The 144,179-nt window shown below is 45.2% G+C and overlaps 1 protein-coding gene across 4 annotated transcripts; it reads left to right on the top strand.

Moving 5' to 3' along the window:
• Positions 1 to 45,760: 45,760 nt before the first annotated feature.
• Positions 45,761 to 143,838, top strand: WSCD1 (WSC domain containing 1). 4 transcript variants are annotated; one of them, XM_048518755.1, is made up of 10 exons: positions 45,761 to 45,986; positions 87,881 to 88,042; positions 96,437 to 97,113; positions 102,071 to 102,185; positions 103,405 to 103,589; positions 109,377 to 109,498; positions 121,062 to 121,239; positions 133,485 to 133,649; positions 140,852 to 141,052; positions 142,848 to 143,838. In XM_048518755.1, the coding sequence occupies exons 3-10, from the start codon at positions 96,687 to 96,689 to the stop codon at positions 143,198 to 143,200; spliced, it is 1,746 nt and encodes a 581-aa protein (XP_048374712.1). In that variant the 5' UTR covers positions 45,761 to 45,986; positions 87,881 to 88,042; positions 96,437 to 96,686; the 3' UTR covers positions 143,201 to 143,838. The 4 variants fall into 4 exon arrangements, with proteins under 4 accessions (XP_048374712.1, XP_048374711.1, XP_048374709.1 ...); XM_048518752.1 differs by lacking the exon at positions 45,761 to 45,986 and adding an exon at positions 73,777 to 73,956; XM_048518754.1 differs by lacking the exon at positions 87,881 to 88,042.
• The last annotated feature ends 341 nt before the right edge of the window (positions 143,839 to 144,179 follow it).

The raw sequence follows: 144,179 nt of genomic DNA, 5'->3' as shown, positions 1-144,179 counted from the left end.
AGGTTCTGTGATCTCTTTTTAAGCTTATTGGGCGAGCTAATTGCTACTCTTCTGTGCTACTAAAAGACAAATGTACCTATTCATTCCCTGCTGGCACGCACCCAAAAAAAGTTACAAAAGGCCCCTCAGTAGCTCAAAGATAACTTTGCCCAGTTCTCTTTTCACAATAGAGAGAATATATAATCTACATCAAACACTTTTCTCTGCTACAGTGTTTTCAAAGCTAAAAATAAAGACTCTCCAGATGGCTTGGTTACCGTACACTAATTAGATGAATGGAAGACAGTCAGATGTACATCAGCCCCCTTCAGTCTCCTTTTTCTGTCCACACCTGTGGAATAATACAAAAGTCTGGAACCGGCAACCCCCCACCCCACCCCACCCCACCCCACCTTGTTTATGGTTATTGTCCACATATTTTCCCATGCAAACTGGACAGTTTGACCCAAATGGCATTCCACCTCCCTCCTGGTAAGAAGGATAAACATGTAGAAGGTATAAAATTAATTTTGGATTGGCCTGTGCAGTTAGGGTTGCTAGCTCTTGCATAAGGCATTCCTCCAGATTGGGGACATTGCCTGGTGAGGGACCTTAGCAGGGATGCAATGTCTTAAGAGTCCATCATCCTAAACTTCCATTTTCTCCAGAGGATCTGATATCTGTAGGAAATAGATCAGTTGCAATTCTGAAAGCACTTCAGACCCCCAAGTGTTAACCCCACATACAGTCCTGATAGCAGATTTGAGTGGTACTACTCAAAGTAGACAAGTGTCCATCTGTGGATAACTGACATATACAGCAAACTCCCACCTTCAGGAAGAAGAAATACTCCACACAGCAGATTCTTTCAAAAGAAGGCTTTTACCATAAAGTTGCTATATATACAAGACACTATATACAGAGTTTTCAAAACAGTCCAACAAAGTGCTCCGCCAGGCACTTGTTTCCCAAAGGAACAAAAGTACAGTACAGGGCTATTGCTTATATACATGGTTCCACCAATCATTGTAAAGGTCACTTGCAACTGGTTTGAACCAGTCTGCCTGCTGTTCTCCAGCTGTCAGATCATTCCTTTCCTTGTTGGCTCATGCCTCTGCTGGATAAGATATGATCATCATGATCTAACTGTCATGACAAGTCCCTCTTCAAGGTATTTTCCTGACTTGAAATTGGTGGCCCTGGCATCCCACTCACTGCCAGAGTCCTGTCTGAACTTCCTTACTTGACGGCTGTACAGCTCTATGGGTATGTATTAGCTTTTGCCTGTTGCCTACTAACATTGTCTGACTAAGACCAGATTCCTGTTGGGAGGCTGCCAGCTCCATGGAGTTTTCTTGCATTCCAACTGATCTCCAGACTACAGAGATTGCTCCTCTACAGGAAATGGTAGCTTCAGAGGGCATTCTGTGGAAACACAACTTTGCTGAGCACCCTCCCCCAAATCTTCAGGAATTTCCCAAGTTTGATTTGGCAACCATGTGGAGACAAAGGGAACTTTGGCTCTCAAAAGCTTACATCCTGACAATCAGATGATCTGGTCCTGTTTTGGTCTGATCTTGTCATGTAAATGAAAGGTGCTGGTTGATACTGTATTCACTCCAAAGCAATTGCGGTTGGGGATGAGGACCCATGGGCAAGACCAAAAAGCTGCCACCCAAAAGGGGGTAAGCCAAATAATTTGATATTGAGAACCAGGACAGTCACCCCCCCCCCCATGCAACTGATTTGGGATGCACTCCAGGGGGTTCAGGAGGCAGAATTCCTCAAAGGGACATAGGAGAGCCTCATGGATGGACTGCTGTGGTTTGGGGGCCCTGATCTATGTTTCTAAAGCTCTGTGAAAACAGGTGCTTTTGGTCTGCCATGACTCCAAGACTGCTGGGCATTTCGGATTTGTCAAGACTTTACATTTCACCCACAGACAGTTTTGGTATAAAACTCTGTGTGGAAGAATGGGGAGACCTACATGAGGGGTGCCGTATGCATGCTACGTCCAAACAGGCCCCAGGGGAAAAACCAGGGACTTTTAAAATTCTTAGAGACTCCTCAGAAACCCTGGTTGGTGATTGCCATGGATTCCATAACCAGCCTGTCCCCCAGCCAAGGGAAAACTGTAGTCTGGGGTGGGTGGGTGGATACCTTTTCAAAACAGACCTAAGTTATGCCTTCCAAGCAACTCCGCACAGTGCAAAAGTTGTTGTGAGTCTTATTCATAGGTTATATTCAATTCCAAGCAAAATAATTTCTGACAAAGGGGCCCAATTCATGTCCAAGTTTTGGTGATGCTTTTTGAAACTGGTGGGTGTTGAGCAAGAATTAAGCTCCTTCTACCATCCCCAGAGAGATGGCCAGTAAAAGAGGATAAGAACATAAGAACATAAGAACATAAGAACATAAGATGAACCAGGTGTTGGAACAGTACCTGAGGTGCTATCAAGTACCATCAAGATATCTGGACTAACCTTCTGCCATTTGCAGAATATGCCTACAATAAAGGCTGTACATCAGAGTACTATGGTCAGGAGGAGAAACTGTTACCATTGCTTGAAGGAGCAGGCGGGGGCGGGGGGGGGGCAGCTGAGAGACTTGGAATACTGGCTGGGAAACATTCAGAAGTCCTGACCCTGTATCTACAATGCCCCAATTAGGGTCAAAAAGACTTATAAGTCCCAAGTCAACAAGAAACACAAGGATGTCTGCTTTGAGGTGGGGAACTTGGTTCACATTTCTGCTAAGAACCTGCATTGTGCACAGCCCAGTTGCAAACTGGACCACCATTATTTAGGGCCCTTTAAGGTGGTGTGTGTTATAAGTGCAGTGACTGTGGAGATTCCCTAAAACGTACAGAACTGCACACCCTGCGTTTCATTCCAGCCTCCTGAAAAAGGCATGTTCAGCTGACCTGCGGCACCCATGAGTGGAGGTTCCTTCCCCCCTTCTTATTGATCAACAGGAGCACCATGAAGTTACCAGCATCCTGGATTCTCGAGTGCACCATGGTCGCTTGCAGTATCTAGTTGCCTGGAAGCATTTCCCTGAGGGGCAGAATGAATGGGTTAGTGCCTCAGATGTTCAGACCCCTTATTTGGTGCATGAATTTCACTGCAAATATCCTCAGCACACTGTGAGCCCTGAGAGTGACCTCAAGGGGGGGGGGTGCAGAATGCCATGATCTGGCCCTGTTCCAGCCCAATCCTGTCATGTTTCCCCACAGGGATGTGGGATCCTCTGTCTGCGACAGTTAACTCTTGCCTGCTTTTTTTTACTTTTAGTAAAAATTAATGAACTAATCGGCTTGTTAGCCAGCTGCTGACTGCATTGGGAAGAATGGCATTTTTTGCTTCCCATGAAGGGGTGCTGCTCCCCCTCGGGAACTGGCGCTTAAGGATGGTGTCAATCAACGTGGAAGGGGGGGATGGAGTGAAGGTAAAATGGAAGCTGTTTCGGCACCTAATTCTTAGTTCTGTCAATGGAAGTCTAAATGCTTAATCCTGGTGCTGTTTTCCATAAAGGAAATTGTTTGCATGCAAAGTCTCATTGTTGACCAGTCCAGGGGCACAACAAAATCTTGTTGATCTCTAAGGTGTTGCCAGACTTGACTCTAGCTGTTCTACTGCAGATCAACATTTCTTCCCTCTGAAACTATCCTCCAGAGTCCAGGAAGAAGGCTCTTGCTCTCTAGGACCACACTGCCTGACGTCTGAGTTCTCATCATGAATCCACAACATCCATCTGGCCATGTGAATGCAGGGAAAATCATAACGTGTAGGTAGACCAAGGAGTGGCTTGCTTTAGAACACCCAGTGAACTTGGGGTTTGAACCCTAGTGTTTGCAGACCTCATCCAGAATCTTAACCACAGCATCCCAACACACCAAACAATGCCTGCTATGAGATTAAATCCAGAAACAGGAGTTTTAATCTTTGGGACTATGCTGATTCCTCTGCTCCTGCTGCTTGCAGTTAAGTCAGCCTAAATTCTCTTTAATGAGGGTCAAGTCTAAAGAGAAGGCTGGCTGGAAAGCAGAAAATCTATTGTGAAACACAAATGTCTTTAATGATTAGGACATGTGGCTGCAAAGAGTCAAAGAAACAAAGGCCGTTTCCGCACGGGCGGAATATGGCAGCCTGGGGACGGCAAAAACGCCGTCCCCAGGCCGCCATTTGCACAGGGGGCACAGCTGGGAAGCGCACTTTTCTGAAAACTCCGGTTGGAAGCCGCTGCCGTGCGAACGGCAGTGGCTTCCCGGCGCTTTTCCCCCCATACTCCCTGCCTTCACTCACCTTCTCTCCAACCCTCCGGCACGTCGCCGGGGCCTGGGGACACGCCCCCCTGCTCTGCGACATGGAAGCAGGCGCGCAGGGCAGGGGAGGCATGTCCCCAGGCCCCGGCGATGCGCTGGAGGGCCGGAGAGCAGGTGAGTCGACCGGGCAACAGCGCCCAGTGGCACCGTCTTCCCGGTTCTTTCTGGGACCGTCCATGCGGTCGTCGGGTCGGCATCAGAAACGTTGACCCAAGCCCTTCCGCCTCCGTGCGGAAAGGGCCTACGAGAGCCATGGAAAAGGGAAGGGTGACCTGCAGGGCATTCAATTAATTAAGCTGGTAAGTTAAGAGGAAGCTGCAGCTTCTGCAAATGGCTGACAGATGGGACTACAGTCAGCAGAGTCAGGAAAGGAGAGACCAGGCTGGGAACGGGCGGAGAAGGAGGAGTGGATGTCTGAGATCGGGTGACAGCCAGCCCCAACTGGGAGGGGGAGAGAACAGTGCGCGGAATGTCCCGTAAGCTGGCTCCACCCCCCTCCCAGGGTAGGCGCGAGAGCGCATCAGCCAGTTTATTGGTTTTTCCGGGGAAAAAATGGACTGTAAAAGAGAAACGAGAAAAGAAATCGGCCCAACGAAGTTGCTTCGCGGACATCTTGAGGGGGGTGGAGAGGGCGGCCAAGTTCTTGTGATCTGACCAAACTTGAAAGGGGTGTTTAGCCCCCTCCAGCCAGTGGCGCCAAGTGGAGAGCGCTACTTTGATGGCCGCAGTCTCTTTATCTCCCACAGTCCAGTTGAGTTCAGCACCGGAGAATTTCTTTGATAAATAAGCACACGGAACCAGCCTATCGTCTGTATTTTTCTGCAACAGGGCTGCCTGCCGCTTTGGTCCCGAAAGCATCCAATGCGTGAACTACAAACGGGAGATCTGGGGTCAGGGCGCTTTAGGATAGGTTCGGCGGTAAAAGCAGATCTTCTTAAGAGCTGAAAGGTTGTCTGACATTCTTCAGACCAGGAAAGGGGGGCCCCGGGCTTGGCTTGACAGTGGATCTTTACCCTTAGTGCGTGAAGAGGTCTGTGAGAGGGAGAGTCAGTTCAGCGACCAGTATAAAGTCACGATAGAAGCGCGCAAAACCTGGTGAAAAGATTGGAGTTCTTTTCGGTTGGTAATGGCCATTGGAGGACCTCGCGATCAACTTTAGCATGATCCATTTCTAGGTCCTTCGGCGCAGATTCAGTAACCCAAATAGTCAATGGAGGTTTGGTGGAAACACCCCTTGGAACGTTCGGCAAAGAGGGAGTTGTTGAGCAAGGGGTTTCTAATGATTTCCCGAACCAATGCTTCCTCTATGTTTTTCCATGGTTTAGAATAAATTAAAACGCCATCTAAGTACACCACTAACCCCTTGTACAATAAATCATGTGGAGAACTTCTGCTGATAAGGGCCATAAAAGCTCCGGGGGCCCCACTTAACCCGAATGGTATTATTAAGTATTCAAACTGTCCAAACTTGGTGTTAAATGCAGTCAAGTGTTCATAGCCTTCAGCAATTCTGACTTCTGTAGTAAGTTTCTCTCAAGTCCAACTTTAGTAAAGATGCGTCCCTTGCCCAATCGCGCCTAAAAAAGGTCCTTCCTGATCAAAGGCAAAGGGTATTTATTGGACAGGGAGACTGCATTGAGACCTCGGTAATCTGTGCAGAGTCAAGAAAAGACCCATCTTTCTTTTTTACAAACAATACAGGAGCAGCATGTGTGTGTTTGGTAGTCACCGTGATGAACCCGCTGAAATGGCCTTGGTCTAAGAAGGCACGGGTTCCTTCTCCTCATTGGGACTCATAATGTAGATTCTACCTAGCAGTTGTTCTGGCTGTACTTTACGATTCTTTGCAGCCAGTGTCTCTATGGGGTGGCAACCGATCGCATTCTTGCTTCTGAAATAATACTCTGGCTAGATCTTGGTAATGCCGGTGGGATGCCCCGGTAGAATCGGGAGCAATCGCTGATGAAGCCATAGGGTGTGTGTGTCAGGAGAAGTCAGGAGTTTTCCCCCCAATTCATGTATGTGTTCCCGCTTGAGGGAGGGTCAGTGAATCTCCCAAGATCCTTTCTTTCCAAAGGAATTTTGGTTCATGTAACAACAACCATGGCATGCCCAGAACTATGGAGTGTTTGGCCACCGGTTTTCAGAATAAAACTAATTTTCTCCCAATGGTCGTAGCGCAGAAATGAGGAGAACCGGTTCGCGTTTTGAACTGGGCCGGTCCTTCAGCTCCCTTTAGAGGACTGCCGTCCATTTGGGTGAAGGGTACATGGAAGCTTAGCCAGGGGGATTTGAAGTCTAGGACCCTAGCTCCTCCGCCTACCTGGGGCCGCGATTAAACAATGGGAGCAGCCAGAATCCACAAGGGCTGAGGCTATAATCAATGCGAGTATGCTTTTAAGGGGTTGGCCAGAAACGGCTTGGATTGTAATGGGGAAGCTGCGCTTCAATTCCACCGCGTGCCTTGAGTCGAACTCCATGTCCATTGGGAGGGCTGAAGAAAGGCAAACTGCTTGCGTCCCCCTCCTCCGGGTCGCCTTCGATGACTGCTTTAAGATGAGCCCGTTGGGGGCGGTCCAGATTTGCGCTGCGGTTTGGCAGATGGGGTGTGCGCTGGCTGGCCGGAGTGGATTGGCTTCTGTTTTTTCGGGCAGTTGGCGGCTAGGTGACCGGGACCCCGCGCAGTAAAGACACAATAATCCAGCGTACGGCGACGGCGCTTCGGAGGTGGTCTCGGTAGGGGAAGCTGGAGGCTTGGCTTGAGTGGACGCAGTGGCCGGTTTCGGCGCATAGGCGACCTCGACACGGTGAAAGCGTACTCCAAGTTTGAGACGTTTCACTTTGGGATCCCAAATGTAATCCAATCAGCAATAGTGCGGGGGGACCCGAATTAAAACACTGTTTCACGCGATGGCTTGCTTTATCCAGCAGCATCTGAGAAGTATTCCCGTGATTTCATGCGCTCAGGCCACTCTGGAGGGAGTCGAGCAGCCGCTTTATCGAATTCACGGGTCAAATTCTGGGGTCACAAACGCAGCCGTTGCCTTTGCTGGATAGTTTTGATGCAGTGCGGATAGCTTCATTTTCCGCGACCTGGATCTTGGAAGCGCAGCCCTCAAGGAAAACTGGAGGAATCTCACGAGGCACCCGCGTATGCGAGAATCTTCATCTCTTGGCGGAGTCTGGCTAAAAGAGTCACAAACCAGTCGGGCTGTGCTGCCCATCCAGGACTGAATGCTCGATGTCCCGTGATATTTCAAGGGCTCAGACCCGGTATAAATCATCATAGTCCTCCATGTGGGCATCGAAGTTGCAAGATGAAGTAGGAAGTTTGGAGAGCTGATCCCATCCGAAAGCGTGGGCAGGTATTGGAGGTCTGTAGTAACCCCTTTCCACGGCCCTTAGGCTCCCGCAGGGGCGGCGGTTCGCAGCAGGTTGAGCGGGCTGAGGCAGCGGTTAGCGCAGGGTTAGGGGCTGGAATCGGTGGAGGTATCAGGCGCCCGGTGCCGCGCTGGTGTTCCTCGTGTGGGAGCCGGTTCATGGAAGGTGGCTGGACCCATAGCAGCGTAGCCCCTCGGGCTGCGTCTGTACTCCGTGACAGCGTAAACTCCAACTTAGGTTGCCCTGGTCTGCTGCTTCCTCAGTTCCCTCTCCAAGGCAGCCAGCTCTCTCTCCTTAGCGAAGCCGCAATGCATCCTGAATTAGCATGCAAAGCTGCTTTCTCTCGTTCCAGAATTTAGCCAGTTCAGTCTCCGGGTTGAAATAGCTGCAGTATGTTCACTTTGGAGTCGCGCAAGGCCTGAACACTCTCACGTTGACGCTGTAAGTCCAGTTTGGAGTGTTCCAGGACTTTATCATGGACCTGATAGATTCTCGGGCAAGATATTGTCGTTTGAGCGCATCACTTGGCACGGGTCCAAATTCGAGTTGGACTTCTGCGCTGCTGCCTCGGTCTCTGCAGGTTCTTTCACGCTCTTGCTGCAAGTGATGTTCTCGTTCCTCTTCCCATAGCTGGCGTTCACGGGCCCGTAGCTTCTTGGGCATCTCGCAGTCGGCCCACTTCCTCATCCCAGCTCTCTTTTCGATGGGAGAGGTGAACAGATCCGGCTGGGAGGGGCGAGGCTTTCTCCGTGACTCCTCGAAATTGTCAGGACGCGAGGCACTTCGCTGCCCACCGGTGGCCTCCACGGGGCATCTCTTTAGGTGCAGCCGCTTTCGAGTCCGGGGATCAGGGGGGTCCGATCCGTAGGCGATGCACGGATACCCCTCCCAATCCCTGGTACTTTATAGTCCCAGTGTCACCCGAGTGGTTCTTTGGGACGGGCCCCAGTGCTGTGCCACGGTGGGATCTTTGGGAGCATCACCAAAATCACGGTGAAGTCCAGGAATCGTTCGATGGACTCCCTGGGTTGCCGCCATGAAGGGTGGTCAAGGCCCGTCTCTTCCTGCGTGACAGGTTGCATCTGAGGTTTGTAATCCACACGAAAACGGGTAGAGATCCGATCTGGCTGGTGGCGCTCGGGACATCCATAGACAGCGCCCCAAACGACTCATGTAAATCCCTCATGTAGTGCGCTCTTCACGTCCCTGCGTTCCAACAGGAGTAAAGGAAGACTTCGTGCTGATCACGAGGGCGGGAAAGAGTCACCTTCCAGCGAGACCCGCTTCTCCCCGCTGGCTCCTCCAGATCCAGAAGGGAAAGGTCGGAGCCCTCTTTGGGGGCTACCGCACCTTCCCCAGAAACATCCAACCTCTCCATGCCGAGGCACCAGAGGTCCACTGCACTAGGAATGTAGATGAATTAAGTTTCCTGCCACAATGTAAGGAATTCCATAGAAGCAGAAATAAAAGGCTCTTTGGCGTAAAAGACCGTTTATTCAGACATCTTAGAAAGCTCAAGTACACGCAGTGGCAGGAATGAGATCTCCCGCCAGAAACACAGGTTATAACTCCGTCCATCCCATCCCCCCTCCCGGATTCTCATGGGAACGGAGGTCTCATCTCCCTCGCAGAGATAAGGTCTCCGCCGGAGAAGCTGGCCCATCGCCCGGGCTGTGGAATGTACTCAAGGCCAGGCGACTGCCCTTCTCATCAACACCATTGAATCCTTTACACTCTCATTAGTTTAAGCGGAGTTGGTAGAGGGGGGAAATGAAATAAGAAAACTCAAAAGGTTTAAAAGCAGCCTACTGACAAGCCTGGCTTGGGAGCTGGTGGGCTGCTGAGGCTCAGAATGGAGCTGAAGGGTGTGTTTTATGGATGAAACCTCCTTCATGCAAGATGTGACTCTTGTGATGGGGGGCCTACAGGACAGAACTACAATGTCCTCTCTTTCCATCTGAGGACAGGACAAAGGGCTCTCGCTCAGAAGTCCAAGAAGAGGAGATCATGCAGCTAGTCATAAGAATATAAGAACAAGCCTGATGGATCAGACCAGAGTCCATCTAGTCCAGCACTCTGCTACTCACAGTGGCCCACCAGGTGCCTTTGGGAGCTCACGTGCAGGATGTGAAAGCAATGGCCTTCTGCTGCTGCTGCTCCTGAGCACCTGGTCTGCTAAGGCATTTGCAATCTCAGATCAAGGAGGATCAAGATTGGTAGCCATAGATTGACTTCTCCTCCCTAAATCTGTCCAAGCCCCTTTTAAAGCTATCCAGGTGAGTGGCCATCACCACCTCCTGTGGCAGCATATTCCAAACACCAATCACACATTGCGTGAAGAAATGTTTCCTTTTATTAGTCTTAATTCTCCCCCCCCCCCCCCAGCATTTTCAATTATGTTCCCTGGTTCTAGTATTGTGAGAAAGAGAGAAAAATGTCTCTCTCAACATTTTCTAACCCATGCATAATTTTATAGACTTCAATCATATCCCCCCTCAGACGTCTCCTCTCCAAACTAAAGAGTCCCAAATGCTGCAGCCTCTCCTCATAAGGAAGGTGCTCTAATCCTTCAATCATCCTCGTTGCCCTTCTCTGCACTTTTTCTATCTCTTCAATATCCTTTTTGAGATGTATGTGACTCAGAACTGAACATTAGATACCTCCAAGTGCTTGGTCGCACCACTGCTTTTATATAAAGAGGGCATGACAATCTTTTGCAGTTTTATTATCAATTCCCTTTCCTAATGATCCCAGCATAGAGAGTTTGCCTTTTTTCACAGCTGCCAAGCATTGAGGTTGACATTCCCATGGAACTATCAACTAAGATGCCCCAAATCCTTTCCTGGTCTGTGACTGATAGCACTGACCCTGTAGAGTATATATGTGAAGTTTGGATTTTTTTGCCCCTATGTGCATCACTTTTACATCTTGCTACATTGAACTGCATTTGCTATTTCTTGCAGCCCACTCACCTAATTTATAAAGGTCCGCTTTGGAGCTCTTTTTGCAATCTTGAGTGGTGGTTCTCATCACCTCTACATAATTTGAGTATCATCCTGGCAAACTTGGCCATGCACGCTTTATCCACCCGTACTTCCAGATCACATTTATGAATAGGATTCAAAGGAGCGCACTGGTCCCAAAACAGGATCCTTGGGGGACACCACTCCCTACATCTCTCCATTGTGAGAACTTCCCGTGTTACACCTCCACCTTTTTGCTTCCTGTTTCTCAACCAGTTTTTTTTATCCATAGGAGGAATCTCTCCTCTCTTATTCCTCTTGATTGCTGACTTTTCTCAGTCAGTCTCTGGTGAGGAACTTTGTCAAAGTCTTTTAAAATCCAAGTGAAGACGGCAATGTCCACTGGTTCCCCCTTATCTACATGCCTGTTTACACCCCTCAAAGAACTCCAGTAAGTTTGTAAGACAGGACGGTTGCCTCTGCACAAAAGCCATGCTTTGACTCTTCCTCAAGCATGAGTCTTGCTTTTTTTCTACATAGTTTAATAATTTTATCTTTTAATGATAGATTCTACTAATTTACCAGGAACAGATGTCAAACCCCTGACTGGCCTGTAATTTCCTGGAGTCCCCCCTTAGACTCCTTTTCTTAAAGTGATTGAAGTGCGACATTGGCCATCTCTCCAGTCTTCAGGGATGGAGGCCGGTTTCAGGGATAAGTTGCATATTAAGAGTGAGAAGTTCAGCAATTTCATGCCAGAGCTTTTTTTAAGAATTCTTGGGTGAGGAAATGCAATCTGGGCCAGGGGATTTGGTGACAGTGATATTTTAGTTTATCAATGGCTGCCCAGAACTTCTTCCTTGTCTACTGCACTATCTGACGCCTTTAGTTCCTGCAAAGAAATTTTCCCAGACCTCCTCTTTGGGTGAAGAACAGATACAAAGAATTCGATTCAGCTTCTGCTGCAATCTCCCTGTCATCTCTTGCTTAGCACACCTTTTGTTCCCTTTGTCATCCTAAGCGGGCCTCACTGCTTCCCAAGCTGGCTTCCTATGATTTTGATGTGCACTTGAAGAACTGCTTGTTGCTGGTCTTGATGTTGCGCACTTGCCATCGTTCCTCTCATAACCGTTTTTTGCCTCTCGCTTACAGCTACACTTGCCTCTCTTTTGCCACCATTTGTGTTCCCCTATGGGTATTCTTCATCAGTCAAGTTGGACCTTTCCATATTTTCTAAAAGCACATCTTTTTTTTACCCTCGTAATAATTTCCTCAACCTCCCTTTGTTAACCATGGTGAGCTTTCTTTTTGGAGTGGAGTGCTGCCTTTCCACAACTTGCGGAACACATTCCAGCTGAGCTTTTATTACTGTGTTTTAAATAACCTCCAAGCATCTTGGACAGCTTTGACTTCCTTTCTTGATTTTCGCTTTTAGCTTCTCACTGCCACACTTCATCCCCCTCATCTTTGATAGAATTTCTCCTTCTGAAGGCAAATGTGGTACATTTAAAGTAGTTGTCACTTGTTCGCATGCAGAGATACTGAATCTGACAGCATTGTGGTAGTTGTTCCCTATCAGCTCAACAACACTGACTTCTTGCACCAGGTCCTGAGTCCCACATAGAATTAGATCTAGGAACACCTCTCCCCTGGTTGGTTCCACAACCATCTGCTCTAAGCTGCAGTCATTTAGCATATCCAGGAATGCTCTCTCCTTACTATGACCTGAACATGCATTGTTCCCAGCTCTTTGTAATGGAATAGTTAAAATCACCCATTACTTCACTCTTTATGCAGTGTAAGTTTTGCTTTTGTTGGCCTCTCTAATTTCTTTTTCCATCTCAGAATCCTCCTGAGCACTTTGGTCAGGGGGACGATAATATATTCCTAATATTAAACTATTATTCACCCCTGGTATTGATATCCATTAGGCGAAGTAGCTTCTGTAGGGGAATCAGCTCCCCTTGCATTGCTTATTTTATCTGACACTATGCTCTCTTTGATGTAGAGGGCCACCCCACCCCCAATACGCCCTGTCCTATCCTTCCTGTAGATCCTGTAACCTGGGATAACAGCATCCCACTGGTTCTCCTCATTCCACCATGTCTCTGTGATGCCCACTATATCAATGTCCTCCTTCAAAACTCTGTACTCCAGCTCCCTCATTTTAGGTTGAAGGCTTCTACTATTAGCATAGAGACACCTGTATACCCTGTCTCTGTCCCTAACCTGGGATTTATGTGCTTTGACCTCTAGCCTTTTGTAGACAGTATGTCAGGATGCCTATGGGGTGCTGGGGCTGCTAGCAGCTTTGGGCTTGGGGGAAGGGATTTTAGGAAAATATTATGTAGTGTGTTTCTGCTCATTTTCACCAGCAGGTGTTGGCCAAGGCTGACTCTAAGGCTGTTTCTGCACAGCCAAGGGAGAGAGCCAGCATCAGCATTAATCATGCCGATGCAGGCTCTGGGGCCATTCACACATGGGATGCGCAGCTGTTGGAGCAAGCTCCGCACAGCTGCGTATTCCCCTCCCTGGCCCCAAATGCCTCCTTACCTTCTGCTGGCAACCGTGTCACTCTGAGGAGGGAAGGGAACACACCCCCATGGCCACAGTGACGGCTGAAGCACAGGAGACCAGGGGTGTGTCCCCTTCCCTCCTCAGAGCGACGCGGCTGCCAGCAGAAGAAGGTAAGGAGGCGTTGGGGGTGGGGAGGGGAGGGGAGGGGAGAACACCAGCTTCCACCCGCTGCCGTTCGCATGGCAGTGGATGGAAGCCAGCGTTTGCAGGAAAACTCGCTCCCCAAGCGAGTTTTGACTACACCGTTTGGACGGGCACAGAGTGCTGCTGCATCGATTTGGCAGCGGCGCCTGTGCGAAGGGTCCCCATCAACATGGTGTTTTACTGGGCTGAAGCCATTGCTTTCAGCCTGTGCAGAAACCGCTCAACAAACTTTTGTCTTTATCTCGCTGTCTGCATATTTCTGCTTTGGCTCACATGGGGGGGTACACCCTCACTGATATCCATCTATCCATCTATCCATCTATCCATCTATCCATCTATCCATCTATCCATCTATCCATCTATCCATCTATCCATCTATCCATCTATCCATCCATCCCTCCATCCATCCATCTATCATCCATCTATCATCCATCTACCATCCATCTATTTATTGGATTTTATAAACCGCCTTATCCCCGAAGGGCTCTAGGCGGTTTTATTACTGATGGTTTGTGCGGGGAAAAGTCAGTTCTGGCTTTTCCACGCTGTTCTCAAGATGCTGAATAAACTTCTGTCCTTTACAAGGTGTTGTTTCCATCATTGAGGATCTGACACACGATCACTTATCACATTGGTATGTTCCTTGCTAGTATGTGGTTGATTTAGAAAAACTTCCCTCTCTGTCTGCATCCCCATAGATACTGTATTCCGAACCGAAGTCACCTCAGCTCCTGTCAGCTTTCCCCCAGGGATCATTTTAAAAGCTGTTCTGCCACCTTTTTAAATGTTGAGCACCAACAGCCTGGTTCCTCTTTGGTTAAGGTGAAGCCTGTCCCTTTTGTACAGGCCTGCTTTGTCCCAAAAGGTTCCCCAGTTCCTGACAACTCTGAAACCCTCTGCTTTACACCACTTTCTCATCCACGCATTGAGACTTTGCATCTTCGCTTGCCTAGTTCGCCGTTCAAATGGAACAGGTAGCATTTCTGAGAATGCCACCTTGGAGGTCCTGGACTTCAACCTGTTACCTAGCAACCTAGGTTGCTAAAGCAACAGATCCATGCTGTGCTTCCTGTTCAAATCCCTCCCTTCAAAGCTCTGTCCCCAAATCTTTAGGAATCTCCCAAGCTGGAATCAGCAAGCCTCATGGAAACACTAATGATAAACCCCCTGCTGACTTTCTGATTCTGTGAAAAGGCCCAATGAATTGGATTTGGGACTTAATGTTTTGAATGTTGTTCCTGGGTGAGACCTTTATTTATTTATTTTTTTGTTTGTTTGTTTGTTTGTTTAAATTTATAAGCCGCCCAATCCCCCAAGGGCTCTTTCTCTCAGAGGGCGTTGCAGTCACCACTGGGAACAGAGAAGCCAGTGGGAACCCGCCTCTTCCCAACGATACTTTGTTGTCCTGTGCTGGTCAGAGATTTGCTTACCTGCTTTAATGCAAAACAGGAAACAGGAAACAGAAAGAGGCAGAGAAGAAGAACAAAATGGAGACCAGTGAGTTACTATCATTAGGGTGTTCAATGTTGAATTTGATCAATGCATCACAACTTGCAGATATGCCCAAATATAGCACAATAACAATTAAAAAACTACAATGCAATCCTCTGTAGAGTTCCTCCAGCTTAAATTTTGATGGGCTCAAACTGGAGGACTACATAAGACTGCATAAGATCACACTATTAGAAACATAATGTTTTCTGTTTTTATACAATATTGTTTAGAAATACCAATTATTTTTACATCCCTCCCTTCTAATTATAGACAATAACACTTCACACTGGGTTGTCAAACAGTTTCTGCTTTTCCAATTAGACTGGGATGTTGTTGTGACCTTGAAAGCCATTTATGCTGTCTCAAGAATCATTCTTTGGTTTCCCCACTTCCATGTTTTCATGAAGAATGAGTGAAATTAAGTTAGAAGTTTTCTTTTTTAAAAAAACTCCACAAAGATAGTTAAAGTGAAAGGTACACACATTCTTCTCTCTCAGTGTCACATATGAAGAATATATGGTTGCCTGCCTCCAGTAGTTGTCTTGGAAAGACAGCTGATCTCCAGACAAAGAGATCAGTTCTCATAGAGAAAATGGCCACTTTAGAGGGTAGACATTGTGGTGGCATCCCATCCCTCCCCTGCCCAAACTCTGCCCTTCCCCAGCACTGCCCCCCAATCTCCAGGAGTTTCCCAAGCTGGGGTTGGCTGCCCTAGAATAATCCGGTAGATGAGGTGGCAGACGGCAAAGATTGTAGGAATGATGGCATTTGGTCTAAATATTTATTTGCATTAAAAATTAAAATGAAAACTTCAGAAGTAAACCCCCCTCCCATTTTCCCAAAGAATGTGAGAAACAGTTATTTCAGAGCCAAGGCACACAGATAGAGATAAAGCCACCTGGCCTCCTTCCCCCACAGGACAATGGAAACATCCCTTTTCCCATGGGACTAGAAGTGTCAGGGGTAAGCCTAGCATGTGAAGCCATAAAGAAAAGATCAAGGAAAGAAAGTCCCATTACAGCAGTGGTAACATATAGCAGACTGTTTACATATATCTTGTAGCAGTTACATTGGTATTGGTAATTTAGTTTATATACTGCCCTCCCCCAAAAGGCTCAGGGTGGTGTACAATGATATGATACAACATCAATAAACATTACAGCAGCAATAATCATAATATCAAGCAGCAACAACAATAAACAATATTTCAAATATCAAAACATCAATAATCATGATATAATCAACATAATCACATAAGAAAAGGGGGTGCAACAGTCAATATTAATAATAATAGAACTACCACTACTGTTGCACTCTGGCTATAACTAATATTTCAAATACGTATATTTATGAGTTTATATACATGAGTATATAGATCATGGCATGATGGGAAATGTCAGCTCAGATTGAGAGAAAAGTACCCATATGAAGCCAGTATAATTATGTCTACAACGTGTGAGGCTGATGAGGCCATCGAAGGACGCGGATTGGGCGCAATGCGTTTTCCTCTTTGTGTTTAAAAGTGTTTAAAAGAATTTGGACTTCTGTCTGTGCACAATTTTGGACTTATCATTGAATACATACAGACTTCATCTTAATACGTTGAATTGATGGGAGAGTATGAACTCAACACAATTACCTGAATTAATACGGATGACCCTGAATTTATTTGTTATAATTGTTAAAAATAAGTTGAACTTACCGGTTGGATGTAGTCGACAAGAAATGATTGTATTTACAACCAATGAAATATATAAAAAATATGAACAATGATATAAACTCATGTATATAAACTCATAAATATACGTATTTGAAATATTAGTTATAGCCAGAGTGCAACAGTAGTGGTAGTTCGATTATTATTAATAATCAACATAATAACATTTCATAACAGCAATATAATAACATCATAACATAACAGCACAATAACAGCATAGTGTTACCGCTGCTGCTTGGGTGACATTAAGTGATTTTGAATTAGGTAAAATGAAGTGAGGCGCAGGAAGCCGGGTGGTTCTTCAAAGTTAAAAGTGCATTTTGTCGGAAGCGGTGGTGACTAGGGCTGGCGGCTCCGCCCCTCCCTAACGGCAAATCAGGCCGAGATCAGTTTTCAGGTTCGGAGGGGGTCGGAATGCCGAGGAGCCGTGAGCCTGCCCCCTCCTCACTAAATGCAATCCGAAGTTGGTCCTTCCCCCGAGCCAGCGGCTTCTCCGAGCCAGCCTGGGGAAAATAAAATTTAACTCCTTCTGGCCCAGCTCCGCCTCCTGGCAAGCTTGGGACGAGCGGAGCTTCCTGGGCGCAGCTTGGGACGAAAGCAGCTTCCAAGTAAAAAAACAAAAACAAAACCCTACTCCGCCGCAAGCGTAGCTCCCCCACCCCACTCCCCGCAAGTCCTACAAGCACCCACCCCCCACCCAGCCTCATTTCCCACTCCAACCCGCGCTAAACCCCAAGCATTCCCCGAATCCCCATGCGCCGCCTCTGGCAAGTGGCGGGGGGACGAGTGGGGGTTCAAACCACCAAAATAAAAAACTCACAGAACTCCCTACAAAGCCTCTTAATTCAAAGAGACCCCACTTACCTATTGCGGTTACTGGGCTTTTCTCTACTTAGGACAGTAAGCCCCGCGCTACTTTGAGGAGAGTAGCGCGGGGTTCGTTCTTCCTCCCCGACGGCAGGGGCGTGCCACAGCGCGAGTCACCTGCCGCTGCCGCTGGGCCTTTCCCCACTTACCGTAAGCCCCGCGCTACTTGAGGAGAGTAGCGCGGGGTTCCTCCTCCCTCCCCACGGCAGGGGCGGCCACAGCGCAGCCGCCCTGCCGCTACCGCTGGGCCTTTCCCCACTTACCGTAAGCCCCGCGTTACTTGAGGAGAGTAGCGCGGGGTTCCTCCTCCCTCCCCACGGCAGGGGCGGCCACAGCGCAGCCGCCCCGCCGCTGCTGCTGGGCCTTTTCCCACTTACCGTAAGCCCCGCGCTACTTGAGGAGAGTAGCGCGGGGTTCCTCCTCCATCCCCACGGCAGGGGCGGCCACAGCGCAGTCGCCCCACCGCTGCCGCTGTCGTGCCCCCTCAGCGCGCGGCATCCCAGGCGCTCTTCTGAACGGCGCCTTTTGACGACCCCGCACAGAGCGCGGGGTCGTGTGGACGCCTGGACGCGCGCCTGGGATGCAGCGCGCGGCATAGGGGGGATGGAAGGGAGTGGGGAAAAGCCCACTGTCCACAGGCTTCTCCACTCCAGTGGAAGGCAGGACAGCACAGTAAGGCTGGAAGAAAAAAGTGCTGGGGGAAAAAGAAACAAAGCAGAGAATCCACATCCCCAATGTTAGAAATGTGGCAAAACAACACTTTAACTGAAAAAAATCAACTACTTTAACTGAACAACTAACTAAAAACTTTAATAAATTTATGTGTGAATTCCACCTGCCTGGGAGTTTCTTACCACAGTGCCGCAAAAACATGGTTAAAAAGCATGGATCCTCAAGGATCCGCATGGTTTTTCTTTCTAATTTGGTCACCCAAAAATCACCACCACAACATGGCACAAGTCCTTAGACACATGTCTGAACAAAGTAGTCACACATCCCATGCTTCATGGCTCCAACAGTGCTTAAAAAAACATGGGAAAGAAAAAAGCATGGATCCTCAAGGGATCCGCATGGTTTTTTTCACTTGGTCACCCCAAAATCACCACTATCATGGCACAAGTCCTTAGACACATGCTCCGTACCAAAGCAGTCAGTTTCACATCTCTAATGCTTCATGGGGCCAGCCCAACAGTGCCCTTTGCAAAAAAAACATGATCAAAAAAAGAATGGATCCTCAATTGATCCTACTGATTTTTTTTTCTCTCTTTGGTCACCCTAAAATCAGCTTGGCCAAACATCAGCTACTACAGTAGCACAAAAAAAAATCTGTTTAAAAAGCAAGGTTCCTCAAGGATCCTTTGGCCCCCCTCAACCAAACTGCACTGAAACCTAGGGGGTATGATCGCTGAAAGTCTCCAGATGATGCCCCTGAAATTTTGGCGTCTCTAGCTTTGCAAAAAATGTATTGTCGAAGGCTTTAAAAATGTGGTTTGCATTTTTTCATCCCCCTCCTCGCCATTGGGTGATACTGGACCACTCCGTTTGTGGGTCCATAACTTGGTCCCCCCTGAACCAAACTGCACCCAAACATGGGGTGTATGGATCAGAACAGTAGCGTCTGGGAGACACCCCTGAAAGTTTCCAGACATACCTCTAAAAATGCGCCCTCTGCAGGCACCCCAGGAATTCCCCCATTGAAAAGCAAGCAATTGAAAAAATTCCCAATGCAAACCACAGAATCTTAGGCAAAAGTTCTATGCCTTTAAAGGGCGCATTTTTAAAGGTGATCAGCATTTAGGATTGTAGGGTATCTTCAGAATACTGTTCTGAATATAGACTTGGTGCTTCAGGTTAGTTTATGTTCAGGGGGGCTCATAGTTATGGACCCTCAAAGATAGCCCCTATATCTCCATTGGCTCTCATTGACAACAATGGAAATATGTGGGTTATCTTTGAGGGTCCATAAATTTGGGCCCCCCTGAACCAAACTGCACCAAACTTGGGGTGCATAATCAGAACAGTATTCTGAAGATACCCTGAAATTTTCATGCCAATATCTTCAAAAATGCGCCCCCCTGCAGGCCAAAACAGGGAAAAACATCAAAAAAATAAAAACGAACCCGAGAATCTCGGAAATTCGGGTGTATCCGAGCCTGGCAGGCTCAGATATGGGGGGATCCGACCCCATACATCCGAACTGGACCCGAATCCGAACCGGGGCCGAATTTTTTTCCCATTTACCAACCCTACAGTGGTGACAGCTCAGGCAGGAGGATCGCGCTCTCATAACCAAGCACAAGAACTTTTATACACACACATCAAATGGGGCAAAGGGGCAGGTGAAAGGGGGCAGGTGTAAGGAATTCCATAGACGCAGAAATAAAAGGCTTTGGTAGTAAAAGTCCATTTATTAAGACATCTTAGAAAGCTCAAGTACACGCAGTGGCAGGAATGACACTTCCCGCCAGAAGCACAGGTTATAATACCCAGGCACTTTATCCCCCCCTTCCTGCTTCCCATATAGAGACAGAGGCTTCATCTCAGCAAAGATAAAGTCTTAGCCCGATGCATCTATTACATAAGCCCGGGCTGCAATGGAATGCACTCAAGGTTACTTCACCATCAACACCATTGAATCCTTTACAGCAGGTAAGGGGGCAGGTCCCTTACCGAACACCAATAAAAAACGTCAATACAAAAGAAAGATACAGTTACAACTTTTGTGAATGGGATCACGAAATCTCGCTGTCAAGCGTCTTTCTGTGAGACTTTACAATGGTGCTGAAATGGAGAGCAGAGAAGGTCCATTCATAGAACTGGGTGGACCTGCTACCGCACCCAGTTATCTCTGTTATCAGACGGGCTATTTCCTTCAGTTATGACCTGAGGCTCCCACGCCTCAGTTCTGCAACAAAAGAAAGTTCAAACTGTCCAATGGTGGTCCCGACACGTTTTCCAACGGCTGGGACATCTGGGTGCTGTCATCAGATTTGATTTGCAAAACCAAAGGGGTCTTTGTCTTTGCTGAGGAGTCGGCTGGGTGTTGGACTAAGCTGAATTCCAAGGCTAACTTCCTTGTCCTTTAATATCAGCTTTTACAGGCTATTGCTTTTGCTAAAAACATAAATATCAAAAATAACATTTCTAAACTTAAACATTAGAGAAAACCTTAAGGAGTACAAGCACATATACTTATAGGCAAGAATATCCTAAATTGACAATAACAAAACCTTAAATCAACTGGAAATACCTAGCTAAAATATAAACCTGGACAATGGGCAAATAGTAAATTCAACACTAAAGGGCTTTCATTATATCCTAAAAGGGGCAAAGGCAAGAGGGAAACCATGTAAAACATTGGCATAGTCACACACACACACACACACACACACACACACACACACACACACACACACACACACACACACACACACACACGCAAACCTTATGGAGGCTTCTGAACCACACAGGTCTCTGTGTCCTGACCTGGAGCCAGTGTAGTCAGGTAACTCGACTCAGGAAAATATTTTGGCTATTTTCCTGGCGGGAGCAATAGCAGTATAACAACATAACAGATTATAACATCATAAACATAATAATATAACATCAAACAGCAAGAAATAACAATAGATATAACATCATAATTAACAACAAATAAACTCAGGTGGCAACTTTCTATTCTATAGTCAAATTACAGAATACGGTCTAGGACTAAACATCTATGTAATTCATTGGAGTGTCAGTATAGTAAACTAAAGCTAATAATTAATCTAAAGCAGCATCTCATCAATCCTATACCTAACACTACCTGCAAAACTACCGGCAGTATAATTCACTACCTAATATACTAAACACTACCTAAAACGACCTAAATACTAACATCATAAAGGAAGAAAAATTCAATACAATCAAACTAAAAATTCCATACTAACTTCCCATTATAACAACCCTAGGAACTAACTAAAGAACAATGTCTACCAAACTCTATGGACGGTCGGTTTCAGCATTTTGTCAGGAAGCCACCACTACTGTGCTTCTGCTGGGCATGCCCAGACTTGGCTGCCCAGCAGGAGTCTCCTGAGTGTTGTATGGGGACCCCTGCCACAGCCCCCCCCTCACTGTCCAGGAGCCTCTGGTGTCAAAACGGAAGAACCCCGCCTTGGCTTCCTCATTGCTAGCGGGCTGCCGACGCTGCTTGCAAACCAACATCACCACTTGGGCCTGCCCAGCCAATTTTTGTCTGAGGGTCTCAGTCGGGTGTTGCTGGGGGGGTGTCTCTGCCACGGACTCCCTACACCTGATTCGTCCAAGGATCTCAGAGGCACCTCTCAGCTCAGGAGAACAACACTGTTTACCGAACCACTGCTTGCTGAAGCGAAAGCACAAACAGACACAGAGTAAGTAACTGAGACACATGATTAACCCAGTCCAGTTGAGAAAGGTACTAGTAACAAAATATAATAAAATTCTCAAAAGTAGTGAAAAAACACACACTCCTAACCCGTCCTAGGTCATAACAATATACTAACTACCGGAGCTCTGAACTACCGGTCTGCACTGGGTGCCATCTGGCTGCAATCTTGCTGTTATGTATGGAATTTTTTTGGTTTGTCTTTTATGCTGATATATCGGAATGCATCCCAATCAACTAGGTGCAACCCCTGACACTGGTACAGGTACTGTAACAGAATCTGAAATGGCCCTTGTTTTGCATTTGGAATCTGCCATTTCTTCAGGGTTTCCCGCACCAGATGTCCTCACTGCTCTGTCTTTTTAATTCAGTCAGTTTTTTAAAGAGCTAGCTTGTTGTTTCCTTCATTCTTTCTCCCAGTTTCCAGCTATATCAAGATTAAGTCCTTTTATTCTGGGTGAGTTATGAATCCCTTTTCTTGGAGGGCTTCTTAAGCTTTTGCTTATTTGGATTACAAAATTGCAATACTAACCGACCTCTGGTCAAGTCTATTATTCCAACATGGTGAAATATATGATGAAGTTCATAAATCAGGCACATAACTCAGCTGTACTTATCTGTTTGTAAGAAGCAAATTCTCAGAAGAAGAAAGCTTCATCTGTCTATATGAATGCTAATGTCCAGAGTGTTAATTATGTTAGTTTGTTGCAACCTCACCCCCCCGCCCCCCTTGACTCAAAGAACAGGAGGCTTGTAGCACCTTAAAGACCAACACGTCATACTATCTATTCCTGTGTTAGGATTTAGCGTTAGGATTTAGGATCTCATTCCAACTGTGACTTTCTTAACAACAGGGTGGTCAGCTCTGGATTGGTACATTCTTTGAGAATTTGGAAGGGTAAACTGTGGTGGTCGGGGTTTGGGGAGAGGAGAGAGGAGAGGGGGGACCTGGTGGGTGGGGGGCAGCGGAGAGTCTGCCCTCCAGGAGAGCAGATTTCAATTGTCTGGTGATCAGATGTAATAGAAGAAAATCTCCAGGTCCCACCTGAAGGTTGGCAACCCTACTTAACCCTACTTCATCCATCTTCTGCCCATTATGTTTTTTAAGCATTGCAGCATGACTTGGTGAATGATCTCAATTTTTTTCCTGATTGATTTCTATTTTACATAAGTACTTTTCACTTTCTCCTTCCTGCATTTCATTGCCCCTCCATCCTGTGGGTTTTCCCCAGGGGAATATCTGACAGAGGGACATGGATGTCACATGACCCCCAGGTGCCACCCATTAAATCACGTGGGGCTGCAAAAATCACCCCAACACCCCTCCTGCTGAGAGGCACCCCCGGCCCCCGTGCTTCCCACTCTGCCACCCGGGACCGTCCCCTTCCTCCGCTGGGTGAAGGAACAGCCCAGCTGAGCCGGGAGTCTGCCGCAGGCCCACTGGGCACCCCTCAGCCCAACCCTGCCAGGCTGCCTGGGATTGCCACCGCCCTCCTCCACTGGGTGAAGGAGCCTGCCATGGGCACCCCTAAGCCTGGCCCCACCCCGCCAGGCTGTCTGAGACCACTGCTGCCCTCCTCCACTGGGTGAAGGAGCAGCCCGCCCAGGCTGGGTTGGGCCAGATGCACGAGCTGCCATAAGTGGGGGACAGGGGGGGCAGGGGCGCTTGAGCGGGTGTTGCCTTGGGTGCCATTTTATCTCAGTATGCCTCTAGTTTCCCCCCAAACCTTTTGTGTAAGTTGACTACACAGTAAGGATTTAAATAAAGGGGCATCCAAGGAAACAAACTGCAGTCCAAGAAAAATTGAGCTGGAATAAAGTTTTGTTGATCTTTAAAGTGCCATAAAACAGATGAATATTCTGATTGAACCTGAAGCCTTTGCTGCTCGACCACAGTCCTTTCTTTAGCATACAAAACTTCCCATATTTGACTGGCAGTGATTCTTCAGTGTCTCAGGAAGGTTGGTGGATGGAGATCCCCCCCTGGGATAACCACTGATCTCCAAGCAACAGAGATCTGTTCACCTGGAGAAAATGGCTGCTATAGACAGAGGACTGTGTGGCATCACACCCCTCTGAGGCCCTTCTCTGCCCCAGATCTTGCCTTCTCCAGATTCTACTCCGAAATCTCCAGGTATTTCCTAACCCAGTTCCTAGCTTGGGGATTTTTTAAAATCAACAGCATTTTGGATTGTTCTGCTTTATGTGCTTTTATGCTCTCACTTGCATTTACTTACTTACTTACTTAGTTACTTACTTACTTACTGCCCTATCCCCACAGGCTGCTTTTTATTGACATGTTTTATTTTCCTCATTTTACTGCTGTGGTTTGTTTTTATTTTTACTGCTGTTTACTTAATTCTGTTTTACTGTTTAAGTTGTGAACCACCTCAAGGAGATCTCAGAAAGCAGCATACAAATCTTCCAAATAACATAACTCTTTTTTGGATTGCACTTGAGAAGTCCTTTGGGTTTTGAGATAGGACAGCAATGCCCGATGGGAATGACAGTTGCCCCAGACATGAGCTCTGACATCACCATCGAATGAAGACTCCCTGAACTCCTCACCTGAATACAGGCGAAGCAGCTGACTTTGAATGCTGTTCATGTTATTTAGTGCTGATTTGAGGGTAAAGCTTGTGAATGAGGCTGGGATGTCATTCACTTGATATTTCTGTGAAAATGTGAGCAATGCTTCCTTGCCTTGGTCATCAGTCTGAGAAGAACCATCAATAGGCAGAACTTTCAAAAGTAAAGAAGGAAAGCTGGTGGTGTATGAGAATCAGGCCTGCAGTTTCAACACTGGCATCAGTAAAAAGAGCCACTTGTGTGGAGAGGTATGGTTGTGGTGGGCTTCAAAAGTCCAAATGCTTTCTCATTCTTTAAGGGGGATTGCAGGAAACTGGTCAATAGCTGTGGTCTAGCTTCCCTTGGTTTGGTTCGGAATTGGCTTATGACTGGTGACCTTTCTTAGTGAGTGGTTTAACAAGAGCCCACCCTGCTCATTCTGTTGGCACATGCATACCTCTCCCACCCAGAACTGCAGTTTGTTCTCACTGCCACTGCAGCAACATCGTTGTTTTAAGCACAGTGAAGAGCCACTTGGTATGGACCTCACTTGTTCCTCCCCCCAACTGCTGGAAAAAAGCACATCTGACTGGAAAAGGCTGAAATGGTAGATGCTGCACAGGATTCTCTTCTCAGCTCTGATGATCAGAGCCATCCCAAGCACCCTTATAACCCGCTGGAATCAGTGGCTTTAGAAGAGCATAACTCAACTGAGGACTGATCTTAAGAGACCCCTTGACATGTAGGTGCGGCTAGTATCAATCTCTGGTCTTAGAAACTGCTGCTGCAATGTGACAGAATTCTTAGAGCCTGTGTCTTAGATTCTTAGTCTTTGTAAATAGTTTAAATACTGCAACTGAGGACAAGAATCCGCAGTTCCAGCACTCTGTACCTAGGGCGACATAAATCGAGTTCTTTTTTTAAAGCTGCTTTGTTTGAGTGTGTTCAGCTTTACACCCTGTTGCTGCATATTTGTGTGCATCAATACCTGGATTTTAAAAAAATCTGTGAAATTAAATGTCTTGTTTTTAAGCCTTTTATTATGAATGCTGATGCACATAATGGTGTGCATTAATGCTCCTTTTGGAAGTTGCTGCTAAACCCTGCAACTTTCAACATCCTTTGAAAACCCACGTGTTTTATACTGAGACACTGTAATGCCTGAGTTCTTTTAAAAAATGTCCGCCCACACTAAAAGTAAAGGGTGTGTGTGCTTTGTCTTATCTTCAACAAAATGGGTAAAACATCCAACATGCCATCCTGCCCTTCCGATGGGTTAATGGCAGTCAAGATTTCTATCAATTTAAGGACAATCCTGCTTGTAATTGTCTACCTTACATTTAAAGCTTCTCATACTGATATTAACAACCAATAGTACACAATGGAAAATTATTTATTGGATCAGCAGAACACTTATCCACAAGGTGTTATGATAGTGGGAAGCAATTTTACCATCAGAATTGGATCAAATAATAGTGATCTGCCCTGCTCTAAATTCTGGAATGACAGTATTTTAAAAAGAGCCAAGCATTTCTCACACTTTCAAGTGTTCCCCCTCTTCAGTTGTCAAAATGGTGTGGGTGTGCAGTTTGAGAAGTGTGAAATATTTTAATCCTACTTCTGTGCACTAATGAATGCTGAAAGACTTTTTAAAACTCCATCTCTGTCTACTGCAGTGCACAATGTGCTGGTTTCCTTTAGCTGAAATCCAGAAAATGTTTTGCAAATACTGTTCTTTTTGTTCTTTCCCACACCTGAACCACCAAAAGTAGTAAGTGTGTTTCTTTAGTGAAATGTTTCTGATCCCTTCCCATTCCACATCAATTTGATTTTTTAAAAAATAAAGAACTACTTAGGAAAGCAAAGTCTCACTTGACATCCAGATAATAACATCCAGTTTTGTAAAAAAAAATCAACAAAAGACAAATAAACAGCTCTCCCCTCATAATATTCCCAGCCATGACGTCCCCCCTTCCAAATCAGTTTCATCAGTTCCTTTCTTGTAACTTCCTTTAGTTCTCAAATGAAATAGGCACATGGGGTAGTGTAATGTGCCCAAACATGTCCTTCTGAAAGGATATAATGACCTCCAACATTTCATAGCTGAAAATAAAGGTGCTGCTGATGTTCTTTGCTTCTCACATAAAAAATCATTGCCCCGCCTTGACATGCATTCCAGAGTGTCTGAGTGCTCACGTGCATGCTTCTCTGGCCACTGGCACTCCTCTCTAGTCTCAAAATGAAAATGGACCTTCTCCCCAAATGTTTTTCCTATTTCAAAACTTACCAAACAGAAAAACCCTTCAAAATTTGGCAATCAGATCAGCAATCAAGACCAGCAACAAACAGTTCTTCAAGTACATCAAAAGCAGGAAGCCAGCAAGGGAAGCGGAAGGCCCGTTAGATGACAAAGGAATAAAAGGAGTGCTAAAGGATGACAGGGAGATTGCAGAGAAGCTGAATGAATTCTTTGCATCTGTCTTCACCCAAGAGGAGGTGAGGAAAATTCCTGCACCTGAACCAAGCTTCTTAGGAAGTGAACCTGAGGAACTAGCAAAGATAGTGGTAGACAAGGAAGAAGTTCTGGCAGCCATTGATAAACTAAATACTACCAAATCCCCTGGCCCAGATTGCATTCACTCAAGAGTTCTTAAAGAGCTCAAGCATGAAATTGCTGATCTTCTCACTTTAATATGCAACTTATCCCTGAAATCGGCCTCCATCCCTGAAGACTGGAAGATGGCCAATGTCACACCAATCTTTAAGAAAGGGTCTAGGGGGGACCTGGGAAATTACAGGCCAGTCAGTTTGACATCTGTTCCTGGTAAATTAGTAGAATCAATCATTAAAGATAAAGTTATTAAACATGTAGAAAAGCAAGACTGCTGAGGAAGAGTCAGCATGGCTTTTGCAGAGGCAAGTCCTGCCTTACAAACTTACTGGAGTTCTTTGAGGGTGTAAACAGGCATGTGGATAAGGGGGAACCAGTGAACATTGTCTACTTGGATTTCCAAAAGACTTTTGACAAAGTTCCTCACCAGAGACTGTTGAGAAAACTCAGCAATCAAGGAATAAGAGGGGAAGTCCTCCTATGGATAAAAAACTGGTTGAGAAACAGGAAGCAAAGGGTGGGTGTAAATGGGAAGTTGTCACAATGGAGAGATGTAGGGAGTGGTGTCCCCCAAGGATCCGTTTTGGGACCAGTGCTCTTTAACCTATTCATAAATGACCCTGAAGTAGGGGTGGATAGCGTGCTGCCAAGTTTGCAGATGATACCAAATTATGTAGGGTGGTGAGAACCACGAAAGATTGCGAAGAGCTCCAAGCGGACCTTTATAAATTAGGTGAGTGGGCTAAGAAATAGCAAATGCAGTTCAATGTAGCAAGATGTAAAGTGATGCACATAGGAGCAAAAAATCCAAACTTCACATACGCGCTACAGGGGTCAGTGCTATCAGTCACAGACCAGGAAAGGGATTTAGGCGTCTTAGTTGATAGTTCCATGGGAATGTCAACTCAATGCTTGGCAGCTGTGAAAAAGGCAAACTCTATGCTGGGGATCATTAGAAAAGGAATTGATAATAAAACTGCAAAGATTGTCATGCCCTTATATAAAGCAGTGGTGTGACTGCACTTGGAGTACTGTGTTCAGTTCTGGTCACCACATCTCAAAAAGGATATTGAAGAGATAGAAAAAGTGCAGAGAAGGGCAACGAGGATGATTGAGGGATTAGAGCACCTTCCTTATGAGGAGAGGCTGCAGCATTTGGGACTCTTTAGTTTGGAGAGGAGACGTCTGAGGGGAGATATGATTGAAGTCTATAAAATTATGCATGGGGTAGAAAATGTTGACAGAGAGAAATTTTTCTCTCTTTCTCACAATACTAGAACCAGGGGGCATCCATTGAAAATGCTGGGGGGAAGAATTAGGACTAATAAAAGGAAACACTTCTTCACACAATGTGTGATTGGTGTTTGGAATATGCTGCCAGACGCTGATGCCCCCTTCTCCCCCTTCTCCCCCGCTTTTTAACAGCGGGGGCCCTGATGTTCCCCTCTTAGAGGAGTTTTAGCTTAGACGCCATCTGTTGTTTGAAATGTTATACTATAATTTGAACACTGTGTTTTAATATGCGCCAGTACTAAATGTACAGTGGTTGTTTACTTATTTGTCTGTTGTTGTTTGTCTGTTGTGAACCGCCCTGAGCCCTTCGGGGGAGGGCGGTATAGAAGTTTAATAATAAATAAATAAATAAATCTTTAATATTTGTAAAAAACTTGTTTCATAATAAACATTATCATTTTTTAAATCGCACAATGGGCTCCCCATCTTCACAGGTATCCTGCTGTCCTTCCTTGGAGAAGCTGGGATGTGTGTGGGGGGGGGGGGTTGCAGCAGTGTTTGCAGCAGGTGTCATTTTCTGTAGTCATGCCCCATCCACATTTCTTGCCCTTGGAGGATTAGGTTTGTCGAGCCCATTGTATTTTTTTCACACAACAGGCTTTATTGCTAGTGTAACATATTGTGATAGATGAATCACAGTCACAATCCAAATTAACCCCAGGGGTGTGGAACTTGGGGATAATCCAGGCACATCTGACTAGGACACAGCTCTCTCTCCCCATACTCAACCAGGGTGCTGTGTTTTGAAAAGAGGTTTGAAGACATTTGCTGGGTGACAATGGGCCAGTCATTCTTTTTCAAACTAACTAACCTCGCAGAGTTGCTGTGAGGACCAATGAGAAAGGAAGCACCGTGTGCACCGTGTTGCTGTTCTTGAGGAAGAGGGGAGGGATTCTAGAAAAATAGAAAATTAAAACAAACAATTAGATGTCAAATGGATGTGAAACCCAACCTCTTGGTGTGAACACTCTCAAGGGATTATGTAGTGAAAAGAAGAACTGAAAGAGTTGCTTTTCACATGAAAGAGAATTGATATGCTTTCAAAGGGAAAGGATATTTTTCTGCAAGTTTTGCTCCCAGACAGAAAGGGCCAAGGATTTTTAAAAGTCTTTCTGAAGCCAGATGTGAAGGGAGAAAAAATAGAAAAAAGAACCAGCCTCTGAAAGAAGGAGTTTTATATACATAAAATGAGCCTAAAAGAAGCCTTGTTTCTTTCACAGCTCTTAGTTTGGGAAGCTTCATTGAAGAGAGAGGCATTTTTGAAATGTCACGGCCAGTTACCAAGCAACGGCCCTCTTTCTCTGACGCACTGGCAACAAGTCTGTACTTTGGAATCTGGCAACGTGAATCAGGGAAGGGAAAGCTGCACAGAAAATATTTGGAGTGGCAAAGGATGGTTTCGATAAAATTCTAAAACATGAACGATCTCCACTAAAATTCTCTCCACCCCTCTTAGCAATTTGAGGCTTAGTCTCCAAATTATGTCGGTTTCCTAAGTTTTTTCTTGATTGGTGTCTTCTGTTTTGTACACTGTCTTGGCTCAACTTTTGTAGGCTAAGATGATATAGAAATATTTCAATATAGCCATATTAAAATCAAGGAATTAATTAAATAGAAACTGTTTACAGTTTTAAAGAAGTATAGAGGTGTCATGAAAGTTGGATAGAGAAGGAGTGGGGAAATAAGAGAGTGAGATATTTTGGATTAAAATAAAAAGGTGGGGGATTTTTTAAAGTGTTCTGTATGTACATTTCTGAAATCCCTGATACATAAATCATTTTGAAAATCATGCCCAGATACATATGGATATGAAAGTGAACAGGGAAAGAATTGAACTTCCAGATACCAGGGAGAAAAAAATAGTTGAGGTCCTGGGATATGCTGCCATTTTCACCGTTCAGGAATCATTAGGAAAGCACATCCAGCTCTTTGTCACAGTTCTGTAATGTGATATTACAACATTGTTCAATGTGATGTCATATTAGAGGGAATACATGGATTAAAAAAATTTTATATCTGAAGCTATCACATTAGAGACCCTTAGTGAACATCTGCACACATTTAAAAATAAAGTCCAGTTTCAAACTTTTTTTTGCCCAGTGTCTGTACTTGGCAACCACCAGAGTGGCAGTGAACAGGTGGGCACATTTTTCCCATAAATTGGGCTAAGCCCAATCCTGCACTGCAGAAGTTTGGCATGTGCCCAAAGACATTTGAAAAATTATCTAATAATTTGAGGTTCATAATCTGAATTGATTCTAAACTGGATAGCCCAGGCTAACCCCTCTCATCAGATCTCAGAAGCTAAGCAGAGTCAGACCTGGTCATTTTATTTTGTTTATTTATTTTTAAATTTATCCCTTGCCCTTCCCTAGGGGATCAGGGCAGCAACAACACTACAAACAACACAATAAAATCATAATAAACAAGTTAAAACAGTTAAACAGTTAATTACTAAAACCCAAGTTCAGATGGCTCCTTACCCATAAGCTGGGAGGGGGAGGGGGGATGAGCCAGGGGCCCATCCTGACAGGAGACTAGACTAAGAAAGCCCTCTGTTGCTATGCCTGGAAAACCTGCAGGGTACTTTCCACAACCCATCTGTGTTGACACTGTGCGTGGGGGTGGGGGTGGGGGTGGGGGGTGGAGTGCAAGTTGGTTTCAGCTGTTCAACAGAATAGAAAGTTCCTGAGTTGTCCAAGGAAGGGGACAGAATGACCCAGATTCAATTGTGGAATCAAGCAGGATTTCAGAATCACCCATTTCATCCATACCTTTGTGGAATACCATAAGGTCTTCACCTCTTTCCACAGGGAAGACAATAAAGTAGGGTTATTCATACAAACCCCCACTCGCCCCCTGCAAAGGCGACATCCTCCTGCAAACTTGCCTGCAAGCTTGTTACATGTGCATGTTTATTATTGGAAGATCTCTGTATGCTGACACCCAGAGAAATTTTCCAAACCTTGAAAAGTAAACTTCTAGAACAGGAATATCATCTCTTGTTGGGGCAAGCAAATAAATCATGCTCACCCCTCTCTGTTGGAATAATACCGGAACAGGGGCACATAGCCAAATATCTTGAATTATTAACTGAACCCCAACAGAGATGGATTATCACAAGGGCCAGATCCAATACCTTCCCATCGGCCATGACAAATGGTCGCTACTTATCCATACCACTTCAGGATCGGGTTTGTCCACACTGTAAAAATCAAGTGGAGACTCTTGCTCACATTATTCTTGACTGTCCGAGATATGTGGGCATCAGGAATTTATCTCCCAGGCTGGCCCTAGACAAATCTGAACGTGACTCTGACTGTTCTGTTGTGGAGCTTCTGTTAAACAACACAGATGTCATGCTCTTGGAAAAAGTAGCAAAATTTCTTTTACAAGTGACAGAACTTTCTAAGTAAGGTATACTGCTATATAGTCTTCCTGTCTGCGCTTTGAATGTACTCTTGATTTGTATTTCAAAAATGTCTGGCAATGCTCTAGAACTATTTTTAAATGCCAAATAAAGGTTGTTGTTGTTGTTGACTAAAAAAAAACCCATGTGATTTGAATAAGTGGATGGGAGTATCATGGGAGTCCCCCTTGCTACTGATAAAACTGAGGCTGTACTAGAGAAATGTGGGCCGCACTGGGAGAGACTGACATTTATAATAGTGAGGTTGGACAAATGCCCCATAATCCTAGGGGTGTCCTGGCTAACGAAACATGATCTGGACATCCAGTGGAGGGACAAGGGGGTCCAGTTCACGTGGGGATCATAGCGGCCTGAATGTGGAGGGCCAAGCAGCTGCTCCTCCTCCCGCCTTAACAAAAAGGAGCCCTGGTTTCATGTGGTTTACAACGGCAGCTCTGTTCTCCCACTGACTCTACTAAAGGGGGTTCTGGCCAACATTCTGCCCCCACATAATGCTAATGTTGAAGTTTTAGCCTCTGGTTTTGCACTGGGGACCCAGGAGCTGTAATTCTCTAATCCCAACTCTGAGTGGCACATCATGTTGGCCAAATGGCTGGAGCTGTTTTCATAAAGGACTCTTAAAGGACTGTAGATTTTAGATGGCTGAGCAATTATGCACTGTGATACACACTATGTGCAGTCAAACATCAGCAGTTTTGCTGTGCTGGAAACAGGTGGGATATGCCTAGCACCCCCCCCCCCCCAAAAAAAAAGCTCTTTATTTTTTCTACTGCATTTCACAACTCTGTAATTTCAATAGAACTTGGAGAATTTTGCAAACCAATTCCAAAATTGGAGCCAACACAGTCTGCTGTCGTGTTCTGCACTTTTCTGCCCTGCGTTATCATTTAACATGTGCACTGCAAAAAAATAAAAATAAACACCAGGATATGATTGTTCATAACACTGCACCAAGATTATTTGTATACAGTGATTTAGTGATGCTCACACCTACTCTGCTGTGATGGAATTCAGCTGGTTCGCACCTAATTTTTTGTTGTGTTCGGCGAACCAATTGTTAAAAGTGGCTTTCAAAGCCCCTGAGCCTTGCCACCCGGCTGCTCCAAGGCGCTAAAAGCCCCACACCCCCTTTGCCAGGGGAGGGGGAATGAGGGGGCTTTCACAGCCCTGTAGCAGGATGGGTGCAGGATGGGATGTCTTTCTCTGTCCAGTCTAGCCAGGTGCTGGCCAAGGCCGGCGTAGTGGTTTCAGTTTGTGCTAACTGTCCGCATATTTTCTCAGTGTTGTTCACATGTGTGTGTGTGTGGGGGGGGGATGTGGAAACATATTACTGTCTACTGCACGGGAAAAGCCATTCTTGGCTTTTCCAAGCTGTACTCCAGATCATGAATAAACCTCTGTTCTTTACGTGGAGTTTGTTTCAGTTTTGGGGAATCTGACACCTAGCTGCTCTGAGGCACTAAAAGCCCCGTCGCCCCTCTCACAGGGGAGGGGGAGCAAGGGGACTTTCAGAGCAAGACCCTGTTGCCCCCTCCACCCCCACAAGAATTTGGGGGGGGGCACAGCAGTGGGGGGGCAGTGGGGGGCACAGCAGGAGTGTGTGTGTGTGAACCAGTTGTTAAATTATTAGAAGCCCACCACTGCTCCTCTGCATTAGTAAAATACAGCATACAAAGAATCAGAATAGAATTACTGCTGAAGGCTTTCATGGCCAGAATCAACTGGCTGTTGTGGGTTTGATTTTCCAGGTTGTGTGGCCACAATCTGGTAGTTTTTGCTCCTAATGTTTTGCCCACATCTATGGCTGGTATCTTTAGAGGCATGTCATGTTAAGATGCATTTCTCTGTGGAAGCCACTGATGCAGCCAAAACATTAAGAACAAAAACTACCAAACTGTGGCCACACAGCCTGGAAAACCCACAACACCCAATCAGAATAGAACTGTGTAGACAGCTGCTTTATAATACTGACTGGCAACAGTGAGGAGAGTGAATGAATAACAGCAAACTAAACACTATTTGTGGGCACATCAGAATGTGTACAAATTTCAGAGAAACAAGGATGGAAGGTTCCTAATCAATCAGTCCTGCTAGGGAAACAAGACCAGATGATTTGGAACTCTAAGGGTGCATCTACACCTTATAATGTCCTCATGTTGAGGAAACGATCTAAAGACTTTGTTTCAGACAGGCAATAGGAATTTTGTGCCGCCTCGATGTATGTCTTTTTTATGAATGAACAAACCCAAATTTGGACAATATTCACATGGTCCATATGAGAAGATGAACAATGTGCTGTGTGCATCACAATTGTGATCCCTCCCACCTTCATCATGATTTGACATAAAATTCATAGCAATTGAGAAGAGCTTTTGTGACCTGCTAGATGTCGGAGCTAGCCCTGGGAGGAAGACTCAGAATTTGTCCCCCGGTAAGAGAGGGCCTGATCCAACATGCTTGCTACGCCTTAGGGGGTCTGGTCAGTATTTGAATGGGAGACCTACCAGGAAACCTTCTACAATAGGAATGATATAAATACAGTCAACAAAACTAATGATCAAAAATGAAATCCTAAGCACAGTCAGACAAATTTCCCCCTGAATGATGGCAGTCTCAGAAGGTGAATGGCAAGGGTCTTTAAGGATGTTGGTCAGTGGACCCCTCTTCTAGGCTTGCCAGGAGGTAGCTGTGAGGGAGGTCTCATCTGCCATGGTGCAAAAAAACCTTTGAACTGCAGGCTTGGAATCCTGACTTTAGAGATGGGACTTTGCTCAGGGGCACCACAGATATTCCGTATGTAGGAAGTCCCAGATTAAATCACTGACCCCTGTTAACTGGGCTGGGAAAAGAAAAGACCCTTTGTTGATCATGGTCCCCCTCAGACTATAGAAAGCCTAAAGGACTGACCTGCAGCCTAACTCCATGCCTTCTTAGGTCTGCAAAACTATCTGTCATCAGACTTGCTAATCATCTCCCAGACCCTGCTGCTACCGCAGCTTTTTGGACCTTCCTGCCATATGGCCAGAGGCAGTCAGTGCCTTTTGATCAATCACTAATGATACAGATTTCATCTGAGCAGAGAGGGCTCCATTGCCATCAAGAAACCACAGACAGAACAACATCTGGCTTGAATGAATCAGGGAACCTCAAGAAACAGAAGGACTCCAGGCTAAACATTCCCTCCCTCCAATTCACCCTTTCAGATATCCCTGACAGCTCCCCCCCCACCCCGCTGCCCTTCCCCATTTTAGCCTCAGAGCAATCCAGTGAGGTAGGCTGGGCTGAGAAACAGAAGATAATTTACTCTCATGGCTGACTGCAGATCTGCAACTAGATCACTCCAGTTCCACACTAATATTCCAAAGACTACTGAATACTTGAAGCTGCCTTATACTCAATCATACCATCAAGGACCATATTGTCTATGCAGACTGGCTGTGGCTCTCCGGGGTCTCAGGCGCAAGGCATTTCATATAACCTTATACCTGACTCTTTTAACTGGAGCTGCTGGGAATTGAACCTTGGATATCCTGCATGCTAAGCAGATGCTCTGTCACTGAGCCACAGCGCACTGAACCACTGACCCCCATAATCCTTGTAACTGCAACATACTTCCTAACAAGGCCAGATTCATAGAACTTGCCATAAAGTAGAATGCAGACTAAATACAGAAAGCATAAGGTACGCCCCCTGCAGCCTACTGATCTACCCAAAATGTGATTAGTGGGGGCCAGGGGCCCTCAGGAAGATATGGACCCCCTTTGTGCCTCACTAGCACGCTCATGTCCACGAATGTGTGCGCAGGCACATGTGGAATGGGGGGGAGGAGAAGGCAGAGTGAAAATAAAAAGTGGAACAGTGCAGATTTTCCGGAAACATCCATTCTGTTTAAAACAAAGGTCTCTTGGTTCTGGCATAGGGAGATGCTGGTTGGACTCAGCACCTTTTGGCACAATTCTGTGCAGAAAGAAAATGAATGAGCTTCCCAGAAGTGTTGTTCTTGCAACTTTTGATTGCATGTTGATGATTATATAATTTGAGAAAAGGTGAATGGAGCAGACAGACCTGCCTGGGTTCACAACACAATTTGAGTTTTTTGAAAGAGTATTTTGAAAACAGATGATTATTCCTGGGAGTTCCTAGAATTTCCATGATAGTCTGTTGGATGGCATTCTGTTGGTGGGAATAAATCTCCCCTCATCTAACTCAGCGCTCTGTGAAAATGCACTGATGGGGATCCCCCGTCCCCAAAAGAACAGCTCATTTGGCACTTCAAACTCCAAGGATACATTCAGATGATGAGAATTTTGAAAATATCTTCAGTTAACCTTCTCTAGATCTAACCTCATAAGGAAAAGATGAATTCTCCCCGTGGCAAACTGGGATATTAACACAGTCTTGCCTCCCCGTGGCCTTGACCGGTGTGGCCTAGGCTAGCCTGACATCTCAGCAGATTTCAGAAGCCCTGGTCAGCACTTGGATGGGAGGCCACCGAGGAATATCAGGATCACCACACAGAGGCAGGCAGCGGCAAAGCCCCTCTGCTCGTCTCTTGCCTTGAAACCCCACGGGGTCACCATCAGTCAGCTGTGACTTGGCAGCATTTTACACACACGCGCGCACATGCGCACGCACACACTTCTCCCAGGGTTGTTCTGTGATATGGGAAGAACAAATAGACAGCAGAAAAACAGCAGGAAGAAAGGAGCAGCCCGGCCAAGACTCAACAATTCCGCTGACAAGGACAAGGAAGACAACCTTATGATCAACAATTGTACATTAAATGAATAAATATAGTTATCCTCAAAATCACATTCATTTGAGGATAACTATATTTATTCATTTAATGTACAATTGTTGATCATAAGGTTGTCTTCCTTGTCCTTGTCAGCGGAATTGTTGAGTTCCTAATGAAGCTGCTCTTTTCTTTCCTAGTGATATTTAGAATATCTTCTGAACTACATGCTGGCGATGCAACCCGAAGCAGAGTTAGACCCTTTCAAGTTCACTGAAGTCCATGGAATTAGAATGGCACATTAGTCTAATTCCATGGAATTAGTCCATGGAATTAGAATGGCACAATTCTGCTTAGCTGGCAAGAAGAATCACTTTCTTTTTAAAAGGGGATGAGCACTATATCAGCTAATGAGAATTGCTATGTATATGAACAAAGACAGCAATCCAAAAAGGTCTACTCAGAATCCTACTCAACTCTATAGTGATTACTCACTGGCAAATGTCCTTAGGATTATACTGAAAATGTTGGGACTTTTTGGAGAACATTCAGAAAGCCCTGGCATCTTCTTGTGAGAATGTGTACCGCAAACATGCCCCTTGGAAATTTGGTTCCCCCTATGCCGTCATTTACTCCTAGTTGTTGCTCAGAAGAATCAGTCCTGGTGAATGATTTCACTCAATGTGCCAACTTGATGCCTGAGATATACCGTATATATATGGCAGCTTGGAGGGAATGAAACAAAGAAAGCAGTGGAAGCAAATATGAAAAGATATCTAACAAAGGAAAAGTCAGCTTTTTATCCAGCGACTTGAGTGGATTTGGAAGATGAATGGAGTAAAAAAAAAAGCAGCTTGGATTCTATGATTGTATCAAGAGGTTCTAAAGGGACAGCGCAAATCTAGCAGGTTCCACTTCTGATCTATAGTTTTTCTGATGTGGGCAATTATATCTTTTGTGCAATTCCATTCAGTCTGGCTTTTGACGGGGAGAACATTCTCAATAGTTGGATGTTCAAATGCTTGATCAAAAAAGTGAGGGTAGGGGTTAAGAATCCTGATGGAGATCTACTGAATGCACATTCAGATGTGCATTGAAGACAATTGACACCATCCAAATTTGCAGAAGCATCTGAAAGCTTCTTTGTTTATTACAATTTATTTAGGATATTTTAACCTGCTTTTGTCGACTCAGTTGTGGATTTAAAGCCATTTACAATTTTACCTTCCTACCTACAGACACATAACAGAAAACCAAAAATATTTAAACCCAAGTTAACAACAAATCTACTCCCCAGTAGAGTTTTCATGTGCACAGTTTTGTTGTTTTGTTTGAGTTTTCATGTGCACAGATTTGTTGGAGAGGTGGTTACAGTCTCTGTCCCTTGATGGCAACAGTTTCTTCTTGGACACATTATTTATTCCCAAAGTTCCTACAGACCGGTATCTGAGATGATGTGTGGTATCTGTTTACATTAGAAATGAAATGATTTTTTCATGCCATTCCATTCCACTGTTGATCATTCTCTTCACATTGCATTCTACAATTATTTATAGTCAACATCAGAAAATTTCAGAAGAGGAATTTTGGAACAAAGCCCTTTCACCCAGGGACCTTTCAATATGATGGTAGATCTTGATGTAGGAATCTTTCTGATATTGAATATTTGCCTCAACTTTGTTTATAACAGCACTTTGAGATCTGTGGCAGAAGATGGTGTCTCTGAGCGTGGGAGATCCTTTCAGGGGGAGATTATATTTTGCTGCCCTGCCTGCAAATGGACCCAAAGTGATTACACCTAGAACCTTCTGCGTTAAAAGCCATGGCCCATGTGAGAAGATGCCTTGGAGCAATGAGGCAGGTACTTCCCTACCTGCCTCCTGCAAAAAGGCCTCAGGTTGGGAGGGGGTTATGTTCACCCACATCCTCCTCCTCCTCCTCCTGTCAGCTGGTTTCCCCCTTGCCCTCCTCTCTTTGAGTGTCTGGTGTGGGAGTTGGAGTGGATGGTTAAAAGTAGGTTTATGGAAAAGCGAGGTTTATGGAAAATGGCAGCTTCCAGCTGCTTCCATGCGAACGGCAGTGGCTGGAAGGCACCATCCCTCCCCCTGTGCCCGGTCGACCTACCTTCTCTGTGACCGTCCGGCGCATCGCCCGGCCTGGGGACCGCGGCCCCGCCTGCCTGTGGCGGAGCAGTGGCGCGGGGCAGGCCTGGCCCCTAGCTCCTATGCGACATGCCAAACGATTGCAGAGGTAGGTCGAGCCTGACCGGGAAACGTGCTGCAGCGCTCCGTCGTCCCAGTAGTTTCCTAGGACCGTTCATGTAGACTGTCCCAGAAGGGAGGTTGAGTCAAGGTCATGTACACACCAACCCAACTCCCCACCGGGGTGGGTCAGTCTTGAAACGGCTTGACTGTCCTCCTTCCTTCTTCCTCTTTCCTCCTCATTTCTGATCCCGTGGTGAACCTATGGCACTCCAGATGTTCATGGACTACAATTCCCACATCAGCCTGCCAGAAGCTGATAAGAGATTGCAGTCCATTAACATCTGGAGTGCCATAGGTTCATCACCACTGTTCTAGTCTCTTTCTGGCACAGCTTAAATGGCTCTCTGCATCCTTTGCAAACCTAACCATTCCTTCCTGGTCCTACAAGACTAATCTGTCTTCCTCTTTAGAAGTCTTTGCTATCTGTGTAAGGATTGGTGTCTCATCACCCTCCCCACAGGGGGAGCGGGTGTTTGGAGACCTCCCTGAAGACTCTCAGCCACAATTGCCTTGTGGTGTTGCCCAATTTGTGCCAGAGACATGATACTGCCATGACTCCAGACAGATGTCACAAATATAAAGGGGAGTCTTGTACTCTCTTACAGATTTACTGCAGAATAAAACCGAAGTCCAGTTGTACTTTTAACATTAACAATATTTATTTCAGTATGAGCTTTTGTAAGCCAGCAGTCACTTTCTTACTTCCTTGGGAGCTGTGGGGCAGGAAAGTTCATATTGAAATAAGTCATCAGGCCAGATGAATTCGGGGGTGAGAGTTTGAAGTCTTTTTCCTCCTGTCTCTTTGCACCTTGTGCTTGCTAATGTTTGTATCCCACACTGCACTCTGTTTCCTTTGACATCCACGTCCATCTGAAGCTAGGATTTTGTACTGAAATGAACTGAAATCCCTCTTCTGCCTGCTTTCTTTTTCTCCCCTTTCACTTACAACACTTTATTGATTGGTACTTTTTCCTGTGTAATAGAATAGTAACATAAAGCTGCAGCTATCAGGGCAGTTGAAAGCAAAATCACTGGGGATGGACAGTGGAAGACTGTCCTGGAGGAATTTTTTTCTTTTTCTTTTCTAAAAAATGCCATCCTTGTCCACTTTCCAAAGCGCACCTCCAATGATTTGGCTGCATGACTGGTGAAAGGCAACCATGGAGATTCAGATCCAATCAGGGATGCGGTTCCTTTTGCTGGAGAAACTGTTCATGTATTGAAAAAGAGGCCAGGGTGATTTGTGAAATGGATCTCTAAGAAACGGATGCATTTTTAAATAAGGGGCCGTCTTTCAATGGTTTTTAATGCTATATCTGCACCAGTCGAGGCAGGTTTGCCTTTCAAAATTTGCACTAGCAGCACTTGAGGAAAGACCAGAAGGAACTCGCAACATCTGTTAAATGCTGTGCTGATGACCAAGGTGACTTCACGTAGGGATTAGATAAATCCACAGAGGAGGAGGGGGCAATTTTACCCACTGGGGTGGGACGTTGGGCATTATGGTGGCGTCACAGGCATTGCGGCTACGGGCATGACGGGGGCGGACATGGCGTCTGGCTGGGACTTTGGTGGGTGTCCGTGGTGCGCTAGGACTTCATTGATCTCGGGGTTGAAGTGCGTAACTTATGGCTTTCTAGTTAAAAAGTCATTTTGACAACAAGTTCTTTCCCCCCCCATGTCTCACCTCTGCAGAGTGCCGAGGACTTCCGGCTATGGCGTGAGCCTCCTCTGGCAGAAGGGACCTGGTCTAACAGTGAATATTAGCCAAGATAGTTCAATGGACCCTCCATGCTCAGAGGCAGTGCACCTTTGTTACCCAGGAGGAGGCAACAGTGGGAAAAGAGTATTGCCTTCAGTCCCGGTTTTGGGTTTCCATCTGGCTAGCATTTGAATTTGATGGATACATAAACTGAGGAGATCCTGTGTGGTATAATGAAGTGCCAAGTTAGGATCTGGAAGCCTCCAGGTTTGAATCCCAACTCTGCTATGGAAGAAGCTTGAGCCAATCATACACTTGCAGCCACACCACCCTGACAGGGTTGTGAGGGTAAACTGGAAGAGAGAAGAGAGAAGGACCATGGAAACTGCTTGGGGTCCCTGTTGACTAGGACGGTAGTGCATAAATGAAGTCAGTACAGGAATAAAGTGAGTGCAAGCAGGTTCACTTTTTGTATTAAAAAGAAGAAGAAGAGTTTAGATTTATATCCTCCCTTTCTCTCCTGCAGGAGACTCAAAGGGGCTTACAATCTCCTTGCCCTTCCCCCCTCACAACAAACCCCCTGTGAGGTAGGTGGGGCTGAGAGAGGCCTCCAGCTGTGACTGGCCAAGGTCGCTTAGCTAGTGTGTGTGTGGGAGTGTACAGGCTAATCTTGGAATTCCCCAGACCAAGCCTCCCTACAGTGCCTCAGGCAGCAGAGCTGGGAATCAAACCCGGTTCCTCCAGATTAGATACACGAGCTCTTAACCTCCTATGCCACTGCTGCTCCTTAGAAGGGGGTTAGACAAGTCCATGGAGGATAAAGCCAGTAGGAGCTGTTTGCTCTGACTGCTAGATAATGCCTTCAGGCTGAGAGACAATCTGGGTCTCAGAACAAGAAGCAGTGAAGGACTCTGACTTGGGGACTTCCTGGAGGCATCTGGCTGGCCCCTCTGGGTAACCTGATGTTGGAACGGGAAAGACCTCTCTCAGAGAAATTATGATTCACTGGATATTTGCTGTTGTTGTCCCTCCGCAGCCCAATCGCCTTGGGGTAATTAAAAGCTAAATCATAAATTAAAGTAAAGGATCTCCGAGACTGAACTCCAACCCCATTTAAGTTTTACTGTAAAATATCATCATCTTAGCAACAAGAAATTGATGTTGGCAAACTTTTAAAGTAATTTACTGATTCCTGAGCATGGGATAGCTTACATCCTGGCTCATCTCAATGTTCTCCCATCTGCCTTATTGGGAGGGAGATACCATAGCAACCCATTTCATGAGTGTGTGTATGCCCCTGTGCCATTAGAAGAAATTGAAACAGTTGGGCAAGTATTGCCCACTATATGATGTCCTGAAGTCTATCCTCCAAAACCCCCAGGAAGACTGTAGGACTGGCCCCCCTCCTTTCTTCTGGTCTGGAATCTCACACGCACAAGAGTCTGTGCAGCCTCCAGAGGTCTCAAGGTACAAGTGCTGACAGTCTGTAGAATCTCTAGTTTTATAAGCTACACTTTTATGGCATCTTTATTGTATATATAATTTTAGAATTGCTTTGTTAGCATGTCTTTGACCATAATCAATTATTCTGTTCTTCTTCTGATACTGGACTTGCTGGAGCTTTGCTATTGTGCCCAATCCCTCTAAATGCAGGGCCATATGAAGGCAAAAGAGGAGAGTCCATTTTAATCAGATCAAAGATCTTTCATTAATCCTCAAGGAACTGGAATCAAATAAAATACCATCTCATGATGAGCCATTTCCTGTGGGAAGTGCAAAACCCAGCCTAAAGGCATATATGTGGAGACCAACTTACAAGTCCAAAATCTTTGGGATCGGAGAGCCAGAATGGTGTGGTGGTAAAGAGCAGGTGGACTCTAATCTGGAGAGCCATGTTTGATTCCCCACTCCTCCACATGAGTGGTGAAGGGAGCAGCAGTGGCGTAGTGGCTAAGAGCAGGTGCACTCTGATCTGGAGGAACCGGGTTTGATTCCCAGCTCTGCCGCCTGAGCTGTGGAGGCTTATCTGGGGAATTCAGATTAGCCTGTGCACTCCCACACATGCCAGCTGGGTGACCTTGGGCTAGTCACAGCTTCTCGGAGCTCTCTCAGCCCCACTTACCTCACAGGGTGTTTGTTGTGAGGGGGGAAGGGCAAGGAGATTGTAAGCCCCTTTGAGTCTCCTATAGGAGAGAAAGGGGGTATATAAACCCAAACTCTTCTTCTTCTTATCTGGTGAACTGGATTTGTTTCCCCACTCCTACATGCCTGCTGGGTGATCTTGAGCCAGTCCCAGTTCTTCAGAACTCTCTCAGCCCCACCTACCTCACAAGGTTGTGGGGAGAAAAGAGAAGGAGTTTGTAAGCCCCTTTAAGTCTACTTACAGGACAGAAAGGCAGGGTATAAATCAAAACTATTACTACTATTCTTCTTCTTCTTCTTCTTCTTCTTCTTCTTCTTCTTCTTCTTCTTCTTCTTCTTCTTCTTCTTCTTCTTCTTCTTCTTCTTCTTCTTCTTCTTCTTCTTCTTCTTCTTCTTCTTCTTCTTCTTCTTCTTCTTCTGATCCTCTGCCAGCTCCATTCCTCCACACTGCGTATCCCTGACTTGCCTATGTGTTTTTCCTATCCCTTTTCTAATTGTCCCCTCTTCCCCCACCCTAAGTCTAAGTCCCTGAGCTGCGTGTCTTTTTACACCTGTGACTATACAGGTTCTCACCACCAGAGTCATGTATGATAGTGAGCTTTAAGTGACATGGCCTTGAATTATTGGGCCTCGCTCATCCTAATCTCATGGTCTAAGCAGGAGTGCAGAGCAGGGTAACTTCTACTCCTCTCCTGCCACTTCACCAAGCAAAGTTGGAAGCCTGCCTCCAGTCTCAGGCACCTTCTTTCCATTGGAAGGATCCTTAGAGGATGGTTGGAATCCACCCTATCATTTGGTAGGAGAAGACAGGCAGATGCGCAAGACCACTGAAGAGACTAAAACTGGTCCTGAGAAGAAAACTGAGCCTTGCCATGAGGGGAGTCAGAGCATTTAGAAGAAACCAAAGGTCCATCCAGTCCAGCAGCCCACTAGTGGTCAGCCAAAGGCATCCAGGAGAGAACTGCTTCCTTGAAGGTTGCATGAGATCATTACTCTATTTTGTGCAGTGACATCATGAAGGGGGTGGGAGGGTCTAGTTTGTGATTGGTGGTGTTACTATATGCAATCCTTATGTATGTATGTATGTATGTATGTATGTATGTATGTATGTATGTATGTATGTATGTATGTATGTATGTATGTATGTGCCATCAAGTCATAGCTGATTTATGGCGATCCTAGCAAGGGGGTTCCAAGGCAAGTAAGAGGAGGCAGAGGTGGTTTGCCATTGCTTGCCTCTGCAGAGTCTTCCTTGATTGGCCAAATACCATGTACTGACCTTGCTAGGCTTTAGGGATCTGTTGAGTTTGGGGCTATGCAATGCTGCCCTTTCTGTGCGATCCATACAGATAGTCAAAATAGAATAATGAAAGTGAAATTGGCATCATTCTTTTAAAAAATGATGACACCATAATGATATTGCTCTGATCACCTGGATTTCCAGAGCAGCTTTGTGGAACTTTATTAAATGATGCAGTGAGATTTTTTCAGCAATCACAGGTAGTGGAAGTGAAATTCCATCCTGGAATCTGTGTTGAAAGACTCCATTCAGACCTGGGCCTGTGAAGCAATGACATGTTGCCTCTGAGCTTAAGCAGACCTCCTTTCCCCAAAACTGCACAGCTATAGTGGCCCTGGGGCATAATGCCCATTGGGCAAGGTGGACAGCTGCCCAGGGGGGCATCAAAATGCAGGGTTCGTTTTGGGGTATTTTTAGTGGTTTTCCATTTGTGGCCTGCAAGGGGTGCAGTTTTTAGGCTAGCGGCACCAAAATTTCAGCGTATCATCAGGAGATTCTCCTTATGCTACCCCCCAGGTTTGGTGAGGTTTGGTTCAGGGAGTCCAAAGTTATGGACTCCCAAAGGGAGTGCCCCATCCCCCATTGTTTCCAATCGGAGCTACAGTTTTGAGGGTCCATAACTTTGGATCCCCTGAACCAAACTGCACCAAACCTGGGGGGTATCATCAGGGCAGTCTTCTGATGAAACCCTGAAAGTTTTGAGACTGTGCCTTCGGAAATGTGCCCCCCCCCCCCGCTTGCAATCCCCATTGACAGCAATGCAGAAAACTCAACGCAGAACAAAGATTCTTGAGCAAATTTCTGGGATGTTCCTGCAGTGGGTGAATTTTTGGAAGTATCAGCACCAACATTTCAGTATATCATCTGGAGACTGTCCTGATGGGACCCCCCAAGTTTGGTGCAGTTTGGTTTAGGGGGTACAAAGTTATGGACCCTCAAAAGGGTAGCCCCATCTCCTTAGCAAAGAATGGGGCACCCCGTTTGAGAGTCCATAACTTTGGATTCCTTGAACCAAACTGCACCAAACAAGAGATTTATCAGGACAGTCTCCAGATACCCACGGTGCCGATACATCCCAGAAATTTGCCCAAGAATCTTTGTTCTGCATTGAGTTTTCTGCATTGCTGTCAATGGGGGTTGCAGGCTGGGAGGGGGCACATTTCTGAAGGCACAGTCTCAAAACTTTCAGGGTCTCATCAGGAGACTGCCCTGATGATACTCCCCATGTTTGGTGCAGTTTGGTTCAGGGGGGTCAAAGTTATGGACCCTCAAAACTGTAGCCCCCATCTCCTATTAGCTCCCATTGGAAACAATGGGGGATGGGGCACCCCCTTTGGGAGTCCATAACTTTGGACTCCTTGAACCAAAGCTCACCACAAATGGGGGGTAGCATAAGGACAGTCTCCTGATGATACACTGAAATTTTGGTGCTGATATGTCTAAAAATGCACCCCCTGCAGGCACCAATGTCCTGGTGCAAAAAAAAATTTGGTCGTGGTGGAGCATCCAACTCAGGTTTTGCCCAGGGCTACAGTTTGCCTCGTTAGGTCCCTGCTATAGCCTGCTGGACGGGTAAACATATAGCATTCAGGAAGGAGGAATTTCACGGCACCACAACGTCTCTTGCAAGCGGTTCTCAGTCTTGGCAAAACGTTCCCCATTCCTAGCCAGGCTCTCACCTCAATGGCGAGGTCTGCTGTACAAAAGACTGCAGCCGCGCCCGCAACGTCGCCCGGCACTTTCTGCCTCGTGACCCCCCCCCCCCCCCCCCCCCTTGGCTGCTGGGCCGGGAGGCGGGCTGGGCGGAACGGCGGCAAACCCCCTCCCCCTCGGACTGGCCCGCCCGCTGCTTAGGACCCTGGAGAGCTCCGCGCCGACGGCTGCCAGCAGCGGGCATGTGCAGAGCGGCGCCGCCTCGGCCACTGGGCGCTACAAGCAGCGGCCGGGATTCGACCGCGCAGCAGCCGAGGAGCGGCGGCGGGGCTCCGGCAGGGCAAGGAAGGCAGGCAGGCTGCAGCTGCGCGGCTGGCCGGGGGACCTTTCTCTCGCTCGCTGGGGCCGGGGGCGGCGCTGACAGGCGGCAGGTGAGTCTTGCTTTGGCTCTCGGGGAAGGCGAAGTGGGCCAGGCGGCTCTCTCTCCCTCCCTCCCTCCCTCCGCTGCGGGCGCCCAGCGGCTTTGAACGGGGGTCTCCTTGGTTGCGACGACCGCTGAAATACGGGCACAGGGGAAAGGGGGGGGGGGTTGTCGCCAGTGTTGGGAAACTAAAGACTGAGATGCCCTTCAGGGAACAGCTTGGAGCTGCCAGATTTTAAGGAGGGGATACCTAGATTTCTGGGAGGGGGTCCTTGTTTTCAGATTGTGCTCCAAAACGGCTAGTGTGGCCTGGGCCCCCTTAGAAGCACCCTCTTCCTGACATGCACAATCATCTCCCAATAATTCATAAACAACATCTTGCTCTTGGGGGGAATCACAGTCCTTCCCAAGCCGCAGACAGCCCCAGCAAGACCCCTTTGGCATCATTTAGTATATGCCGTTCTGAGAGCCCCCAGAAGCAGTTCCCATGTGGAGCGGGGTGGGGGCGGGGCGGGGGCTTCTTTATGCCTGTAGCATCAGAACCATATTGCTTTTCAACAATGACAAGAGAGGAAGGATCTCGATTTCCAGGACTTGGCATTCAAAATACAAAACAGGTTTGCTTCCTGGGATGTGTTGCCCAGGTTGCAAGTCTGAAGATCTCCCATTTCCTCTTCCTGCTTTTTATTCTAATATAGAAGACCAAATCTCTGGACACCAGAATATATTTGCCAAGCGCACCCCCGAGCAGACTCGTGTTTCTCTGAATCCCATTCTGCTTCACTCACCAATTGGTAATTTTGTCACTGACCTACCAAAACTAATATTGAGTGCAGAAGTTATGAAGGCGAGAGTATAATTCCACACCAGTGCCTTCTACCAAGGCTCTTCTGGAAGGAAGGGATGAAAGAGAGAGAGGGAGAGAGAGTTCTAAAAGTCCTCAGTTTCTTCAACTCGGGGCACTTCTCTGTCTTTGCTTCAGCTTTTCTTCCTTCCCCAAATGAACAGCTGTGGTGGTCTTCCACTGCAGGGTTTCGGAGGATGGAGGTTCACAATTCCACTTTTCATGAAAAGCATCCAACAAAGGGAGGCTGACCTCCACCCACACATTAGCTGCTGAGGGGCAACCCTGGTTCATTCCAGCAGTCTAACCAAGGCCCTGTACAGTCACTGGGAGGAGGACTCTTCTCCCAGCTGGGGGGTGAGGGCTGTACCAGGGAGGCTGGAAGCAGCAGCAGCAGCAGCAGCAGCAGCCGTGTGCCCAGGGAGTTAGCCTGAACATGGCAGAGGCAGGTTGGCCACTTTGAGTTCTTAGTCAAACAATATGCTGTGAACCTGTTTCTTCTCTCTCAATGGAAGGCCACAGCTTCGGATGTTCACCATAACTCTTCTGCCTATGTTTATTTGACCCATTTCTTTGTCCCCTTTCTGCTGTGTCATTCAAGGTGGTTGAGAAGCTTGAATATTTGTTTATGCCATAATATTTGCAATGCAAAGGGAGAAAGGGTCAAGAAAGTAACTGCAAGATAAGCAAACTTGGGGAACAGCTCCTCCACCTTCGCAAGCAGATACCCTTGATACTTTCTGCTTCCTTCTTGCATGTCCAGATCTCTTGCTGAGTCACAACTGTTGCATCCATCTTCTTTGCTCTCTTGTTTCAACGCTGTCTCTTGTCGTCATCCCCCCACCAGGAACTCCCTGAGTCTTTTCTGCTTCTGCAGTCTGCACTCTCCAGCTTCTCTAGTCACTCCCACTGAAAGTAGTTTCCACATCATCTGCCAGATGTAGAGCCCTCTGGGGAGAGGGCTGTGTGTGTGTATATATATATATATAATTTGTGTATAAAATCTGCAACTGGAGTGTTTATGTATGTGTGTCAGTGTGTGCATAAAGCAGGGGAGAGGGTTAGGAATACTTGTTTTGAATTTTATGATAAACAAAAAGATGAAACTAGCCACCAAAAATTATAAAATACATTTAGATTTTTTTAAAAAATGGGGATGATATAGGACAAAATTAAACATTTCAAGGTTACTCTTCTCAGATAATTGTGGGTTTTTTTCCAGAGATTTAGAGTGGACATCAAACAATCAGAGTTGAGAGCGATTTTGTTTAAAATTAAAATGAGGATATGAAAAAGAACTGTAAAATGAAACAGGGAGCAGAGACAGAGAGTGCTTTGATTGTGCCTGCATGGCAGCAGGTTGGACTTGATGGCTCTTGTGGTTTCTTCTAACTCTATTTTTCTATGACAGGAGGGGTGGGGGAGGATAGAGCTTTTTCTTCCTCTCCCATAACTCAGGGATATCCATCAGTAGAAAATAAAGGACAGAAAGACACATAAAAGAAATACATAATAAACCTGTGGAATTCACAGCCACAAGATGTTCATTTTAGACCATTTTTATTGGCTTTCCCCTCTCTCATTCCAAGAAATTCAAGGTAAGGTACATAAATTTCAACTCCTCCATTTTGTCCTCATTGCAGCCCTGTGAGGCTGGTTCAACTGAGTGAGAATGATGGATCACACAGTAAGTGTCATAGCAAGTGAGAGTGTGAACTCAGCCCTCCCAGTCATATTCTAACACTTGAACAAGTACACCACATGGATGTACAATGTCACAATATGTACTAGTCCGGATGGTTTTAAAGTGGAATTAAGCAAGATCATGGAGAGTAGGCCTATCCATGGTTACTAGCCATTGGTGACTCCATGTTCACAGGTAATTGTGGGTCAACAGGGAGGGGGCAGAGTGATGCCTTCTTGCCCTGGTTTTGAGTCTCTCAGAGCAGCAGAATGACTGCTGTATGGAACAGAAGCTCTCCTAATGCTGCCGCAGCTTCTCAATGTCAGGACTGCAATTCCCAGCAACCACCAGTTCCCACCTTTTTTGCAGCAGAGCGGGAAAACAAGCCAGGGAGCCATACCAGATCGAAACTAAGTGGCGATCAAGGTTCAGGCAGAGGGAAAGAAAAGGCTGATTGGTTGTTGTCTGTTTTGAAAATAAAATAAATACTGGAACTGAGGACAAGAATCCTCAGTTCCAGCACCCTGCAGAGAGGGCCAAACAAATCAGTAAAGTTCTCTTTTAAAGCTGACTTTGTCTGAGTGGTGCACAGCCTTACATTGTGCTGGAACTGTGTCAGATTCCCACAAATTGAAACAAACTCCATGTAGAGAACAGAGGTTTATTCATGATCTGAGGGACAGTTTGGAAAAGCCAAGAATGGCTTTTCCCGTGCAGTAGACAGTAATATGTTTCCACATTCCCCCCCCCCCACAACATGTGAACAACACTGAGAAAATATGCAGACAGTGAGTTAGCACAAACTGAAACCATTGTGCCTGGCCTTGGACAGCACCTGGCCAGACCGGGCAGAGAAAGACATCCCATCCCGCATCCACTGAAGGCAAGAAGCAGCCCCAAAAGCAATCCAACTACTAGGCATCCTGACGTTCCGCTTCCCCTAGAGCCCTCCTCCCGGTTTGCTTGGAAGTTCTGAATGAGTCTTGGTGCTTTGATTTTCTCTCCGTAGACCCATTCGTTACATCCAGGTAACAACCCTTTCCAGGACACCAGATACTGCAAGCGGTTACAATAGATGCATGCATCACGAATGGCAGAGATTTAATAATGCTTTTCTCCATCAATCAGAAGAGGAGGAGGAATAGTCGATTCTAGATGCCAAACATCTGGAGACGTCGTCTTCTTCAGTAGGCTGCTATGGAAAACAGGGTGAATTTTCTGCAATTCTTTTGGTAAATTCAGTTCAGCAGTGACTGCATTGATAACACAAACAATCTTGAATGGTCCAATATATTTATTTAGTCAGTTTATGGATGTCACAAAGGCTTTTGGTGGAAAGGTAAACCATATCTCCAACCACTAAGGGGAAGTCTCGCCGATGTTTATTAGTTTGATGTTTGTAAGCATCCTGCGCCTTTCATAGTGCTTTCAATATGGGGGGCCACCCATCTGCTATCTGTTAAATTCAATCCTTGAGCTCAGGAGCAGCTGAATCCCCTTGTGGCAAGAAGGGCAAAGGTTTAGCAAACCCACCAGAGACCATTTCAAATGGTGTATTCCCCGTACTACTGTGGACAGATTTTTGTACGTGTACTCCGTGTAGGGCAGCAGATCGACCCAGTTATCCTGCTGATAGTTCACATAGCACCTGAGGTACTGCTCCAAAGTCTGATTAGATTGCTCCAATTCCCCGTCCATTTGGGGATGATACGGAGAGGATGGAGCTTGCTCCACATTCAGAAGCTTCAAAAAAGAACACCAGAATTTGGAAACGAACTGGCTTCCTCTGTCCGAAATGATCTTATCTGGGGCAGAATGTAGACAGTAAATATGCTGAATAAACATTTTGGCTAATTTCTGAGCAGTGGGAATGGGTGTGCAGGGAATAAAATGTGCCTCTTTGGAAACATCTGGGCATGTCATGGCTGAAGGACCACTATCCCAAGATTCAGTGGGCCCAGCGGATGGTGACTTTCACTGATCCCCCTTGTGGGGATCACATGGGGACTCCCCCTACTTCACCCTCAAGCTCTGCCAACTATGCTGCAGCATTGCAACCCCTGTTATACTGGAACCCTATTGGGACTTACAACAGGTATTTGAAGAAGGGGAATGTAATGCGTTGCCTACCCACCCACCCCCCATCGTGATACAGACTGTAAAATTGAACTGGTACCAAATTCCAAAATGCCCAAGGGCCACCTTTATCCAATGAGCCCTATGGAGGATGCTGCCTTATGCGACTCTTTGTAAAAAAAAAACTTGGCCCCATCAGTTGCCTGTCCATTTGATTAAAGAAAAGGGTTGCCGGAGGGATACAGTCTCTAGTCCAAGTCCCTCCACTACATTCGGGTGCATTAAACAATGAGAGCAATCCAAGTCCACTAGGGCTTGCACCATCATTCTTGTGCCTCGGGGTCCATTGGACAAAATTAACAGCAGAATAATGGGATCACTCACCAGCCCGGTGACATCCTGAGCAGTTTCTTGGGTGGCTTTTGCAAAACTTTTGTAATCCTCAGGGGAACATTTGTAATCCGGGCTCTGCGGTCAGAGCAAGACGAGCTAATCCTGTCTTTGGCTTGGCGCCTTTGGCTCCCGGTTTGGTTGGTGGTGGCTGCAGCCAAATGGCCCTCACCCCCACAGTGAAGGCACAAGCTGGGGCGACAACGACTAGTGTTTCAGCCTCAGAGATCTGTTGACAGGGTGGACCTTTATGGGTCGGTTTTTGCGCCTGCAGATCCTCCAAGATGAGCTGGGGTAGATTTAGTTGTCAGGACATTGGCTTTTTGCATCTGCACCTCGGACAGGCCAGCCAGAACAATCCACTCCATAAAGGTTTTGCTGTTATCCCACAGCAACACCCACTTCAGCAACTTGGGATGGAGGACTTGTTTGAAGGCACAGACTTTCACCGGGTCATCCCAATCTGGAATCTTGCTAGCCATGGTATGAAACGTTTCCACAAATTCCACATAGGAAGTGGCGTCTTGGCGTATTCGCATGAGTTCCTTTTTTGCCTGTTTCCCAACAAAAGGACTCTCAAAACACCATCTTAAGGCCATCATGAATTCTTGAAAGTTACGTAGTTCCACAGCCCCGCGTTGGAATAGGCCCACGTACCACACAGCAGCAACTTCATCCAGCATAGCCCCTACCTCATATACTCGCTCAGTATCATTTCGATACTGCCTATCACATTGTTGCATATGAGCACTGACCTGCACCAGGAATGCTGACAGCCATCCCTGGGCACCATCAAAACGTACATTGAGTCTCGCATGGCGCTTATATGGTGGTAGGGGTCCATATGGGTAATATTGCATCGGCAGTCCTCCTGGAGGAGCGGCCGGTCCAGGCCGTGGTGGTGCTAGAGCCGGAAGCGGGGGAACTCCTCCACCCACTGCCCCTGGGGCCAGTGCCTCTGGCTGCACTGTATGTGCAGGCTGAGCTTGCTGAACAGCTGGTTGAGTAGCTACCACTTGTTGGGTGAGCTGGGCTAGTTTTGCAGGCTGGCCTTTTTGCACTTGTTACACCGGTTGTGCGATTTGGCCAATTGGTGGCAGCTGTAGAGCCAGGGCCTGTTCAAGACAGGCATCCTCTCTGGCATCCCTGGAGTTATCCGCCACTCAACCGACAGCCAAATGCAAATTCTCTATGTCCTGTTCCATGCTTTGTATGGCACAGTGATATTCCATCCGTTTCGTGTCCCATGCCATTTCTCATGAATGGAAAAGTCTCCACATCTTAGATGCAGCAGCCCCTTCCAATGACCAGGGTCCAGTTGTCCTATTCCAGACAAGCAGAGAAGAATCCCACCCCTGGCTGCCGATGCTCCCACCAGGATCCAACCACGGCAGCTCAAATCCACTGGTGGGTCATTTATGGCATAGTGTTACTCCGCTGCCCTTCTGCAACAGAGCTGTGAGGAACACCTGTGGCTGGCTCATCCTCAGCAATCAGAGTAGAAACAGACACCCCACCTGTAGCCCCCGCATTGAGATAGGGGTCAGTTCCCAAAAGGTCTGTAAGATCCGATTGTCCTGAGCGACCTGACTGGCCCAATTTCAAAAAGTCCAAGATGGGCTCTCCCTCAATGAACTCTTTCACTGACTGCTCCATTGATGGATCAAAGGGAGAAACGTGTAGTCCTTGAAGAAATGCAACTCCAAGAGACAAAACATGTGCAACTTCAGCTACTGATGCGGGCATGAAGTTCAGCATGAAATAGGGATTCTTGGCTTAATGTCAGATCCCCACAAATTGAAACAAACTCCATGTAGAGAACAGAGGTTTATTCATGATCTGAGGGACAGTTTGGAAAAGCCAAGAATGGCTTTTCCCACACAGTAGACAGTAATGTGTTTCCACATCCCCCCCCCACATGTGAACAGCACTGAGAAAATATGCAGACAGTTAGATAGCACAAGCTGAAACCATTGTGCCTGGCCTTGGCCAGCACCTGGCCAGACCGGGCAGAGAAAGACATCCCATCCCCCACCCACTGAAGGCAAGAAGCAGCCCCAAAAGCAATCCAACTACTAGGCTAGCACCATCAAAATTTCAGGGATTTGTTGGGAGACACTCCTGATGATACCACACTGGTTTTGTGAAGTATGGACCAGGGGGTCCAAATTATGGACTCCCAAAGGGGATGCCCCATCCCCCATTGTTTCCAATGGCAGCTAATAGTAGATGGGAACTACACATTTGAGGGTCCATAACTTTGGACCCCCTGAACCAAACTTCACCAAACCTGGGTGGCATCATTAGGAGAGTCTCCTAAAAATACCCTGAAAGTTTGGTGCCACTAGCTTAACAATTGCACCCCTGACATCAGGCACCCCCCCCCCCAATTTCCCCAGATTCTCCTTTTAAATCCACCTCCTTCGGCATGGATTTAAAGGGAGAATCTGGGGTCCCCAGTTTAAACATTGAAAGTGATTCTTTTTCAGGGTGGGGGATAATCCACCACAAAACAACATCACTTTTAATGTTGTTTTAACTGGGGACCCCAGAATCTCCCTTTAAAGTGAAAAGGAGAATCTGGGCTCCCTAGTTAAACACAATTGAAAGTGATGCTGTTTGGGGGTGGATTCCAGCATCACAGCAGCAACCCATTGGGGGGCACAAAACTCAGATTTTGCACAGGCCTCCATTTTCCCTAGCTACGCCTCTGCCCCTAGTGGGAGCAGAAGGGGTTTCCAGCTGCCGGCTGGGAACCCAGCTGGTGGGGGGATGGGGGAGGGTGGGGCAAGAGAGTCAGCCATCCACGGCCTCAGAGAGCTTCTTTTATAAATACTGAGGCCAGGGGTGGGGCTTGGGGAGGTGTGGCCATGCCCCCAGGGGTGGGTGAGGGCCTGGCCCTGCCCCCTGAACCCCCCCATAAAAATCTATACCTACATCCCTGGGTCACCCTCTCCCTCCTGGGATCCCAAACCCAAACCTGTACCAAGGCCCTCATTGACTCAGGCTGCTCTAGGTGCCTGATCCACCCAGACTCAGTGGAGGCATTTGGGCGTAAAGTCACTGGGAGGGGCCCTTTCCACCCACAAGTCTGAACCAGTCGTGGTAATGGTTTTGGGACACAGGAACAGTGGCAGTTCATTGTGGCCAAGCTAGGCAGCTACCCCCAAGTACTAGGAATGCCCTGGCTCACGCACCATGTTCTGGTCATCAAGTGGTCGGAGCATATCATCTGCCTTCCCAACCTTCCCAGCAGACCCCCATCCGAGACCACTCCCCCTCCCTCGAGCCACTTGGAAAATGACAGTCGGCTTTGGGTGGGCTCCCTAACAGCCCTGCAGCCTCAAGTCCCCACCCTCCTGGCCCCCTATTGTGACCTGGCAAAGTATTTGACGAGGAGGAGTGTGATCTCCTTCCACCCCACCATAGTACCGACTGCTCGATCGAGCTAATCCTAGGGGCCCAGCTCCCCAAAGGGAAATTCTATCAGATGAGCCCCCGTGAGCTGGTAATGCTGCGGGAGTTTATCAATAAGAACTTAGCAAGGGGTTTCATCAGGGCTACCAAGTCCCACATGGGCACCCCCGTTCTTTTCTGGGGAAAACCCTCCACTTGTGCACAGACTAAAGGGGCCTAAATGGGTTTTCCCTAAACAACAAATACCCTCTACCGTTGATCAAGGACTTGTTGGGACACCTCTCGAAAGGCAAGGTGTTCACAAAGGTGCCCCCCTATGAGAGGCATATTTCAGAGTCCGCATTGCTGAGGGACAAGAACACCTTATTGACTTTCATACCCCCCTGGACCAGTTTAAGTATCTCGTAATGCCCTTCAGCCTCCATGGGGCCCCGGGGGTTTTCATGAATGTCATCAACGTGGTCCTCCACAATCTGCTGTTTAAAGGGGTGGTCGTTTATCTGGACAATGTACTGATCTATTCTGATAATGTCCAGTCACACATCAAACTGGTGCGTGAGGTGCTTCGCAGACAGCATGAACTCTATGCCAAACTGTCCAAATGTGAATTCCACCGGCAGCATGCAGACTGTTTGGCTATCGGATCTCAGGGCAAAGGACTGAAATGGACCCAGACAAAGTGCGAGCGGTGGTGTATTGGCCGGTCCTGCACACTCGCAGGCAGCTGCAATCCTTTCTGGGTTTTCTGAACTTCTACAGAGACTTCATCCCCGATTTTGCCAGAGTGGCCCTTCCCCTCACAGACCTCCCTCATACAAAAGGTGCCGGGGTGGGCGGGGCCAAGCCAGGGGCTCCCCTAGCCTGGACAATGAGTTGCCAGGTGGCATTTCAAAAACTTAAAGGGACTTTTACCTCGGAACCGGTTTTGGTGCATGCCGACCCGAGCAAGCAGTTTATTTTGCATGTCAATGGATCGAGTGTCACATTGTGGGCTGCCCTGCTTCAACGGTGGGAGGACGGGAAGCTTCATGCTTGTGCATACTTGTCCGTAAGTTTTCTGGCCCAGAACTGAATTGGACAGTAGGTGACAAGGAAACCAGTGCTATCCGCAGGGTGGTGGTGACCTGGAGACATTGGTTGGAGGGGGCCCAACACCCTTTTGAGGTATGTTCTGACCACACAAACTTGGCCTACTTCAAAACGCCCAGCAAGCTCAGTGCTAAACAGCTTTGTTGGGCCAATTTTTTTTACTAGGTTTAACTTCACCCTTAACTGTTTCCCGAGGAAGAGCAACTGCCTTGCAGACACCCTGTCCCAGCTCCCAGATTCTGCGCTCACCGATCCACGGCCCACCAGTACTATTTTCTCCCCCTCCCACCTTGGACTCCAAGTGGTCACCCGTAGTCAGGCGCGGCAACAATGACAGTAAGAAAAATGCAGCAGACCACAGCTAATGATAGTACATGAAAGGGCATTCATAAAGAAACAAAAATCAGCATATTGATTCGTCTCTACTCAAAGCTGTTGTCTATGTTCTTCAGTGCCTCTGAATTGCTCTTATCAGAAAGACAGAAGTTGAAGAACATTCATTTTAAATTCAAAACCTTTCCATCTACTTATAAAAATCAGGTCTCAAATAGGATATGAATTTACAGTGAATGGGTTTCTTCCATGGGGTTGGTTGGAGTCAGCGCCCATCAGGGATTGGGTGGGATATAAATCCAACAAACACACAAACACAACAACAACAATAATAAAGGAAGGAAGGAAGGAAGGAAGGAAGGAAGGAAGGAAGGAAGGAAGGAAGGAAGGAAGGAAGGAAGGAAGGAAGGAAGGAAGGAAGGAAGGAAGGAAGGAAGGAAGGAAGGAAGGAAGGAAGGAAGGAAGGAAGGAAGGAAGGAAGGAAGGAAGGAAGGAAGGAAGGAAGGAAGGAAGGAAGGAAGGAAGGAAGGAAGCTGGAGACTAAGAGAAAAGGATGGCTGGAATGCAGCTGGAATCTCTGCTGATGGAGATCCATTTCTGAAATGGACATTTTGTGTATCTCTGCTCCCTCTGCAGCCTCAAAATGTTTACCAAACCTCTGCTCTTGGGTGGCCCCAGGATTAGCATTAGATCTACGGTGGAAGGGAAAGATCAGCAAAACTCTCCACTGTTTCATTAGCAGTCATCTGCCACTGGACCCAGCCACATCTTTCATAATGACCACATAATGACCTTCATGGGTCTCCTGTATCAGGAAATGTCTCAGTTCAAGCACCCATCAGTGAGGTGGCTCCCCTTCCCAGTTGAAGGAGGTGCAAGCATTTGTCAGGGTGTGTAAAAAAAAGAACAATGTAGGTTCTGAATGAGATGCAGAGAGAGAGAGAGAGAGAGAGAGAGAGAGGCCCCTTCCGCACAGAGGCGGAAGGGGTCGGGTCGGCGTAACCCACGCCGACCCCACAATGCTGGGACGACGGTGCAGAGCTGCTTCGCCCGTGCGTCAGAGGCATTCTGACCAGTCCCTTGAGCGGCCCTCCCGGCTTACGTCGCCCCGGGAGGCCAGGACTACGCCCCCCCTGCCCCTCTTGCGCCGGCGGCTCCAGGAGTCGCCCAGGGGGCAAAGGGGGCATGTCCCAAGGCCTCGGCGACGCGCCGGAGGGCCGCAGGACTGGTGAGTCGCCCGGTGGGGGGGAAGGCGCTTGGAAGCTGCTGCCGTTCGCACGGCAGCGGTTCCAAGCCAGTGTTTCCAAAAAACCATGCTGGGGAAGCGTGGTTTGGAAACGCCGGCTTCGCACCGGTTGGGAGGCGTGAGGGCGGCGTGGCTGCGCAGCAGCTGTGCCCCCTGTGCGAATGGCGGCCTGGGGACAGCGTTTTTGCCGTCCCCAGGCCGCCATATTCCGCCCGTGCGGAAAGGGCCAGAGAGAGAGAGACAGCGCGTGCTACTGTTGTGAGTTGACAGAAGCACCTTGTGGATACAAGATCTCCTCTCTGGAGATCTAATGTGGAAGTAATGGATCTACTGCCCTGCAAAAGTTCTTCTGTGCTTCTGGCTGAATATTTGTTCTGACTGAATATTTGTAATTAAAACCAATGCTGCAAAAACAGTAAATGATTTGGGTTCTCTCTCCTCCAAAGGAATCCCATCCAAGAGAGAAGTGCTGCCCCAGAGTAGGGTGGCCAGATAAGAACTTCTCCTTCTGTCTTCTTTAAGCACTCTGCCTATTCACAGACAAACACATTCAAGTCCAGGAGTACCTCAGAGACAGGGAATAAGCTTTGGAGACACCAATTAATTCTTGCAAGCCCATTCCCTGAAAACTGTCTTGTTCTCTTAGGTGCTTCTGGACTCAAATTTAACTTTTCTACTGCAGACCAACATGGTTGCCCATTGAAACTATCTTAATAGTAACCAAAAAAAAGATTCCTTTCTCCCCTGGAAACACTTAAGATGCATGTAGATGTTCTGGAATATCCATTCATGGGATTCTTGAATAGGCAGATAACAGGGGATTAGATTGGGTAACATTTGGAGCACTTCTAAGGAGGGTGAGCATTTGCATTGATATCTTGATATCCTGCTTTTCCCCCTAGTTCGGTGGCTTTGCAGCAGAAAATGGCTTCCCCTTTTGCCATTTTCTTACAACAGTCTGTGGTGTTGCTTTCAGAGAACTTATTGCTGGGGAAGGTAGACCAGGCAGAGTTTGTGATGGGCCCAAGGAGGCTACTCAGTGACCTCTCATAGTCAAAATGGAGATTTGAACTCCTGTCTCCCAGGATCCTAGTTCACCATTATATCCACTACGCCACACTCTCAAGTGACCCTAATTTTGTTTAACTGGGTCTTTGATTATTTGTCTTAAATCTATCTTCATCCACTTCCTCCATCCAATGGGAATAGCCTAAAAAGGGGGAAATAGCTTGGCCTGTCCCTCCTGTTTCATCACAGGTGTGTGTGTGTGTGTGTGTGTGTGTGTGTGTGTGTGTGTGTGTGTGTGTGTGTGAGAGAGAGAGAGAGAGAGAGAGTGAGAGAGTGAGTGAGTGAGTGAGTGAGTGAGTGAGTGAGTGAGTGAGTGAGTGAGTGAGTGAGTGAGTGAGTGAGTGAGTGAAGTGGATTGTCTTTGATCAGAAAATATAATCAAGGAGTAGGACAGTGTGGCTTAGTTTTTAGAATTGAGGATTTGGGTTGGGTTCAGATTTTACCATGACACTCGTTGGGTAACTTAATATCAGTGACTCTTTCTCAGCATAAATAATCCTTACAGGGTGTTTGTAAAGGTACAATGGAGAGGCAAAGAGACCTGTTTATGCTCCTCCTTGGAAGAAGTATGGAACAAACTCTTGGTGAGGAAGAGTTAAGACGCTCCATCACGGTCCAAGCACAAGCCATAGGACTGCCAAGCCACTCTTGCCCTTTGCCAGTGCCAGGAAGACTTGTGCCTCATTCTCCCAGTGTCAGGACTGCTTTGGTCCTTGGGTGTTCTGCACCTTTCTTAAGCTAAGCAAACCTGTTTCTGATCAGTTCCTGGATGGGAGACCTTTGGAGAACACTGCCTATGCCAGCATGAGGCAGTGCTTTGAGTGTCAAACTGGGATCTAGGAGACCTAGGATCAATTCCCCCTCCCCCCATGCTATGGGAGCTTGCCGGGTGAGCAGGGACCAGTCACTCTCCATCTAGCCTACCTCATAGGATTGTTCTGGGGATAATATATCTTCATGACCGTCTTACCCCATATGTCCCAATTTGCTGGTGGTCCCTTGCCCCTCAATGATGCGGCTGGCCTCAAATCGGGCCAGGGCCTTTACGGCTCTGGCCCCTGCCTGGTGGATCACTCTTCCATCAGCTGTTAGGGCCCTGCATGAGCTCTGTGAGTTCCGCAGGGCCTGCAAAATGGAGTTGTTCCACCGGGCCTTTGGGGAGGCTGGCCACGGATTGCCTGCCCCCTCTTGACACCCCTGTACCTACAGCATTGCCAGTACTGCAGTCTATCATCTTCGGCACTTCTCGTCCCCTCCCAGCCTTGGGATCAGACCCCATAAATACATAGATAACGTACTTTCAATTTTATTTGATGTGGATGCTGCTATGTAAATTTTAAGGGTTTTAATGTTAAATGTCTATATTTATATCTATTGTTTTATCAGCCTTGTTATGGGCCCTGTACCCACCACTCAGAGCCCTCCGGGGTTGAGCGGTCAATGAAGTATAATCAATCAATTAATCAATCAATTAATCAATCAATCAATTAATTAATTAATTGGGGGAAAAGGAGAACAATATAAGCTGCTCTAGGGCCCCATGGTGAAGAAAAGTAGATTACACTAATATACCTAACCAACTAACTAAAAAGTATGATGGAGTGGAGTTTCTTGGTGGAAATATGGAATTCATGGAACAAAACCAGGAAGTATTCTCTGTGTAGTGTTGGTGATTTGTATGGGGGACTGGGTGGGAAGAAGGTCTATTGATGTATTTCTCAAGGCTATTCTGATGAGAAATTTGTCCAATGATGGCTTCATCTGTATAGAGTCTTAGCATCTCCTCAAAACAGAGGTAGGCTGAACAAACACGCATTTCGGTGACTTAGAAAGATGAAAAGTAGGATGCATCTGAGATTTGCCTGATCTTGAATTTCTCTCCAGATTCTTGGATATCGAATTACTTGTTCTCCTTTCCAAAAGAGAACAAGTCCATTAGGAATACTCTGTTATTTTCCATTTCCATTTCTGAAGATTCTTTGGAGTGTGTGTGCAGTTTGCTTCAGGAATTCACTTACTTCACATTATTCGACTACACCCCACTCTGCACACACATCACCAACCATCTGGCGATCTATAAACTCTTGCAGAAAACACACTTGGTGTGTCAATGTGTACCTTATGTTATATAGGTTGTAAAAGGGCCCTTGTAGAAGCCTGTGAGGTATTTGAATATCAGCCTAGGAACTGAGAGGTCCAGGTTTGAAATTCCCTCTCTATCATGAAACTGGCTGAATGACCTTGTTTATTCATTTATTTAAAATATTTCAAAAGGGTCCAACATTTTAAAACCAATACAGAATTAAAACACAGGACAAGCCAATAAGCAGAACTACTATAGCTTAAAAAAGCACCCTCCATCCAATGCAACCAATCTTGCAACTACAGCCAGTGTTGGTCTTGGACCCATCATTGTTTCTCTGCCATTCCTACCTCACAGGGCCATTGTAAGGCCAATGTCAGTTACACTGCATTGAGCTCACTGGAGAAAAAGAAGTATGAGCATCAAATAAACCAAAAGTAACACACCATAGAAAAAAGAACCCTTGATGCAGTCGTAGCTATAATCACATCAAGGTCTTGTCCTTGCTTTGCAGCATTTTATCAGTGCAATTGTCTGCATCAACAATGCTGAGGAGGAAAAAGAGTCAGCGTTCTTAAAAGCTGGTAGCATCCCGTAATGAAGGAGGGATGGTTAGGATGTTCTTGGTAAATATTCCACCATCCTTCTGGATTCCAGAGCAGGGTTTCAAAAAAGCCACCCCATCAGGTCCCCTCACTCATTTCTTTGGAAGAAAACCAACTTAAGGTTTAGGTCCCTGACACCATAACATTCTATTCTAAGTGAAAATAAGCATGCTCAGTCCCTATTGGTTCAAGATGGGGGATTCCTTTTTTTTCTTTAAAATGTACAAGCTTTTCCTGCACCCCTAGGAGTATGCAGAAACTGTTCCCTTATTTGTGGGAAGCCTCGTTTTCACAGGACACCTTTAACTTTGTTGCTCAGCAGAGTGGAAATATTTACCCTCCCATAGTTTTGGGGAAGGAGAAAACATTTTCTTTAAGAGGATGAAATGCTAAAACAAAGCAGGACTGTAAACTCAGTCTTTCTGGTCTGCTTTTGGCTTGCTACACAAGGTTCTACTTTTATTGTACTAATCCAGGCTTTCCTTTCCTTGAAAAATTGTGCAGAGGAAAAAAATAGAATGTCTATATCCAGAAGGCAGGCTACAAGCCAAATTCTATTTTGGTGAAGTATTGAAACTGTTTCCAAGCTTGAATACATTTGTCCTCAATGAAAGCTGGCAGAGGAGAAAAACAATAATGAACAGATTCACAGGATTTTTCTTTCCCCGACAAAATTGTTCTTAATCTTTTTAATTCAAATTTTGCTCAAACCCAATTTAAGCGATATTCTAAGCCTGGGGATTATGATGGTTTGGGGCTAGAGTGTGGGACAATGAGTGGGGAGACCTGGGTTCTAATTCCCATGCATAATCACATAAACCAGTGGATAGACACCTATGGGCTAAACTAGATCTTCAGCCTTCATTAGGCCTAGTTATTCAATTAACTCTACAGATTAATTATGAAACCCACCATTAAACCAAAAACCAACTTATCCCTCTTGTTATCTATTCACTTTTTATCTCACCACTCCCCAGTGAGCTCCAGGCAGCTCCGTTGTCCTCTTGCTGTCCTTTTATCCTCACAAGCACCCAGGGAGGTGGGTGAGTTCAAGGATAGTGGGCCAAGATCATGGCCAAGCAACTATCAGAATCCTGGTCTCCTAGTTCAATGACCAGCATGCACGCACGCACACACGCACGCACACACGCACGCACACACTGTAAGGAATTCCATAGACGCAGAAATAAAAGGCTTTGGGAGTAAAAGTCCATTTATTAAGACATCTTAGAAAGCTCAAGTACACGCAGTGGCAGGAATGACACTTCCCGCCAGAAGCACAGGTTATAATACCAGTCACCCCATCCCCCCTTCCTGCTTCCCATGGGACAGAGGCTTTCATCTCCACAAGAGATAAAGTCTCCACGTATGCATCTGGCCCATCAGCCTGGCTGTGGAATGCACTTCAAGGTTACTTCTACCATCAACACTATTGAATCCCTTACACTCTGCCTCCTTAAAGAAGACCCTTCCTTCCCCAGGTTTGTGGGGAAAGGCGCTGTGGAAAGCAGTACAAGGGTGGGGGCTTCAATGTTTTCGGAATAAGACCCATTGATTATACCCAGAGGAATATCCCACCCAAGAAACTCCATGGCTGCAAGCGCTTATGACAGTAAAGCCAGAGTCCAGGATATAGCGCCAACTTCGTGAGTGCTTGTGGCCATCAATAGTCGGTGGGGCCTCTCCGCCAGCGGTCGCGGCTACAGGCATCGGAAGCGTGGGAGCCTCCTTGAGCAAGGCTGGAATGGAAGACAGGATGGATGTTACTAAGAGAATTAGGCAAATCTAAGCTGGCAGTGACATCGCTAATCACTTTAGTAATTCAGGAAAGGGTCCCACAAATTCCTCTGCCAAGTTTGGAAAAATTTATGCACGCCTCTGAGATTTTTTGTAGACAAATACACCCAGGAGCCCACACGCGAGAGGGAAATCCGGAAATGGGTGTTTATCCGCTTGCAGTTTTGGGGAGTCCTTTGCTTGTTGTGGGCGGTTCGAAAACATCTGACTTCCATCCCTCGCTAGGGATGAAATCCATTGTTGAAATTTGGGGTCCATAGCAGCTGCGGTAGTTGTGGGCAACGGCGGGAAGGAGCGCACTCAGACACATTTCAAAGGGTTTCTTTTGTACTACTATGGACCGGTGATTATTGTGGTATGCGATTCGCTAAATCGGAATAAGCTCACCACTATTGTCTTGGTGGTATGTTGGTGTAACAACGTAAATACTGCTCTAGGGTTCTTGTTCTCCGTTTCCGGCCTCTTCGCCGCCACTTTGAACGTGGTAGGCGGCGACGGCCGGGCGGCCTCCAACAAACCCCAAAAAACGCTTCTGTGAACTTTGAGATGAGTTAGCCGCTGGGTCTGAGACCACACCTTAACGGGCGGAATGGGAGACGGTAAACATGTTGAATAAACAGCCGTACAACTTAGAGATGGAGGGGATGGAAGCACATGGAATAAAATGGGTTTGCTTATAGGGTCAAGTCTACCACCACCCATAAAACCGCGGTTGCTACAAGGGGACTTTCGGCACCAGAATGAAATCCATGGAGATGACTTCCCAAGGCCGGAAGCTACCGAGAGGTTGCAATAAACGGGTTTTCCGGATGGTTTTGGCTTCGCACACCGGCGGTGCCTTTAATGTATGCCTCTAATGTTCTACATTGCGCTACCACCAGAACTGTACCGGGCGGGCCAAGTGTAGAGTTTTCAAAGCCAAAATGCCCAGTCAACGGCATCGCGGGCAAGCTTCAAGAACCTGCTTTGCGGAGGGAGGCATTTACCAACATTCTCGGGCCAAACTCCATTCTCTAAACGCACTGGGAGTCCTCTTCGTCAGCTGAGGTTTCGCGGTATCTCGCCCTCCAATTCCCGCAGGAAAGGAGAGACGACTGGGAACGGGGCTGAGGAGAAGCGACGCTTGAGATCGAGCGTGACAGCCAACCCTAACTGAGGGGAAAAGAACAGTGCGGAATATCTCGTGAAGGCAGCTCCACCCTCCCCGGTAGGCGCCAGAGCCATTGAGTGAGTGAGTGAGTGAGCGAGTGAGTGAGTGAGTGAGTGAAGTGGATTGTCTTTGATCAGAAAATATAATCAAGGAGTAGGACAGTGTGGCTTAGTTTTTAGAATTGAGGATTTGGGTTGGGTTCAGATTTTACCATGACACTCGTTGGGTAACTTAATATCAGTGACTCTTTCTCAGCATAAATAATCCTTACAGGGTGTTTGTAAAGGTACAATGGAGAGGCAAAGAGACCTGTTTATGCTCCTCCTTGGAAGAAGTATGGAACAAACTCTTGGTGAGGAAGAGTTAAGACGCTCCATCACGGTCCAAGCACAAGCCATAGGACTGCCAAGCCACTCTTGCCCTTTGCCAGTGCCAGGAAGACTTGATGCCTGTTTCTCCCAGTGTCAGGACTGCTTTTGGTCCTTGGGTGTTCTGCACCTTTTTCTTAAGCTAAACAAACCTGTTTCTGATCAGTTCCTGGATGGGAGACCTTTGGAGAACACTGCCTATGCCAGCATGAGGCAGTGCTTTGAGTGTCAAACTGGGATCTAGGAGACCTAGGATCAATTCCCCCTCCCCCCATGCTATGGGAGCTTGCCGGGTGAGCAGGGACCAGTCACTCTCCATCTAGCCTACCTCATAGGATTGTTCTGGGGATAATATATCTTCATGACCGTCTTACCCCATATTTCCCAATTTGCTGGTGGTCCCTTGCCCCTCAATGATGCGGCTGGCCTCAAATCGGGCCAGGGCCTTTACGGCTCTGGCCCCTGCCTGGTGGATCACTCTTCCATCAGCTGTTAGGGCCCTGCATGAGCTCTGTGAGTTCCGCAGGGCCTGCAAAATGGAGTTGTTCCACCGGGCCTTTGGGGAGGCTGGCCACTGAGTTACCTGCCCCCTCTTGACCTCCCTATTGCCACAACATTGCAATTACTGCAGACTATCATCTTCGGCACTTCTCGTCCCCTCCCAGCCTTGGGATCAGACCCCATAAATACATAGATAGCATTGCTTTCAATTTTATTTGATGTGAGGATGCTGCTATGTAAATTTTAAGGGTTGTAATGTTAAATGTCTATATTTATATCTATGGTTTTATCAGCCTTGTTATGGGCCCTGTACCCCTTCCTCTCAGAGCCCTCGAAGGTTGAGCGGTCAATGAAGTATAATCAATCAATTAATCAATCAATTAATCAATCAATCAATTAATTAATTAATTGGGGGAAAAGGAGAACAATATAAGCTGCTCTAGGGCCCCATGGTGAAGAAAAGTAGATTACACTAATATACCTAACCAACTAACTAAAAAGTATGATGGAGTGGAGTTTCTTGGTGGAAATATGGAATTCATGGAACAAAACCAGGAAGTATTCTCTGTGTAGTGTTGGTGATTTGTATGGGGGACTGGGTGGGAAGAAGGTCTATTGATGTATTTCTCAAGGCTATTCTGATGAGAAATTTGTCAATGATGGCGCCATCTGTATAAGTCTTATCTCCTCAAAACAGGTAGGCTGAACAAACACGCATTTCTCTGACTTTGAAAGATTAAAATTAGGATGCATCTGAGATTTGCCTGATCTGAATTTCTCTCCAGATTCTTGACATTCGAATTACTTGTTCTCCTTTCCAAAAGAGAACAAGTCCATTAGGAATACTCTGTTATTTCCATTTCCATTTCTGAAGATTCTTTGAGTGTGTGTGCAGTTTGCTTCAGAATTCACTTACTTCACATTATTCATACACCCCACTCTGCACACATCACCAACCTGCGCATCTATAAACTCTTGCAGAAAACACTTTTGGTGTGTCAAGGTGTACTTATGTTATAGGTTGTAAAGGGCCCTTGTAGAAGCCTGTGAGGTATTTGAATATCAGCCTAGGAACTGAGAGGTCCAGGTTTGAAATTCCCTCTCTATCATGAAACTGGCTGAATGACCTTGTTTATTCATTTATTTAAAATATTTCAAAAGGGTCCAACATTTTAAAACCAATACAGAATTAAAACACAGGACAAGCCAATAAGCAGAACTACTATAGCTTAAAAAAGCACCCTCCATCCAATGCAACCAATCTTGCAACTACAGCCAGTGTTGGTCTTGGACCCATCATTGTTTCTCTGCCATTCCTACCTCACAGGGCCATTGTAAGGCCAATGTCAGTTACACTGCATTGAGCTCACTGGAGAAAAAGAAGTATGAGCATCAAATAAACCAAAAGTAACACACCATAGAAAAAAGAACCCTTGATGCAGTCGTAGCTATAATCACATCAAGGTCTTGTCCTTGCTTTGCAGCATTTTATCAGTGCAATTGTCTGCATCAACAATGCTGAGGAGGAAAAAGAGTCAGCGTTCTTAAAAGCTGGTAGCATCCCGTAATGAAGGAGGGATGGTTAGGATGTTCTTGGTAAATATTCCACCATCCTTCTGGATTCCAGAGCAGGGTTTCAAAAAAGCCACCCCACGTCCCCTCACTATTTCTTTTGGAAAACCAACTTAAGGTTTCGTCCCTGACACCATAACATTCTATTCTAAGTGAAAATAAGCATGCTCAGTCCCTATTGGTTCAAGATGGGGGATTCCTTTTTTTTCTTTAAAATGTACAAGCTTTTCCTGCACCCCTAGGAGTATGCAGAAACTGTTCCCTTATTTGTGGGAAGCCTCGTTTTCACAGGACACCTTTAACTTTGTTGCTCAGCAGAGTGGAAATATTTACCCTCCCATAGTTTTGGGGAAGGAGAAAACATTTTCTTTAAGAGGATGAAATGCTAAAACAAAGCAGGACTGTAAACTCAGTCTTTCTGGTCTGCTTTTGTGAAACGCACCACACAAGGTTCTACTTTTGGTTATTATAATCAGGAGGCTTTCCAGCTTCCTTGAAAAATTGTGCAGAGGAAAAAAATAGAATGTCTATATCCAGAAGGCAGGCTACAAGCCAAATTCTATTTTGGTGAAGTATTGAAACTGTTTCCAAGCTTGAATACATTTGTCCTCAATGAAAGCTGGCAGAGGAGAAAAACAATAATGAACAGATTCACAGGATTTTTCTTTCCCCGACAAAATTGTTCTTAATCTTTTTAATTCAAATTTTGCTCAAACCCAATTTAAGCGATATTCTAAGCCTGGGGATTATGATGGTTTGGGGCTAGAGTGTGGGACAATGAGTGGGGAGACCTGGGTTCTAATTCCCATGCATAATCCATAAACCAGTGGATAGACACCTATGGGCTAAACTAGATCTTCAGCCTTCATTAGGCCTAGTTATTCCAAATGCTTTCTAGATTAAGTATGAAACCCACCATTAAACCAAAAACCAACTTATCCCTCTTGCAACATCTGTTCACTTTTGCCCTGCCGCCTCCCCAGTGGGCTTCCAGGCAGGCTTGGCTCTCCGTTGTCCTCTTGCTGTCCTTTTATGCTCACACCCACCCAGGAGGGTGGGTGAGTTCTAGGGATAGTGGGCCAAAGATCATGGCCAAAAACAGCTATCAAGATCTGGGTCTCCACTGAGTTCAATGGCTAGCATGCACGCATGCACACATGCACTTTACCTGCACGCACACACACACACACACACACACACACGTCCCCACTGTGATCTGATGGGAGAGTTTATAATTGGAATGGCCCATTAGCAGGAAAAAAGGATGCTTTGTACTTTCCCTGGAGGCATTTCCTAATCAAAATCATTCTATCCAAATTGGTTTTCTGCCTGTTGGAGAAAAGAAACAGTCTTTATATATGTCTTGTCCTGCGGGTCACTTAGAGAAATGTGGTGGAAGAAAAGAGGGCATCCTGATGTGCTTATGGATGGTCTAATCAAATGTTCAGCCCCTGACATCTGCAGTGGGAATGCCACAGATTTGACAGTTGAACTCATGTTGTTTGACTTTGGTGCTCAGACATGAGCAGAGGAAAGCAAATCCTTTGCCTCTGATTCTTTCCCTCCCTCCCCCTACACTTTCTTCCAATCTTCAAAGCAGTTCTGTGGGTTTGGGAAGGGCAGCTGACTGCTTCATACTCAGGGCAAAGGATTGGTTTGTTCCAGACACAGACTGCCTCTAGCTATCTTGGTAGCTGAATGTTTCATTGGCTTTACCAGGAGGCTGTCACCGTTGGTCAAAATATGTGCAAAGAGCCCCCTAAAGATGGTTGTTTGTTGTGTAGGAAAGACCTGCATCTGACAAACTGCATGGCTTGAATTTCTGCTCTGTGCAACTTATCACCTTAAAATCCTGTGCCAAAAATGCAAAAATGCATCTGCCCTTCAGCAACTGGATCATCATTGCTGGCAGCTGCAAAAGGGAAACAGAAAAGGAACCTTTCTCCTCTAACCTTTCTATTTGTGCCCTTTTAAAAATCTGTAGAGGGTTTCATAGCACAAGTGCAAAGACTTATGAGTATCTTTCTAAATATCTAAGTATCTAAGTACAGTGTCAATAAATATAGGAGCTAGTGGCTGTCAATTGAGGTCATTGGTGTAGCAAGCTATCAACCTGCTGTTCCTTGTAGCAAATGTCTTTAAGTCAAGCATCAAAATCTGACAATTGAGATGTCAGGGGGGCACACTGAAGCCTGGAAGTAGTAGAATGTTGTACCTGAGACAAGTGGGGGCATCAGAGTTTGGAATACACCTCATAAATAGAAAACCAGCTTAGTAAGCAAAGAAAGAGAGTACCATATATACTCATGTATAAGTCGACCCGCATATAAGTCGAGGCATCTCATTTTACCACAAATAACTGGGAAAACTTATTCTCACGTATAAGTCGAGGGTGGGAAATGCAGCAGCTACTGGTAAATTTCAAAACTAAAAAAATAGGCCTTGTCGAATCCCAAAACCTTTATTGAGCGTAAAACCAGGTGTGTGTCAAAGGTTCCAAATATAGTAAGGAGATGGTATTGCGCAACTTGCAGTTTTTGGAGTAAAATATATAACCAACAGCTTCAGGGAACAACATTAGAGGTTATTTAGAAGCTTAGCCATTTTTATTTTATCAGAAAGTAGCATAAATCTTGTTGGTAATACAGTTCTACCAAATCAGTTCTGATGTTGTTGTTTTTTGAACAGTGAAACAGAATATGAGAAGGGTGTATCGGTTGTATCAGGAAAAAATCGGCAATAGCAACTCTGCATTGGAATGGAGGAATACTAAAAGAAGCGGGCATGAGAGATAAGCACTGACAATGAAAGAGTTACACCTTGCTCTGAAATTAAGCTGACCCATCTGCAATTGTAATTAACAAGTTGTTCCAGGTTATATATAGCAAAGGGCTGGATTTCTGAGGGATAATCCCAAAAGAATATTAGAGCTTTGCTCAGGAGAAATTGAAATTATTCTTGATCGAAATAATCTGTAGTCTTTTAAGTGTTGGTAAAATCTCAGGGGCGGTGAGCATTTGTGGGGCCTCTCAAGAGAAGCCCAAGGAAAAGATCTTTTTTTCAATAATAAGCCACCATTTTTTGAAAGCTGAAGAGCTACCTCTCATTTCTAACTGCAGGACAAACTGTTGGGGTCGAATTAGAAAACAAAGACGCAGCCAAAACTTAAAAGTTACAACCCATTCCCCTTGTTTCCACAATAAATATTTTGATTCCGAACGTTGAACACCTGTAGGGGTGCCAAAGATCTTATATAGGAAATTGGATTGGATGCGTTTCCAATTTCTGGTGCCATGCTTGGATCCAGATGGGGATACCATACAAAAGGTGCTTCAGGCCACCGCTGGCATTAAAAAACCTTCAAGCAGCTGCTGGTATGAATCTACCACCATTGATATTAAAGAATTTCAGTACTGCAGCGGATAATTTTTTGCGAGCTTTAAAGGGGTAGATCTCTGTGTGTGGTCCAAGTTTGAAAACACATGATGGAATGACCAACTCACGGAATATTTGAACAATTTAACTTGCTTGATGTCAGTACCTTGGATAGACCATCTCAGAGATCTAAAAGCATTGGAAAAAAGCACAATGGAAGGCTGGTGGGTTAATGACCAGGCATTATTTGAACAGTATTCACCACGCAAATCCAGCATGTTTCTGAGACAATCTTGTTCTTGATCGTAGAAACTGCATCATCGGCATAAGGAGGAGAATGGAAGGAGCAGAAACACCACGTTCAGATAGGAGACGAAGCGAAGGTTTAGAAACTTCATTCAATGTAGAGGGGCTGAGATAAATGCCAAGATTAAATAGCTTATAGGTGCGCCGCACCCTTGTTTTACCCCCTGAGAGACTGGTATTTTGGGCGTTAAAGATCCTGATGGTGTACACCTTATCTGGCAGGTGGGATTCCTGTAAAGAGATCTAATTAATAGGAGAAACCTAGGTTCAATAGTGAGCTTCTGCAGTTTAAGCCATAGCAGCGATCTGTCAATAGAGTCAAAAGCCCCCTTAAAGTCGATAAAGGCTGCAAAAAGATTGGATTTTTCTCTATAGAGGTATTTGGACACAAGTGCTTCCAGCGTCATACAGTGGTCCATGGTGGTCTTTCCTTTCGTAAAGCCAATCTGCTCTATTCCGATTGGTCTATTAGTCGAAATCCAATTCAAAAGATGGTTAAGTAAATATTTGGCATACAATTTACCTGAAACAGACAGCAGGCTGATTGGTCTGTAGTTTGAGGGGGGAAAACAGATACCAATAAAATTACATTAATTGAGGCATCAGTAGGTTAAATGTTTTTGAATATTTATTTCAAAGAAAAACAATAAACTCGCACTGTAATCCCTGATTCTCCCTTTAAATCCACTAGAGGGGGTGATTTAAAGGGAGAATCTGGGGAAAATTTGAGGGTGCCTGTCAGGGGAGGAATGTTTATGTTAGTGGTACCAACATTTCATAGTATCTTTAGGAGACCCTCATGATGATACCACCCAGGTTTGGTGAAGTTTGGTTCAGGGGATCCAAAGTTATGGATCCTCAAAAGGGTAGCCCCATCAACTATTAGCTTCCATTGGAAACAATGGGAGATGGGAGCACCCATTTTGGGGATCCATAACTTTGGATCCCCTGAACCAAAGATCACCAAGCCTGGCTGGTATCAGCAAGAGATTATCAGCAAGAGATTACCACCCAGGTTTAGTGAAGTTTGGTTCAAGGTTATGAACCCACAAAATGTAGCCCCATCTACTATTCGCTCCCATTGGAAACAATGGGGGATGGGGGCACCCCCTTTGGGGGTCCATAACTTTGGATCCCCTGAACCAAACTTCACCAGTGTCAGGATGATGTTAGTGTGTGTGTATTGTTCTTGGCTTTTCCTGGCTGCCGGCTCTGGTTGTGTGCCTAGGCTGGGAGATTCTGGCTGGGTATTATCTCTGCTAGCCTGTGTGAAACTATTCTTTGTTTATCTTTTTTGTGGCGGAAAAAAGGTTTGCTACTGTATTAAACTGCTATCAGAGTTCTGAGGCTTTCAGAACTCGCATTGTTTGTTTTCTACTATGACTGCCAGTACAATAAAGAACTGCTAAAGGGTTACTTTTGCCTGGACTTTCCAAGTTCGTTACACCAAACCTGGCTGGTATCATCAGGAGTGTCACTTGATGATACCCTGAAATTTTGGTGCTGCTAGCCTAAAAACTGCGCCCCCTGGCTGAAAAATTCGACATATACTTTCCTCCAGTTTGGCTAAATTCCTCACAGTGGATTTTCTATGCAAGTCCATGTTGTCTAGGGGTCTTTATTAATAGATCAGTATTTACCTCCTTGAAAAGGACCAGAGAAGGTTCTTTCAGCTACTGACTGGACAGACTGGGGTACAGGAGATTAGGAGGAACTTCATGGATATGTTGGCTATGAAGAAATCGTTTATGCAAGCATGCCCAAACATACCAGAGATCCTCAAACACCTGCTGGTTTGTATTACACCTGTTCAACAGTCACAAGTAGGGATCTGGTTTTTCCATGGTCAGGCTGATTGATGGTCAAGCTGTTTGTGGACTGTTTGACATGAAGCTTTGTTGTATTCCTTCCTAACCATGCAGGACAGCACAAGTCATCTTTGTGTGTGTGTGTATGTGTGTGAGTGTGTGAGCGCGCGCGCATGCGCATTCTCGCCCTAGTCACTCCCCTAGCCTTGCTGCATAACTAGTCCATTTAGCAGGCAATTGTTTAAACAGATCACTTAATAAAATGATCACATATCTTTAATAAATAAACACCATTTTAATAAAAGGCTTGAATTGGCAGCATTTTTGCACATGCAAAGTTTTGCAAAAGCCATTGATGCAGACCTGTTAGGCATGCATTTGTGGCTGTTCAGCATGAACCAAACAGGTTGGCTGATCAGCTGACATCTCATTGACAATTTTGAACATAGTTTAAGTGTTGAACATCCTTAATACAGAACATCCTTAATACATAATAAAATCAACTATTGCTTGTCCTATGCCTTCTCCATTGTGCCCCTCCCCCTTCCTGAAGATGTCAGGAAGGCTCTAGCTTTCCACAAACTATCCAAAACGGAATTACTGAAGAGGCAATAAGGTTGCATTATACAAAGTGATTGACAAATGTGGGCAAATGATAGGGACTGTGGTCTACACTGTTTTGCAGATCTTACTGTAATTCCTTCACTGCTCAATGTGTTGTGTTAAAACTTAAATTATGCTACAGTTCTATCTTTTAGATATCTGGTTGGTTCCAGACTTCTACCATCCTATTGAATGCAGTGGCCTTGTGCTAATAGGGTGGGGGGGGGCATGACATCCCCGGTGAAGCCATGGCAGAGGCATGGCTGGGCCCTGGAGAGGGCAGGGTAGGGGCATTCCAGGGCATTCTGGGGGCAGGGGCAGGCAGTGCTGCGTCAGGGGCCCAGGGTGCACAGGCACCCCAGATGCAGTTTCCCCGCACTCCTCCTCTGATGGAATGTCCCATTTTGTCAATTGTACTAACTTGTACTGTGTAATCTGAGTGGAATCCCTGTGACTCTAAATAATGTAAATGAATAAATATTTACCCTCCTGGGTGTTGGAGCAGGGTGGGCATCTTCCATGCTCCTCTGAGCCACACTGGTGCTGGCACAGAGTCTATGAAAGGCTCACACATCCAGATGCCTGCCAGCAGATCACAACAAAGGCCCTCAGCATCGCAAAGACCACTGGTGCACCATTCCAATCTTCAAGACATCAGAACCTTTGCATTCTGCAGGGCTGGAGGGAGATGCTCCACTATGCCATCTTTGAAGTTCAGCCTGAGAGTTTGACATTCCCAGCTAGTAAAAAAAGATCACTAAAGTGTGATTGGAACAGGGGGAATTTGGACTAAAGCTTCCTAGATTAAAGTGCTTCTTTTTGGGCCTCCTGCAACACTTCACATGCATAGGAACATCAGAATCTTTATTTATTTATTATTTATAAATTTATATATACATTTATATATAAATAAATATAAATAAATTTATATTTATTTATAAAATTATTTATTATTAATTTTATATACCGCCCTTCCCTCGAAATGCTCCGGGCAGTGTACAACATAACATGACAACATGTCAGAATCCCAAAGACTGAGACAAACTCTTGTGTAAAACAGCAGTTTAATCAACAGCTTGTGGATCTTCCCTGGACAAAGCCAGAACTGATTTACATGCGCAAAGATCCAGTAATTAAAACGGCTTGCACCCCCCATCCTGGGAAAGCGCGCCTAAAACAATGGCAAAGGAGATAACAGTGAAGATGCCCAGCCACTGACCTTGGGCAGTGCCTGGGAATGAAATCATTCTCAAGAAACAGTGTGGAGACAGACAATTAACCCATTCCACCACCACCCCATTATACAGAAAGCAGCAAAAGCAACCCCAATATGAGCAGGCCTTCTGACATTCCACTCCCTCTAGGGCCCTCCCCCTGGCTTGCTTGGACAGGAACGATGGAAAGCTTTAATGAGGCGGGCAGCTTTCACATTCTCAGCAAACACCCATTAATTCTGTCCAGGTAAACACCCCGTCCAGGAGACCAAATACTGCAAGCGGTTTCGATAGAAGCGAGAATCCAGACTGGCAGAGATTTCGAAGTGTTTTTCTCCATCAATCAAAACTGGAGGCGGAGTCTTCCTCTCGGGATGCCAGACATCGGGAGAAGTCGTCTTCTTGAGCAGGCTGCAATGGAACACAGGGTGGATTTTATGCAATGCCTTAGGTAATTCAAGTTTAGCAGTGACCCGATTAATAACACGAATGATTTTAAATGGTCCAATATATTTGGCACTTAATTTCGCCGGTCTATGTATGTCCCGAAGATTCTTGGTGGACAAGTAAACCATGTCGCCCACCATTAGAGGGAAGTCACATCTATGTTTATTAGCCTGGCGCTTGTAAGAGTCTCTCGCTTTTTGCAGCGCCGACAGAATGGATGGCCATTGCTCAGAAACAGACTGCATCCAGTCCTTTACCTCCGGCCCTGCAGCACTCCCCACACACAGGGTAGGCAGAGGGGGAGCAGATCTGCCATTCACCACTTTGAAAGGAGTTTTACCAGTACTACTGTGCATAGACTTGTTGTATGCGTACTCTGCATAGGGCAACAACTCCACCCAATTATCCTGCTAATAATTGACAAAACACCGGAGATATTGTTCCGAAGTCTGGTTGGACCTCTCCGACTCTCCATCAAATTGCGGGTGGTAGGCTGAAGACACCCCCTGTTCAATACCCGAAAGCTTCATAAAGGCTCTCCAGAATTTAGATACAAACTGACTGCCCCAGTCAGAGATTATTTTCTGGGGGGCAGAGTGCAGTTTATAAATATGCTGCATAAACAAATCTGCAAGCTTCTGGGCTGTGGGAATGGAAGCGCAAGGGATAAAATGTGCCTGCTTGGAAAACAAATGCACCACCTTCCAGATCACAGCCTTCCCATGGCTCGGGGGTGAATCAGTAATAAAGTCCATGGAGATAACCTTCCAGGGTCCATCAGGCAATGCAATATCCTGCAGGAGACCCTGGGACTTAGCCGGACAGTCTTAGCCATGGCACAAACGGGGCAGCCTTTAATATAAGCCTCAATGTCCTTGTGCATGGATCTCCACCAAGTCTGCCATCTCAGGAGATGCAGCGTTTTCTCAAAGCCAAAGTGACCAGCAGACTTGGAATCATGCCCCTGGAGGAGGATTTGAGAGTGCAGCAGGGGCAGAACATAAATTAGCGAGCCACGACACCAAACACCATCATGCAGTTGCAAGTCGTCTCCATCCTCCTCCCGAGAAACTGGAGATTTACCTGCCTCCAAGAAGGCAGAGAGGAGGTGTGACAGAGGAGCAACGGATGGCTGGGGCTCCGCCTTCGATTGTGAGCAGGTGACTGCCATCCCCAAATGAGTGGGAGACAGAATAGTGCAGGAAAGCAGTAACTCCACCATCTGGCAAGCAGGACAGGGCATCAGCCAAGCGGTTGGTTTTTCCTGGGAAAAAATGCACAGTAAACCGAACCCACGCGAAAAAGTCAGTCCATCGAATCTGCTTGGTAGAGAGGCGACTGGGGGAGCAAAGCGCAGACAGGTCCAGACCTCAAAGGGATGCTCCGCTCCCTCTAAGAAGTGCCTCCGCACAGAAAGAGCTGTCTTAATAGCACAAGTCTCTTTATCACCCACAGTCCAGTGTAATTCAGCCCCTGAAAACTTGCGAGACAGGTAAGCGCAGGGGTATAAGCACCCATCCTCCCCCTTCTGCAGAAGAGCGGCCCCTAACGCTTCGTCCGAGGCATCCACCTGAACCACAAAGGGTAGGGGCGGGTTGGGGTGAGCAAGGACAGGTTCGGAGGTAAATGCAGAGCTTTCAGAGAATCAAAAGCACCTTGACAGGCAGAGCTCCAGACCAAAGGAGCGCCAGGACGGGAAGCAGCAGGCCCCAACCCTTTAGTGCGCAGCAGATCAGTCAAAGGCAGAGACAGGGAGGGAAAATTAGCAAAGGTAGAAATTAGCAAAGCCAAAAACAACTGCAGCTGTTTACAGGTCCGAGGAGGGGGCCAGGCGACCACATCCGCAATTTTAGCCGGATCCATCTCCAGCCCTGCTGCCGATACTCTGTAACCTAGAAAGTCCAGCTGGGGCTTGTGAAACTCACACTTGGGAAGTTTGACAAAGAGAGAGTTCAAAAGGAGACGTTGCAAAACCTCACGCACCAATGGGATTTTTCATCTTGGGAGTAAATCAGCACATCATCCAAATGAACAACAACACCTTTAAACAGCAAGTCATCCAAAATCCCATTGATCAGATTCTGAAACACAGCAGGGGCCCCTGAGAGCCCCAAAGGCATAATTAAATATTCAAACTGTCCATAGCAAGTATTGAAAGTGGTTAGATGTTCATGGCCCTCCTCCATATGCACTCTGTAATAAGCTTCACGCAAATCGAACTTAGTAAACAGATGCCCAGGTTGGCCAACAAGTCCTTGGTTAAGGACAACGGGTACTTATTCAAAGCGGAAACAGCATTGAGACCCCTGTAATCCGAACACATGTTCCTTGAGTGCCAGGAGCTCATTGCAAAGGAGATAACAGTGAAGATGCCCAGCCACTGACCTTGGGCAGCACCTGGGAAATGAAATCATTCTCAAGAAACAGTGTGGAGACTGACAGTATTGCAATTAACCCATTCTACCCCCCATTACTTTAGTAACGCAGAAGCGAAAAGCAACCCCAATAAGGCTGCAGGGGCCTAAACTGACACAATACAACCAATGGCCAGCCGGGCTTTATAAAGCAAAATACAAATTATAAATAAATAATATAGGCTCCAATACCCATAAATGCTAAAACTTAAAATACAGAGATCAATAGAGAATTGGCGGCGTCTTGCAATTAAAATCCCCATGAAAACCCTCCCCAAAAAGTGAGGGACAGTGGGTCCCACCGATGTTAGGGGACCCCAGATGCAATAGAGAACAGAAGGGGGCGTAATCAGTGGCCGCCCCCCCCAAAGGCCCAGTGGAACAACTCAGTCTTGCAGGTCCTGCAGAACTCCCCAAGGTCCTGCAGGACCCAGACAGATGGAGGAAGTGTGTTCCACCAGGCAGGGGCCAGGGCCATAAAGGCCCTGGCCTGAGTGGAGGCCAGCCCAATCATCAAGGGGCCGGGGACAACCAGTAAGTTGGCCTCCGCCAAACATAGAGCCCATAGAGCCTTACATATGGGGTAAGGTGGTCCCAAAGGTACATGCAGTACATCCAATCCAAGATCTTCTTTCATATATCTGTGGTGGGCACTTGCTCATTGCTGCATCCCAGGATCCTGACACACTGGTATTCATAGGCTGACTGCCTCTGCGTGTGGAGGTTCCCTTTAGTCAACAAGCCAGCATTATTAGTAACATCTCCCTCTGCAGCTCACAAGATGCTGTTGCTGGGGAAGAGAGGACCCACAACAACAGCCTGAGGGGGAAACTGGGGGTCTGCAACAGGAAGGGAAATTTGTGGAAATGACAACTCCCCTTCCAGTCATGGAAAAAGTATTCTGTATCCAACCCCCACCATGATCCACCCTCACCACCATTCTGTGTTCCTCTCCTTTTCCCTGCATATCTTGCTGGATTGTGCACCAGTCAACCTGCCCACTTCCATTTCTTTCTCTATTCATTTCTATGTTTGTCAACTATTTGTGTTCTTAGTGGTTCACTGTTATTTTCAATACTCACTTGTGTTGCATGTGGATGTTTTACATTTTTATATCTCAAAGTTTAAGCGAGTAATGTGTAGGACCTGTAAATTGGTATATGTCAGATTTTATATACAAGAGATATGCTGGTTTTAAATGAAACATCGGTTCATGTGCTGCTGCATTGCCCTTTCTATAATAACCTTAGATGTGTGTGTGTGTGTGTGTGTGTGTGTGTGTGTGTGTGTGTGTGTGTGTGTGTGTAATTGTATTCATTATACTGTGAGGCCAGAACCCATGCCCGGCCCTGTGCAGCTGTCTTGAGAAAAGATAGGTTAGGAAACAAGCCCCCCAAAAGCATCAGACATCAGAAACAAACAGAAAGTTTTACTGTAACTTAGAGATATGAATTCTCTCTGTTGACAGAAGGTGACCCCTCCCAAGGGAGGCACATACTCTAGGTGCTACTCAAAGAGAGGAACACACTCACATACATATATGAAAGACCTCAGTCTTTATAGATACAAAGAATACATACATCATACAATCATACCTGTAAACATATCTCATAAGATTCATACCCCTTTCACGTGCTATAAGCGCTGAACCTTAAGAATCCCGTAAAGCATCTGCGCCTGTTTCTTACGTGTACATTAACACAAATGCTGGACATTAGGTCCATGCTTACTCTGTATCGCAAGCTCCTGTGTTTTGTCCCTCTCCCTTATGTCAGAGAGGGCAATAAACTAACTTCTGCCTTTTCTGGATTTCCAGGAATAACCAGTTTTCCTACTTTTCTAAAAGGCGTTTTCATACGGCCTCCTTGCGCCAACCCAGCAGCCAAGAGTGCTGGCGGCGTGGCGCCGCAATGCTGCCGCGAGGAGAGCTCCTCCGTTCTACTCCGCGATGTCACTAAATGAAATCGTCGCATTAAGCATTATGCTGGCCGTGGGCCCTACGCGCTGCCCTCCGACCCCTGGAGGTCGGAGGACGAGTGTTGAGACTCGGCATTTCCATACGCTGCCCTCGACCCTGGAGGTGGGAATCAGACGGCCAGCTGGCGAGCGATAGGGACATCGTGAGTAGAAGCGCGGAGGGTGACCTTCCATACGCTGCCCTCAGGCTGAGTCGGAGGACGATGAAATGAAGACTCTATTTCCAACAGGCGTGAGCGGTAACAATGCGGTAAATTACAGGTGTCCAAGATGGGCCCCGCCCACGCTGCCCTCCGACCCTGGAGGTCGAGGAGGGACAGTGTGAATAACGACTTTCAACAGGCGACGGCGAGGACATCGTGTAGTAGAAGCGGTGAGGAGGGTGACGAGATCGTCTTCCGGTAGTAGCGCGGTTGCCGCACTGCGCCAGCAGGGAAGCCCTTCCTCTAACAACAACCCTTATAAAGAGAGGTTGTTGTTTAGGGCGGTGACCCTGGCAGCGCGTATCCTGGGAGGGAAGCGCATTCAAGGTTGCAGCAGCGGCCTGCCTGAGCGGAAACGGTGACCTGGGAAGGCGGCGTTTTTACCACCCAGGCAGGCCGTCGTTTATGGAAGCCGTACGGAAGCGGAAACGACTATGTTTGCATCCTGAAAGAGATGCCGCCTCTCCAAGGTATACAGTTTTACATGCATTCCTTAAGATAATAAAATTCCCTTTTCCCAGTTTGAATGTTAAAACATGATTTTACTTTAACAGATTATACAAACATTATACCATTTGATTCTAATACAATAGAATTATAGTGGAATACCAGTAATATAAATCTCTCATTATCATTTCTGTGTTCATTTAACATAAAGAAAAACACATTTCAATTAACTAATCACAGTCCTTCCTATTCTAACCTCTGATCTCTTTTATAAATCTGATTATTCGTGTAGCTATACCCTATAACTAGTTTTAACAAAGCTATGAAGTATATGTCTTCTGTCACATATTAACCTTTAGTGACAAGATCTTAAAGATATTTATCTTTGCTTGCCTGCATAATCACTGACAAGCTTCTAACATGCAGTTTGACCATCTGCTAACATGCAGGCCTGCTGATCTCTATACAGAAACCCCATTTTGATTCTTCAAATCTTTGGTTCATTTCTCTGGTTCTTACAAACTCAATATTCCTTGATATTAAATACAATTTTTAGGCATTTCGGCTCCATTCCCACAATACCCATCCTCCAAAAAATCCCAAGAAGATCAGAAGAATAGTATACCTCCTTGAATCTGTTCGAGTTGCCAGATTCTGTGCAGCTACACAGAGTCTGTGTTGATTTTGTTACACAAATCTGCTTTTAAAAATATAAACATCTTAATGGAGAATTGTGTGTGTGTGTGTTGTTATAAGCACTCTTTAAGTGTATGTTTTGTTCTGCTAGTCCATGACCATAATAAATGATTGATTGGATTGGACTTGATCATGTTGATTTACTGATACAAAAATCCCATTGAAAATGTGCATATTTTGTGGGCAAACAATGAATATATAAACACATAAAGCTGCCGTATACTCAGCCAAATTCTTGTTCCACAAAGGTCTATATTGTCTACACAGACTGGCAGAGACTCCACTGGGTCTTGGGCAGATGGAGGTCTTTCTCATCACATATTGCACAGTGTTTTTAACTAGAGATGTCATGGACTGGACTTGGGGCCTTTGTGAATGCCAAACATATGCTCTACCATTAAGCCCTTCCCCAAATGTGGTCACATTTTATGGTGGGGGAGGAATGGGGAAGATTCAGTGCAAAAAAGATAGTGACACAACTATATAGAATCGTCTGTTTAATTTGCAGAAGGGCAAAGTGAAACTGGAACAAGAATTTGGGGCTAAAATAACAGATATGTAGCAAAAAAAATCCAGTTAGCAGGAAAGATTGGAAATGTACTTCTCCAGGCTGTCATTGTATGACATTCTGTGACATGATTGAGTGTTTGGGGATCTCGTTCTGGACTTGAAAAAAGATGAGCTGTTTTCTGCCTTTTGAAGGAAATATCCCCGTTAAGTGGGCACAGGCTACCTGCTGATGGCAGCACATGAACAGCCTTGGGAGGAAGTGCAGGTGTCTGTTGCTACTCAGCGGTGTTGAGGTTTAGGATGGTGTGTGGATGCAGAGTCCAGCAATGAGCACAAAGTAAGAAACAGCACAGTAGCACACCCCCCCCCCACGGGTTTCTAGTTTGATCTGGGAGGACCTCTGGTGCCTTACCTGCCAGCTTGTTGAAGATGACTCTGCTCCTAGCAGCAAATGGTTGATGGGATCAACCCTGCATTCTGTAAACTTGGTAGTGCAAAAGAGGGTCAGAGCCAGATTTTTTTAAAGGGGGGCTAAAGTACAAATTGATGCCTCCCCAAACATTATAGACATGTTTTCTTTATATTATAATCATATACAATACACATATATAATCAACAACTCTTTTAAACAAAATTATGTTGACCTCTATTAATTGTTAATGAATGTATTATCTATAAATAGTTACACCTTTGATACTTGTCGAAAGGGCTCAGAAGTGATGGTTCAGAGTGTGGACAATCAGATTGCTATCCGATATTGTTATCCATTGGCCCCTAAATCTCTGGAGAAGACATGGGCAATGCTGTATTCAGTGCAATAGATGGGAATAGAAAAAATGCTCAGGCTACTAACAGAAAGCCAGGAGGGAATTTGTATTTTGAAAATGTGCTCTCTTCTATCACTAGTGCTATGGTAAGATCACATAGTAATTTCTGATCCAAGACCAAAAAAGGGAGGGGGGAATATCCCTGCAGCTCACCACACACATCACAAGGTACCTCCTTCTTCCATTTAAAACTAAGTGCTTAGAATGAACTCTGCTGTCAAAGGAACACCCACCCACCATACCTTGCATCTGAAGAAGTAGCTTGACTCATGGCAGCATCTGCTGGAATCAATTTTGTTAACTTCTAAAGTGTTAGTACTTGACTCTTGTGTAATTTTTACATGCACAGATTATTTATTCTGACCTAATATAATAATAATGTGATGGATCAAACCAAATGTTATGCTTTACAACACTGTAATTCTAGAAATGATACTTCTTTTTAAAATTAGCAACAGGAAAAACCTGGATAAAAATATAGTTAATTTGATTAGTTTTTCTTACCCTTTTAAAGGAAGATTTTTAAGGGAAAGGAGGAGCTGCCAGTCAGTATTTCCTGTCAGATTCTCATAAATCTCAAACTTACATCCTGTGCTGCCAACCTTCAAAACCTTCCTGTGGCAAAGAGATGACAGTGAACCAACCAGCCACACAGTCAGGACTCAGCCAGCCACACTCTCCCCTGCTTGGCTTGGGGACCCTGACTGTCAAAAGTGCTAGTCACCATTGTAGCCTTCCTTGGCTCTTTCCATGTTTCCTCTTTGGCAGTTAGGAGATGGAGGGATAAGCAGTGACCTTGATCCACCAACTGTCTGATTCAGAGACAAATCCTGGAGAATTGCTGCCACTCAGATGGAGTCTGCATGGGCCAAAAACAGAGCCCCTAGAATGGTAAAAAACACCATTCCAGGGGTGCTGATGGCACAGCTGCCACCTCTGCATCAAGGCAGCATCGTGCTTCCCCTCCCCCAACCGGGGCAGAAATGCTGTTTCCCTGCTTCTCTCAATGAGCAAGACTTTTGAGCGTTTCTCAGCTGGTACCATGCAAACTGGGTTGGAGGCACCACTTTTCGGTGCCTCCATTTCCTCCCACACTTACCTTCTCTCCCTGTGGAGCGCCACAGGGACAGGGAGGCATGCCCATGCTGCCCTTCAGCCCTTGGAGCTCCACAGGGAGAGAGGTGGGTAGAGTGTGTGGAGGGCTGTGCTACTCAGCAATGCAGAACAGTCCCAAGGAGCGCTGTTGCATGTATATGCTGAGTGGGAAGCACCGCCGTAGGGGAGCCCAGATGCAGAATCCGCCTGGAAGGAGGCACCGAGACGAAAGCGAAATGCAGGACTCAGGCCAAAAGAGAAGTCTATATCGGCACCAAAGAAGCTGTAGAAGAGTGTCCCGGAAGGTTAGAAGCCACTGCAGGCTCACCACTTCCGTGCTATGATTGGAAGGTAATGTGGTGGTGGATCTCCACCTGGTTCCCTGGAGAGTGCTTCCAGTTTTCGTAGGCAATACTGTCATGACTCATGTCCGCAGGCTCAAGTGAAGAACTTGGGATTAATCATGATATCCTTTACTGAATCTCTATAGCATGATATTGGCACACATAGAAGAAGAAGAAGAAGAAGAAGAAGAAGAAGAAGAAGAAGAAGAAGAAGAAGAAGAAGAAGAAGAAGAGGAAGAGGAGGAGGAGGAGGAGGAGGAGGAGGAGGAGGAATTTGGATTTATATCCCCCCTTTCTCTCCTGTAGGAGACTCAAAGGGGCTTACAATCTCCTTGCCCTTCCCCCCTCACAACAAACACCCTGTGAGGTAGGTGGGGCTGAGAGAGCTCCGAGAAGCTGTGACTAGCCCAAGGTCACCCAACTGACATGTGTGGGTTGGAGGCACCACTTTTCGGAATTCCCCAGATAAGCCTCCACAGCTCAGGCGGCAGAGCGGAGAATCAAACCCAGTTCCTCCTGATTAGATACACGAGCTCTTAACCTCCTATGCCACTGCTGCTCCTTAAATAGGATCCATAAATAGATCTGAAAAGGTATTGCAGGTTTATGCATTGATACACTTTTAGGAGCCCCCCCTTCTCCCAAGCCAGGTGCAATCAGTTGAAAGAGACATTATGACATAATTGAAGCTTACATGACAACAGAACTCAGTTCCCAGAGCAGAAGCGTGGACATTGTCTCTAAGCCAAAGGGTTGCAATGTGGTGTTCTCACTAAGGGAAGGGGGAAAGGTGGGAAGTGTGGTGAGAATCCGACAGGCGCAGCCATATACACACTCACACCAGTAGCCAATCTCCCAACAGGAGTTTGAGAAAGAGGATGAGGAAAGCAGCATATGGCAGGACCATCAGGGACACGACCAGAGGTGGGATCCAACCAGTTCTCACCACTTCTCTAGAAGGGGTTTCTAATTTTTTCTGAGTGCCGAGAAGGGGTTACTAAAGCAACCTCCCTGCCCAACAGGGACTGGAGGTGCGTGTGTGTGCCGGCGCCCCTGTTTAAATTCCGCCACCATCGGAACCTGTTATTAAAAATTTTGGCTCCCGCCACTGGACATGACATCCTGCCCCCCTCCCAAATACCTCCAGGACAATCAGGATAGGGTCCATGGGAGGACCTGACAAGCTTAGGAGCATTCACATTCATAGTATGAACTCACTCAGTATTTGAATGGTGATTATCAGGAATTAAAAGAATGGATTAAAGAGAAAGGTTGTTGCAAATGAATCAGACAGAGCTCTTATAGCAAGCATGTTCTTCACGCTGCACAAGCTAAACAAGAATCATAACATTTTCTTTATCCGTGTTCACCACAATCCCCTTCCATCAGACACTGACATTCACAGAAAACTCGTTTCTTGGTAACCTACCCAACACTTTGGCCAAAGGCCAGCTTCCATTTGTTATATGAGGTTAAAGGTTACCTGGAGCACAAAAAGGGCTTCTCTCTTTTTGGAACAATCCCTCCACTGTATAGATCAGGGTAACAAAGAGCCCAGTGAGGCTTTTCAGCCGCCTAAAAATATCTGACAAGCTTCAGAAAGCAGAGATGGGGGGGGGGGATGCTTTCTAGTTGCAGTGAAGGGTTGCACAGAAATCGCCACATATTGTTAAAATACAGGCACATAAATGATGTTGTTAAAATTTGTAATTACCTAGTTTTCAAGGTTTTTCTAAGCATTGTTTCTCTGTTGAACAATGCATACAAACACACCCAATCCATAAGCACATATTCCAGAACTATTTTCGAATTAGGAAAGAGAATTAAGGAAAGATCTGTTTATTTGATTAGCTCATTTTATCTTGCTCATCATCCAAGAAGCTCAGAATAGTATGCATGTCTCTATCTTTCTCTCATTTTATCTTCACAACAGTCTTATGAGATGGACTGAACTCAGAGACTGAGACTTCCTCAAGCTTACACACAGAACAATCCTAAGCTAAGTTAACCCGTCTAAACTGATTTTCTTTTTTTTAAAGGTGTAATCCTGTTTAGGATACACTTCTGGGTAACACTGTGAGTGAAAAAGATATAGGGATATGGGTTGATTGGAAGCTGAATGTAAGCAGTCAGCTTGATGCAGCAACAAAAAAGGCTAATGCAATCTTGGGGGATATCAGCAGAGGCATAATATCCAAAACACAAGATGTCATAGTCCCTCTGTACACTATATTGGTCAGGCTATGCTGGGAGTCCTATCTGCCATTGTGGAGGTCTCACTTAAAAAGGATGTGGCCAGAATGGAATGGGTGCAAATGAGAGCAAGGAGGATGAAGGTGGGTGTTGAAGACCAAGCCCTATGAGGAGAAACTGAGGGACTTGGGAATGTTCAGTCTGAAGAAGTGGAGGCTGAGAGGGGACATGATAGCTCTCTAAGTATTCAAAAGGCCATCACTTGTAGGCTACCTTTCGGAACGGGAGGCCAAATGTACAAGCGCACCTGGGAATGACGGCAGCCGCACTTTTCCGCCCTCGCTCTCCTCCCCAGGCGGACTGCAGAAAGCCACCGTTTCCCCACCTCGCTCCCCGAGTGAGGTTTTTGAAAAACAGCGGCTTCCAGCCGCTGCCATGCAAACGGCAGCAGCTGGAAGGCGCCATCCCTCCCCCCTTTGCCTGATCGACCTACCTTCTCTGCGACCATCCGGCACGTCGCCGAGGCCTGGAGACACGTCCCCCTGCCCTGCAACTCCGGAGCGGTCCCGCAGGGCAGGGGGGGCATGTCCCCTGGCCTCAGCAACGCACCAGACAGTCGCAGAGAAGGTAGGTTGATCAGACGACGGCGCAGTGCGGCGCTGTCTTCCCGTTTGTTACCGGGACCGTTCGTGCAAAAGGTCCCGGGAGGGAAACGGCCTTAGAGAATGGCAGGGAGCTGTTCTTGTTGGCAGCAGAGGATAGGACTAATAATAATGGATTTAAATGATAGGAGGAAAGGTGGATATTAGGAAAACATTTTTTACAGCAAGAGTTGTTCAGCAGTGGAATTGGCTGCCCCTCACCCTCTGGCAGTTTCCAAGCCATGACTGGACAAACATTTGTGCAGGCTGATCCTGCATTGAGCAGGAGGCTGAACTCGATGCCCTGTATGGCCCCTTCCAACTCTGTGATTGTAGGATGAGCAGGATCTGAAAACCAGGTCTCCTAAAGACTGGTCTGATATTGTACTCACAATGCTTAACAGTTATGAAAGACAGAAAAGTGAAAGGAAGGAAGAAGAAATAACAAGGAAAGTAAGACTGTATTCCTCTTGTTTTTCTCTTCTCATCTTCATTCCCCCATCCATTTATTGTTAGTTCTTCATCCCCCCATCCATTTATTGTTAGTTCCTTGTTGACCCCCCTATGCCTAGCTGTGTGTGACCTTCTTTCCCAGGGCACAGTTTTCCCCAATGCACAAAATGTGTCCAGCTGCACATTAAAACAGACTCTGCTCCTTTAGAATATTAATTGGCGTAGCTTGAAAAGTTGTTGCAAAGAGAAAGAACCTTCCTTGGCGCTTTAAATGCACCATTGGGGCTTCTGACCTGTCACTAGCATCCATAGCTCATATAAATATACACTTAAAATATGAACACATTCTGTGCATGTTCAAGATTTCATATTGCATTACAAATATGTTTAGAACTGACCACTTGATTTGTGGCTTTCTTTAATTCTGCTCATTGTTGTCAATCCCAATTCTGAACTAAAAGGAATTAACAGGACAGTTAATAGGACAGACCTTGGTCCTTTAATGTTTATTTATTGTAGTTATTTATTAATTCATGATCTGCCTTTCTCACTGAATTGCAAGGGGGAATTATGCAATTAAAACAATGCATCAAGAACATCATAAAACCAACAAACAAATTTGGGTTACAAAGTTCTGTGCTCTACCTGTCTTCCATTATGACTAGTAGTGTTTAATTTTGTTGAGGCTATTCTTTTTGATGTTAATAATAATACTGGCAATGTTTTATTAACTGAAAATCTCTGTACTATAACAAAAAAACTTGTGGTAGGAGCAATGACAGGGGATGGCCTCGATCTCAGTGCCCTGAGTCTTGACTTTCCACACAACTGGTTAGCCACTAAATGAAACAATGCTTAGACTTGCTAAACCACTGGTCTGATCTAGCAGGGCTCTTCTTACTTTAAAAGTATATTTGACATGTTATTACCTGCCCAATCTGTCAGAATGAGTGACTTCTGCATGCCTGGACACTGGAGGGTGCTGTGTATCTCACTCTATGTTGTTATCTCTCTTGCTTGCCCTCCTTGTCTGGGCCAGGAGACCACCCACTAACTTCCTTTCTTCTCCATGCTGCAGTCACATTTCTTCTGTCCTTTGTCCTGAGTGCATAGAGAATGGCTCTCTGTCTCTGTGGATCTTTTCCAATCTAATTATTAGTACACTGACAAATTCCCAGATAGTATATGTGAAAGGGCAAAATTCTGCCAAGGACATGTTGTCAGCATTGCAAAGGGTCTTTGGGGAACAAGACAGAAACAGCAAAGTAAGCTTGTTCAAACAATTATTCTCAATCAAAGTACAAGAAAATGGAGATGCTGATTGCCATATAGAAAAATTGCTGAACTTGATTGAAAAGTTAGCAACCACTGGGATGATTCTGAAGGAAGAATTAAAAATTGGACTGCTTTTAAGTTCATTACCTGAGAAATATTCAGCTTTTGTCTCAACTCTAAATGGCAAAGACTGTACTTTTGATAAGAATCTGGGACTGACTAGGTCTGAGTTTCATAAGCAGCAAGAGTATCTCTCTGAGAGCAAAGGGAGGAATGGCTCAAGTTACATTGCCCAGGAAGCCAGAGGCAAGGGGGTGGGAACTAAACCATTTGAACCCAGAAAATCCAATCCCAAAGGCAAGAAGAGTTGCAGTCAGTTGCAGTCACCAGCAGAGGGAGTGTCAATGCAACGAGGATGCTGACACTAGCAGAAAGCCATCTCACCCTGCTGCATCACACAGACAAAGAGATTTTACTCCTAAAAGGCAATTCAACTTCTGTGTGACACACGTGGTTCAAAGTAATGCAAAATATAAGCCTTGGATAATTGATAGTGGTGCTTCCAAACACATGACTTCAGATGTTGCTTTGTTCAATGAACTAGACACAGATGCTGGATGCAATTGTGTATTAAGCCAATGGAAAACAGATTCCAGTGATTGGTAAGGGCAAAGTTACTTTACATTGCCAACTGGATGACAATGGAACTGAGATTATGGCAGACAATGTCTTGTATGTTCCAGATCTAGCAGCAAACTTGCTAAGTGTGCCCACACTGTCAAAAAAGGATTTGCTGTTCACTTTGAGAATAATGTATGTACTATTTCATGCGATGGTGAGCTATATTCCACAGGTACTTTAAGAAATGGAGTCTTTGAACTGGACTGTGAGGAACCACAAACCTGCAGAGCCAAGATAACCTCTAAACAGCAGTCTCTGAAGCTCTGGCATAGGAGGTTTGCCCATCGTGATAAGGAGGCCATCCTGAAGCTGAAAAGCAAGGACTTGGTAACAGGTATTTCTATAAAAGACTGTTCCAATGATAGCCAATTGTGTGATTGTTGTTTAAGAGGAAAGGCAACTAGGCCTTCATTTCCAAAGCAAAGCCAAAGATGCTCTAAGCAGCCTCTTGACTTAATTCACTCTGATCTATGAGGACCTATCAAGCCAGCATCAACTGGTAATAACATCTATCTGTTGTCTTTCATTGATGACTGCTCGAGATACACTGTGTGTTATTTGTTAAGAGAAAAGTTGCAGACTGAACAGAAACTAAGAGACTATGTTGCCATGGTGTCTAACAAGTTCAATAGAAAACCCAAGTGTCTCCAGACTGACCGAGGTGGTGAATACAATTCCATATCCATGCACACTTTCTTGAGGGAATATGGGATCCAACACAGACTTACTGTGGCCCATATTCCAGAACAAAATGAAATTGCTGAAAGGCGAAATCGTTATATAATGGACATGGTTAGGTGCAGGCTAATTGATTCAGGCCTTCCCTGCAAGCACTGGGGAGAGGAAGCCATGACTGTGGTTTACCTACAAAATAGATTCCCAACCAAAATCACAGAAACAATTCCATATGATTGTTGAAGGCTTTCACGGCCGGAATCACTGGGGTGCTGTGTGGTTTTCGGGCTGTATGTTCTAGCAGCATTCTCTCCTGATGTTTTGCCTGCATCTGTGGCTGGTATCTTCTGAAGATCCTCTGAAGATGCCAGCCACAGATGCAGGTGAAACATCAGGAGAGAATGCTGCTGGAACACAGCCATACCACCCGGAAACCACACAGCACCCCAATTCCATATGAGTTGTGGCATAACAGGAAGCCAAATGTAGAACACATCAGAGTTTTTGGATGTAAAGCTTATTCTCACATACCAAAAGAAAAAAGATCCAAGCTAGACCCACTACCCAAGAAGGCATATTTGTGGACTATTCTCCAGAAAGGAAAGGATACAGGATTTTTGATCCAAGCACTAACCAAATTACTGTAAGCAGAGTTGTGCAGTTCAGCAAGTGACCCAGAGATGGCGAGACTGCTGTGATGGATGACCATTCAGAGGGAGGTGGCGATAGCAACCAGCTGATCCTACATTGCCCAGAGTCCCAGGATGAAGTAACCATGCAGATGCCAGCAAGCGCTCAACCTGAAGAGGGAGCAACGGTGGAAATCCCAAACCTGGCAGGTGAGGCAGAGGAGTCACAGACTACTATGGAGGCAGACAGAACTTTGGTCCTCAGGTGCTCATTGCAGCCTGACAAGGGAGTTCCAGTCAAGAAACTTACTTACCTTGCAAGGACACTGTTACTACATGGGGCCGGCTTTATGGATGAGTTTTGGCACATCACTAGAGCTAGAAGGCAGAGAGAGAAGTGGAAAGAGGCGGCTTTGAAGAGATGAAAAGCACTTCACTTAAAGACCAAACGTAATGGGCTATAACTGAGACTGCCACCTAAGGGTAAGAATGTTATCGGTTGTAAATGGATTTTTAAAGCTAAACAAGATGCAGAAGGTCAAATTGAGAGATACAAAACCAGGCTAGTGGCGAAAGAATTCTCTCAAATTTATGGATTGGACAATGATCAGACTTTTGCTCCTGTTGTAAAATATTCTACAATTAGGATGCTCTTAAGCATTGCTGCATCTAGAAACATGAAAATCGATCATTTAGATGTAAAGACTGCCTTTTTGCAACCACCAGGGTTCACAGACGAAAAGAATAAGCATTTAGTCTGCAAACTCCAAAAGGAACTTTATGGCTTAAAGCAAACAGCGAAAGCTTAGTCAGATAAGCTAGCCAAGATGCTACCAAGTCAGGGCTTCAAACAAGGCAATGCTGACCCCTGCCTTTATAGCAGACACAAAAATGGGAGATGGACATTTATCCTGACATGACCTGATTATTTGATATGAAAATGAAACTGACTGTGCTGAGATTAAAGCCCAACTCAACAAGGAAGTAGAAGTCAAGCACCTGGGAGATGCCAACTTTTACCTCGGGATCCAAATTGAATGTGAACCAGGTGGAAGCTATCTTTTTAGCCAGAAGCAGAAAACACTGGAACTGCTACAGAGTCTGAATCTAGAAGGTGTCAATCCAATGCATATTCCAATGAGTTCCTATTTCTACAGACAAGAACTACTGATGACTTGTTTCTTGACAACAATGATTACAGAGGTGCAACAGGCAAGCTCTTGTACAACCAGACCTGACGTTGCTGCAGCCATGAGTGTATTGTCCAGAAGGGTCGGCACACCCACCACAAAAGACTGGACTGCTGTTAAAAGAGTGGTGAGGTACTTAAGAGGTACTGCAGACTTTAAGCTGAAACTGCCGGCAACTGAAGATCCGACACTACTGGGATACGCTGATGCAGATTGGGCTGGAGAACCAACAGATCTAAGAGGGAGGTGCTGTGAGCTGGGCAAGCCGTAAACTAAATATTGTTGCTCGCTCATCTACTGAAGCAGAATTTGTGTCAGTTTCTGAAGCATGTAGAGAATTAAAATGGCTTTTAATGTTAGAAGATTTTGGTATTGATGAACCCTTACCTGTACAAATGCTAAAAGATAACCAGAGTTGTATAGCTCTTTCTCTTTCTGAAAAGAACAGTCCAGGTACTAAGCACATTGGAATTAAGGACCAGTATGTAAGAGTCTTACAGGCAGAAGGAACTGTGAAACTTTGCTACTGTCCTACTGATATGACAGCAGACATATTGACCAAACCACTGCCAAGAGACAAGTTCCAAGGCCTGTGTGACAAACTGAACATTGTGTACCTCAAAAACATGCAGCAAGAGGGAGTGTTGGAATGAGCGACTTCTTCATGCCTGGACACTGGGGGGTGCTGTGTGTCTCACTCTAACTATGTTGTTGCCTCTCTTGCTTGCCCTCTTTGTTTGAGCCAGGAGACCACCCACTAACTTCCTTTCTTCTCAATGCTGCAGTCACATTTCTCCTGTCCTTTGTCCTGAGTACATGGACAATGGCTCTCTGCCTCTGTGGACCTCTTCCACAGAAGCAACTCTCACTTCCACACACGTGATGGTGCATTATTTATTTATTTATTTATTTTTATATATTAGATTTTAAACCTCCCATCCCTGAAGGACTCTGGGCGGTGTATTTATTTATATATTAGATTTTATAATCTAATATATGCTTACTTGTCCTAGGGAAAGTAATTCCTCAGATTAGGGGTTTTTTCTATCTACCTCTTACCTGAAACAACTCTGTGAATTGAAGATACTTGAATAAATGTAAGGTTTTTTCCTCCTACAACTATTTCTTGGGAAGTTTCTATAATTGCACTCACACATAGGACTGAGTTGATGCATAATTAACTAAATCCAATACAATCCCTGCTGTAGTAGAGGGAAGGTGGGATATAAATCTAAACCTAAATAAGTATAAATAAATGAAGCCACTGTGCAATTCAGTTGGTTGCATTATGTTTGCTGGATACCCTGTTGTGTAGGGTTATGTCCAGATAACACACTGTAGTATGGTCTATGCAGTAAACTGTAGCCAATGCTTAGCAAAGATTCCAGTTTCAGTTTCTCATTTTTATCTCAAACACTCTCGCACATGTGTGGAATTTGCCCAGCTTTTCCTCCAGTGAAGAAGAGAGAATGACCTCCTGGAAAACTATGCTGAAAATCAAGGACAAAAATCACAGGGACAAGGAAATCAAGGGGATAAGCCATGTTGTTAATCAGGAGGGGAATTAGGTGTTTCAGCACAAAAAAAAGCCGGTGTATCCAACCCACACAGAAACCCCACAGTCCTCACCCACCCACCCAACATCCGAACTGAAGCGCACCAGAGAAGTTTCAGATCCATCCTGTTCATTTTGTGCCTGCATGAAACAGCCAGGGAGCAACTACCCTTTGCAAGTTACTCCTCATTGTACATGGCTGTACATGAAAGGTGGTTCATCTTGGTGGGGGACAGGTCTGCTTGACTCGTTATACAATTCCAACTCTCCAAATCAGATGCTTAAAATTTTCCTAACCAGGAGCCAATTGGAAGCTTGCACATCTTAAAATCATTTAAAAAAAAGATACCATCACACCAGTCCTTGAAACCAACATGGATATTTGATTCTTCTCCACACAAACTCTATTATTATTAGACTGCAGAGGGATTAAAAATTATTCTGCCATCCTTTGGAAGTTTATTCTTGGGCTTGTTCTGCCATAAATCCATTCCTCCATTCTGATCTGATCCAGATTAGTTACAGTTATCTTTAAAAGCAGAAAATCTAATAATTCCACCCTTACTCCAGAGATTTTGCTTTTGAATGCTTGCTCAGAGGCTGTAACCAATTGGATGAGTATAAACAGACTGAAATGCAATCCAGACAAGGTGGAGTTGTTTATGGTGAGCCATCTTGATGCTAGCAAAAAGGTAGAAATGTCTTTCTTGAATTAGGAAGAAAGGGATATTCTTTGGGCATTTGTTTATATTTTGCCATCAATTTATATTCTCCATTATTGTCATGTTTATAGACTGGTTTGTATTGTGGATCCATGTTGTACAGTTTTATGTGTAATTTATATGGTATATATATTTACAATGTCCTTTATTTGTGATGTATTATATCTACTTATATCGTAGAGAATGGGTTTATTGATACACAAACAACATTAACAAGTGTATGCAGGAAAGTCCAGTGTATGAAAGCAGAAAATAAAGAATCACAAGTACAGTTCACACAAAGGAAGTTGAAATTGGAATTTGGGGGTCAAAGCAAATATTCCAAATAAATCATATCTTGAATGGTCACTCTCACTCTTGTACACACACACACACACACACACACACACACACACGAACAGATATGTAACTTGGGTGTGTGTTTTGGATCCTTCTCCTGAATTCTCAGGCAGAAACAGTGGCCAGAATGTGTCTATTCACAGAGGAGCGGACGTTTCACAAGGTTTTTTTCACAGAGGGTCTCAGGCTCAGTCCTCAGCATCTCCAGCTGAAAGGAACAGGTTGCTTGTGATGTGTCTGAGCATCTGCCTGAGTGCCAGGAGACCTGTTGTCAGTCAGACCTTAGTAGACTTAAGGATCTGACTTGGCACATGCCAACTTTTTGTTTTGGCCTACCCCTAAACCTAAAAGTTCTTGGGGGATGGGTCACATTCAAATACAATATAGAATAATCTTTACAAATTAGCACCATCCTTACCCCAGTGGCGAAGCTACCACAGGGACATCTGGGGGAAAATGCCCCAGGTGTTCCCCGTGGGAGTCACATGGGGGGTGCAAAATCTCTGTCCGATCGCACCCCCTCATTGTCATCGTCGTCCTCCTCCTTACCTGCTCTCACTCTGTTTCTCTCTATATATATAAAAATCTCACTCAGCTTAATATTTATGTCTCCACAATCAGCAAACCTTTCAAGTGAATCCCAATTTCATTTTACACAGTTTTCCAGCATCCTCAGGGCATCTGAAAATCACTATTTTGTAATTTGCCCTCATCCCTTTCTGCTCATCCAAAAGGATATTTCCTCCAAACTGTCCCCCAGCACCCTCAGAGCCTCCATGCAAATGAGCCTTCTTCTGAATGGCTCCTACTTTCAGTTTTGCTTCATGAAGGGAGGGGAGAAAACTGGTGAAAGGGCTCAAATGGAGCCAACAGGGACAATAAAGAAGAGATCTTGCATGCCCTTCTGAAAATTGCACTGGTAAGTTTTAAAGGAAAAGAAAAGACTAGGCTACTTTCTACTTTTAGTTTTACAGAGGCTTCACAAGAGGGCTAATCAAAACAAAAGCTAGTTTTTGACTTTTACCTGTTATCTTCCAGTGTAAGCACAGTATGATATCTGTGAATTGCATTTGCACAAGAGCTTTAATGCATTGAATATGAAAAAAAAATGCCTTTATAGGTTACGGTTTAGCACTTTAAAATTGCATTATGCAAACAGCACACAGGCAGTATGAATTTTGGAGATTCAGAATCTGAAGAGTTTACAAAATAATCTCATAGATGCTAGAATGCATCCAGCCATGAAACTTGAACAATTGAACCTGCAAAGTTTTAATTAGTAGTTTTTTATATATTATACATAAGCCATATAGTTTAAAAATTATGCATATACATATATGTGATGTAAGTGTTGCATAGTTGATTCCACTTGAAAAAGATCTATCTTTAAACCTTCCAGTCTTTCCCCTAGCTATTTTAGTTGCCTGTAGCTATTTTGTTTTTGATATCGCTTTTGGCATGTAATTTTATAATACCGTGTCTCTTAAAGTAAGTGCATAATGTGTTTTTTCACTATAGATAGCTAAATGAATTTCAGATGCATAATAGTTAACTAAGAAGTGCAAGTCATATTGTTCCAACCTCCAGGTTGTGGCTGGAGATCTCCTGGAATTACAAATGATTTCCAGGTACAGAGATCAGTTCACTCGGAGAAAATGGCAACTTTGTATGGTAGATTCTGCATTGCACTCCACTGAAGTCTGTCCTCTCTCTGAACTCCCCTTCCTCAGATTTCACCTTGAAAATCTCCAGGTATTTCCCAGTCTGGAGCAGGCAACCTGCACAATGTAGCATGGTTTAATAATAATAATAATAAGAGTTTGGATTTATATCCCCCTTTCTCTCCTGTAGGAGACTCAAAGGGGCTGACAATCTCCTTGCCCTTCCCCCCTCACAACAAACACCCTGTGAGGTGGGTGGGGCTGAGAGAGCTCCAAAAAGCTGTGACTAGCCCAAGGTCACCCAGCTGCAGTGTGTGGGAGTGCACAGGCTAATCTGAATTTCCCAGATAAGCCTCCACAGCTCAGGTGGCAGAGCGGGAAATCAAACCCAGTTCCTCCAGATTAGAGTACACCTGCTCTTAACCACTATGTCCCTGCTGCTCTATAGCACTAATAGCTATACCTTCAATGTTTGTGATGTTTACACTGTAAACAAAGGAGTCTAGAAGAAAAAGCAGGAGACACAAATACATAGCTTTTCATAATTTCTCAGCATCTGGGGTCAGTGACGTAGATATAGATTTTTAATGGGGTGTGGGGCGAAGCCACCCCCGACCCACCCCTGGGGATCTGCCATGCCTCCCCAAGCCCCACCCCCATCCTCACTGCTTATAAAAGCAGCTCACCAAGGCCAGGGCTGACAGACTCCCCTACCCCCCACCCCCCCCCCAGCTGGGCTCCCAGCCTGCAGCCAGTAGTCCCTTCTGCCCTCCCCTCAGGGTAGAGGCGTAGCTAGGGAAAATGAAGCCCAGTGCAAAATCTGAGTTTTGCGCCCATCCCCCATGGGTGGCCACTGTGATGCTGGAATCCACCCCCAAACAGCATCACTTTCAATGGTGTTTAAACTAGGGACCCCAGATTCTCCTTTTAAATCCACCTTAAAGGGAGAAACCAGCCCTGTGGCATGGATTTAAAGGGAGAATCTGAGGTCCCCAATTTAAACAACATTGAAAGTGATGCTGTTTGATGGGGAGGGTGGATCACTTTCAATGTTTAAATTGGGAACCTCAGATTCTCCCTTTAAATCCACGCCAAAGGAGGTGGATTTAAAAGGAGAATCTGGGGAGATTTGGGAGGTGCCTGCTGTCAGGGGTGCAAGCACCAAACTTTTAGGGTATCTTTAGGAGACCCTCCTAATGATGTCACCCAAGTTTGGTGAAGTTTGGTTCAGGGGGTCCAAAGTTATGGACCCTCAAATGTGTAGCCCAAATCATCTATTAGCTCCCATTGGAAACAATGGAGGATGGGGCCCTCCACATGAACAAAACAGGGGGATTTGAAAATCCAAAACATAGAAAAAAACCTGAGAAATTTTATAAGCATCTCTCCCTGCAATTCACCTGAGTTGCAGCTCCAGGTTGGGAAATTCTTGGAGATTGTGGGGGGGGGGGGGGCTGGGAAGGGACATTAAGCCATCCTTCAAACCAGCCATTTTCACCAGTAAAACTGATCTCTGCCACCTGGAGATGAGCTATTCCAGGAGATCTCCATGCCCCTCTTGGAGGCTGACTGCCCTGCCCGAGTCCCTGTAAACTGACTGGAAAGATTTATTGATCTCATTCTGTTTTCTGGCTCTTGCTGTGTTCCATTACTTATAATTATTGTTCCTTGCCTTGGGAGTCCTATATTAAAAAACAGGTCACAAATAGAGAGGAAATTATGTCCAGAAAAGGAGTTGAGACGGTGGCAGCCAAGAGAGACAATTTTGGATTGTCCAAAATGTTCCCAGTGAGAATCTTCTTATTGAGGTAGAACAAGAGGAGTGCTGAGGGAGGGCTTTAAAATGTAGCATGATAAACAGCAGATGGAGGAGCATTCAGCTGAAGAGAGACAAGTATCTCATGATAACAAATGATTGTTCAATGGAATTCAATCAATTTTGGTTTTAATTTTGCAGACTGTGGGCCGTTGGTGGGTGAAATGCAACAGGCTACTCTGAAGATGCCCGTGATGATTATTAACAGCAGTTTGAACCTCAACAAGTCCCAGAACTTTATGGGAACAGAGGACAGAGGATATGTGCCTGAATATGAACATGGAAGAAAACATTTTTGAGAGAGGAAAACTTCTAAGACAATGAAATGAACCAATGGGAGGCTTCGAGGCTGTTCTAAACACTTGAGAGAGCCCTGGTTCACAGTAGGGGCATGGCCAAACCTTTCTTCAGACCACAGAAGTTTCTTCGTAGGACCCAGTTCCTGCTTTTCTTCCTTACTGTGGCTTACTTGATGGCTGGCAGCCTTTTGCTACTGCAACGCTCTCGCTTGGTGCTCCAGCAAAATTCTCATGGGACTTCTGGTAACCAACCCCTTACTGTAGCAGATGCCATGCTGAGTGCTGGGAATACAGGTAGCCAACTGGCACAACATTCTCATTTAAGCCCCAAACTTCTGGTGAACATGGAGCTGCTTCATGGGCCAACACCAGATTTGAAGTATGGGCCACGATGGTTGATGTCCCGTAATTCTGAACTGAGACAGTTGCGAAGGAGATGGTTTCTCAGGTTCATCAATGAACAGGAACCAATCCAGGCTACAGGGGTGAAAGCAGTGAAACCAGCATCTGAAAGCAGAGGTAAGAAGGTTTTTTAAGTCTGCAGGGACACAAAGGATCAAATTGGAGGTGGGGTGTGTGTGTAAGAGAGCTGCCAAGGGAGGAGGGGAGCTCCCCCTCACATTAAGCAGTGACTGGACAAACACTTATCAGGGATGCTCTATGCTGATCTGACACTGAATAGGGGGTTGGACTAGATAACCTGTATGCCCCCTTCCAGCTCTATGATTCTATGTGCTTTGGAGACCTTGTCAGAGTTTCCTCCAATTTCAGAAACCACATGGGGAAAGGTTCTTTTCAGTGACAGTTCCTCATTTTTGGGAATCCAGAACGCATTCGGATTTAATCCTTTCAGATGTCATGTTAAAACTTGTTAGAATGATGTGATGATTTTGCTACTCCTGACTTTACATTATCAATAGTTGCTTGAGCTGTTCTCTGCTTGTGTGCTGCTCTATTTTATAATTCTGTTATTTTCCATTTGCCAATGAAAGGACATTTAAATATGAGGGCACATGGAGGAGGTACATTTTTGCAAACATTTTGTGGTCTGAGTCTTCCTTTCTGGCAGTCATGTAAATCAGTTATTGCAAAGGAGTTACAGAAATATCAGATATGGAAGGAATATTAAGTGTGATGAAAGTAGCCAAATTGAAAATTGAGGAAAAATCCAAATGGGAAATAAACCAACTGCTCCCAGTAGTTATATGTTCACAAAAACTAATGAAATTGTGAAATTATCTTCTTATATAGTAGACTGATCAGAAAATTAAATAATTTGTTATCTATAGAGAAAAATGTTGATTTTGCATAGGGTCGGATCCAAAATACTGTGAAGTCACCTCTCATTGTGGTACAAGCCTTTCCCCTTCTCCCACTCTGCACCTGGCTACACCTCACAAAAAATGTTCAGGGGACCCCCGGGAATAGTGATGGGCCTGCGGTGAGAAAAGGGTCCAATCCAGTATGTACTGAAAGAAAAAATTACCAGGCTTTATATCATAATCATTTATGTCTTTTTAATTTCATATATTTGTGTAGTAACAGCAGCAGCAGCAGCAGCAGCAATAATGACACAATAACATTAAATAATAGTCAAATGTTTCAGCCAAGCAAGCAAGCCTTTATTGGCATAGAGTAGTCAAATGTTTCAAAGAATATTCATATGAAATATCCATGCTGATCGAACATTCAATTAAAATAATCAGAAGAAAATATTACAATTAAAATAAATCTTTCTCAAGATTCTAAAAAAGTAAAACAGCAATTAAAGATTCTTAAACCGCAGCAGCAACAAAAATAATTTAAAATATCACCAACCATAAATTATTTTAAAGCTGAGAGGTCTTGACAAGCAAAAAATAAAATGATCAACAAAAGAGCTTTGAATGATCAAAGCACTGGAAGATTACACCATATAAAATATACAGTAATAAATTGCCAGCAGTAAAACCAGACGAGGCCCTAAAATAACAGCAAGAGATCTTAAAACCAGGCAGTTGACATTCTGCATAAATCTCTTCTCTGTCAATCAGTGTATTGGGGCAGAGAAAAAGAACACCATTGAGAAAAACCCCGAGAGGACAGAAGAGGAGATGTTGGGGCCAACCAGCGAGGGGGGGGGGGGCTGTTCCACATCTTTTGTAATCACCCCTCTGTGGGTACCTGTGAAGACACTTTTCTGTAGGTTAGAGCACCAGATAGTCTAGTCAGATTGTCCACAACAATCCCTCGAGATTTTCTGGGACCTTTGGTCAAGAAAGGCCTTTCCCAACCCCCCTACCAAGCAACCTCTAGCTGGATTAAGGGGATTTGGAGGATTACGCCTGAGCCCTTCTGGACACAAAGCAGCTGCTTGATCACCAAGCCATGGCTCCTCCCTGAACATATGAAGCAGCCTGGAACAAGGCTTTGCATTTGCTCTCTGTCAACTGTCAGTCCATTCCAGCATAGAACTGCCCAGGGACATAGGTAAGGGGAGTTCATGGGATTAAACCCCCCATTACATGTCCAGCGGGGGGGGGGGGCGCCCCACCTACACCCCCTTCCCACCCCAGCTGTGCCTTTCACTGGGCCCGGGCAACTGACTGGTGGCAGTGGCCGGGGAAAGAAAGTCTCGTCTCTTGCGATAGCTCCTGGGCTAAAAACCTGCTTCATGAGAGAGAGCCGAGATTTTCTTTCCCCAACCAGCTGGCTTGCACCTTGCAAGCATGCGATGCTGGCTGCCTGTGCGGGTGGCTTCCCTTAGTTCTGTTGCGTGCGCGTGCCAGCCCCCCAGCCCCCCCAGGGGTGGGTGGGGGCATGACCCCACCACTGAGCCCTGCCCCCTAAACCCACCCCATAAAAAAGCTATACCTACATCACTGCTGCCTCTTCCAGGTTGGAAAATCCCTGGAGACTTGTGGGGGAGGGGTGCCTGGGAAGACAAAGTTTGGAGGGCAAAAAAACTCAGCAGGGCATCAAGCCACAGAGTCCACGTTCCAATGTAGTCACTTTCTCCAGGGTAGGAGATCTCTGTAGTCTGGAAATCATTTGTAATTCTGGGAGTTCTCCAGACTGCAGCTGCAAGTTGGAGCCCCTATCCCAGCACCCTTACTCCGCCAGCCTCAGTCATGTGAGGAATGGGAGAAAAATGGGTGGGAAATGGCATTGATGGTGGAGACTCTCTAGGAATTTTTCCCAACCTTTATGGTAAAGCCCATAGAGATTAGTGGGATTACCAAGAAGTGATGTCTGCTATCCACCTCCACCTGGCAGAGTATATCAGCATTACAATCCTAAACATAGTTTCTAGTATATTTTAGAGCTTATTCCAATTCATTAGATAAATTTATCTATGCATAAACCATTTATGTGTAGGTCACTATCAGAGATTTCAAAAGGAACACATACAATATTAGACTGCTGTGCTGTGCTTAGGATGGAAAATTTTGAGCTCCAATTTTTATTTACTTGGAAAATATATAGGCCACCTATCCAGATACCCGCTCAATTTTTAAAATGCAATTATGAAGTCCCTAGAGAAAATGAAACAAAACAACAAAATCCATCCATAAAAAGTGGCAAAAACCCACCACACATGGGCATAAAACATAAAAAATCTTGCTCTTATTGGGCTCGGCACTGAACCCACTGGAAGTAGTTGGCAAAAATCATAGGCAGGACTGAGCTGTGCTTTTTTTTCACCTGCTGCTGCTCTGAGTGGCAATGGGAAAGGGGGCGCTGGAAGCAGAGGTCCCCCCCCCCACCAGAATGAGGCTGGCAACCCTAGAGGTCACTATTAGTGTAAGAAGAGGAACATACAAGCAGATTCACCATGCCAGCATTTTTCATGCCAACTCAAAGATATATAGTAAATGCCCACCTTTTAAATGATATATAATAAATGCCCACACTTTAAAAACATTTAACATTTACACTTTACAGTCCTGTTAAGTTTGCATTTTCAAGTCCTTCTATTTACAGTCTACTGATTCTGCCAAGTCCAATTCTTCTTTGCAAGGGGGTTGGCTCCTGAAGACTCCAAGGGCTCGATGAAGAGGATTCAACACGATGAAGGTTTCCAGGAGAACTCTCACCCATTACAACCACAAAAAGAACCCTTAACAAGGTGTTAAGGGCTTATAGAAATCAAGGTCCGAGTCTGGTAGCCTTGTCTCCTCCAAACTACATGAGCTCTCCACCCCTTTCTGGGTCAACCCATTCTGAGCATGGGGGTTACATAAACACACTTAAAAGATTACTACTTGCTCTCTAGTTGTAATTATAAGATTAATTATTAACATAACAAATAAGCTTCACACTTTTCTCTATTGTATCTATGTTCTTATTCTTCTGTTTCTCAAATCCACAAATCATCAATCCATCCCCCTCCATTTTATGAAAAAGTCTATCTAAGGTTTCCTAATAATTAATTTAGATATTTCCTCTAATCAAAGTAAATCACGGCACCAGAATCAGCGGGGGCCGTAATTGCGGAAGGGGATGGTGGCTTGCAAATCTGTGGAAGGAAGGCAGGTGTGCACAAACTCGTTGCCAGGCAGAACTCTGGTCTCGCAAGATAGAGAGGTATCAGGACGCGAAGCATGAAGGGAAGGCTCCTTCCCCCTTTATAAGGCTGCACGTGCCTGTTCTCAGCCTCCTGCTTCGGCAGAGATGAAATCAGCCCACCCATCCCTCCCTTGGTCACAAGGTTTTTGAATTGCTGTTTAATCTTCACATTTTGTCGCAGCCCTGGCGGGTGTGGGCAGAGGATCACATCTTTGGAGAGGCTGAGCCTGCGAGCCAGATCTCTCCGCGTTTGGGGGCCTCATTAAGAGGCTTGGGGTGGGGCGGGCTCATGGCGCAGGCCGTGGTGCCTTGCAATCGAGCCGACACTCCAGCAGGAAGGGGTGTCACGAATGGGCTTGCGCCCTGGTGGCATCCTTAACTTCCTGTCCTATCCCCCACTGGGCGGGAGGGTCCGGGTTTCAGCAAGGATTCTGACCCGATGCTCGATGTGTCCTCTTGCCTCCCCCAGCTTTCAGCAGTTAAATAAACGGGCTGCGGCCCAATTTTTTCAGCCATGGAGTAATGCTGTTATTGGTTCAGTTGATTTGATTTGCAACTGAAGAGCTCTGAACATCTTCCCGCAAATTTAGCCATTTCTACCAATTTCAGCAGCTACACAAATGCTTATTCTGTTGCAGATATAGATGAAATGTCCATTTTTACCTGGTTTTGCCACTATTTTGATTGGCATATTTAGATTTGATTGGTACTATTAGATTTAGCAACATTAACAGGAAAAGGAGAGAAAGAAACAGAACAACCAAGCAACATTCTGTAATGTCCAGTTCTTCCGTAAATAGCAAGGTGCCCCTTTTATTTTATTAGACCCTCGTGTACAGAACATGATAAGGAGGCTGCTCTTTCAAAAAGAGGGCTCAGAGTCACACTGGTAGGATCCTAATTGTTGTGTTGTTTTCATGTCCTTGAGGCACTTACATTGGATGCTTTGGTGATGATTCCAGAGAGAGGACTTTGAAAGGCGCCGTGTTTTATGACTTGAGGAAGATGACAGTTTCCCACTGCCAGGAAGCTTGTGCTGAAAGGTAAAATTTTAAAACAAACGAACAAATATATATAAATATATCTCCCAGGTTCAATACTCTGAACTATGAAGTGTTACAAATAGAATACTTTCCCCAGGCTGTAGCCCTGAGAGCCAGCATGGTGTAGCAGTTAAGAGAGCAATATATTAGTAATCTAATGTCTAAACTGGAGAATCAGGTTTGATACCCTACTCCTCCACATGAGGGGTGGCCTCTTATGTGGTGAACTGGATTTGTATCTCCAGTCCTACACATGAAGATCCCTCAGTAATCTTTGGCTAGTCACAGTTCTCTCAGAACTCTCCCAGCCCCACCTCTCAAGGTGTCTGTTGTGGAGAGAGGAAGGGAAGGGGTTTGTAAACCACTTTAAGACACCTTGTGGTTGAAAAAAGCAGGATATAAATCCAAACTCCTCCTGCTGCTGCTCTTCTCCTCCTCACAAATCACGAGGAATGTGCATGTTGCAGTCAAGCGAATGTGTGATACAAACCCTACATTAGTCAGGGAACTGGGCCCTAGTTTCATTTGTGTGGTGAACACATGCTGACTCTTTCTTACAAAAAGATGTAATCAGGCATATGGGGAGGTGTGTGTGTCTGTGTTCAGTGTAGCATCTGTATAGGGCTACTTTGGACCAATTTTGGACTATTTGAACCTTATGGAACATAATTTAAAAACTATATAAGTGAAACACCACTTATAAGTGAAACACCACTTAATTTATTTTTGCATATAGATTAGCTTTAGTATTGTCTGATGTAAGTAGCAAAAGCTCCTAGGCAGAGACCCTTTACTCTGCAAATGCCTGGTATTGAACCTTGGTTTTGCTTGGAGACCCCCATGCGCTGGTGGGGAGCAGACAGGTTTTCACAAATACTGCTCCCTCAGAGCCATTTCAAGGTTAGAACATAATGTTGGGGCAGGCAGAAGCGCCCTCCCCATAAGCACTGTGATCCTGATCTAAATCAGCTCTCACATACATGGGAACTGGGCTCCCAATGTGGGAATGGGCAAATGCTTTCAAAGCCTGTGCTCTATCACAAGGAAAATAGTCTTACCAGTGCTAAATAGAGCACAAAGGATATGGTTTAGTGGGCCCATACCTTAGTCTCCTGAGGACCCTGACTAATACAGCCCCGATTTGAACCAAATCCTGTGTAAAAAAATTTGTTACAATTGTCAAACTGCTGATTTTTTATCTTTTTCTGTGTTTTTATAGGGCTTATACCTATGCTGGCCTGGAGTATGGAGCAGAATGCTACTGTGGAAACAAGTTACCCTTGACAGTAGCAAAACAGGAAGAGTGCAACAATGAATGCAAAGGAGAAAAAGGAACCATCTGTGGAGGAGTGAACAGGCTCTCCGTTTTCCGGGTGGAGGAACCATGGTCTGGTCCCAAACAACGTAAGTGATGTAAGGTTCTACTTCACCCAGAGATGGGAGTGGAAAGTCTGGTCCCTGAGGTGGGGAGCTGAGATGAAGCACAGCTGATTCAACCATTGAGGAGATGCCAAGAACCTCTGACCCAGGACCTGCTTTTACAAGGGACATTCTTGCCTAGTGGTGTTGGCTATCCTACTCCCTATCCTGGCCCCACAGGAGGGAGGGGAGAAGGGGAGGGGACCTGGCATCTGGACATGGCCCACCCACCCTAGTGGAAGGAAGGGAGGGGGAGGGGTGGCATGCAAGGGAGGGGCGGGGAGGAGGGGAGGGGGCCCGGCATCTGGACATGGCCCACCCACCCTAGTGGAGGGAAGGGAGGGGGAGGGGGAGGGGTGGCATGCAAGGGAGGGAAGGGGTGTGGTAGCCTACATGGTGCTCCCATACTATACATCATCCTCACAACGACTTTACGAGATAGTTAGAGAAATTGTGACTGTCCCACCCTCATCCCATGAGCCTTCAGAGAGAGTGAACATCTGAAGTCAGGTCTTTATGGCCTTTATGTCAGTCACCCTGAACAAGGGCCCCAGGTAATCCACATGACGTGTTCCCACTTGTTTCTTCCCCCAAAACAGAGAGACAGCTCTGTCTTTCTACCACCTCCCTGGAACAGGAGAGAAGAGCAAGGAGATCATAACATCCAATCAAGGTTATTGAGGAGATAGAAAAAGTGCAGAGAAGGGCAACAAGGATGATTGAGGGACTGGAGCACCTTCCCTATGAGGAGAGGCTGCAGCGTTTGGGACTCTTTAGTTTGGAGAGGAGACGGCTGAGGGGGGATATGATTGAAGTCTATAAAATTATGCATGGGGTAGAAAATGTTGACAGAGAGAAATTTTTCTCTCTTTCTCACAATACTAGAACCAGGGGGCATTCATTGAAAATGCTGGGGGGGAAGAATTAGGACTAATAAAAGGAAACACTTCTTCACGCAACGTGTGATTGGTGTTTGGAATATGCTGCCACAGGAGGTGGTGATGGCCGCTAACCTGGATAGCTTTAAAAGGGGCTTGGACAGATTTATGGAGGAGAAGTCGATTTATGGCTACCAATCTTGATCCTCTTTGATCTGAGATTGCAAATGCCTTAGCAGACCAGGTGATTGGGAGCAACAGCCGCAGAAGGCCATTGCTTTCACATCCTGCATGTGAGCTCCCAAAGGCACCTGGTGGGCCACTGCGAGTAGCAGAGAGCTGGACTAGATGGACTCTGGTCTGATCCAGCTGGCTTCTTCTTATGTTCTTATGTTCTTATCTGGTTCAAAACTGAACACCTGGTAGCCCTACTGGCCAACTTTTGAAGGTTGCCTCACCATGGCAGACCGAATAGTCCCACCTCCCACTGGAGACATTTTGTGGTGATGCCCTTTCTCAAAACTCCAGAAATGTCCACAAGGGCAACAGAGGCTGCATCATACTTTCATGCTCTCATTTTGATGAGTCTCAGGTACAGAAAGAACATGGTCTAGATATGCAAGTATGGGAATTCCTATGCAGGATCAGGCTTGTGTGGTTTCTCTGTCACTGGTGCAACTGCAATTTCATATGATTATATAGAACAGCAAGTGTTACAGGCTCTGTGAATTCCCAGCTTTATTTTTTTTAAGTATCTTGCCCCTTCAGTTGCAGAGATGTGCCTTTCCACTTTTCTTCTTTTGCTGTCAAGTCACATATAACTTATGAGGAACTCTGGTGGTGTTTTCAAGGCAAGAGATGTTCGGAGGTGGTTTGCCATTGCCTGCCTCTGCGTCACAGCCCTGAACTTCCTTGATGGTCTCCCATCCACATGCTGGCCACATGAGAATGTGTGACTGGCCCAAGGTTGCCCAACAAGCTCTTCCATGACAAGAGAGTGGGAATTTGGACCTGGGCTTCCCAGGCCCAAGTTTGACACCTTGATCACTACATTACATCTCTGCAAAGGAAGGAGCTACTGACTGAAATTTAAAAAAATGCTGAGAATTCACAGATCTAGTTATATATATGATATATCAGTGGTGGGATTCAAATAATTTAACAACCAGTTCCGAACTTCCGGTGGCAGGATTCAAATAATTTAATGACTGGTTTGCTGCTCTAAGGACTGTTTTAAGTATTAAAAATGACATACTAAAAGGTAGCTTATTATTTAATACAGTTAATACTGAAATAAGAACAGTAAAAAGCCACACGTAACTAGATTTTGTTATAAGAAAATGTGAAACTGTGATTTAAGATAATTCCATATTGCAGTGGTGCTTTTGACTGGTGGCTGGGGCTTCCTAATTTTTAATCACTACCTTCAGCAAGAAGGAAGGACTGAATAGAGACTGTGGTATGATGTTCATGAGGGGATTTCACACCTGGTTTTACACTACTTTTCAGTAAACCATCTCCTGACCAAGCTCCAGTTTGCCTGGAGTAGCTTGGGGAAAGGGAAGAGATAATTTTCCTCTGGAAAACAGTGTGTGTATGGGAGATAAAATCCCAACCCAATCCCTGTCCTCTACTACTATTTAAAAAGTTTACAGAGAGGAGCTTCAGTCACAGATCTCCAACATGTCATCTTATGGCATCCATAAACTGTTAATTCCTATTTACACACTTTGGAAAGATCAAGCTCTTCTGTCTGTCCTGGATTTCATTAACCCAACTACATTTTGGCCATCCTCAAACGCTGTTACTCCAGCATTCATTCCAGATCATTTCCAAAACAGATTCCACTCTTCACTTTGCCAAACTTTAGTCCAAAATAAAGAAACTGTACATATTAACTATAGTCTTTATTGGGAATACTAAAGATCCAGAACAATGATTGAGGATTCTGAAAATCACAAGCAAAGCTTGGGCTTAAGTTCCCTTGTTCCCCCCACCCCTGGCCAAGGTGCCAAACCCATTCCCACAGGATCAAAGCAAAAGTTCAAAAGACAGAAGGCATTTCACACCAATAAGGAAATTGAGCTACACCAGGCCCCCTAATCAACTGGCTGGAAAGGGCATCCCTTACCCTGAGCATCCCTTACCCTGAGCATCCCTTTGCCCCCCCACCCCGTCAGAACTAGGATCATTCTGACATTCCGCCTCCCCAAAGACCCTCCTCACAGGTGAGGGCGGTCTGGGCAGGCATGATGGAACACCTTCACCAGACGGGGGCTCAAACATGAGCAGTCTCCACCGCAGGCACTGACCCAGACCGCATGGCTCTGCAGCAACCCAACTTAGAAGCATCCTCAGTTGCCCAGGACCACCAGTGCAAAACACTGCATTGTTGTGGCCAGGGGCATTCTGGGGGCGTTCGGGGGGCAGGGCTGACCTAAGCACTAGCAGAGCCACCAGCAGAGGTACGTCATGATTTTCATGGCATATTTCTAATCTCCCCTTTGAGGGATTTCAAGGTGAGTTTTTAAAAAAAAAATCCTATGGGGGCTGCACCAGAGTGATGCCATTCCAGCCAACCAGCCATGTCTGGATTGGGCCATTAAGGTAATATGTGTATGGATCTTAAGTAGTGGTTGTTGTGCCCCTGGACTGTTCAATAATGAGACTCTGCATTCAGTTGATTTCTTATTTTGAAACAGCATTGGGAATAAGCATTTAGATTTCTATTGCCAGAACTAAGCATAAATAGCAATGTGGCCTCCATTATACCCTATGTCACCCCCCACACACACACACACTACATTACACTCCCCCTGACTACCAGCTCTCAAGGGGGGATGGCACCCATCCAGCCCCATAGTCCAGAGACAAAATAGCCACCCTTGGGGTCAAAACAAGCTACAAACTACACTACTGACAGACCTCTACAGTGCCTAATAAGCTGATTAGGCATTGCTTGGGAAGCAAAGTGAGAAAATACAACCATAGCAGGGAGAGGGAATGAGAAGAGATGTGTTCCCACATCCCAGCAGAGACAGGAGACATGGCAGGGTCAGAAGGGGATGATCATGACATATGTATGTATGTACGGATGGACGGACGGACGGAAACTTGAACACCACAGTGCCTATTTAGCAAAGAGCTGAGTAAAGAGTTTAACAGTACAATCATGATGGAGAACTTTGGGAGAACTGTGCTGTGTTTGGAGATGGTGCAGCAAAGGGGGTGTTTTGGTACCTCCAAAGGGGCTCCAGGTAGTACAGGCAGGAATAAAATTCACAGTTCCTCCTGCCTCCCAAAATCCCCCATAGGGGGAAAAACGTATGCCATTGTATTCATGGCCTAAGTCTGAGGTTCATACGGGAGGCATTCCAGCTGGGAAAGTCTGGTGGAAGCTGACTAAAGTCAGTTAAATATCTGGAAATGTCACTGGAATGTCCAGCCATGCTGGTCTACAGTGGTAGGCCAGTGCAGGTCTGTGGGGTGCAGGTTCTTCTGGGTCAGGCATTGTGGACTCAACGGTATCCACCCGACCCGTCTCCCAGTTTGCACTGCCCCCTGGCATAAGTGCAGGGTGGGCAAACATACCAGTGCTCCCCACACCAATTCCAAGAGCCAATTCAGCCCCCTGCCCCCTGAATGGAACTGTTATTGTTTATGTTGTAACTCTCATAACACATCCCTAAAACATACACTTTGGATGTGTCCAGTCATTTAGTTTTCTGGGAAGAACTTATTACTCATATCCATTTGGCATTAGAATGCTCATTGATTTTTGAAGAAGCTTCTCTACTTTAAAATGATCTGTCCACCTCTTGGAGGCTAAACCACTGTTCATGGTTAATCTACTGGTCAGTGTTCATGGACCTTCCGGACCCTTGTGACAGGTAAAAAAATTTTTTTATAGTATTGGAAAAATAAAATTCAATAAATCAGATTGAAGACCTTAGAACTCTATCAATATTTGAACACATATAGATGACAATTGTGTATGGGCTCATTTTTAGATATTAGGAAAACATTCATGGAAACATATGTGTGGATCCACTACCACTGTTATTATATATTGTCAAAATTAGTTGCTGGATTTTAAGTTTCCTTGTCTGTGTCCCCCCCCCCCTTAAAATTCTTTTCCCCAAAAAAAGTTCCTCATAGACATGGTGACTGGGCATGAAACTGCTACACTGGTGAAGCCTTGGTCCTCCCTGATTTTTCCCCACTTTTGAAAGTGAGGAGAGAGGGGCAGAGAGTTGCAGAGGCAGCCTGGGGAGCCTGCAGGAATCTGACTGGAAACATGTCCTTTGCAGTCTCTGACTGACACCACAGGAATCTATTCTAGTTCTTGAAGACTGTAAGATTTTAATAATCTCTCTACATCAGAAAAGAATGAAAAGAAAAAGAGGTTGTGTTGATAAAGTTGTAATGAAACACACACAAGTGCTGGAAGGTGGGTCCCTCAAGGTGTAACTTACTGAAATTCCATCTGTTTGCTGGTGCAGATCAACAGAAACTTTGAAGATCTTTATCAGAGCTTTCCAAGTTTTTCAGGAAAAATCTGAGAGGAGAGCTGGACTCAGGAAAAAAGGCTGGCTCCTGCAAACAGTCATATTGCTCTCCACTAGTGGAATTTCATTTAAATTTTGCTGTGCCGACCCACACTCGAGTAGGCAGAGCCCTGCTAGGAATTGTGTATTCCTTTTGGCTTGGCAGGATTCAACGCACATTTTCTCAATGTCAGTCTAACTCAATACTGGTTATTACTTCAAAATGCCGAATTTTGATCTATTTGTGTATTTATTTTAGAATGTGAAACATGTCTCATTCCATGGAATAGTACAAGGCCGCTGCAGTTGTTATTTTCTCAAGAGAAACCTATTTCCTCTTCCCACAGGGCGAAATATTATCTATCGAGGATGCTTTCAAATACAAGAAAATGTAACAAACACCTTTCCGGCAACTTTGATGCACTCCAATTTGACGGTCGAGATGTGCTCTGAATTGTGCTCCAAAAAGGTAAGAGAAGAATTCTTTCTTTTTCTGTTTTTCTTTCAGACTTGGAACACCATGCAAAATATATCTATATTTGTGTCTCTGGACTCTGCTGCTAAAAGAAAGAAAAAGTCCAGGCCAAAGCAATGAATGCCTGTGATGGCAAATGCAGCTCCAATTGCTTTCTAGTAGGGCTACATGAATGTTCTTATTTTCTTTCTTTTTAAATTCACCTAAGTTTTTGTCATTGGTTTGGAATCTTTATGCTTGCTGTTGGTTTCATAGGTCTACTAATATGCATATTTTCAATAAACCACATCAATGTACTATCATATATTTATAGACCACCTTCTTTCTGTTTCAGATCTTAAGACAATGTATGTAGTACAGGGGGAGCCAAGGGGGAACTGCACTGGGGGCATGCGTGCACCCTGTGCTCCTGCCATGCCCTCGACCACCCCCATCCTGCCCCAGAATGCCCCAGACACCCTGGAATGCCCCCGCCATGCCCCCGCACTGGTGCATGCCAGTGCATTGCGGCCCCCCCCACACCTCCTTGGCGCTACACCACTGATTTAGTAGGAGGGTGAAAAAGGTATTTCTCAGGAAGAATCTTACTCAGGCACTGACCAGATCTATTTGGGCCCACTATGTTGCTATGCTATGTGACCTCATGTGGCACTAAAGTTGTCAACTCTGGGTTGGGAAACTCCCAGACTATTGGGGAGGGTCCTCAGTCCATCTTTCAAAGCTGCCATTTTCTACAAGGGACATGGTCTCTGTAATTTGGAGATCAGTTGTAATTCTGAGAGACCCACCTGGAGGCTCACAACCCCACTGTTGGAATTCAAGACTCTTGGTCCCTCAAAGACTAGTTGCATCTGGAAATTTAACAGTGTGCACCAGGCTTTCATGAGGGCAGCAGATCCCCATTCAACCTCTGTGTGTGCCAGGAACAAAATTACTCAGGACCTTTTTATCTATTCAAACTAATAAATTTCATTTATTGTAGGAACTCCATTTCTGGATAGGACAGATATAGTTTCCTAATCTAATCTAACTAACACATGACCTTCAACTTGGTTGCAAGACGGAGAAGAGATGTGGAAAGAATATGTAAAAGGCAAAAGGAAGGAACTTTCCCTGAGAGTATCCAACTACACATCAAAGGGATGGTGTTAGGGCAGTAGAAAGGGCAGAGGCATTCCTCCCATTGGGCAAAGTGGGCATCTGCCCAGGGCGCCACCTTATGGTGGGCGACAAAAATTCAGGTTCGTTTGTGGGGTATTTTGTATTTTTGGTGTTTTTTCCACTTTTGGCTTGCAGGGGGCGCAGGTTTTAGGCGAGCAGCATCAAAATTTCAGGAATTTTTTGGGAGACTCTCCTGATGATATGACCTGGGTTTGGTGAGGGTTGGTTTAGGGAGTCCAAAGTTATGGACTCCCAAAGGGAGTGCCCCCATCCAGTGGGAGCTAATAGGAGATGGGGACTACACTTTGAGGGTCCATAACTTTGGACCCCCTGAACCAAATTTCACCAAACCTGGATGGTATCATCAATAGGGTCTAACTAAGATACTCTGAAATTTTGGTGCTGCTATCTTAATAATTGCACCCCTGACAGCAAGCACACCCTAAATTTCCCCAGATTCTCTTTTTAAATCCACTCCCTTTCTGCCAATGCTTGTTTTCTTTGTATTGTCGAAGGCTTTCACGGCCGGAATCACTTGGGTGCTGTGTGGTTTCCGGGCTGTATGGCCGTGTTCTAGCAGCATTCTCTCCTGACGTTTCGCCTGCATCTGTGGCTGGCATCTTCAGAGGATCTGATGTTGGGAAAGCAAGTGGAGTATATATATCTGTTGGAGTGTCCAGGGTGGGTGGAGAAACATTGTCTGTGAATAACAAAGAAGGCAACCAGGTCAATAGTTGAGGGCATCTGAATAGAAGTATGAGTAACAATGAAGACTATAGCATGGGAGTAACAATGTAGATAGCAAGGTCACTGGTGGGAGCATCTGAATAGAAGTATCCTGGCCTTTGTTTCTTTTGTCTGTGGTCATCCTGTGTTTGTGTGGAGCTGGTTAGACACTGTCTTGACTCTAGTATTTTTCAACACTGGCAGCCAAAAGTTCTGTTCATTTTCATAGTTTCTTTCCCTTCCTGTGTTAAAATTGTCCATGCGTATTAGCTTATGGATTTCAATTGCTTCTCTGTGTAGTCTGATGTAGTGGCTTTCAGAGTGGTCCAGAATTTGTACCATTTTTTCAAATGAATCATTCTATGTCCAGGTTTGGTTTATCATGTGTTTCTGCTATTGCTGATTTTTTCTGGCTGAAATAGTCTGCAGTGCCTTTCCTGGAGCTTCTTTGTCGATGTCTGCGGCGCTGCGTTTTGGTGGATTCCCTATAGTAGACTTTTCCACAGCTGCATGGTATGCGATAGACTCCTGCAGTAGCTAAAGGATCCTCTTATCCTTTTGCTTTGAGCAGTAGCATCTGTTGAATTTTTCTTAGTATGGGTCTGTAGATGGCTTGTAGGTTGTGCGTTTTCATCAGTGTTCCTATGCGATCAGTGGTTTTCCCCTTGATGTATGGTAAGAACACCTTTCCCTCTAGATGAAACTTTATCTTTGTTCATGTGGCTTGCATTCTTGGTCTTGCAGCCCTTCTGATTTCTGTATTAAAGTAACCATTAGCCTGTAGAGCCCTGTTTAGGTGATTCAATTCATCTTGTAGGAGGTGAGGTTCACAGATTCTGTTTGCGCAATGTACCAAAGTTTTTATGGTGCTCCTTTTTTTGCCCTGGATGTTGATTGTATTTTGTGTGTAGAAATATCTGTCTGTGATAATGCGTGGGTTTTCTTGTAGACTGTGTGTCCCGAATTGCTGCTGGTTTGGTTTCAGCTTGGATGAAGCTAAAAAACATCTAAAAATGGCAGTTTTCCTTCATTTTCTTTTTCCATAGTAAATTGGATGTTTGGGTGGATCTTGTTGATATGGTCCAGGAAGATCAGATCCTCTGAAGATGCCAGCCACAGATGCAGGCGAAACGTCAGGAGAGAATGCTGCTAGAACATGGCCATACAGCCTGGAAACCACACAGCATCCAAACTTGTTTTCTTTCTTTTATTCTCTCAATGCCTAATAAAGGTGGTGGTGGTGGTGGTGGTTAAGGTTGTTTATTATTATTATTATTGTAGATTTCACAGCTGCCAGACCTTTAGCTGGTTGTTGGCCTTCATTACAATTCAAGCCTCACCCAGAGGCCTAGGAAGTTGTAATGTATCAGCGTAGTATTCATGCGGATCCCAGCAGGGCTGCCTTCTGAATTTGACAGATGTTAATATTGTCAATTCGAAGATGTTTCCAGTGCTGCCCTAGTGTTTTTGGGATGGTGCCCAGCGTGCCGATTACCACTGGGATAGAGCCTCCAGCTGGTTTTGTGCCATAGGCTGGCTGAAGCTCCGATTACCTCAAATCGCCCGGTATCTAGTAACCTTCTCATGTTCTTTTTTCAATGACCCTGCTGTCACCCGAGTTGACTGCACTATGTGGATAGTCGATGCTCACTTTTCTTTGTCCTCAATCATGGTGATGATTGGTGTATTGTCATTTCAACTTACTTTGTCAGTTTGGATTGAAAGTCCACAGGATCTTGACCTTCTCATTTTCCATTATTTTCTCTGGACAATGTTCACACCAGCTCTTAGCAATATTCTTATGTTGTAATTCTTGCATAAATTCCAGTGGATGTGCATCTTAGGCCGCTGAGTTGTGTCTCTGTTTGTACTCCAGTCTGGGCAATCTTTTGCAGCAGCTGAGGACATGATCTACAGTTTCATCAGCTTCTTTACACCTTCTGCATTTTGCATCATCTGAGGATTTTTTCGATTTTTGGCCTTGTCCGAATTTGTTCCGGATATGGCTTTGCTCTTGAGGCTGACTAAAATCGAAGGGATTACACCTTACCAGTTTCCTTTTTCAGAGTTCCAGTTATTAACCACAGCCAGGTCTTTTCGTTATCCACCTTATCTTTGATTTTCTCCAGAAATTGGCCATGCAGTGCTTTGTTGTGCCAGCTTTCAGTCCTCATTTTAATCACATTTTTTCTGTATTCTTGTTTGGTTTTCTGGGTTTACAGCAAATGTCTGTTCTTCACTTCAATCAATGCCTGTTCTTGACTTTCCTTCACATAATCGGCCAGTGCATGCTTCTCCTCTTCCACTGTTTGCTGTACTTGCAGTAAGCCCCTGCCTCCAGATCTACGGGGAAGGTATAATCTATCAGTATCACTGCGTGGGTGTAAGGCATGGTGCATTGTCATAAGCTTCCGAGTTTTTCTATCCAATGCTTCCAACTCAGTCCAGTTAATGATTCCAGCAGTGAATCTGATGGCCCAGGTGTTGATGGCCTTGATGGTATTCACACCGTTTAATTTAGAGTTCAAAATTTTCCTGACCCTCTGGGTGTACTCTCTGCTGACAACAATCTTCACTTGCCCGTGCTTAATGTTATCCAGCTGCAAAATGCCCAGCTGTTTATAAGCGGCCTCTTGGTTGCACTTGATGACTTGGCCATCAGGCATTTCAATCCAATCACTCTCGGTGATCTTGCCTCTCTTTATTGCCATAGTAGTGCACTTCTCTAGGCCAAACTCCATTAAAATGTCTGTGCTGAATATTCATAAGAACATAAGAACATAAGAACAAGCCAGCTGGATCAGACCAGAGTCCATCTAGTCCAGCTCTCTGCTACTCGCAGTAGCCCACCAGGTGCCTTTGGGAGCTCACATGCAGGAGGTGAAAGCAATGGCCTTCTGCGGCTGCTGCTCCTGAGCACCTGGTCTGCTAAGGCATTTGCAATCTCAGATCAAAGAGGATCAAGATTGGTAGCCATAAATCGACTTCTCCATAAATCTGTTTAAGCCCCTTTTAAAGCTATCCAGGTTAGTGGCCATCACCACCTCCTGTGGCAGCATATTCCAAACACCAATCACACGTTGCGTGAAGAAGTGTTTCCTTTTATTAGTCCTAATTCTTCCCCCCAGCATTTTCAATGAATGCCCCCTGGTTCTAGTATTGTGAGAAAGAGAGAAAAATTTCTCTCTGTCAACATTTTCTACCCCATGCATAATTTTATAGACTTCAATCATATCCCCCCTCAGCCGTCTCCTCTCCAAACTAAAGAGTCCCAAACGCTGCAGCCTCTCCTCATAGGGAAGGCGCTCCAGTCCCTCAATCATCCTTGTTGCCCTTCTCTGCACTTTTTCTATCTCCTCAATATCCTTTTTGAGATGCGGCGACCAGAACTGGACACAGTACTCCAAGTGCGGTCGCACCACTGCTTTATATAAGGCATGACAATCTTTGCAGTTTTATTCTCAATTCCTTTCCTAATTATCCCCAGCATAGAGTTTGCCTTTTTCACAGCTGCCATGCATTGAGTTGACATTCCCATGGAACTATCAACTAAGATGCCCAAATCCCTTTCCTGGTCTGTGACTGATAGCACTGACCCTTGTAGCTTGTATGTGAAGTTTGGAGTTTTTGCCCCTATGTGGATCACTTTGCATTTTGCTACATTGAACTGCATTTGCCATTTCTGAGCCCACTCACCTAATTTATCAAGATCTGCTTGGAGCTCTTCGCAATCCTTTGTGGTTCTCACCACGCTACATAATTTGGTATCATCTGCAAACTTGGCCACCACGCTACCCACCCCTACTTCCAGATCATTTATGAATAGGTTAAAGAGCACTGGTCCCAAAACGAATCCTTGGGGGACACCACTCCCTACATCTCTCCATTGTGAGAACTTCCCATTTACACCCACCCTTTGCTTCCTGGTCCTCAACCAGTTTTTAATCCATAGGAGGACTTCCCCTCTTATTCCTTCATTGCTGAGTTTTCTCAATAGTCTCTGGTGAGGAACTTTGTCAAAAGCCTTTTGGAAATCCAAGTAGACAATGTCCACTGGTTCCCCCTTATCCACATGCCTGTTTACACTCTCAAAGAACTCTAGTAAGTTTGTAAGACAGGATTTGCCTCTGCAAAAGCCATGCTGACTCTTTCTCAGCAGGTCTTGCTTTTCTACATGTTTAATAATTTTATCTTTAATGATAGATTCTACTAATTTACCAGGAACAGATGTCAAACTGACTGGCCTGTAATTTCCCGGGTCCCCCCTAGATCCTTTTTTAAAAATTGGTGTGACATCTTCCAGTCTTCAGGGATAGAGCCTGATTTCAGGGATAAGTTGCATATTAAAGTGAGAAGATCAGCAATTTCATGTTTGAGCTCTTTAAGAACTCTTGGGTGAATGCGATCTGGGCCAGGGGATTTGGTAGCATTTAGTTTATCAATGGCTGCCAGAACTTCTTCCTTGTCTACCACTATCTTCGCTAGTTCCTCGGATTCGCCTCCCAAGAAGCATGGTTCAGGTGCAGGAATTTTCCTCACCTCCTCTTGGGTGAAGACAGATGCAAAGAATTCATTCAGCTTCTCTGCAATCTCCCTGTCATCGTTTAGCACACCCTTTGCTCCTTTGTCATCTAACGGGCCTTCCGCTTCCCTAGCTGGCTTCGGACTGTATTTACTAGTGACTGGATTTCTGTGTCTGATTTCCCATACAGATTATTATTATTATTGTAGATTTCACAGCTGCCAGATTTTTTAGCTGGTTGTTGGCCTTCATTACAATTCAAGCCTCACCCAGAAGCCTAGGAAGTTGTAATGTATCGGTGTAGTATTCGTGCGGATCCCAGCAGGGCTGCCTTCTGAATTTGACAGATGTTAATTTTGTCAATTCGAAGATGTTTCAAGTGCTGCCCTAGTGTTTTTGGGATGGCGCCCATCGTGCCGATTACCACTGGGACGACCTCAGCTGGTTGTGCCATAGACGCTGAAGCTCGATTTTCAAATAATAATAATAATAATAATAATAATAATAATAATAATAATAATAATAATAATAATAATAATAATAATAATAATAATAATAATAATTATTATTATTATTATTATTATTATTATTATTATTATTATTATTATTATTATTAAAATCCACTCCCTTCGGCATGGATTTAAAGGAAGAATCCGAGGTCCCCAGTTTTAACATTGAAAGGGATGCTGTTTCAGGGTGTGGGAGAATCCACCCCAGAATAGCATCATTTTCAATGTTGTTTAAACTGGGAACCCCAGATTCTCCCTTTAAGGTGGATTTAAAAGGAGAATCTGGGCTTCCTAGTTTAAACACCATTGAAAATGATGCTGTTTGGGGGTGGATTCCAGCATCACTAGTTTAAACTAGGGAGCCCAGATTCTTCTTTTAAATCCACCTTAAAGGGAGAAACTGGGGCCCCCAGTTTAAATAACATTGAAAGTTATGCTGTTTCCCCCAATTGGGGGGACTGGATACAACACCATAAAATGTTTTCATAGCAGTAATAAATCATTTTGAAAGCATTTTGAAAATGTTTTCCAAAATTTATTTCTGCTGTGTGGCATGGCCCATTGCTGTGTTCAGATTTGCGTGTTAGGGAATGTTCTATAATATGATGGTGACTTTGAAATGACCTGGTGGAAAAAAATAACTGTTTGGTCACAGTGGGGGAGGGTGGCTGCCCATGGTGGCTGCCCATGGGGGGGCATCAAACTCAGGTTTTGCCCAGGGCTCCAGTTTTCCTAGGTACGCCTCTGAGAAAGGGTGCTCAGTGGCTTTGACTCCTTTATCTCTCCAACTCTCCAGTGCAGTCCCACTCTGAAGTTGGAGGTTAAGAATCAGTGCTAATTCCTTCACTTCCAATATCCACAACTCTACATACTGAGCATGATATTGTAGATTCCTCACTGAGACAGAAGCTAGTTGTTCAAATTGACATATTCCCATTTCAGGGGAAGCAGCCCTTGGTTTATCCTCTTTTAATTTGATTATTGTGGGAGAGCCAAGCAGGGCCTCTGAGACGGCTGCTACCTGCGGTGACCATATTAACTTATGGAGCTTGGGTGTAAAGGAGGGGTCCTCACCAGCCCCAGCCTTATTTGAAAAGGTTAGAGTTAGTGGTAGATGATCACTGAGTAATAAGTCCCCAATACTAAAGGAGGTAACAAACTGATATAAATAAGGTGACATTAAAATATAATCAATCAAACTCGAACCCATGGAGTTTACCAGGGTATAGCTATCTGCATTTCTATTATGTTTAAGCTCATTGAACCATAGTTTATTGAACTTGATGGCAAATTTGATTAGCTGGATTCCAGTGAAGTTCACATGCAAATCTTTGGAAGTCTGAAGGGCAGGACATAGAAGAAGCTGTACAAAGTCATCCTCAAGGTTCAGCTGGACCAAAGTTGTGGATAGTTCCACACCAACCCTGGAATTAAAGTCTCCTGTCAATATTATCTCCGTAAGCGAATGATTGTTTTCCAGGTTCTCGATAAATGATGATAAGCTGCTCCAGGTATTGGATGAGGAGTCACGTGATAGACCGGGAGTGATATAGAGGTTTACTATGATCATGGTCAGACCTTCCCCCTCTATCAAAACTGCATGGGCAAGGGGTGGACAGGAACCCAGAGGAGTAGATTTGATACTATTGGTGACAAATAGTGTGAGACCAACCACATTACGGCCAAATTTGGATACTCTAGTAGCTGGAAGAGAATATTGATGATAGCCTTTTAGAAAGAAATCTGTGTTAGACCAGGTTTCTTGTAGAGCTATAAACTTGAATCTACTTAAATAGGAGGTAAAATCACGGTTCCTGCTTTTGTTGTTCCATCCTGTGGTATTCCAGGAAATGAGGGAGGCAACTTCCCTTCTCTGGTGTCAGTCCGCAGGATTGATTGCTTCAAAGGCAGGTGTGTCATACTGGACACAACCATTCATGGGGCCCCTATTCAGAATTCCTATTGAGTTTCCCAGTGGTTGGTTGGGAGTGACGACTGCACATTGAGTATCAGTACGTAATGAATCATACCCTTGGTTCATGGTATGAGGCTGGGTTGGAGCAGGTGAAAGTTGTACCATATAGTTGTACCACATACAGGGAAACACAGTCCATGGAGGGCCATGAAGGGCTTTACAAATCCAAACCAGAGATGGACAAAGTGCAGAAAAAGACTGTCAAGGTGATTATGGGTTGCAGCACTTTTTCATGCAGAAACATGGGGGCTTTTCCATTTAGAAAAAATACAATTGGGTTAACATGACAGAGTTATGCACATACAATTATGTACAGGACAGGAACGTGGGTAGAGATCATTTTTCCTCCCTTGCTTCATAATACTAAAACACATACCGTAACCTCCAGTGAAGTTGATGGGGAGTAGATTCCATAAGAACAAAAAGAAATACTTAGTTGCTCAATGAGTAATTCAGATGCAGAATTGTCACTAAAAGTCAATTGTGACTTGATAGCACTTTCCATGAGCATAGATTACTTTTATGGGGATTTGATGGATTCACAGAGGCCCATCAATGACTGCTAGCCATGCTGACTTAGGCTGATTCCGCACAGCATAATAATGGCAGGTTACATTCGGTATTTTAAAGTCTGGGTCTATTTTATCCCAGTTTCTCCCTTCGCACGGGTGCCCATTTCCGTGAAGGAATCGAGTTAAGACCGGGAGGAAATATTCTGAAAAACCCGGGGTTTTTTTGTTTTTGCAACACAGGCACTCATGTGTGACCATCCCCAACATTCTGATTGGCTGTCCTGCCCAAAGGCAGTGCTTCTGATTAGCAGATCCACAGCAACCATGGGAAAACCAAGCAGTGTACCCCCCCCCCTCTAGCTTTGGAAGAGAGCCCAGTGCAGCGGGAAACACGGCAAGCACATTGTGCTATACAAAGTAAAACTTTTTACCAGTACTGAGCAGAGCACTATGTCACATCCACATTCAAAGGTGTGCAAAGGTGTGCAAAAAACCACAGCACATGAGCACATGTGATATACCAAATAACATTTGACTCCAAACACCCAGAACTTGTAAAGGAAAGGAAATGGGGCCATTATTGTGAATCCATTGCCATTCACACTTGGGTGAAATGGCACTTGGTTGCTGTCATGGGCAGAAAATGTGCTTGGGGAAGGTTTTGGAAAGAGCAGGCTGCTATACTGGTTGGCAGCTCAGCACAAATGAAACTGGCATGATGTAAGGCGGGGAGATCAGGCAGTGGGTAGGGAAAAATAAACCGCTTCGGCGCTCTTGTTGTTCCCATGGAAGTGGGTTCAATGTGGGATTTTTGAAAAAGATCAATATTTTAGTGTTTTTTGAAAAACCTGGGATGAGGAAAATATTGTGGGATAATTTTGCTTTAGGGATGGGAGCCATGTGAAGTTCTTGCCCAAATCAGGATATTTCCCTTCATCAACCCCATATATTTGTACCATATGGAATCAACCTTAGGGGAACCTCTACTTTTAGAGACAGAAGACCTCTGAATATCAGTGTGAGGAAGCAACATCAGGGAAAGCCTTGGGTTCTTTGGCTGCATTCCCTGTTTGTTCATCATTCACTCCAGTCATTGATGTGGGCAAAACTTTGGGAGCAAAAACTACCAGACCATGGCCACACAGCTCGGAAAACCTACAACAACCAGTTGATTTTGCCTTTGACAATAAAAAATTAACCAAATTATTAAAAAATGAACCATTTTTCACACTGTTCAGTCTTTTCTCCAGACAGTAGACATCAGCAGGAATCTAATATAAGCAGGCAGTGATCCAATGGATGCAGCAGTTGAAGCCTCTGAACTATCTCAAACCTCTGTCTGAAATATGTTCTTTTTATGCTCTTATGCTCTGTCTGAAATATGCTTTTTATGCTCTTCAGCTATGCACAGAAACATTTGAAAGAAAACCAACCAAAAAAAACCCCTATTTTGTGATTGCCCAAAAAACTGTGAAATCCTATGGCCACTTTTACTTTCTGCACTCACTTCCTCCCTCCTTTCCTGGAGGTTGTTGTAATCCACACTAGGACTGCAGTGGCTTAGCAAAAATGCAATGCAAAATGCATAGCTGCCATTGATTGAACAGGAAAATTCCAGTGAGCGATCCTGTTCATCCCTCCATTTTGCCTCTCCCTGTCAGATCTTCGGGTCTGGAAATAACAGACTGTTGGATCGTTCCAAAGCTGTTTATTCCCATGATGCATAAGGTACATAAGAAAAGAGAGGTCTTAGCCTTAGCTCAGATCTGCCCCTATATCTCTTGGTCCCTCTTCCACCCCATGCCAGATGGCTCTCCCAATTTTACACTTCAAAGCAAAACCAGTCCTGGAAACAAATCACACTTACCTGGCAATAAGATCTTGTGTCCGGGGAATCCTGTGAAGAGAGGAAGAAGGGAGGCGCCAGGCACCTACAAGTTGCCGCTGTAAAGTCAACCCCCCCATGTCAGCCCCCCTTGTCCTGCTGACAGGATCCATCCTGACACTCCCCCTCCTCCCCTTGAAACCAGCTCAAAACAGGAACATTCACTTTGAAATGGGGGGCCTTATTTCAAGTTTTAGCCAAGGTATTTTGATGTTTGCTGTCTCCTTGAATTTGGTTCCCCCTCCCATTATCTCTCTCTTTCCCTAGGAATTTCCCCTGGCTGTCATCAGAGGACCTCACTGCCACTGTGGCTTCCCTACAGTCCAGTTCCCACTACGCAACAGCTCCAACAGTTCCCTGTGTGGAAGGCTGCAGAATGTGAGCAGCATGGCCAGAATGCCCGGACGGGAGAACTATGCCCTTGTTTATCAAACTCCAGTCCAAGGTAAGAGACAAAGTAGCCACAGATTCCAGGCTTCAATTTCTATCAATCAAAGGCCTGTTTTGGCCTTTGAGGGAGGACTCACTGGGGCCTGTCCTCACTAAGGTTGCCACATCCAGGATGGGAAATTCCTGGAGTCTGAGGAGGGCAGGTTAGGGAAGGGGAAAGACCTCAGCCTGGTTTAATGCCACGAACTGCACCCTTCAGAGCAGCCATCCTCTCTGCTGTTGTCTGAAGTTTGGTTGTAATTCTGGGAGATCTCCAGGCCCCCCAGCTTGCACAACCTGACTAATTCAGTTTGTGCACATTTGGTTGTGCTTCTCCCAGTTTTTCTTAAACAGATCCAGCTGGAGTTGGCCAATCTAGGCCTAGCAGCAATCACTAAGTGACTCAATGCCACTCAGTTTCCATGTCATCCTGACTGAGTGGTCCGAAAATAAGACAAACCGAAAATAAGACAAACTACATTTGCTCAGTAATCTTTATTTGGAACTTGAAGGACAGCATTAGCAAAGATGTTTCTGAAAAGCCCACGCAAACCCCTAGCACATATTCCCGTCCCCTAGCCAAAAGGTGCTACTTCACAAAGCAAAGGCAAAGTTTCATACTTGGTAAAGAAATGTGTTTCCTGTCTCCAAGGCCACTCCGCGGCAGTGATAACCGAACACCTGCAGAGAAGGAAAGGCTCTCATTCCCTTCCCATCCTCCTGCAGTTCCTCGATGCCAGGCTCCTGCCTGACGCTACTGCTCAACAGTAGGCACACCCAAGGGAAGCCGGTGTGGAATAGCAGTTAGAACTTCAGGACAGTGCCTGTGAAACTCACGTTCAAATCCTCATCTTGCTGTGGAAGCTCATTTGATGATTATTGACCAGTCACATAATTTTAGCCTAACCTACTTTACAGGGTTGTTGCTTGTATAATAAAGAGATTAATGTAAGCTGCTTTGGTCCCCACTGTGGGGAAAGAGTAGTTTTTCAATGCAGATGCAGTGTGGGGGGTAGGGAGCTTAAATCCGAAGGGCCAATAAAGGTAGGTTGGCTGTTGTGTGGGAAGGAGATAGGGTTGCTGATTCCAAGTTGGGAAATTTCTGGAGATTTGAGGAACAGAGCTTGAGGAGGGTGAGGCTGGAGGAGAGATTACAATGCCATAGACTTCACCCTCCACAGCAGCCGTTTCCTACAGAGGACTCTGGGTTGCCAATCTCTAGGTGAGGGCTACATTTTTAAATTTTAAATTTTACTTATTTATTTAAATTGGATCTTTTAAAAGTTAAATGCTTGTTGAAGAAAATCTATCTAAATATTTTTTTCTGTTTGAGATACATTATAGTCCAAAGGTTATTCATTATGAAATAAGGTTTAATTTACAATTACAAAGCATGAGGCGGTATATTCATGCAATGTTTATTTTTTCTTAACTCCATTAATCCATTCACAATGTCATGTTCTTCCAGAGGTTTCTGTAAGATATTGGGCCTTTCCCCACTTTCGTCCTTCCCCTCTATGCCGCGCGCTGCTCTCAGCGCGCAGCATCCCAGGCGTGCGCCCTGCCGTCCCCACGACCCCGCGCTCTGCGCGGGGCCATCAAAAGGCGCCGTTGAGAAGAGCGCCTGGGATGCTGCGTGCTGAGGGGCGTGACAGCAGCAGCTTCGGGGCGGCTGCGCTGTCGCCGCCCCTCTCAGTGGGGAGTGCCGAGGGACCCCGCGCTACTCTCCTCGAGTAGCGCGGGGCTTAAGGGAAGTGGGGAAAGGCCCATTATCACACATGCTTAGTTTTGCAGTTCTCAAAACTATGAATTTTTGTCTGCAGAGATATCATGCCTCTTTTTCACAGAAAAAATGTTATAAACAGAGTTGAGAAAAAAGACCTTAATCTTGTTCCTTTGCAAATCTGTGTACACAAAATCAACCCCTTTACCTCTTAAGTGCTAAGTTTTAAAACGTTTAATGAATAGAAGATCATTTGGAGTGGAATAGATCAGCACAAGGAGCTAAGTGTGAGGAGGGATGGTCTAGCAATAAAAATGAAACCTTTTGAGCAGAATAGTTCACAAGTATTGGGATCTTTGTGTGTATAGTCTGATGTTTATTATATTATTCTCTATGTGGAGGAGAAAATCTATAATGGCAGTAGGATGTAAAAGAGATCCAGTTTGAGAATATATCTTAATAATATTCCTCTACCTAAGGGTGAGGCAGACATGAATTAATTTTATGTAGAAAATGATGATGTAAATCTAGTCTTACTAACTAGTGATTTAAATTGTGATTTAAATTTATTTGATTTAAATCAAATCCATACTGGTGGATTCTATGACATTATACTCTGCTGAGGTCACTCCCCCCGCCCCAATCTTACTCTCCTAAGACACAGGCCCTTTCCGCACAGCAGAAAGGGTGCCTCTCCACCGGCAGAAATTATGCCGGTGGAGGGGAGGGGGCCGTTCGCACAGGAGCGTGCGAACGGCCCCCGCAGAGGCCGGTGCAAAAGAGGCAGCTCCGCATGGAGCTGCCTCTTCTGCCCCCCCCCCCCACTCACCTTGTCCTCCAGCGTCGCTCTAGAGGGCTGCAGGGACTCACCCATGCTTCCCTCCGACCTCCAGGGGTCGGAGGGCAGCGTGAGTGGGTCTCAGCAGCCCTCCAGACTGACGCTGGAGGATGAGGTGAGTGGGGGGGCAGGAAAGCAGCATCTTCGGCACGGTGCTGTTCGCACCGTGCCGATGGGAAGGCGGCGCTATCCAAAAACCTCCCTCAGGAAGGGAGGTGGAAAGCGGCATCTTCACGCAACTTGGGGTCGGACAGGACGGGGCTGCTGTGTTGCAGCAGTGCTGCCTGTGCGAACAGCTCCCCAGGGACTAGTGTTTTTCTGTTCCTGGACCGCTGCTTTTGGCCTCGTGCGGAAAGGGCCTCAACCTCCAAATCTTCAAGAATTTTCTAATCTGGATCTGGCAACCCTTAGGGGGAACCAATCTCTTTAGTAGGGAGAGCCATTGTGATTCCTGGAGTGCCACCTCTGCCAAGGGGAGAGCAGGTGCGAAACTGAGGAGGGTGGTGGGGGCAGAAAGACAGAGTGATGGGGTAGGGCATCAGAAAGAGAGAGAAAGCATGATTGGGATGGAGGACAGAGAAGTAAAAAGGGGTGGCAGGAGGGAGAAAGAATGAAGAACTGAGAGAAGTACAGGTAAGTAAAGGTGGAGGGATGGGTTTGCTGCTCTTGCAAGTTTCTTGCAGGTCCTTGCTTATCATATATAAATGCTTGTGGGTGAAGGAAAGAAAAGGCAATTCCAAATCTGTAGCCAGAACTGCTTCCTTCAGTTCTTTTGAACCTTTTCCCCCTCCCCTCCCCTGTGTTACCAGGGTATATCTATAAACCACTACAAAAAAACTAATATGAATATGGTTGATTGTACCAATGGTGGAAGCAAGTTTCTTTTTCTTTTCTTTTTTTTTGTAGCATTTCACAGTCTTCTATACTGTGAAAAACCGATAAAAAGAATCTTGATACGAGAACATGAATGATTGTAACATATTGCTTCTGGGCAGTGGTTTATCAATGCACATGTGTGATTCAGGAATGCAAAAGGAAAACTCTAGGAACTGCAAGCTTTGGCAAAATGTGGATCCACACAGCAGTCTACAGAATTCAGACAACAAAGGAACAGAGAATTTAAATGTATTAACTCCATTTTGGAAACAAAGTCGGATAATTTCGACAGTCCAGGTAAAAACTGGATGAGGAGAATTTCAGAAGCATTTCTGTCTGCTATAGAGATTGGTGTGACTAGTGCGCCTAGCACAGCACATCTGATTTGGATCTTCTTCTGGAAGAACAGAGAGGCAAGTGCTAAATAGGAAATTAACAGACAAGTATTATAGGTGTCCTGATAACAGCTTTCTGTTTAACACAAAATCCTTCACTTAACAGCAACAGAAAAGCTTTGCCTAAATTGAAATGTCACATGGCTGGGGCAGATAAGGACATTATTTAATCTGATCCAATGTAAGACCACCAGCCCTCAACAGATTAAGATACTCAACCTAGAACATAATGATCCTTAAGTACAGGAGGTTTATTGCAAATAAACGTTCGTAAAAGCAAATCACTATCCACATGTTGCAAAGGCAAAGCCAGTTAGATTGTGATGGACCCTGTCCTAACATATCCAAGGACAAGACAGTCTGTACAGAAGTGATGAATGAATGCAGCTATATGGAATGGAGGAGAATCATGAAAACATCTGTTCCCAAAGTCAGTTGGCTGGATCCAGCGCCAATACTCCAACTCTCCCTTGTGTTACTCCTGAGAGTGCTCTATCCCCCCAGTCCTGTGTGTGGGGGGGTCTGTTTGGGGGAGGAGGAGTTCCACTTCAGTGCACAGATTTTAGGCAGGATCCAACACAATACATCAGTACTAGCCCAACAGATGCACCAAAGTGGAGGGTTTACTTGCCCTGTTCACAATGCCCATTTTCTTCTCAAGTTGAGCACTCCGTGCTCTCACTTTGCCAATGTGTTTGTAATTACAGAAGGAGCAGTATTTGGAGCCTGTTTGCATTTGTGCAATTGGCATCCTTATCATTCCATGGGCTATATTCAGAACTTTCATCTTCCAATTCAGATCGAGAAACTCTTTGTGTTCTTTGACTCCCATAACCCCTATATAAACTGTGCATAAACATAAGTTCTCATAAACAAATTATTCATTTAATTAATTAATTAATTAACTTATATCCTGCTTTCTCTCCACGGAGGACCCAGTATGGCTTATATCATTCTGCTTTCCTCTATTTTATCATCACAACCCTGTGAAGTAGGTTAGGCTGTGAGGATATGGCAGGCCCAAGATTTCCCAGCAAGTTTATGAATAAGAATTTGAATCTTGGTCTCCCATACACTGGTCTAACACAATGAAGTATTTAAAGAGCCAACCACCTCCCTCTGGATAGGTAAGGATTGTGGTAGTGAAATGGGCACTATTAAAGGCACAGCAGCCTTCCAAACTTTCTGCAAAGGTCCGCTGGGTTTTTTCGGGTGTTCATCAGGGTGTCTTGCACATGAACAATCTGGGTTTTCACCTATCACTAGTGATGCTGTGGAAATCCCCCCAATTTTTTTACACCCATTTTGCCCGGATAAAAAGTACACTGAGTCCTGTTGGATTTCCAGTTATGAGCAGTGGGCAGAGGCATCCTTAGTTATTCTGGAATCCTGGCGTACTGCATTGTTATAAGCAAGCCCCTTGAACCACAGTCCATCCATCTCCTCCAGCTCCTTGTTTAGCCTCCTTTTGCATCTCCCTGCATAGCCTGTTTCACTAATTGCTGCCAAGATGGATTGATCAATAGGAGGAGATCCCAGGGTCCTGTTCGTTGATCCTAGCTGCTGAGTCCTGAAGAGCCTTGTTTGCTTGGGTTTGGGTAGCCACTCCCAACCCCAGCAGCTGAGTGGAAAACACCATGTCCACTACTTCCTCCCACTTGCTTTCATGCTGCAGAAGGTAGGAAAGGACATCTGCCAGAAAATATTTTTCCCTGGCAGATGTTTCAGTGTGAAATTGAACTTAAGAGAAGAACTCGGCCCAATGATATTGTTTAGCATTTCACTTGCAGGAGTTTCAAAGGGTTTATAAATTTTTATGGTCAGTCCACACCTGTCCAACCAATGTCTCCAGGTCATTAGAGTGAGCTTAATGCCCGCAGCCTCCTTTTCCCAGATAGCCCAAATCTATTCCATTCCACTGATTTATTTTTGATACACAACCACAGGACTGCTGCTGGGGCCCCTCTCCCTCTTGTAATATCACAGCCCTGACTGCAATGTCTCTGGCATCTACGCAGACCACAAAAAGGCTTGTTGGGGTTCGGGTGTTGTAGCACAGGCTTGGTGGTGAACAGTCTCAAATGTCTGTTGCACTCTGGAGTCATCTCCAACTCTGCCCCCCCCCCCCCCCCCGATAGCTTGGCTTTTATTCCCCTTTCCTTTGTTTTTAATAGATCAGTGAAGGGTAAAGCCACTTGGGTGAAATTGGGAATGAAGGAGCGGTAGAAATTTGCGAACCCGAGGAAAGCTTGCAGTTGCTTGCAAATTTTTGGGGCTTCCCACCCCACCATGCCTTGGACTGTTGCCAGGTTTATTTCTAGCTCCCTTGTGGAGACTTTATATCCCAAGATGTCCAGCTTACCTTTATGGAACTTTATGGGGTATTTCATTAATTAAGTCATAAACACCCCCAGGGGCTCACTTAGTCTGAATTGCATCACCAGGTACTCAGACTGATGCAAGAAAGTGCTGAAACCGTTTTCCACTCATCCCCCTCTTTAATTCTCACTTAAGCTTCTGTAGAACCAATTCGGCAAAACTCTTTTCTATGGCTAAAGAAGCCAACAGGTCCTTGATTAGCAGGAGCAGGTGTTCAGCATGAAAATGGCATTGAGCCCTCAGTCCTTTCTGAAACAGCCCTGGGGTAGAGGATGCCAGCTGTATAAACCCCCATTCCAGGTTCTTCTCCACAAATTATCTTAAGCACTCCCATCTCTTTGGATCCCAAGGAGTACAGCTTCCTTTGGGCTGGACAGCTCCCAGTAGCAGCTCAATGGCACAATCTGTTTTAAGGTGAGGAGGTAGATTATCACACTCTCACTCTGTGAATACCTGACATAAATCTGCATATTCGGCCAATACTGCCTCTCTACCCTTCCTGGCAATGACAGCTAGACTGGACTTTCATCCAGAATTCTCATTTGATCCAGCTTCCATCATGTGAACCTGGGATTCCAATTGCCTCGCACTATGACCTGGGAAGCAAATAGTCCCTGGTGCTCCACCTAATATCAGGGTCATGTCCTGCTAACCACTGGTGCAATCACAAACTAGAGGTGCTCCTGGTGGTCTCCCACTCCCATTAATTTTATAGCCCCAAAGAGATACAAATGTTTCAATTTTTCCGTTATATATTGTATAAACAGGTGTGGATTTGAAATTGTCAGTATCATGTCACAGCGTAGCTTTTCATTTTGCACCTTCTACATCCACCAATCCTTTAATTCTAGAATCTTGTTTAATTTTAATAGCCAGTGCTTTTAACACAGAATGAATGAATGAATAAGAGTGGAAATAATGGATAATGGATAATGATATGTTTCTTTTTCAGTTCGCAATCCATCAGCTAAGGCTTTATTTATTAACATCTTCACATGTTGTTTTCATAAATACTTTGTATCCAGTTCATGAATATTGAGCCACAATTTAAATTTCCAATTGTCTTCAGTAAAAAAAAAAAAAGACCAGGCTATATTATCAAATGCTTTTTCTGCATCAAAAATGTTGCTTTCTTTTAAAAACAAATTCTACTGCATTAGCTAGAAAACAGTTATCCTTCATATTTTTCACCATTATTGAAGTAAAAAGTTTATAGTCCACATTTAATACAGAGATGGGTCTATAAAATTGTGGCAGTGATGGATTGTTTCCTTCTTTGCAAATAAATGTTATATGAGCTTCTTGTCACAATGGGGGTAATACTTTCTGTTTACTTATTTCATTCATAACTTTTTGCAGAGGTGATATTAAATTCTCTTCCACGTATTTAGAATACAATGCTGTCTTTCCACCTGACACTGTATTTTTTTCAGTTTCTTTATGACTTGCAATATTTTTGAATGGTAATAATTTGAGTCAATATAACCCTATATTCAGATGTTAACTTCTCAACATGTACCACTTTATATACTCATCCATTCCATCCTTTGCCAATAGATCTTTGCTGTATAAGTCCAGAAGTTTCTGTATCTCTTCTACATGCATAGTTCAACTTCCCTTCTTCACTCCTATGACAGTTTTTTTTTCAATTTTTTCCTTATGCCAGATATCTTCCTGGTTTATTTGCAAGTTCAAAATGTCTCTGCTTTAGAAATCTAAACGTTTTCTATATTTCTTCCTTTTCAAGCATGTCTATTTGGCTCATCATTTAAGCGATCATCTGTCTCTTTCCGTTATATTAAAATATAAAACTTCTCCCCATCCCCAGCCGTCAGCTGAAGTGAGCTCGCCAAGTCAATTACTTCCTAGAGTTAGATGGTCTAAGGCGTTGGAGTGTAAAACTACACAGCTTCTCAGCTCCCAAGAGCTGAAGCAACTGAGGCTGGATATGCTAAGTGCTCCATCCCCAGATGTGATGATTTTAAAACTTGATGACATCACCAAAAAAATCAAGGATTTAACCAAATAGTCCCAACACAAGATTGTATCCTCGCCTAATAAATCTCCATGAAGGTTGGAATTCTACGCTAGGAGTATGGCCATAAAGCACTCACTGCGGGAAATCTACAAAAACTATAAAATCCAAAAATGGGATAGCCTGCCCGCATCTTACTTTACATTAAAAACCCAATTAGCATTGCAACTACAGACTAACCAACAAGAGGCAATTGATCGTTGTTGGAATTCCTTGATTCAATCAATACAGGACAATGACTCCAGAAGATTCTGGAAAATAGTCACCGGTGGGCTTAGAGATAGCAGCATCCTTCCTTCTAGTATCCCAAGAATGCAATGGTATGATTTTTTAAATGGAAACAATGGGGGAGTGCCAGGAATGTTATTCTACCCTGGCTCATGTTCTACCTCTTGACCCCTCTTGTAATTGGAAAACTTATAAGCCAACTTAAATGAGGGAAAGCTGCTGGTCCTGACACTCTTTTACCAGAGTTATTCATAGTGTTTAGGGAATGGTGGTCCCCTATATTGGCACAATTGTTTAACATGGTTAACCAAACAGGCATAATTCCCACTATGTGGAGTTACTCAATTATCATCCCTATCCATAAGAAGGGTGACCCTGCCAGTCCCTCTAATTATAGACCAATCAGTCTTCTCTCAGTCTTGGGGAAACTTTATGCCAAATACCTCCTTGGGAAATTAACTGATTGGATTGTTGATAAAAATGTCATAGGGAAGGAACAGATTGGATTTCAAAGGGGTAAGTCAACCCTCGACCACTGCCTGGTGTTAAGTTGTTTGATAACCAAATATAAGAGGAAAGAGAGTCCCTTGTATGCAGCCTTTATCGATCTCCAGGGCTCATTTGATTCTGTTAATAGAGTGATTCTATGGAAGAAACTCAATAGCCAAGGTGTAGAGCCAAGGTTGCTTGAATTAATTAAGATCCTGTGTAGAGCCAAGGTTGCTTGAATTAATTAAGACACCTATTGCCACCTGAGATGTAACATGGAGGGATTGTTAACCCCCAAAATTCAAGTTACTCAAGAGGTTCAAAAAGACTGCGTATTGGCTCCTACACTCTTCAAGCTCTTTTTTAACAATCTAGCTTCCACATTAAGTGAGGCCCAAGTACATAGTCCAACTTTGGGCTCAACTTCCATACCCCTGCTTCTGTTTGTGGATGATGCAGTTGTACTTTCATGCTCAAGAGTTGGACTAAAGAGAGCTTTATTGAATACTGCATACTCAATGATTTGCAGCTCAATCTAGACAAATCCAAAATTATGGTATTTACTCATAAATGGAAAGCCACCAATTGGCGGATAGCCCACAGCAGTTTCGAGCAGATGCAGTCATATAAAAACCTAGGGCTTACCAACCATCATAGGGCCTTCTGGAACTGAGCCATCTCTGCCGCTAAATTAAGTGCCTCAGCCATTATACGCTTCCTCTATGGGAAAGGCCGAGGATACATTCCTGCAGCGTTGAGAGCATTTAATGCCAAAGTGAACCAAGTCAACAAATCCTTTATGGGATACCCATCTGGATAGGGGCATAGAGCAGAGAGGTCAAAAGGGTCCAGTCGTACTTTCTGTATAAAATCCTCGGCTTGCCCCATTCTATCCCCTACGCAGCCCTGTTTTTAGAAACAGGCCAGCATTGGCTGGAAACTCTGGCCTGGTGCCGTACATTTAAGTTTTGGGCCAGGATTTGCTTTAATTGGGATGAACTGGATTATGCACCCCAGGGATTCACCATTCGCCATACAACTCAGTGGTGGGTTAAAATTGAAGGCAAACTTAATGAGTTGGGCATTCCCTTGGAGGACCTGCTAATGTTAACAGAGCAGGAGGTTTATGGGGCTATTAAGAGACTTTTTGACAGAGAGTTCCAACAGATGCTAGAGGAAGCTGACAAAACCTGTTCCCCGATCTCCCTGGGTATACCCTTGGATAGGTTAACTGTAGCCAGGTACCTTTATTTCCTGGTTGAGGCCCGATGGCGTTGCGCAATCACCTTAGCTAGGTGCGATGCCCTGCCTTCTTCCCTTAGTCTTGGACGCCACCTTGGAATTCCACATAAAGACAGGAAATGCCCATGTGGTATGGGTTCTGTGGAAAAAGTATCTCATATGCTGTTGAATTTTCCCTTTTATGAGATAGAGAGGAAGAAGCACATAATCCCCTTCCTGCATGGAAATGAAGACATTACAGATAACCAGAAAGTTATATATCTTTTAAATAGCCAAAGCTACGAGTTGTTGGAAGCGGTGGCTAAATTTTTAAATGCTGTTATTTTAACTCGTCCGAAGTTGTAAAGTCTGTTGTCTTGTGGTGTTGATCTTGATGCTGGACTATTTATATGTCATTAAAGGTATTCGATTCGACTCGATTCTATTTGGCTCCTTAATTGCTTAACCTCAATTAGGATTGCTTTATCAAGGTAATTTTTGTGCCGTTCCTCCAACACTTGTTATCTATTCAATAAATTCTTGGTTTGTTCCAATTTTTCCTTCTCTTGTTTTGCAGCCTCAGCTATTAAATTCCCTCTCATATAAGAGCCACTGGTTTCCCAAATTGTTACAATAAGGATATCAGATGTATGGTTGATTTTTAAAAAATTCTACGTCCTTTCTACATTTCTTTACAACTTATTCTTGCAGTAAAAGATTATCATTTAATCTCCATGTTCCTCTTTTGCATTTATTTTGTTGCCAAATTAGTTCTAACAAATTATGATCTGCAAAAATCTTTGGTTGTATATTCACACTCTCTAGATTAATGATTATAGTTTTAGATATCTAACACATATCTATCTTTGAATATGACTGATGTCTATCAGAAAAAAATATAATCACTGGTTTTCAGATTTTTAATTTTCCATGCATTTTCTAACTGCAGTATTTCCATATTAATTAAAACATTTTGGGAGATCTGCCTCCTTTGGTTCTTTTAGATCTGTCTTTTTGTGCATTAACTCTGTCCAATTCTTGTCACTGAAGATCATTAACTCTCCTTCTTAAAAGTCTAATATGGATTGAAAAAATTCATAAATTTTTTCTCCTGCATTTTTGGGGGGCACAAATCAAAGCTGATGTGTAGACCTTGCCTTCTGGGAGGCTAATCTTCAAAAGAATATATTTTTCTTCTGGGTGTTTTAATTCTTCTACAACATTTATGTTTGAATTATTAATATGAATCATGACTTCTTTTTATTTGCTAATGCCAAATACACTTTGCCCAATGTCTTACTATTTAAAATATATTCTTTTTTTCTTTAGATGAGTTTCTTGGATACATAGTATATCTGCACTTTGCTTTTGAATTGTTTAAATATTTTTGTTTGCTTGGATGGGAAATTTAAACCATTAATATTAATTGATACAATCTTCATTTTGTCCATTTTACTTGAGTGCTGCAACTTAGCTTCTTTTTTAATGAATTCATCTTTGATTTCCTTTCCTCTTTTTGATTTTGGTGAATTCTTTGTTGAGGTAGGTGGAGATTTGCTATCTTCTCCCAGATTCTTTAGGTGTGTCCTCAGTAGGTAACTGTTTTGTAAGTTGCTTCACTTGCTCTACTGTAGTGATTATTCTTTTGCCATTAGTTAATGCAATTTCCAAAGTGAATGAAATTCTCCAACCATACCTTATTTCATTCTTTTGTAAAAATTTGTCTTAATAAATCAAAATCCCTCCTTTTTCTCAACAGGCTGGTGGGCACATGTTGAATTTACATATGTGTGGCCTTTTCAAGCATTAGTGCAATGAACAAACAACCTGTGATGTGAAAAGTAGAACAGTTATGCCTAGTAGGTAGGGTAGAAATACATGCTCTTGTCCCTATGCTTCATCTAGGTTAGCTTTAGACTGAAGAGTCTTGTGGCTGCATTCTTCTCAATGTATGTATGTTTTTCACATGCACTCAATTAACACTGAATGGTGCTGAGCAGAAAGCAATCTGATACCTTAGTATTCAATATGGTAAAAGTTACAGTGTTAATGAAATAGCATCTGTACTTGGTTACAGATACCCGATGTACTGACCGGAAGTTTCTCCCTACAAAATCCAAAGCATTTGTTGCTCTGTCAAGCTTTCCTGGAGCTGGAAACACCTGGGCCCGCCATCTCATAGAACACGCTACAGGATTCTATACGGGAAGCTACTACTTTGATGGGACTCTGTACAATAAAGGTATAGTGCTAACTGATCCCAGCTTATTTTATGGCCAACTCTTCCAGGATATCTTTGGAATGGAACTGGCAATTGCTAGCCATGCTGGAGAATGAAAGTTCCACCCACCCAGTTCTAATTATTTAGGAAATCTCATGATCTGGCAGCCCCTATGAGTTCAGCAGCTATTACTCATTGGTGCTGGGAAGAACAGTTGCCTTTTATACCCCACTTTCCCATAAGGAGTTTCAAAGGAGCCTTCCCCCCACCCCCACCCCCTCCCCTCCCCCACCACAGCAGGCAGCTTGTGAAATAGATGGGGCTGAGAGAGTTCTGAGAGAGCTGTGACTAGCCCAGCAAGCTTCATGTGGACAAGCAGGGATCTGAACTCACTTTTTGAGATTAGAGCCCACTGCGCATGTGAAGGAGTGGAACTCAAACTAGATTAGAGTCTACTGCTCTTAACCACTGCACCATGCTGGCTCTCTTCCTTTTCTCTCAGTGCTGACTACAATGCAGTGGTGTACCTGCCTAGGGACAGGGGGTACCCTATGTCCCCGGGCGCCCCATTTGGTCATGTGGGGGGCACCAACATTTCAGGGTCATTTGTGTGTTTTTAAATTTTTAAGTGTTTTTTCACGTTTTGGCCTGCAGGGGGCGCATTTTTAAGGTTAGTTGCTCCAAATTTTCAGGGTACCATCCAGATACTGTTCTGATGATACCACCCAAGTTTGATGATGTTTGGTTCAGGGGCAGCAAAGTTATGGACCCCCAAAGGGGGTGCCCTATCCCCATTGTTTTCAATGGGAGCTAACATGAGATGGAGGCTACCCATTTGAGGGACCATAACTTTGGTCCCCCTGGACATAACTTCACCAAACCTGGGTGGTATCATAAGAATAGTTACCAGATGATACCCTGAAATTTTGGTGTCACTAGCTTTAAAAATACACCCCTTCCAGGCACCCCAAGAAATTTGCCCAAATTCTTTGTTTTGCAGTGACTTTGCTCCATTGTAGCCAATGGGGAATTTCTGAGTGCGTAGGCAGTCTGCATATGTTTGAAGGTAGAGGCACCAGACTTTCAGGGTGGCTCCAGGAGGGCCTCCTGGTAATAGCATCCAGGTTTGGAGGCTTTTGCTTCTAGGGGTTTGATTTTATGGGCCCCCAAAAGGCTTATTTTGTTTCCATGCTCCTGCACATGAAAGCCTGTGGGCTGAGTTCTCTCAGAACTCTCTCAACTCCCCCCCACTCCAGAAGCAAAGCTCACCAAGCTTGGATGCTATTACTCAAGGCGTCTTGGAGCCACCTTGAAAGTCTGGTGCCTCTATCTTCAAAAATGTGCAGCCAGCGCTTACACACTCAGACATTCCCCAGAATCTGCCAGGCTCTTCAGCAAGTTCTGTGGTGGGAAAAATTACTTTTCCCACCATAGACTTCAATGGGGCTTTCTGTTACGCCCAGATGGCTCTGTGGTAGAGGTTTCAACAGGAATCTTGCTCTGGGTGGGGGCATTTCCTGTAGCTGCTGGTGTGAGTCTCCTGAAAGAAACCAGCCAAATTTGCTAAAATGTGCGTGGAAGAGGAAAATGCTGTGGGCACCGAGGTTAAGGTGAACCTGATGCCCACAGCATTCGGCCATCACAGGCAAACTTTAGCAAAGTTGGCTGGTTCCTTTCAGGAGACTCACACCAGCAGCCCTGCAGGAAATGTGCCCCCACCCAGAGAAAGACCACTACCACAGTGCCTCCGGTTGAAACCTCTACCACGGAGCTGGGCATAACAGAAAGCCCCATTGAAGTCTATGGGGGAAAAATAATTTTCGCACCAAAAACTTGCTGAAAAGCCTGGCAGATTTTGGGGAATTTCTGAGTGTGTAAGCAGTGACCACACATTTTTGAAGATAGAGGCGCCAGACTTTCATGGCGGCTCAAAGAGGCCTTGAGTAATAGCATCTAAGCTTGGTGAGCTTTGCTTTTGAGGGTGGGTGGGTGGATGCGGGTGCTGAGAAGTTCTGAGAGAACTCAGCCATCAGGCTTCACGTGCAGGAGCAGGGAAACAAAATAAGCCTTTTGGGCGGCCCATAAAATTGGACCCTCAGAAGCAAAGGTCTCAAAGCCTGGATGCTATTACCAGGAGGGCTTCCTGGAGCCCCCTTGAAAGTCTGGTGCCTCTATCTTCAAAAATGTGCAGCCTGCCTCAGAAATTCTTCATTGGCTACAATGGAGAAAAAATAACTGCAAAACAAAGAATCTTGGGCAAATGTCTTGGGGTGCCTGGAAGGGGTGTATTTTTAAAGCTAGTGACACCAAAATTTCAGGGTATCATCTGTTAACTATTCTTATGATGCCACCCAAGTTTGGTGAAGTTAGGTTCAGGAGTTATGGTCCCTCAAATGGGTAACCCCCATCTCATGTTAGCTCCCATTGAAAACAATGGGGATGGGGCATTCCATTTGGGCGTCCATAACTTTGCTGCCCCTGAACCAAACATCGCCAAACTCAGGTGGTATCATCAGGGCAGTCTCTGGATGATGCCCTGAAATCATGGTGCCGCTAGCTTTAAAAATGTGCACTTTGCAGGCCGAAAAAACACCAAAAATACCCCCCAAAAGCCCAAATACCTTGCATTCGCATTTGTTCATGTTTGGACAGGACATAATCGTACAGTTTTTGTCCGAATGTGCCCAAATTTGCCCAGATTCCAGCCGAATCTGGTATTTGTTTCATCTGAATCTCCAACCCTCAAAAATAATGCTGTTTCAGGGTGGGGGAGAATCCACCCCCAAACAGCATCACTTTCAATTTTGTTTTAACCAGGGACCCCAGATTCTCCCTTTAAGGTAGATTTAAAAGAAGAATCTGAGCTCCCTCATTTAAACACCATTGAAAGTGATGCTGTTTTACTGGAGGTGTTTTGTGAGAGATGATGCTGACATTTGTTTGGTAAATGTTTTGCTGGAGATGATTTGTGAGAGATTTACATGCTTAATACCCACTTGCACTGGTTTGGAGTTGTTTCTCAGGCTAACAACCTACCTCATAGGGTTGTTGTGATTAGGAAATTAGGAAAAGAATTGGTTGGGCTGAGAGCCATGTATGTTTTGCTGGGAGTGGGAAGACAGAGGTCCTGTGGGTAGGTCACAAAGGGGGAGCCACGGGATTTCAGGCACCATTGCCAGAGGGAGTCTTCCGTTCAATTACTTCCTCTATTTGTAGCCTCGGAGTTCACCTGGGTTCGTCTCTATCTATGGAGACCCAGGTGACCCGCACAACCCAAGTGGCATTTTTTCCACAAACACTAAGCTTGACGCCTGCCCCCCTATCTCTCTCACCAACATGGCCACAGTGTTCCAAGCCACAGTCACCTCCAGGCTAGAGTATTGCAACTCACTCTATGCAGGCCTTCCCTTGTGGTTGATCCTGAATATGAAATTGGTCCAACATGCAGCAACGTGACTTCTCATGGGGGCCTCTATGTGGGATCACATCTCCCCCATTTTGCACCACTTACATTGGCTCCCAATCCCTTCAAGTTTTTGGTGCTTAAGGCACTCCGCAGCCTCGGGCCCTCATATCTATGGAACCGTCTCCTCTCCTTTGTACCCACTTGGCCTCTGCACGCTGCAGAGGCCAATTTACCAGTGGTCCCTCACCCCTCTATGCCATACTGCTGCATATGCACTTCAACCAGTACCAAAAAGTATGGGAAGGTGTCGGTCTTACCGTCAAAATGGACTTTCAGTTCCCCACGGTGGCGTGGCTCGCCCAGCCGTGGCGCCAAAGGCAACAGGGGTCCAGGGGGCAGTGGCAGCAGCAGTGGACCAGGCAGGGGGTCCACCAGCTTTCCCTGGTTAGCTGGGTCCCCCTGGCAGGGCCGCTGGTGCTGGTGGGTCCCACTTTGGGTCTCACCGTAGTCCTAGCTTTTCAGCCGATCTTGCCTTCTCCCTTGCATGCAACAAGACCATGTCCCAGAGGAGGTGGTTGACCCTCTGGTGCAACTTCTCATGCTCCACCTGCTACTACTCTGTGGCTCACCATGGGACTCACCCGTACTCACCCCAGTCCACATTCTCCTCCTCCTCAATGGAGTCTTGCATGAACCAAGCCAACTCCTGTCACCCTGGCGGGAACTGCCAGCCTTGGCCTGGCTCATGGGTGGGTGCCAGCAATTGGTAAGGGAGCCATATGGGTTGCTGGGCCATGAGGGGTAGGAGGCCCACTACAACCAAGGAGAGATCCACCCATACTGGTTGCACCCCGACCCCCAGGTTCTCCCCCATGGGGTTCTGGGGTTCCCCAACACCATCAGTCTTGGATTCTCTGGTGCTCCCTGGGTCTCCGTTGTCCCCCAGGCCTTTTACCTCAGGGTCTACAATCTGCTTCCCTGAGGTCCCATCCATCGCAGACATGGGGCCCAGATCAAGAATAGAGAATCCTCAAAATGTCAAATTTTAGTCCAAAATAAAGAAACTGTAGATATTAACTATAGTTTTTATTGGGAATACTAAAGATCCAGAACAGTGATTGAGGATTCTGGAGATCACAAGCAAAGTTTGGGGTTAAGTTCCCTTGTTCCCCCCACCCCTGGCCAAGGTGCCAACCCCGTTCTCACAAGATCAAAGTGAAAGTTCAAAAGACAGAAGGCATTTCACACAGATAAGGAAATTGAGCTACACAAAGCCCTGGACCAACTGGCCGGGAAGGGAGAGAAGCATCCCTTACCCTGAGCACCCCTTCCCCCACCCATCAGAACTAGGAACATTCTGACATTGAGTGGGGGCATGGCTGCTCCCTAGTATTTGAAAGGCTGTCAATTAGAGGAGGGCACAGTGTTGTTCCTGTTGGCAGCAGAGGATAAGACTTACAATAATGGGTTTAAATTACAGGTGGAAAGGTATAAGCAGTGACATTGGTATAGATTTTTTATGGGGGGGTTCAGGGGCAAGGCCACGCCCCCACTCACCCCTGGGGGCATGGCCACATCTCCCCAAGCCCTGCCCCTGGCCTCAGTGCTTATAAAAGCAGAGATGGCAGACTCCCCTGCCCTGCCTGCCCCACCCTCCCACCAGCTGAGCTCCCAGCTGGTAGCGGCAGTCCATTCTCCCTCCCCTCCAGGTAGAGGGGTAGCTAGGGAAAATGGAGCCTGGTGCAAAACCTGAGGTTTGCACACACACACCCCGTGGGTGGCTGCTGTGATGCTGAAATCCACCCCCAAACAGCATCACTTCCAATGGTGTTTAAATTAGGGAGCCCAGATTCTCCTTTTAAATCCTTCTTAAAGGGAGAATCTGGGGTCCCCAGTTAAAACAACATTGAAAGTGATGCTGTTTTGGGGTGGATTATTCCCCACCCTGAAACAGCATCACTTTGAAGGTTTAAACTGGGGACCTCAGATTCTCCCTTTAAATCCATGCCGAAGGGGTTGGATTCAAAAGGAGAATCTGGGGAAATCGGGGGGGGGGTCAATTTTCCTGCTGTCAGGGGTGCAATTGTTAAGCCAGCAGCACCAAACTGTCAGGGTATCTTTAGGAGAATCTCCTGATGATACTACCCAGGTTATGGACCTGATGTTACTACCCAGGGTTATGGACCTTCAAAGGTGTAGCCCCCATCTTCTATTAGCTCCTATTGGAAACAATGGGGGGTGGGGCACCCCCTTTGGGAGTCCATAACTTTGAACCCCCTAAGCCAACATTCACCAAACCTGTCTGGTGTCAGAAGGAGACTCTCCTGATGATACCACCTATTCTTAGTGAAGTTTGGTTCAGGAAGTCCAAAGATATGGACCCTCAAAAAGGTAGCCCCATCTACTATTAGCTCCCATTGGAAACAGTGGGGGATGGGGCACCCCCTTTGGAGGTCCATAACTTTGGACCCCCTGAACCAAACTTCACCAAACTTGGCAGGTATCAACAGGAGCCTCACCTGTCGATAGCCTGAAATTTTGGTGCCACTAGCCTAAAAATGCGTCCCCTGCAAGCCAAAAACCGAAAAAACACTTTAAAATACCAAAAAACCCCACAAATGGTGGGCGGAGTTTCAGACATGCAATGGGAGGTCTGAACCCGAGAACCCCCCCTTACCTATGTCCTTGGGTATCAGCCAGATATTAGGGGGAAAATAACACTTAGAGTAGTTCAGCAGTGGAATGAGCTGACTAGGCAGGGGGTGAGCTCTTGCTCACTGGCAGTCGCTAAGCAGTGACTGGAAAATACTTGTCTGGGATGCTCTAGGCTGGTCCTGCATTGAGGAGGGGGTTTCACTAGACGGCCTGTATGACCCCCTCTCTATTATTCTATTTTAGAGCACTGTCATATTCTGATGATGAAGAAAACATTAAATGCACCCAATTTGTTGTTTATTTGTTTACCAAAAAACTAACTTTTGCTCTTTAAATGAAAATCATCATGTCACAATCGAAATAGAGGTGTGCTTTAATTTTAAAAAGTGTGTGTCTTTAATAAAAGTTGATAGGTAAATTAATGTTCCCTGCAAAGTGGACACTTCCTGGCCACTTCCTAGCTACAACTTAGGAGTCCTGGAGAGACTTGTGGTGACTTTTTTTATACTTCCTTTATTTCCAAACATATAAGCAGACTATAGTGGAGTCACATTATCTTCTGCAGTGAGACAGCACAGCTGCTAATTGTGAAGAGTGGATTGGAATGTTGGTCAGTTATAGATTAACACCTGCTTTGAAGTTATGCTGTCTGTATTATCTGTTTATTCTTGGCGCTTTTCCCAGACTGGTCTGGTTCAACATGTGAAGGTTTCTGTGGGGGTTGGAGCACAGTTTTCTTGGATACTTTTCTGATGTTTTTGTATCATTGTTTGCAAGGCCTTGGATGGGTCAAAGCCTTTCAATAAAGCATTTCTTTCTTTGGAATGAAGAAACTGATTGTCTGGTCTCCGTTCATCACACTAATCCTGCACCAGGTCCACAAAGAGAGCAACTACACCCCAAAGCTGCAGGAAGCTGTGAATTCCTTTTAGGTCTCTCTCTCTTTCACTCTCTCTCTCTCTCTCATGCTCTGTGGATGTCACACTTGAAAGCTGAATTCTAGGCCGGGGGTAGGGGGCTTTGACAGTCATTAAGAAGTATTAATGTTATTTTTGAAGGCTAAGGTTACTATCAATCAGATAACTAAGCAAAATGATAGCTGTAGAGCCATGCACAGGCAGCCTAAGCTCATAACTATGTACATGTATATTTTAAAATACAGGATTTAAAGGGGAAAAAGATCACTGGAGAAGTCGAAGGACTATTTGTGTCAAAACACATGAGAGCAGCAGAAAGGAAATCGAAATGTTTGATTCAGCCATCTTGCTGATACGGAATCCCTACAAGTCCCTTGTGGCAGAATTTAATCGGAAATGTGCTGGCCACCTTGGGTATGCTACAGATCGAAACTGGAAAAGCAAAGGTAAAAGGATCTAAGCTTTTTCTTTTTTCCTCAAGTCATGGAATAAAAAAGGTCTTAGAAATATGAAAATGGTCGAGGCTCTTCCTGTCCAAGTATTTCCCCTTGATCATAAAGTCAAATTTGGCTGTCAGTGAAGCAGTCACATTCTCAACATAATTCTTGATTGACTCAGATGGTTAATCGATTGATTTTTCGATTTCCAAGTCGCCCATTCCCCAAGGGGCTCAGGCCGGCATACAGCCAATAAACAGCATAAGGACAGTTAAAACCATTAAATTATAAAACAGCAATTCAATAACAGAATAGCAATAATCAAAAATGGCTACTTTTCTGCACAGTCCCCAGGAGGCCACCGTGTAATATGGTGGTTCATCCCGGCTGGCAGAACAGCTCCCTCTTACAGGCCCAGCAGAACTCGTTTATATCCTGCTGGGCCCTGATCTCCGTAGGGAGCTTGTTCCACCAGGTGGGGGCCAGGACCAAGAAGGCCCTGGCCCTCGTTGAGGCTAGCCGGACGTCTTTTGGGCTGGGGATTTCCAAAAGGTTCACCTCAGATCAGCAGAGGGCAATATGGAGAGAGGTCATCCTTCAGGTATGATGTTTTGAGGGAAAAGAAAACCAAACAGACAAAAGTTGGTGCTGAAACATGTGCCTTGCAGAATAGTGGGAAACAGGCAACAAAACATTTAGGATTTTTGGGGAAATAGTTCAAAGAGCTCTGCAAAAAAGGCTAGAATCCTGCAGTTTAAAGCTTGACCCAGGCAAGCTGAGGCCAGCATCAAATATGGAGTTTGGGGGCAGAGTGAGTCTCTGGCCCTGCTCCTGAGTGAGTCCATGGCCCTGATCCAGACTGAGCCCCTGGCCCTGCTCCTGAGCTTTTGGGAAGTTATGGCATGGGACAATCTCTGCTGTCCAGTGTCCAACAACACTCCTGGCCTGAATTCTATGAGGACTTTGGGGGTGAGGTGCACTTGTAAGAGGGGTGGCCCTGCATGTATTCCCTAGGGATTTGAGCCTGGAGCTCAAGTCCCCCTGCACCCTCTTTCTACACCACTTTGTATGCCTGTCAATAAGTGTGTGTGTGTGTGTGTGTGTGTGTGTGTGTGTGTGTGTGTGTGTGTGTGTGTGTGTGTGTGTGTGTGTGTGTGTGTGTGTGTGTGTGTGTGTGTAAAATGGGATAAATGGAGCATAGATAAACTGAATATTACAAATAAAAACATGCATATATAAAATAAACAAATCTATAGACTCAGTAGTGAAAAGTGAAAAATTGTAACGTGTCAAAAAACACAAACAAATCACCCTAATGGGCATATAACAAGGCACAAAACAAAGAACATTTGCTCACTCATTCCTTTATGGTTTGGATGGATATTTGATGGATTCCAGTTTTTTAAAAGTCTTCAGCTATTTGTCCCTACATGGTTTACAAAGGGGTTTACAACAAAATTATAAAATCACTAAAATTATTAAAATTCATGAAAAGGTTGATTAGTAGGAACAGCAGATAAAATAAGATGAAAAGCAACTTCAAACATAAACTTAAAGTCCGGCATCTAATACAGCAGTAGATACTATAAAGCAGTATACATTAGGAAATGGCAACAAATGGCAACAAATTAGTAAATGGCAACAAATGGCAACAATTTTTTTACCTGATGTTGAGAATACAGCAAGCTAGCTACTAGGCAGCTGTCTGTGAGGAAAGCACTGACCAAAAGCTTCCTCTCTGGTAGGTCTGACTTCTTTGATGACAAGACAAAACAAAGTCTTCATTGTTTTTTGTCCTATACAGAGTGGCCAGATTTTGTCAACAGCTACGCATCCTGGTGGGCTTCTCATGTTCTTGACTGGCTGAAATATGGGAAACGTCTCCTTGTTGTTCACTATGAAGACTTGAAGCAGAACCTACTATCCCAACTCAAAAAAATGGTAGAATTTTTGAATGTCCATGTCAACGAAGACCGGCTGCTCTGTGTGGAAAACAACCGTGATGGGAATTTCAAGCGGGGAGGTGCCAGGCGGAAGAGATTTGAGCCATTCACAATGGAAATGAAAGATCTGATCAATAAACATATTATGACTGTGGACAAAGCTCTGAGGGACAGAAACTTGACTGGGCTGCCGAAAGAATATTTACCGAGATGATGGTTGACGGCCACCAAGCTGCATTTTCACAAATACTAACAGCAAAAAGGAGCAGAATTTTATAGCTGTAAAAAAGGCAAGATTTGTGTAGAGTCTGCTGATGAATGCAATTTTTTGGATGCTTTTCTGGGGTCCACTAAGTGGTATAAGCAGCAAACAATGAAGTATGGAAATTGGGTTATAAAGCAAGGCAGAGGCTATTAGCATCTGCCTGTATGTGTCTTCTTCTTTGTAAATGGCTACAAATGGTAACAGTTCTGTGCACTGCTAATTCCAGGAAACAACAAAAAAGATCTCTTTGTTTCATCCTAACTGCATAGTAGCAATATTTTATCAAGAACATCTAAATATTTTCTATCAGTTTTGGCAATTCAGATGTGTACATTTTTCCTGGGATTTGTTTGTTTGTTTAAAACTCAGTCTGATAAATACTTTTAGCTAATCGGTTAAAATGGCACATAATTGGTTTATCTTTTTCATTCACTTAAAAAATCCTCATATTTATCCTTATGTTTTAACTTGGGATAACCAAAGTCTGTAATTTGGGGAGCTGTGTTTGTCTATTAACACTAACATTTCTGACCAGGGAGTTTGCCCTAGTTTTCATTTGCTTTAAAAAATTAAATGTATAATCTCTTGATTGGGTGAATTTCAATTTTAACATCCCTAGAGACAGATGTGTTGAGATGTAGGGATTTGCTTTATTAAGCCATTTGTTACTGGACACTTATCCCCCCCCCTTGGAAACTTTGTTTATTTGATTAAAGTAATGACACTTAGGCCATTTCTGCACGAATGCGGAAGCGGCCGGGTCGGCGTCCTAGAAAGAGCCGGGCAGCCGGCGCCATGGAGCGCCGGCGCCCGGCTGACCCGGCATGTCCCCGGGCCTCCAGCACGTCGCCAAGGCCTGGGGACACGCCCCCCTGGCCCTGCGCTGCTCCAGCGGTGCAGGGCAGGGGGGCGTGTCCCCAGGCCTCGG

Source organism: Sphaerodactylus townsendi, linkage group LG16, assembly GCF_021028975.2.
Source record: "Sphaerodactylus townsendi isolate TG3544 linkage group LG16, MPM_Stown_v2.3, whole genome shotgun sequence".
NCBI lineage: Eukaryota > Metazoa > Chordata > Lepidosauria > Squamata > Sphaerodactylidae > Sphaerodactylus > Sphaerodactylus townsendi.
Note: the sequence above shows the minus strand (reverse complement) of the source record. Positions and strands in the feature narration are given on the sequence as shown.

Coding starts and splice junctions, on each gene's coding strand:
- WSCD1 (XM_048518754.1), top strand. CDS start 96,687: ATGGCCAAACCTTTCTTCAGACCACAGAAGTTTCTTCGTAGGACCCAG. Junction 97,114..102,070: donor ACCAGCATCTGAAAGCAGAG/GTAAGAAGGTTT, acceptor CATGTCCTTGAG/GCACTTACATTGGATGCTTT. Junction 133,650..140,851: donor TGGGACTCTGTACAATAAAG/GTATAGTGCTAA, acceptor TTTAAAATACAG/GATTTAAAGGGGAAAAAGAT.